The sequence below is a fragment of the Orcinus orca genome, chromosome 3 (assembly GCF_937001465.1).
Source record: "Orcinus orca chromosome 3, mOrcOrc1.1, whole genome shotgun sequence".
NCBI classification, from domain to species: Eukaryota; Metazoa; Chordata; class Mammalia; order Artiodactyla; family Delphinidae; genus Orcinus; species Orcinus orca.
Window position 1 is genome coordinate 102,632,622 of NC_064561.1, and position 144,179 is coordinate 102,776,800.

Sequence of the window (144,179 nt, forward strand, 5' to 3'; positions counted from 1 at the left end):
GAAAGAATTTATGAAAATTCCTCACTCACTGCTATCACTTTATCTGTTATTGGCCTATTTTCTGCTTCTGACTGCATTGAGTTTTTGGGTGTATTTGACATTAATCTTGCTAGAAGCAGACTGCTGGAACAAATGAAATCGGTCTTGTATAGTTTTATAAATCTAAATTTTAGTAACCTTCATTATCTCCTTTCCTTTGTTAAGAAATGGATAGTGGTTAAATTGTGGATGTGATGGGACTATCAAGAGTGGCAGGATGGCTATTTCTCTATTCAGTAAGGTGGCATTTTGTTATGATTATGACATTGTGATTGTGTATATCCTATAGAATCATAGCATGTTGATAGCATCAAAATCAGACCTCAAGTAGAAAAGAAATATGTTTTAGAAATAATATCCTAATTACTAATTTACAGTAGGTTAATTTCTTCTAGTTTAAAGCATTTCTTGATATATAAATCCAATTATGCTTTCTTCACTATATCTACTGTTGTGATATTTGATCATAAGTATGCTTTTATAAAGTTCATAGTGTTTTGAGTGAATTATAATAACAATCACTTAGTGAAAAGCTTAACTTGGTACTATATAGTAAATATTATACTAGTCATTCATTTTTCACTTCCTACTGAGTTTGCTTTCTTATGGGATTATTGTATTAAATGTTTACATATTTTCTTTTTAAAAATTATGATCAGTCATGTTTATGGATGTATCTCTTAATGATTTATGCTTAGTATTACTAAAAGAAAAATGTAGGTGCATTTCTCCTAAATATAAATATATTTTTTCTGTGAAACTGCAATTCAAAGCAGTATTAAAAAAATCTAGGGGCTTCCCTGGTGGCGCAGTGGTTGAGAGTCCGCCTGCCGATGCAGGGGACACGGGTTCGTGCCCCGATCCGGGAAGATCCCACATGCCGTGGAGCAGCTGGGCCCATGAGCCATGGCTGCTGAGCCTGTGCATCCAGAGCCTGTGGTCTGCAACGGGAGAGGCCACAACAGTGAGAGGCCTGTGTACCGCGAAAAAAAAAAAAAAATCTAGTCAGCATTAAATTTTTTCTTAAGATATAATTTGTGTTTTTTTAAAGTATTTATTTATTTATTTTTGTTTGGTTGTGCCAGGTCTTGGTTGCTGCAGGGAAGCTCCTTAGTTGTGGCTTGCCAGCTCCTTAGTTGCATCACGTGGGCTGCTTAGTTGCAGCAGGCGGACTCCGTAGCTGTGGCATGCGAACTCTTAGTTGACGCATGCATGTGGGATCTAGTTCCCTGACCAGGGATCAAACCCGGGTCCCCTGCACTGGGAGCAGAATCTTATCCACTGTGCCACCGGGGAAGTCCCTATAATTTGTGATTTTTAATTATACATTTTCTAGAGCATTTAAAGTGAAGAATACTAGGAAGATCACTTAGATTGCTTCATTGCTTTTCCGCATTTATTTAGTTAATATAAGATCTAGTGGTGTTAATAAATGTTTAATGTTGGGATTTTTTGTTTTTCAATGCCTCGGTTCTTGCTTTGTTCTCATTAGTAGCACCTACCATCCGTGCCTTTTTTTTTTTTTACATCTTTATTGGAGTATAATTGCTTTACAATGGTGTGTTAGTTTCTGCTTCATAACAAAGTGAATAGTTATACATATACATATGTTCCCATATCTCTTCCCTCTTGCATCTCCCTCCCTCCCACCCTCTCTATCCCACCCATCTAGGTTATCACAAAGCACTGAGCTGATCTCCTTGTGCTATGTGACTGCTTCCCACTAGCTATCTATTTTACGTTTGTTAGTGTATATATGTCCATTCCTCTCTCTTGCTTTGTCACAGCTTACCCTTCCCCCTCCCCATATCCTCAAGTCCATTCTCTAGTACGTCTGTGTCTTTATTCCTGTCTTACCCCTAGGTTCTTCATGACATTTTCTTTTTTATAGATTCCATATATTTGTGTTAGCATATGGTATTTGTCTTTCTCTTTCTGACTTACTGCACTCTGTATGACAGACTCTAGGTCCATCCACCTCACTACAAATAACTCAATTTCGTTTCTTTTTATGGCTGAGTAATATTCCATTGTATATATGTGCCACATCTTCTTTATCCATTCATCTGATGATGGACACTTAGGTTGTTTCCATCTCCAGGCTATTGTAAATAGAGCTGAAATGAACATTTTGGTACATAACTCTTTTTGAATTATGGTTTTCTCAGGGTATATGTCCAGTAGTGGGATTGGTTGGTCATATGGTAGTTCTATTTGTAGTTTTTTAACGAACCTCCATACTGTTCTCCATAGTGGCTGTACCAATTCACATTCCCACCAGCAGTTCAAGAGTGTTCCCTTTTCTGGACACCCTCTCCAGCATTTATTGTTTCTAGACTTTTTGATGATGGCCATTCTGACCGGTGTGAGATGATATCTCATTGTAGTTTTGATTTGCATTTCTCTAATGATTAATGATGTTGAGCATTCTTTCATGTGTTTGTTGGCAATCTGTATATCTTCTTTGGAGAAATGTCTATTCAGGTCTTCTGCCCATTTTTGGATTGGGTTGTTTGTTTTTTTTGTTATAGAGCTGCATGAGCTGCTTGTAAATATTGGAGATTAATCCCTTGTCACTTGCTTTATTTGCAAATATTTTCTCCCATTCTGAGGGTTCTCTTTTGGTCTTCTTTATGGTTTCCTTTGCTGTGCAAAAGCTTTGAAGTTTCATTAGGTCCAATTTGTTTATTTTTGTTTTTATTTCCATTTCTCTAGGAGGTGGGTCAAAAACGATCTTGCTGTGATTTATGTCATAGAGTGTTCTGCCTATGTTTTCCTCTAAGAGTTTGATAGTTTCTGGCTTTACATTTAGGTCCTTAATCTATCTTGAGATTATTTGTGTGTATGGTGTTAGGGAGTGTTCTAATCTCATACTTTTACATGTACCTGTCCAGTTTTCCCAGCACCACTTATTGAAGAGGCTGTCCTTTCTCCACTGTACATACCTGCCCCCTTTATCAAAGATAAGGTGACCATATGTGCGTGGGTTTATCTCTGGGCTTTCTGACCTGTTCCATTGATCTATATTTCTGTTTTTATGCCAGTACCATACTGTCTTGATTATTGTATCTTTGTAGTATAGTCTGAAGTCAGGGAGCCTGACTCCTCCAGCTCCGTTTTTCGTTCTCAAGATTGCTTTGCCTATTCGGGGTCTTTTGTGTTTCCATACAAATTGTGAAATTTTTTGTTCTAGTTCTGTGAAAAATGCCAGTGGTAGTCTGATAGGGATTGCATTGAATCTGTAGATTGCCTTGGGTAGTATAGTCATTTTCACAATGTTGATTCTTCCAATCCAAGAACATGGTATATCTCTCCATCTATTTGTATCATCTTTAATTTCTTTCATCAGTGTCTTATAATTTTATGCATACAGGTCTTTTGTCTCCTTAGGTAGGTTTATTCCTAGATATTTTGTTCTTTTTGTTGCAATGGTAAATAGGAGAGTTTTCTTGATTTCACTTTCAGATTTTTCATCATTAGTGTATAGGAATGCCAGAGATTTCTGTGCATTAATTTTGTATCCTGCTACTTAACAAATTCATTGATTAGCTCTAGTAGTTTTCTGGTAGCATCTTTAGGATTCTCTATGTATAGTATCATGTCATCTGCAAACAGTGACAGGTTTACTTCTTCTTTTCTGATTTGGATTCCTTTTATTTCCTTTTTTTCTCTGATTGCTGTGGCTAAAACTTCCAAAACTATGTTGAATAAGAGTGGTGAGAGTGGGCAACCTTGTCTTGTTCCTGATCTTAGAGGAAATGCTTTCAGTTTTTCACCATTGAGGATGATGTTGGCTGTGGGTCTGTCATATATGGCCTTTATTATGTTGAGGAAAGTTCCCTCTATGCCTACCTTATGCAGGGTTTTTATCATAAATGGGTGTTGAATTTTGTTGAAAGCTTTCTCTGCAGCTACTGAGGTGATCATATGGTTTTTCTCCTTCAGTTTCTTAATATGGTGTATCATGTTGATTGATTTGCATATATTGAAGAATCCTTGCATTCCTGGGATAAACCCCACTTGATCATGGTGTATGATCCTTTTAATGTGTTGTTGGATTCTGTTTGCTAGTATTTTGTTGAGGATTTTTGCATCTATGTTCATCAGTGATATTGGCCTGTAGTTTTCTTTCTTTGTGACATCTTTGTCTGGTTTTGGTATCAGGGTGATGATGGCCTCATTGAATGAGTTTGGGAGTGTTCCTCCCTCTGCTATATTTTGGAAGAGTTTGAGAAGGATGGGTGTTAGCTCCTCTCTAAATGTCTTAGTCCCCTCTTGGTCCTCGCGCACCAGGAAACAAGGAGGGAAGAAAAAGTCTCTTGCCTCTTCGGCAGGTCCAGACTTTTCCCCGGACTCCCTCCCGGCCAGCCGTAGTGCACTAACCCCCTGCAGGCTGTGTTCACGCTGCCAACCCCAGTCCTCTCCTAATGTTGGGATTTAAAAAATTTTTTTTTCTGGTGTTGCTTCCTTCTGTTTTGTCTTGCTTTGTTTTTTTCTTTTAAAAAATTTTTTATTGGAGTATAGTTGATTTATAATGTTGTGTTAGGTTCTGCTGTACAGTTATACATACATATATATATATATATATATATCTACTCTTTTCCCATATAGGTCATTACAGAGTATTGAGAAGGGTTCCTGGACTATACAGTAGGTCCTTATTAGTTATCCATTTTATATATAATATTGTGTATATGAATGCTGAAATTTTACATTATCTCGAAAATATCTGCGTTTGACCATCTTTCCATTCAGCCTTCCTCAAGATCCCTCCAATTTTAATATTCTATGAGCCTCATAGTGTTATACTGCTAAAGATTTCACAGCAGTCTGAAACTGGAAGGGAACTAATAAGGAATTAAAAGCAAACAGAAAAGAATATGATAAAATACTCAAATAGGCATATAAGTACATTTTCACCCTATAGGCATACCTACTTGTAAGGCAAAAATATAATCCTTAGAATGCTTTTCAGCATGGAATCAGAGCAAGGGGAGTTGGTGGGATAGTCTTGGAAGCTTCTGTCATTAAGCCACTTTACCTAGGTTCATCCAGTTCCTGATAGGGAAGACCTGCTGCACATCCCAGAAAATGAAACCCATAGGCAGGGACATCTGCTTCTGTGTACATTGGTGGAATTCTACTTTAAAATCTGGATACTATTCTTTCTCCCATTCTCCACAGTTTAAAAATATAGCAAATGAAATTTGCTAAAAGAATAGCAATTTATTAATTACTTCCTGAAACTTAAGATGGTATTTTGACTATGCTCATTAGATTTACGCTAGGTTGAACAAAGAATTTTTAAATGACAATTTTCCACAGAATTATCACAGACAAAATCCATGAAGTTGTTTTGTTTTCTTTGTTGTAAACCTGAACTTAAGGGAACAGGAAAGTAGTGTTGATAACTATTTCATGAAGACCAAGAAGTACTCAGCACGAAGCAATAGCGCTTTTGCTAATCTTTCAACAAAATTCTACTCTTCCTCACTGCAACAGTGGAGATTTCTCCTTAGACACTATGGATTTAAGTGCATAAAGATTATGCTACTTTGATTTTGATAGTTTGAATTTGTTCATTCAAAGCTGCAAAATAGTCTTAAACCATGAATGTATTTACATCTCAACAAAGCAAACTTTGCTGATTGGTTAAATTAATTCATGTTTCATAGATAAAATGGTGATCATATCTACACATTTAAACACCACTGTAAGTTTATTTTTGTCGAAACTTTTTTCGGTAGAAGGCCTAGGAGGATTACATACCAAGCCTAATTTGAATATCTGCCAAATCTGGGGAATTCAGAGCAGCCTTAGTCTTCTAAATCTCATCAATACGAGATAAATAGGAGTTTTGATCTCTCAGAATTGCTATGCAATAATCCTAACCACAAAGACAGGCTGTAACAATTATAAGAGAGAAAATGCAAAGTCCAGGGAAGATACCTAACTGAGAGAACTAATTTCAAATCCTTAATAAGGTTGGCTATTTATTAGCTATATGACATTGGAAGAGTTGCTAATCCTCTCTGGAATGTAGTTTCTTTAATATGTAAAATGAAGATGTTAATAGATACTGCTCTTGTAAGGATTAATAATGGGATATATAGCAGACATTAAAAAAATGTTAGCTCCTACTTCTGCTCTTTCCTTAGGTTCTAGGCCAGTCTAGACCTTTTTTGACTGTGAGGGAATAAAAAACAGAGTGTATGTCTGTTCAAAATAAGATAAATGTTTTATATCTTAATCCTCAACTCAGTAAAATAGGTGTATATAAGTGAAACAAAATTTTCACAAAATAGTACTTGTGAAAATGTACTATGTCATGCACTGTGTATTTTTTTTCTTCTGAATTCTACTTTATTTCATTAAAAGGTAATAGTGTTTGGAAAACATTCCTCTAGGCCACTTTAAGTGAGCCTACTGTCTACAGTTATAAATAAAAACATCTTGTTTCAGGATGAGAGGTAAACTTTCCATCACCATACTCTCTTCTCTGGGTTTAAGGCTACACTTGGATATGACCATCATATGCTACCAAATCATTGCTATTTGAGAGGTATTAGCACTGAATCTAGAAGTAGCTTCTTGGCTAGGCAACCAGCCAGGTGTTAAATGCAGATAGGAAGACTAGAAAACTATCTCTAGAACTTGATAGCATGATTAATTAATATTTAGTGAAGTACTCTAACTTTCGATGAAAGGACCCTTATAAATGAATAATAGTACTAACGTGCTGAAAATATATATACCAGTATAGTATCCAGTAATATCTGAGACCTCTATTAAATTTGCTAAAGGTAGTTCAGACATATTCTTTGAGAAGTTTTACAGCCAACAATTAGATTTGAGGAAGTAGGTTCCTTAACAATCTGCAGTCTTATGAAGCATAACAGCTTTGTGTATGTAGTCCTGATTACATAGCAAAAAGAAAATATTTGTGGTTTTTATTATGTTCCTTATTGGAATAAATAGTTCATTTAGGGAAAGATAAACGTTCAAAGACTGTAATATATAGTTTTAAAAATGTCTCTGTTTAAAATATATTACTTTGGGATGTATTAGTGTATCTTTAGAAGGGGACAGAGAATGAGTCCTTTGAAAATCTAATCATACCATGATCATGTCACTCCTTAGCTCCAAACCTTCCTATTTTAATCACAATAAAAGCTAAAGTCCTTATAATAGCCTACAGGGTCTGGCCCCAATCACTTCTCCCTCACCCCACCTGCACCCCTTTACCTGCCTTCAACTCCCACTGCTCTCCAACCATCTCATTCCACCGCAGTCACACTACTTCCCCAATATACCAGGCTCCCTCCCTTAACTTTCTTCAGTTCTTTGCTCAAATATCACCTTCTCAGCGAGGCCTTCCCTGACCACCCTCTTTAAGATATTGCATCAAATTCTCCCCCTTCCCCTAACACACACGCACACTTTCCAGCCTGTCCTTGCTTTACTTTTCTCCATAGCATTTGTAGAGATGTACTACATATTTATTACTTATTTTCTGTCTCCCATTAGAATGAAAGTACCATAAGGGTAGGAGTGTTTGTCAGTTTTTGTGCACTATTGTACCCCCAGAACTTAGAACAGTGTTCGGCACTCAGGAAATAAATATGCTTTGATGAATGAATGAAAGGATGAATGAATGAATTGTAACTACAATTAGCATAATGGTTTCAGTTCTTCAAAGTGTTTTTCTTATTTATTCCACAGGTAGAAATTATTTACATGACTATCACTATTGTTAATCTTAAGATAGGCAATGTACAGCAGAAAGAATATTATATATACGGCTTTAAAGTTTCTGAGTTCCTATTCCTTCAGTTTGGGGGAAGTGAAAGCTAAAACAAGGGGTTCTGTCGTGATGCTAATGACTGCGGTGTTGAAGGGCGGGTGGGGATTTCGTTTCTAGGGAGGGTTACAGGTGAAAGTCTTACCACGTGGCTCATGGAATCCAAAGTATTGTACCTGCGGCTGCTTGATTCTTGGAGTCCAGACCTAGCCTGGTTTGGTAAGCAGCAAGGGAAGAAAACCGCCAGATACTTTCTTGAACGATCTCCTGATGCAACTGTGTTTACAGCCTTCCCGGCAGCACCCAGGGGGAACTTTAGGGCCAGGAGACTCTCACAGCCTTTATTTGGCTCTCAGTCCCTGGGCTCTGGGAAGCAGCGAGGTGGGCTGAGGGCCCTCTTCCCTTCCCGTGGCGGCCGCGGGGCAGCACGCCCACGCGACAGGTGAGGCGCGGCGGAGCGCCAACTGCACAACCGCGGGGCCAGACGCCCGCGTTCTGCGCCGCAGGCGGCCGCGAGTTGGCGGAGGAGTGTCCCGGCGGCGGCGAGAGCCCTTGCCGACGACGCCCGGTAGGCGGGAACTCTTCCCGCACGGGGGCGCTGCCACCTGCCCGGAGGAGGAGCCAGAGCGGGACCTAGCTTTTTGCGGCTCCCGACGCACGGGAGTCGGGAGAACCCACCCTGATCATGAAGGGCTGCAAAGGCATCAGGAACCCGGCTTTCGTCGCCTCCAGTCCAGACAGCCCGCGCCGTTTGTGTCCATTGCCCTGTTCCGTCGAGGTCTCTGTCTTGTCCACCAATCCGCTGAGAGAGGGTTCGCAGCCGCAGGAGCCTCAGGAGCCCCAGAAGTCCCCGGAGCCACCTCTTTCTTCAGTAACTCCTCCTGGCTCCCAGGAGCGGTCCGGGCCAGAGTCACTGTCAGAGTATGAGGAGGGGCCCTGCGGGTGGGGCAACTTCCAACCCCAGTGTCTCCAGTGCTGCAACACGCCCCAGGGCTTTCTGTTTCACTACTGCCTTTTGGCCCTCACGCAAGGTAAGGTCCAGAGCCGGCTCGAGAGGGCGGTGGGCCTGCGCGGGGCGAGGGTGGCGCGGAGGGCCGGCGGGGAGGAGACGGCAGATGCACCGCGAGCCCGAGGGGTCGACGCGCCGAGCTAGGTGGCCCCAGGCTTGGGACTTGGAAGCGCTCGCGCCGATGTCAACCAATGAGGTTCAGGCATCTACATTTTAGCTTCTCTTTTATGGAAACATTTAAAACGGGCCATGCAAGCTTTTTCTCTTTAGTGTTCTACCTCAGTCTAGAAGATTCGATTCCTACAAAGAAGATGAGTGGAGCCTTTCTTCGGGAACCTTTTGCTGGGGGGTGGGGCGGGGGAGATCCACTGTACGTTACAAAAACATACATTTTGCTAAATCCCCTTATTAAAAGGATTTTTTTTACGTTGTTTCTGGAAGAGAAGAATTAATAACTTTGCAGTTGAGGTAGGGTGGTTCTCGAAGGAGAAACTTGCTGAAAATATATGGTATCGGTTAGATCTAGGCATTCGTGTTTTGTGAGTATAGTTTGAGTGTATTGGATGCACACGTGGAGCCCAGTGAGTAAATCCGCAAAGGCTTCAGGCGTTGTTAACTGGTAAGGTTGTTTGTTCAAGGATCTCTTTTATATTCTCTTGGGAGTTACTGATAAAGTCCAGGTTTATACCCTCAGGAGTCTGCAATCTAAGCCTGATTTGGAGGAGTGAGTAGAAGGGCAGAGGGACTATGACTCTCCTGAAAGAAAGCATACAGGGAATGAAAGAAATGGGAAGTTACACTAAGGCGACAAATTAAGGAGGGGGGCATTAAAGTGCAGCATCTTCAAGGACATGCTGATGGTTAGCTAGAATTTGATAGTATGTAGATATTTTTTGGTCACTTGAGTCATAGTTTAAAAATATTTTGTAAAGAGGCAATCAAGGACTGACTGAAAGAAATCTAATCCAAAAAAAAATGGGGGGAGGAGGTGGGTTGAAATTGCTCTTTTTTAAGATTAACAGAAGACTATATCTAAATATATTCTTCCTGTTCTTATTCCTGCTCCACTGTCTTAAAGCAACTCAGTGACCCTTGCACAGGTTAGGTGCTGAGTAAATATTTGTTGATTGTGAGTCTGAAGCTCTTCTACTAGGGACAGTTTTGTGCTAAAGAGTTACTTCCTTTTCCACCTTTCTTGTCCCCACCAAAGTTGGCCACCTCTCAACATCTTGATCTCAGTTGTCCAAAATCAGTGATTGTGAAGCATCTTAGTGTCAAGGGAATGCAAAGTTCAAAGAAATTGGGCACAAGTAAAAAATTCCTTGTCTTGTGTATTACCTTAAACGTATTTTGAAATTTCAATATTATTCCAGAATATATCATTTTACATTTAATATAAAATATTGTTTAAAATTATTATTGAATATAATTGAAATTCTTAGAGAAATGTGTCAAGTTTAGCCTGGAGCTACTCTACCTAGAAATCTCCAATTTCAGAAGCATAATCTGTGATGAAAGTGACCCAGTAAGTTCTTATTTGGGTTTAAGTCTGAATGAGTGAAAAGATTATTATTCTGTTTTTCAAACAAGATCCTTGGGAAGACCATTTCCATGATATAGTAATAGGTGATTAATTGGTAAAAAGACCCAAAACTTGTCAAGTGAGTTTACTTAACCCAGCACTTCTCAAAGATAAACAGGATTTCTCTTAGCACTTAATTTCCTAATGTACCTCATTGCTTCATGCATTTACAATAGACATAGTATGCAATGTTTCATGAAATTTCTTTTTTTTAAAAGCAAAATTCTTGGAACTTGTGTAGCATAGAATTCACATTGGGATCATAGGCTTAAAGTGCTATATTTCCACAAGAGTTTGCAAATTTGCTTTCTTAGAAAATTTTTTACCATAAAAACAGTGAGTTCTAATGACTGACTTTTAATCAGTATGGCAAGGGTGTCGGAAAGTTGATTTTAGATGGGAAATTTTCAAATTCTCAGACAACCTTATCTCCTTATAAATGTGTCATTCCTAGGTACCTTAGAAATTTTTTCTTAAAACATTAAGAATTATAAATTGGCTTATAGATTTATTAAACTGGCATAAAAGTAAAAATCATGTTAGGACTTTTAAAGCTTATATAAATTTTCTTGAAATACATTCCTAGTTACAGTCTTGATAAAGCAAAATTTGAAGAGATTATAGAGGTCATGACTTGGATATACTCTTTCTGTTAATTAATTAATGAAAACAATTCATGGCAGCCTCTTAAGTAAAAGGAATAATCAGTTAAAAACTTTGTAATTTGATCAGATGCTTTTTATTTTCACTTTATAGTAATATTTAAACTTCTGTATATTTAATCTATATCCAAACAGGACATTTTCGTTGTCAGTCAAATTGGATTTTCAGCTTTTCCTTGTTTATCTTGTACTCCTTCATCATGGTTATAATGAGCAGATGAAGTATAATGTTTTTTTATTTTGCTTTTTTCTGTTACTTTGCCTTTTATTTAGAATGCCAGTGGTGAAAATAAGACTTTCAGTTTGTTATTTTTGCTCCAGGAACTTTTAAATGATAACTTTAAAGAGTGCTAAAAGAAAATAGAGGTTTGAGAACTCAATTTCACCTTTCTTAAGACTAAGTCAAGGATCTCATGTTATAAATATGTTTAAAGATTGAGTAATTTGAGCAGTTTTAGTATTTGAACTCTCAATCACCTCTACCTTTTGTACTCTTCCAAGCGAGGTCCATGGGACTATGCTACACCTGGAACTCTCTAGCAAACCAGCCTCATGAGACTTTACCGGTCTTTATGTCATTTAAAGAAAAATGAAGTTAGTTATAATTCAGTATGTGATAAGCATCAATTTTATTTAACATCTGAAAATTCACAAGTGTATAATTTAAAAGCGAGCTGATTTGTAAAGGAAATATGTTTGGCTTGCTTAGCTTTGAAACTTTGAGATTTTTAAAATTGGTACATTTAAAAATATCAAAAGAAACAAACAATCAAATTTTAGTATGTCATTAATAATCATAATCTATATGGTAAAGTTGTAATAATGCACTTAAATTTCCTCTTCTCTCTTTTAGGTATGGTGGTAAATGGCCTAGTAAATATTAGCATTTCCACTATTGAGAAGCGCTATGAATTGAAGAGTTCCCTGACAGGCTTGATATCATCAAGCTATGATATCGCATTCTGTTTGTTGTCTTTATTTGTATCATTCATTGGTGAAAGAGGACACAAACCAAGATGGCTTGCATTTGCATCCTTTATGATAGGATTGGGAGCACTTGTATATTCATTGCCAAAATTTTTTAGTGGAAAATACCAATTTGGGTCCCTTTTTGAAGGTAAGTTTCTGTTGTGTTTTGCTTATTTTAAGAAGTAGTATGAAACTATGTTATACTGCAACTCTATATTGCAGCTCACTTGTATGGGTAAATAGGGTAAGGGCTAGTCTCTTCCACTGCTTACTGCTTTGTTATGATGTGAATTGTGTTAGGAGATTCCTGAGACAGATTGCGCATTATTCATCCCTTCAGTGGTTCTCCAAGTTTTTAATCCTCTAATACTCATTCCCCATATTATACACAATCTTCCTCAGAAAAGACATGACTTGTTTTGGTTTGCAGGTGGTGTGACTTCACTGGGGTTCTAAGATCTAGTTTTTCCCTTTATGGTTTTATTTGCTGTGCCTATAGCTCTGCACCCTGGACATGTTGACTCCTGATTTGAGAAAGAGAGGTAAAACTTGTAGGAGTGGGGCTTTTCCTGAGAACTGAAACTAGCTTTACTTTTGACTCTAGTTTAGAGACACAGAACTTCATGAGTTACCTGAAGTGTTGCTCTGGTCAGTACATTATTTAAAGGCTCAGAAAGGAAGTTTGATTATTTATATTTCTTCCCTTTTTTTTCTCCAAATAATCCTTTTTAATGGAAAAACAATTATGGTAGAGCCCAAGAAATGTGCTAATGAAAGTAGACCTTAACGTTTTTTGTCCTTCCTGAGACTTTTAATAGCAAGTATTGAAATAAAATCAGAGGGCTACAAAATCTGAAGTTTTGATAGGTTAGGTAAGTGAAGAAAAGGCTTATAGTAAGAAGAAGGGAGAACTGGGGCCTCCTGCACAATAGGCATTATTTTTAAAAAGTTAAGATTGTTATATTTGTATTAATTTTGAAAATTCATATTAAAGTGTTAACATTTCCCAAAATCTATTTCCCAATTATAGAATGACAACAAATGGGAAAATATTTTCAATAACAAAGTATATATCTTGCAGCGTTTTAGGGGTGCACTTATTTAGAAAGCAGACTTCATTTTGGAAATAAAAATAGAATATGCAAGCATATGGACCAAGAGAGGATGTTTTAAAAATGTGATAGAGTTTGGAATGAATTTGATAAGGTGAATGTGTTATCAGTAGAAAGAACAGTTACTAGATTCTGGTATACTAACTAAGATTCCACAGGATTTTATCAGGCCAACTTCACATACTTTCTCTGGGGGTAGATTTGGGAAAAACACATGTAGACTTCAGTATAATACCTTTGAAATCCTAATTTCAAAGAGGAAAGGAAAAAGCTAATTTTAGTCTGTCACACAAGAAATGCGAAACTGATTCTATGATAGCAAAAATATTATTGTGTCTATAGTATTTAGGTGTTGATCTTTCTTTGTACTGAATCTAATCCCTCATTTTATTTTATTTTTTTTGCGGTACGCGGGCCTCTCACTATTGTGGCCTCTCCTGTTGCGGAGCCTGCAGGCTCTGTGGCCATGGCTCACGGGCGCAGCCGCTCCGCGGCATGTAGGATCTTCCCGGACCGGGGCACGAACCCGTGTCCCCTGCATCGGCAGGCGGACTCTCAACCACTGCGCCACCAGGGAAGCCCTAATCCCTCATTTTTCCAGTTGATCAGATGCCCTGTTTGTTCTTAAAGTATACAGACTTTGTTAAAAAACTCTTTGACTCTCTAAACTAAAACATAAACACCTAGTCCAGTGCAAAAGCCTGATTTGTCCTCAGCCGTCTTCTTAGCTTCTTCTCTTGCCATACATGTGTTGAGTTGCAGCCAGTCTGAATAATTTATATTTACTAAAGAGAAATGGCCACAAATTAAGGTGTGTTTGTGGCCAGAGATGAAGCCAAGAAGGTTGCTGAAGCCAGGTTATAAAGTTTTAGTACATTATTGTATATTGTGCAAGTTTTCACCAAATTCATATTGATATTTTTCATTATTTTAGTTGAGGTAGATTAGGTAGAGGAATTGGCTGATCTGTAAAAGTTTTACTCTAAGACTCATAATTTAAATAATAGTTTATCTGTGGCAAATAAAAGCAAAAACTCAGGTTGCCCTTACATTATTCTGCCATTCCTATGAGGAATATTTATTGATATGGACTATACATGATGCTGAAATAATAGCAGTGAAACTGTTTCATGCCCTCAGGATTTTATATACTAGTGGGAGGAAATACAAAATAAACAAACAAGATAACTGAAGATTGAGGTGAGTGTATAACAGAACAAGTAGTGTGAAGTAATAGTGTACAAAAGGGAAAATTTGTGGGCAAGGAAAGTCTATTGTGATTGAAAACTGGTTAATGAGGACCCAACCAAGGAAGATGATATCCAGGCAGGAGAAAAAATGATCACGGACTTTGGAGCAGGAAACAGCTTGGCTGGTTTTAGAAATTGTCAGTTTTGGCCAGCATGATCAAAGCGAGGGAGAATGTGGCATGAGATGAATTTGAGAGTCAGGTAGACCCCAGTGTGAGGCATTTGGATTTTCCTTCAAGTGCAATGGGAATTCATGAGAGAGTTTTACACAGGGAGGTACATGATCTTATTTATGTTTTTAATTGATCATTTGGCTTCTGTTGTTCTGAGGGACAAGAGTAGATGGGAGGAAATCACCCAGGAGGTTTTTATTTTAGTTCAGGTGAGCAATAAGGGTGGTTGGGATGGGGTTGGTAGCAGTAGAGATCTAGAGGAGTGATTGATTTTCAGTGTATTTTATTTTTTAATGTTTATTTATTTATTTTCTTATTAGTCATCCATTTTATACAATACACATCAGTGTATACATATCAATCCCAATCTCCCAATTCAGCACACCACCACACCACCACCCCCCTCAGTGGGCATACGTTTGTTCTCTATATCTGTGTCTCAATTTCTGCCCTGCAAACCGGTTCATCTGTACCATTTTCTAGCTTCCACATATATGCGTTAATATACGATATTTGATTTTCTCCTTCTGACTACTTCACTCTGTACAACAGTCTCTAGATCCATCTACGTCTCTACAAATGACCCAATTTCGTTCCTTTTTATGGCTGAGTAATATTCCATTGTATATATGTACCACATCTTCTTTATCCATTCATCTGTCGATGGGCATTTAGGTTGCTTCCATGACCTGGCTATTGAAAATAGTGCTGCAATGAACATTGGAGTGCCTGTGTCTTCTTGAATTATGGTTTTCTCTAGGTATATGCCCAGTAGTGGGATTGCTGGGTTGTATGGTAGTTCTATCTGTAGTTCTTTAAGGAACCTCCATACTGTTCTCCATAGGGGCTGTCTCAATTTACATTCCCACCAACAGTGCAAGAGGGTTCCCTTTTCTCCACACCCTCTCCAGCATTTGTTGTTTGTAGATTTTCTGATCATGCCCATTCTAACTGGTGTGAGGTGACACCTCATTGTAGTTTTGATTTTCATTTTGCTAATAATTAGTGTTGTTGAGCAGCTTTTCATGTGCTTCTTGGTCATCTGTATGTCTTCTTTGGAGAAATGTCTATTTAGGTCTTCTGTCCATTCTTGGATTGGGTTGTTTGCTTTTTTAATATTGAACTGCATGAGCTGTTTATATATTTTGGAGATTAATCCTTTGTCCGATGATTCGTTTGCAAATATTTTCTCCCATTCTGAGGGTTGTCTTTTCGTCTTGTTTATGGTTTCCTTTACTGTGCAAAAGCTTTGAAGTTTCATTAGGTCCCATTTGTTTATTTTTGTTTTTATTTCCATTACTCTAGGAGGTGGATCAAAAAATACCTTGCTGTGATTTATGTCAAAGAGTGTTCTTCCTATGTTTTCCTGTAAGAGTTTTATAGTGTCTGGTCTTACATTTAGGTCTCTAATCCATTTTAAGCTTATTTTTGTGTATGGTGTTAGGGAGTGTTCTAATCTCATACTTTTACATGTAGCTGTCCAGTTTTCCCAGCACCACTTATTGAAGAGGCTGTCTTTTCTCCATTATATATCCTTGCCTCCTTTGTCATAGATTAGTTGACCATAGGTGCGTGGCTTTATCTCTGGACTTTCTATCCTGTTCCATTGATCTATATTTCTGTTTTTGTGCCAGTACCATATTGTCTTCATTACTGTAGCTTTGTAGTATAGTCTGAAGTCAGGGAGTCTGATTCCTCCAGCTCCATTTTTTTCCCTCAAGACTGCTTTGGCTATTTGGCATCTTTTGTGTCTCCATACAAATTTTAAGATTGTTTGTTCTAGTTCTGTAAAAAATGCCATTGGTAATTTGATAGGGATTGCACTGAATCTGTAGATTGCTTTGGGTAGTATAGTCTTTTTCACAATATTGATTCTTCCAATCCAAGAACATGGTATATCTCTCCATCTGTTGGTATCATCTTTAATTTCTTTCATCAGTGTCTTATAGTTTTCTGCATACAGGTCTTTTGTCTCCCAAGGTAGGTTTATTCCTAGGTATTTATTCTTTTTGTTGCAGTGGTAAATGGGAGTGTTTTCTTAATCTATGTTGAATAATAGTGGTGAGAGTGGACATCCTTGTCTTGTTCCTGATCTTAGAGGAAATGCTTTCTCTTTTTCACCATTGAGAATGATGTTGGCTGTGGGTTTGTCGTATATGGCCATTATTATGTTGAAGTGGGTTCCCTCTATGCCCACTTTCTGGAGAGTTTTTATCATAAATGGGTGTTGAATTTTTTCAGAAGTTTTATCTGCATCTATTGAGATGATCATATGGTTTTTATTCTTCAATTTGTTAATATGGTGTATCACATTGATTGATTTGCGTATATTGAAGAATCCTTTTGTCCCTGGGATAAATCCCACTTGATCATGGTGTATAATCCTTTTAATGTGTTGTTGTATTCTGTTTGCTAGTATTTTGTTGAGGATTTTTGCGTCTATATTCATCAGTGATATTGGTCTGTAATTTTCTTTTTTTGTAGTATCTTTTTCTGGTTTTGGTATCAGGGTGATGGTGGCCTCATAGCATGAGTTTGTGAGTTTTCCTTCCTCTGCAAGTTTTTGGAAGAGTTTGAGAAAGATGGGTGTTAGCTCTTCTCTAAATGTTCGATAGAATTTGCCTGTGAAGCCATCTGGTCCTGGACTTTGGTTTGTTGGAAGATTTTTAATCACAGTTTCAATTTCATTACTTTTGATGGGTGTGTTCATATTTTCTATTTCTTCCTGGTTCAGTCTTGGAAGGTTATACCTTTCTAAGAATTTGTCCACTTCTTCCAGGTTGTCCATTTTCTTGGCATAGAGTTGCTTGTAGTCGTCTCTTAGGATGCTCTGTATTTCTGCGGTGTCTGTTGTAACTTCTCCTTTTTCATTTCTAATTGTATTGATTTGAGTTCTCTCCCTCTTTTTCTTGATGAGTCTGGCTAATGGTTTATCAATTTGTTTATCTTCTCAATGAACCAGCTTTTAGTTTTATTGATCTTTGCTATTGTTTTCTTTGTTTCTATTTCATTTATTTCTGCTCTGATCTTTATGATTTCTTTCCTTCTGTCCACTTTGGGTTTCAATGTATTTTAAAGGAAAAAGAGATGGGTCTTTCTAGTGGATTGATTGTGAAGAAGGGGTGACTCCTTCATATTTGGTTTGACCAACTGGAGCCATTTACTCTAATGTGGAAGACTGGGTTAGAACAGAATTGGGAGTGGAAATCAAGAATTCAGGTTTGGACTTAAGTATGAACTGCATACTATATATCCAATGTTGCGATGTGTATTTTTGGACATGTATGTTTATGTAAATGTGCAAGTTTTTCTTTAGTCTTCATTCCTTGAAATGAAAATACTGGTTTGAAGGGCTTCCTCATTCTAATTTTTGATAGATAATGTCACACTGACTTTTAGGAAGGGATATACCAGTTACTCTCCCACAGTCAATATATGAAAATGCCTGGTTGCTATTTTGAAATTTTTGCATTATTTTATATACTTGTCTGCTCACGTGAATTAACCCACTTTTGCAAATATGGGATTCTGTAACCAAAAATCTGAGTTATTTATCCAACTCTAAGGAGAATATAGAGGAAAACTGGAGATTTAAGTGAGAAAAGGAAAACAAATTAGTTGAAAGCTTTGTGTAAATAAATTAGAAGCAAGGAAATGTATAATCTTCTTAGGTAACATTACATAAATAACCTAAAGAGTATAACATTAAGAAATAATATTATTAATTGAAATCATACATGTAATTTAATTTGAAACTGACATTGAGAGAATTAACATATTCCCTTGTGTGCTTTTTTTGTTGCTGTTGTTTTTTTGAACTTGAGGTAAACCAAACTCAGGCTCAGTTTGGATGAAATAATCTCTGTAAGAGGATATTAAAGTAATGTAATATAGTTTGTAAGTAGAAGAAAACAAAATATGAAATATGATAAGCTTGTATAATTTCCACAGGTGTGAGAATTACACAAAAGGAGGTTAAGAGTTAGCAAAAAGGTAGAAAAATGTGTTTGGAATCAGCTTGAATTTTCTATTGTTCTATAAAAAATAAATTTAAGTAGGTTTGGGAAAGTATTTTCTTAAGGGAAGTTTTAATGGACACATAAGGTTTAGAGGTGATTATCTGTCTTTGAATGGAGATAACATTTATCAAAGAGAAGTTTTGCTTGTTATCGGACAAACACGAAAAAGGAAGAATTAAATTTAACGGAGAAAAATGCTTCTAAGGGCTAATTTTGGTATGTGTTAACCTGAAGATAGAATAATGTCATAAAACATTTTCAAATAAATCATATTTGCCACTCACTTTTGATATATTTTAATAGACCATTAACATAACACATCATATTTTAATATAATTTTTAAATATTTTTAAAAATGTAATAAATAAATAAATCTTTACCACATAACATTTTGTTTTCATTCAAGCACTTTTTAATTTCCTTTGGATGAGTTAATTTAAAGTTGGTAAACAAAATAATATTTTTTTCTCTTTGAAACTTTGTGACAGGGGCCATTAGTAAATAGCAATACTTAGGAATTGTAGAGAAGTAATTACTAAATCCAGTAAAGCTCTTTTTTTTTATTGACCAATATTGGATAAATTTTCCTAAGTTATATTATTTTCTTGTTTCTCTTTTCCATCCCTTTCTCTCAAAAGAATGTAACTCTCAACACTTCCCTTTTGCTTCATCACTAAATTTCTAATATTTTAGAAATGGTATTTCAGGGAGAATTCTGCATTAAAAGACTATGGTTACACAGGCTGACTACCTAAAAATGTTGAACTAGGAAAATGATTAGAGTGGGACTCAAAGTCAGACTTAATTTTTAGTTACTGTTTTGTCTTTGTCTTGTATTCTTAAGGTTTTTTCGTTTGTTTGTTTTTTTAATATGGAATGCTTGCCTAGATTGGAGAAGACATAGGGCCAAGAATCTTAGAGTTTTTCAACCACCAGTTCAATACAGGATGCTTTAATTTTGCTTGGCATCTGGGAAATATGTGTCCAGTTTAGTGTTTACTTATTTTGTAAAGTCAATTGTGGGCATAGAGAAAAAGGTTTCTTTTCATTTCAGGATTATTGCTTTATATTTTCCTTTAAAATAGGAGTTTCACAACCATCATGAAATACTACATACCTTAATGTAGCCAGTTTTGTTGAAATTCAAATGACCTAACTTTTGAAATAGAGGAAACTCACTGAGAAAAATAAGTACGAAAGCATGTGTCAATGAGATGTTAGCACAAACTCTGTTCTGCCCACAGTTATAATTTGCAGATAGGTATAAATTTTAAAATGAGTGGCCTTGAACAAGAGAAAGTAACATCCCAACATTTCTCAAAATATGATCTGCCGAGCAGAGTTTCTGAAGGTATTAAGATATACAATGGAATATTACTCAGCCATAGAAAGGAATGAACTTGGGTCATTTGTAGAGACGTGGGTGGACCTAGAGAGTGTCATACAGAGTGAAGTAAGTCAGAAAGAGAAAAGCAAATATCGTATGATAATGCATATGTGTGGAATCTAGAAAAAATGGTATAGATCATCTTATTTGCAAAGCAGAAATAGAGACATAGACATACAGAACAAATGTATGGATACCAAGGGGGAAAGGAGTGGGGAGGGAGGAATTGGGAGACTGGGATTGACACATATACATTATTGATGCTATGTATAAAGTAGACAAATGATGGGAACATACTGTATAGTACAGGAAACTCTACCTAATGCACTGTGGTGACCTAAATGGAAGGGAAGTACAAAAGGGAGGGGATATCTGTATGTGTACGGCTGATTCATTTTGTTGTGCAGTGGAGGCTAACACAACATTGTAAAGCAACTATACTCCAATATAAATTACTAATAAAAAAAAAAGAGTATGTTAAACACGGGTTCCGTAGTTCAATGAGTTTGGGAAAAGGTGAAAGTTAAAGAGGCGTCTCCATTGCATCACTGTAAAAGTGAATGCATTGTGTGCCTCTTTAGTTAGGGAATATGAAATGTATAGTTCTGAACTTATTGACCAGGAACTCCATTGATATGCTTGTCCCTTTTACCCTGCTTCAACTACTCACTTTACATCTTCTCCTCCAGATTAGTGTTTCAGTGAACAGGCTTTGGAAAAATCTGCTCTATGCTGTCTTATGTCTAAGTATGTGATTTTGAAGCCCTTGTTGAATTTAGAAACTTCCTTATGGCCAGCACCTAGAACAGCGTGTGATAGATAGTAGGTACGTGAGAAATGTTTGTTGAGTTGTCAAATATATAAATGAATGATTGGATCCCTTCAACGGAGGCATATTAGGAGTCTGATGAATTGTCCTTCTGTAGAAGGCAGTAAGAGTAGGTAATGGCAGATAAAGGTGATCTGGGATTCTCTGTTCACATTTTTCATAAACTTGGCTTTATGGAATAAACATATTCCATAAAGAATTTTCTTTTGGCCACTGACTTGGGAAGAATTGTAAGTTATCAGAGGCAAAAATTATTTGCCATAGATGATCTTTACGGGTAAGATTTTGGATCTGAAAAATTTGCAGTATGAAAAAGTAAGCTAAAATGAGAAGCATATTCAGAAATAGAAGCAAAATGCAGTGATATTCTATTTTTGGTTTTCATCTTAATTTCTTGATAAAATATTGATTTCACTATGTATCTACTGTACTTCTAAAGTGGTGATAAAATGTCAGAGTTATTTTTTCATAGACTGTTAGTAGTGATTACCCTTATTTGTCTTCATGTATGAAATAAAAAGAAATGCTCTGGTAGGACATTCAAGCAGACCATAGGCAAAGTTGTGTCTAACCAGGTATAATGTATGGGAGGTAATGATTAAGTAATGCTTTTTGCTTACATCAGAAAGGTTGGTAAAAATGTGGTTTGTGGTAAGAAAAAAATGAGGAAATTCTTTTTTCTTAGTCACTGTTCTTAAAAATGCACAAATAACCAACGTGTGTTTTAATGTATTTTTTCTCTTTTATTTTAATGCTGTTAGCACATTACATTGAGTGAAAGTATGCAGCAATATAGCAGGGATATTAAGATCAGACAAAACAGTTAAAATTTTTGCTCAAGCACTGTATGATAGAGCTTTGTGACCCTGGACAAGTTTCTTCAACTGTAAATCATGATGGGGATAGTAACTGCTACTTCATAGGAAATTATACACAAATAGTGATAAGGCGGTGCCTGGTGTGAGTAAGTGCTCATTAAATAGTAGCAATGAATAAAAATGATGTTCATGATAATTAAGTAACAGCTATATTAATGTAAAAAAACTGCCTTTCTTGGTTTGTTTACTTATTGTCAATGATAGTTACAAGATAATATGAACAACTAAAAATCTTTCAATATGATACATACTTTTTTTTAGGTGCCACTTGATATTGACATATCCCAAAAGTCTGGCTAAACACTTTCAAAGTAATGTATTAGAAAAGGTTTTAATTAGCTATGTTTCCAAGATTGTATTCTTTTTATGAGATAAGAAAATAAATTTATTTGCTGTAGCTCAGATTAATATGGAGCTAATATGTCATTTAATATGACATATTAAATATTGCCTTTTAGATAGCCAAGTTGACTCTTTCTAAATATTTTTAATTTTTTTTCCTAATTTTAAACATGATATGTCCCTTTGCAAGCCAATCAGAAGATAGAAAAATACAAACAAAAATGGAATAGAAGGGAAAAAAATGGAATATATGGAATAAAAAAGTAAGGAAATAAAATTTGTTTATAACAGAGCCTAGATAACACTGTCAGTATTGTTCAGCCTTTTTAATATATACACACATTCACACATGTATTCACAAATAGTTATGCATAATTACACTTTTACATTACATAGTCATTAACACACACTCATGCACACACATTCTCACACCCTCTTACTAACCTTTATACATATTCATACATCTTTACATCACATTTTCACATATACGTTCAAATGCACATTTTTAAAGAAACAAGATTTTGAACTTATGGATATCTACTTTTTTTTAACTTAGAATATATATTGGATATTGTAAATATTAAAAAAGACAAAACTGCAGAATATTTGTTTTTATTTTATTTCATTTTATAGATAATATGTTTAATCAACCCTCCTTTGTTGTGATTTTTATTAATACATTTTATTTTTCTGATTAGAAAAGTTCTACTGGTCATTGCAGACAATTTGGGTAATACTAAGAAGTACAAAGAGAAAAAAACCCAATTCATTATTATTCTTTTCTCAAGGAGAACAACTTTGAGATTGTCTTAATATTTTTATTGTGCCTATTTCTTGTAGAGTTAGTATAATATTTTTCATAGTTTGCAGCATGTGAGCATTCTTATTCTTGCATAGCATTCCATTTTATATTTTAATGATTCTCATAAATATTTACATTTTAAAAGTTTTCCATTATAAGTCATCTCATGATAACATTTTTCTGTTTCAAGATTTTACTATATTTTGGGAGTTATACAGTATTTAACATTTTGGAGTTGGCTTTTTCATTCAGAATAATTCTGTGAAGACTCATCAGGGTTGAATTTATCAGTTGCTCATTCCTTTTTATTGCTAACTAGTAAGTATTCCATGGTATGGGTTTACCATAGTTTGTTCAACCATTCATCTGCTAAAGGACATTTGGGTTGATCCCAGTTTTTTGGTTATTACAAATAAAGTTATGAACATTTGTGTACAGATTTTTGTGCGAACATACTTTTTAGTTCTCTGGGATGGATGCCTAGGAGTAAAACCAATGGGTCATATGATAGTTCTCTACTTAGTTTATTGAGAAACTACTGTTTTCCAGAGTGTACCAATTTATATTCCCATCAGCAATGTATGAATGATCCAGTTTATCTGCACCCTTGCCAGCATTTGGTGCTGTCATTATTTTTTGTTTTAGCCATTTTGATAGGTTGTAGTAAAATCTTATTATGCTTTTAATCTGCATTTTCCTAATGGCTAATGATGTTGAGAACCTTTGCTTGTGCTCATTTGCCATCTGTTTGTCCTTCATGTAATATCTTTTCATGTTTTTTGCCCATGTTCTAACTGTATTGTTTACCTTTTACTGTTGAGTTTTGAAAGTTACTTATGTATTCTAAGTACTAGATCTTTGTCAGATAGATGGTTTGAAGATATTTTCATCTCGTCTGTAGCTGGTCCTTTTCAACCTCGTAACAGGGTTTTTCACAGAGCAAAAGATTTTAATTTGGGTGAGGTTCAGTTTATCACTTTTTTCCTTTTGTTGTCGAGTCTAAGAATTCTTTACCTAGTCCTAGATCCCAAAGAGTTTCTATTTCTTTCCTTCAAAAAGTTTATCGTTTTCCATTTTCCGTTTAAATCTGTGATACATTTTGAGTTGATTTGACTCTCTTTATATTTCCAAATAACATTCTCTGTTTACTCCTTTTAAAAACAGAAATGTATAACTAATGTATTTGTCACAATAATCATTACCGGTTGGAAAGGGGAAAATACACAGGAGTCACTGATTCAGAGAAATCCTGAAATCCCACTGGGAAGCTGTCATGCTTGTTCCTTGAGTAAACTCTCCTTCTGCTTCTTGGGAGGGGCTTCATAGTTCATTGTTCTCTGTTGGTCTTTTTTTTAAATTATCCTTGGCTATATTTAAAGAGGGCAAATGGAGAATATATTACTTAGATGCTTAGAAACTGTATCAGCCTGTTTCTTGCCTATAGAAATTTGGGAACTAAGGGACATTTTAACACTCATTCTGTCATAATCTCTCCTAGAAGAGGCTAATGGTTCATCTGATAGTGCAGATGTTTCAAAAACTAATTGATTCAGATATATGTGCCAATAACGACACACTTAGTTTTGCATTATATCTTGTCTTAACCTCCTGTCTCTCTGAACTTAATTAAGCTTATCAGACTAATGGGAGAGTCATACCCTTAGGTACTTTTCCTTGAGCCATATTTTCCAATTAAAATTATTTGCTTGGGGCCACCTTAATCCATTCAATGGCATTAACAGGGAGTGGGGCCATAGCCTTGGTTTTATCTACTCCACAGGCTGTTTTAATTAACCTTTGCTGCTCAAAGGCATTCTGAGTTCTGAGTTCTGGAACAAGATAAAGTTCTTGCAGCAGGTATGGACAGTGTTTATGACAGTGTTTATGGCAGACAGGGAAGATGTAGGAGGCCTCGGGCAAGTCTCCCAATAGGGAAATCCCAGTGAGGACCCCTGGGTTTCTGTAGTAAGACCAAGCTTTTCTGCCTAACTTTTCTCCTTTTGAAAAGCAGCTTTTGGTTTGCTCCTTAATGCTGGTAAATAGGATTATGAACATCGTTCAACCTGGACTCCCCATCATGAAGTGTATGTTATCTACTGTAACAAATCATAAAATTAGACATGTGAAAATTAGACATCTCATTGTTGGTAGATGCAAGCAGATTTGGAAGGCACAAATAACTATATAGGCAGGTATCTCATACTACTATCCTGCTTGTTTTTATTGACTTTCACTTCCTTCTTTTTCAATAGAGAAAGGTTATTATAGGCAGAAGTTAGCATGGTCTTACTACAAAAACCGAGATGTCCTTATTAAAAGGATCTCACAGAGTTCCTTGTGGCTGGCTAACAGAGGAGGAAAGGTGTAGCCTGGCTCACAGTGGGTTTTTGCTGGCACCCACCAAAGATGAACATTTTGAAGAAAAACCCCAGTCAGGCATGTCCCTAAAAGGCAATGGTCAGTGGAAATTCTCTTGACAGAAGGGAAGGCGTGAGGTACAGATTTATATTGATTCATGCACAACACTAATAGATAAGCTGGCCAGTCAGAAGCTTGGAAGAAAACAAAAATGACAGTTGTTTACAAGGTACGAGGAGTTCCAGCCAAGAGATTTGTAGTATGCTTCTGGGCATGGGCCTAGAATGTAAAGCTATTTTTCCCACATGTTAATACTCACTTGAGGGCATCCTTTGTAGAAGAGGCTCTCAATCAGGAAGAAAAGATGGTCTGTACAGTGAGTGTCAATCGGTGTTTTTCCCCAGCCACTGTGGTGCTTGTGGAATTGTCCCATGTAAAAAAATGGCCATATAGCATAAAAGGAAGCTAAACATGGGTTCCAAAAATGCCCTTTCCCTCATAATGGCTGGTCTAACTACCTGTACTGCAGATTGGTTGCTCAGTTTACCAATTGCAGGGGTTAGTCCTGAGAGCAGTGATTTGGTAACATTCCCTAGGGCAACCACTATACCCCAGGGCAACGAAAAAATATATATCCTGGTTGCAATTTGTCCTCCCAAGACAAGTAAATATTCTAAATATGAATTTATTTTCACTGCCTGCAATACTTCTACCAACACTCAATGTTGTTTGACTTACAAAATGCCTTATTCATTATTATAACCTATACAGCATCACTTCTGATGAAGAAATTCATTTGCAGCAGAATTATGGTAACAAACTTCTGCTCATGAAATTCACTTGTGTGTCTTATTACTATGTACCTCAACACCCAGAAGCCGCTGACTCGGTAGAATAGTGTCTGTTGTGTTATAACTTGCAGAATAAGATTTCCTTCTCTACAGAATGTGGTATATGCATTAAATAAGGCAGAAACCATTCTGTGTTGCTGGGTCCTCCATAGCCAGCATACACAGGGTAGTGAACTAGGGCGTGGCAATGGATTGGAGCCTCTTGCTACTGTACCGAAAAATCCACCTACAGAATTTTTGTTTCCTGCCTTGGTCTTCATACTAAATAATCAACAGGAAGAGAAGATGGTCACTGAACTGACAGAAGTGATGGATCCTCGTTACGAAGGGGAAATTGGGTTGTTTCTAACAGAGGCAAAGAGGAGCGTATTTTGGACTGAGGGAATTCACTCCTGTGCCTCTTAATATCCCCAACCCAATAGTACTTGTTGAAAGGAAAACTGTGGCAATCCAATAGAGACAGAACAGCTGAAGACTTGTAAGAACTTTGTAAAATCCCTCACCAGCTAAGGGATAGGCAGGAGGTAAAGGAAACATGATCTGGATGATAGAAAAAGAAGTGATTACAGACAGGAGCATTATCAAGCTTGTCAGTTGTCTTACTGCTTTATTAGAATAAGCCTCACGGACTATATTGCCGTGCACTTTTGCCTTCTGGCTTCTAGCTGGGTTCAGCCAGTGGGAGTTTGCATGTGGGGAAGAAGGAGGTTCTTGTGCTTATTTTCCCTGGTGTGCTCCCCACAAGACCTAGTGTGGGAGTTGCTGTGTGTCTCAACCTAAGGCCACGTTGCTGCAGGGTTTCGGTAACTGCCTAGTAGCACCCACTGTTTGTTCCCTTAACTCTGCCTTTGTAAAAAATCCACCCATAAAACAATCCACATCCATACAAAACTTTTAAATTTGCTTCAGTTATCTCTTTTGTCTGTGTCCTACTGCAACCTTAACTAATACGTAAAAATATCCATACACATATTCTAACTTGAGTATTTTAACAAATATTTTGATTTAAGTAAGTTCCTCCTTACAAATGACTGCTGTTTTTGTTTGTTTTTATTTTTACTATTTTTATTTTTTTTGCGGTACGCGGGCCTCTCACTGTTGCTGTCTCTTCCGTTGCGGAGCACAGGCTCCGGACGCGCAGGCTCAGCGGCCATGGCTCGCGGGCCCAGCCGCTCCGCGGCATGTGGGATCTTCCCGGACTGGGGCACGAATCTGTGTCCTCTGCATCGGCAGGCGGAGTCTCAACCACTGCGCCACCAGGGAAGCCCATGACTGCTGTTTTGAAGTGAAATTGTGCTAATACTTCATAACAAATTGGGAAACTTTTTATTTTCTTCTCTATATTGGAACAATTTAAATAACACACAAGGATTGATTTTTTTGATGGAGCTTTGATATAAGTTCTCCAGAAAAACCATTTTGGATATGTTGATTTTGAGGTACACTTTTGATTCCCATTTCAATTTATTCCAGAATCGTATCTTCATTCAAATTTTATATCATTTATAGTCAATATTTTTATTTTAAGAGATTTTCAAATTTCTTGGTATATGATTATACATAGAATTTTCTAATGTTAAAATTTTTTTATGCATTTGTGGTCATTCCTATTATATTCATGATGTTGGATTCTGGTTTTAATATCTTTTAATGGGTTAATAGCCTGGTAGGTCAGGAGTTTGTATTTTAGAGACCATAAGGAGGTTGACTGTTAGATCTTATATCAAAAGTTTTTGTCTATCTTGATAGTCAGAAGCTCTTACAGAAATGTTTTGAATTTACATCCCAAATTATTTAAGTAACTGATTAATTTTACTTTGTCACCGTTAACCATGAGATGAATCTCTTAAAATACATAGGCTCTTAAATCTTAGAGATTTTGAAGTTAATCCAATCCTGACTTTACTCATCGTTAATGAGGAAAATAATAGTATCTCTTTCATAGGAGTTTTTCTGGGGATTAGAGAAGATAATGTATGCCAGTGAAGGACCTTGTATAAGATAAGCACCCCATAAGTATTACTACTATTATTATTGCTATTAACATAAATGAGGATAAGGTAAAAATAAGGTATGGTAATCAAGAACCTAGTGAGTCATACAGGCTTATTGTCACTGAATGAAAAAAGATACTAGTAAATGAAGAAAGGGTTTCCTTTGGACAACTCAGGTGAGAGCTTTTAATAGGAAGTGGAGTTTTAGCTAGACTTGAACAATGGGTATGATATCAGTAGGAAAAGCATATGATATGGTCATTATAGACAAGGAATATATTATTGAATGCTTTTTGTGTTTTAAACTTGATGACTAGAAAATGGATGTTATGAACACATATGGGAAAATCAGGTAGAGAAATTGGTTTTATGGTGAAGATTGTGAATTTTGTTTTAGATTTTGAGGTAGAAATTTGGCATTAGAAATATAATGCTAGAACATAAGACATTGGACGTTCAAAATTGAGATTTGGAGCCATCCTCACAGTTTCTACATCTGTGACAGTATATGTTCACTCCAAAGGAGATGGGTAGTAATAGAAAAGGTGGGAAGCAAAATCCTGAATCTTGGCACTATGAATCATTAAGCAATCATTGATAACACTAACCCGTTAAGATTTATGTCTGTCTATACAGGGGTTACATTTAAATTTTTTAATAATCTAGGAATGTTTTGTTTTACTTGACACCTTTGTCATACTTCAAACCAGTATTTTTCAAAGTGTGTTTTATGGAACACTAGTTCTGTGAGCTGTTAGACATCAATGGAGAAAAAAAGCAACTTGAATATACAATAAATAATGTATAAAACTTTATCATATTACATATAAATGCATGCTTATTAATCTAAGAGGAGAAGTGCTATAGTAGAGTGTTTCCCAAACTAATTTGACCAAAGCATCCTTTTGTTTATGGAAATTCTCAGAAGCCTAGGGTTCTATAAATTATACTTGGGGAAATCTTCCTTTGTACCTCTTTAGATGATGGTTCAGCTCATTAAATTATAGTTCAAAGATCATGGAGTATATATTGGAGGATCAGAAGAATAGGAATCAGATTATTAGGCTGTGTTGCAAAATCTGACTATGCATAGCATGTGATTTGGGGCTTCGGTTTCTTCACTGGTAAAATGATTGCAGAAAGTTGTAAAGATTAGGCTAGGAAGTGTATGTGAAAGCTTATAGTTTTTTTCCTCTGGAACAATACAATGTGAGTAAAATAGGATAGATTTAATTGTAGTTAAAGATTAATATGTTATTTGGCACAAGGTGTTATTCATTTTTGTGACTTCACTTTCTCTTTTTTACATTCGTAATTTGATCATTGCCTTTTAGGGAATTTCTTATCCATTCTTATATCATTTAAGTTCTCAGCAGCCTTTTTCACCTGTGTATTCTGAAATCATTTAGAAGTGCTTGTCACACTGGATATATAATATACTGCTCATATTTTCTACCAAGAATATTCTCAAGAGTCCATATGTCTATGAAATTTGGAGTCTCCTCAAAGTCCAGTTTAAGCTCTATCTTGGTGATGACTGTTGATGTCATGTTTCCCTGGCACCCAGTTATGCAGATTGAAGTATATAGATTTACATGCATATTAACATTTTAGGGACATTTTCTTAAACTACATATCTGAGTATTTTGTTCCATGATGTTAGTTTTTTTATTTTCCTCAGATACTTCAATTATGTGTATGTATGATCTTTGGCCACCTTATATCCTTAGCATTTCCTCTGCTTTTTTTCTTTATCATTCATTTTACTCACTTTTCTAATTTCTGTATTACGTGCCTGTTACTGTGTTTTCTCAATTCGTTCACCCTTGTACCCCTTTCAATTTTATCTTTCTTTCTCAATTCGTTCACCCTTGTACCCCTTTCAATTTTATCTTTCTTTCTTTTAGTTTTTCCCTTTTACTTTTTTCTCTGAGTTCTACCAGTGCAAGCTTCATATCCTCTTCCTCTCACCACTTCTTTTCTAAGTTATTTCATTTCTGCTTTGCCATTATGATGTGTTCACATTTTTCACCTGCTCCATGAAAATATTTCTGTGGTCCGTGTCCTAATCTTAATTTTAATGAAAGTATGTTGGTCTTTTTTCTTACAACATCTTTGCATGGATGCCGTGATAGGTTTTTTTTTGAAAAATCACTTTATTGGTTGAGTTAGGTTCCCATCGGAGGTGAGTGATCAGGTCAGCATCCCAGGTGGGTTAGCTGCACAGGCAAAGGCTCTCTCAACTTTTTAGTACCCATAAATATAGAGTCCTAAATTGTCTGTGAGATTCCTTGTGCTGCCTCTTCCCACCCACTCTATCTATTTTTATGAACCAAAGCAGCCCAAGAATTCCCTGCTGCCACCTGGCCTATCTCCTGTTCCTGTATCAGTTGTCTCAGGCAAGGGAAGTCTGGACTTCTGAGTGTTGCTCCCCACCTTCAAGAAGAGTATTTTTTCCCCCTCTTTCTCAAAGCTGCCACCAGCTGCCTGCCTTTAGGTCCGGACAAGAAGGGTCTTGCCCTGAGCCCTGTGCTTAGAGGGACCCATATCACAGACACTGAAACTCAAAGATAATTTGTTCTTCTCTTAAAGTTTTGTGAGAAAGATTTTTGCAAGATTGGTACATAGGATAAGTGAACAGAGGTTATAGGAGAGGGAGGTAGGGATGAGCTACCATCTCCAGTCCAGAAGCTGCTACGTAGACTTGGGGACGGTCAAGTTTAAAGAAAAGCAGCAGCTCCTTCTCCCTTTTCAGGGCTGGGGGTTGAATATGGGAAGTGGAGCCAGGGGGAGAAAATTACAGTCACTTCCTGGGAAGAGAGAAAGAGAGTTTGCTTTTCATTAAAGTTAGCCACCTCAGAGTACCTGATGCAGGTAATTAGGCAGACCGGGTTCCCCAGAAAACAGTGCTTCTCAGGAGGCACGGGCACCTCCTGGAAATACTGTCAGAAAAGTGTGGCTAGGGGAGTGGAATACCATCTCAAGACTGCAACATCCTTCCCTGCCCCTGGCAGCAAGATGGGCCAGAGGAAAAGGTGGTCTCTTTAAACTTATAGGTGTTGAAGGTAAATGCTTGGTGGGGAGCAGGCTGTGGACCTCTAGGTGAGGGTGAGGGCTGCACTGAGCTTGATATTTAACTTCTAAATATTCTGGTATATGGATTTTCTTTTGCTGTTTTGCCTTTTTGCCTTTAGTTCCTGCACATGTTACTGGGCAGGACTAGACACTGGTTTGTTCATTAAGTAAAATTCTAAGCCTTAATTTTATTGGCAACACTCCTCTGTGTTCATAAACAACATAGAAGCTCCCTCTTGTGGTGTATTGTCAAATCACATGCCTTTAATTTAGCGTTAAGTATTTTGTCAGAAATTTTTTGATTTCACGTTAGAAGTTGAAATTCGAGGTTCAGATAGTTTCCTTAAGCAATAATACCTCAGAATTCACATAGGGGGTAAATCTATCTATCTTGTAAAGCTGTATTGTAGCAGACACAATTTAATAAATTATTTAATATTACTTAAGATGAATAGTCTTCTTTAGGTCCCCATGTTGCATCTGTGAATGACTATTTCGTGGTAAGCTGAAATGTACCCTCTAGTAAGTGTTTTTTTGGTTTGTTTTTTGATTTTAAAGGAAAGGTTAATTCCATGAGATTTTAAATATGTTAAATATTTGTCTTTTGCCTTTATATTTGGATAAGAGTGTGTCTGAGTGTAAAATTTCTGAGTCATATTATCTTTCACTGATTTTTTTTGTCATTCCTTTACTGCCTTTATGGGATTAATGTTGCTTTAAAAAAGTCTGATGCCAGCTAAGGGTTTTGTTTTTTTTTTTCCTCTGCCTAAGTGACTATCTTTTTTCCTGACTGTTCAAAGAAGTCTTTCTTCATCTTTAAAATTCAGTGACTTTTAGTGTTGAAAGTTCTGCATCAAAATTTCCAGGGTTTTTCTATGCCTTTTAAAATTATAGATCAGTCTTCATTTATTAAGTTTTACCTTTGAATATATATATATATATTTTCTATTCTGATTGATTATGCATGTTTATTTTCTTTGTCTGAATATCATTTCTATAATTTTCTCTCTAATCTTTTAAGTTTTAGGTTTTGTTCATTTAATTTTGTTTGTATTTCTCAAGGCTTTTCTGTCTGTCCTTGTAATTCTCACAGTCTCTAGTCTCTCTTGTCCATTGCAATGTGACTTTTATTTCTGTTTGGGGATGTTTTTCCAGAGTTCTTTCAGCCCATTTTTTTTCCTTTTTTTAAAATCCCTTATCTCACCACATTCATGAGTTTATTAAATCCCTGTTTTCACCTTTTGATTTTAGGAAGCAATTGTTCCTATCACTTTAAAGGATGGCAATATGGTAATTGTTCTGCTATGCATTTGCTTTTCTTCTTTGGTTATTATTTACCTTTGAATGAAGTGAATTATTCCTTGGCCAGCTTTTTGTAAGATGTTTGTATTAACTTTCTTTTGCTGCATAGCATATTACGCAAACTTACCAACTTGAAAAAGCACAAATATGTTATCTTACACACTCCATAGTTCAAGAGTCTGGCACAGCTCTGGGTTCTCTGCTTAGAGTCTCAAACTCAGGGTGTCAGCTGGCTGCATTCTCATTTGAGCCTCTAGAGAATTCTTTTCCAAGCTTATTAAACTGTTGTGAAATATCAGTTTCTTGTAATTGTTGAACCGAGATCGCCATTTCCTTGACGATTGTCAGTGGGGGTTGCTGTCAGCTCCTAGAAGCTCCCCACATTCCATCTTCAAAGGCAGCAAAGGTTCACAGAGCCCCTTTGCTTTAAATTTCTCTCATTGCTTCTGCTAGCCACAGAAAGCTTTCTGCTTTTAAAGTGCTCATGTGATTAGATTGTTGAGCACAGCCAGATAATCTCCTTTCTGACTAATTCAAAATCAACCGATTAGTAACTTAAGTTAGTTAATTAGTAAGGTGAACTTACTCTGCAGAATCCCTTTTGCCACTGTAACAGAATTAGGTGTGATGTTGTCATATTCACAGTCCCAGGAATTAGGATGGGGAATCTTGGGGACCATTTTAGAGTCCTGCATAACATAGTATGCATGCAGGAGAGGGACTGGAACTCTGTCTGGACAAGTGGGGATTTTCTCTGGTTGAGACAGATGTTCCTTCTGAATAAATTATTTAGCTTTTATTTCTTCCCCACATAGAAAGATTGCTGTTCAGATTTAGAATTTTTCTCTGTCACCATGCCTCTATGACATACTGTTCCTTGTTCTGTCCCACCTTGCTTGCTTCTCAATGATGCTAGGTAGACAAGTATTCTTCATATAGGATGTTCACATTTATTTCTAAGTGTATTTAGTTGATCTTTCTTACTATACATTGGTATTTCTACCATCATGTCATCTAACTTATGCATGTGAAGCTAACTTATTTTTTTGTATATTCTTTTTTTATCTCTTTCAAAATTAATTTTATGTTTTACTACTTTACTAAATTCCTTTATTGTTTTTAGTAGTTTTTCCATTGGTTCTGGAACCAATTAAGTGTTCCAAAAAGACAATTATAATTTTTGCAAATAGAAATTGTTTTACCTCTTGATTTCCAATTCATAGGCCTCTAGTTCCTTTCCCTTTCCTTCCAATACAACATGAAAAGTTGCAGAGTTAGGGCACATCCTTGTCTTACTCCTGATTTTAGCAGTCTGTATGTGTGCATATACATACATGTGTATGTATACACACTTATATGTTTGATCATGTTAAAGAAATGTCTATTCCTATTTTATGTTGACATTTGTCAGTTTGTCAGTTTTCTACTTGAAATCTATGAAACTGATCATTTGATTTTTCTAATTAGATCTAATATGTTAAATTTTAATAGACTTCCTAATGTGCTTCTTTAAAAAGACATGCTGTATTTTTCATATATGTTGTTGGATTTTGTTGCTAATATTTTGTTTATGATTTTTTTGCGTTGATATTCAGGTATGAGATTGGTCTATGGTTTTCTTCGGTGTTGTTAATCTTTTTCACATGTTATTATCAATTTGTAATCAGTAAAAATATTTTGGTAATTTTTATCTTGTTTCTATGTTCTGGAATAGATTAAGTAGTGTTAAGTTTATCCTTTATTATTATTGTCATGATTATTATTTAATATATAAAGTTTTGGTAAAATTCATCTCTGAAAGTATCTGGGCTTGGTAATTAACCATTTTAGATTTTCAAATTAATATGCTAGTAATTTGTTCTAAGTAGTCTCTTGTGATTTTTAAAAAATTTCTTCTCTTCATAGTTTATTTCCTTTTTTCATGTATTATTTGTATATATGTAATTTCTCCTCATTATGTTAGCTAGTGGTTTATTTTACTGATTATTTCAAAGGATTTATTTTTGTGTGAATTTTATTATTACATTTTATTAATCAGATTTCTATTCCTTTGTTAATTCTTTCTTTTTTTTAAATTAAATTAATTTTGTTATTTATTTTTGGCTTCATTGGGTCTTCGTTGCTGCACACGGGCTTTCTCTAGTTGTGGCGAGCGGGGACTACTCTTCCCTTGCGATGCGCAGGCTTCTCATTGCGGTGGCTTCTCTTGTTGTGGAGCACGGGCTCTAGGCGTGTGGGCTTCAGTAGTTGTGGCTCATGGGCTCTAGAGCGCAGGCTCAGTAGTTGTGGCACATGGGCTTAGTTGCTCTGTGGCATGTGGGATCTTCCTGGACCAGGGCTCAAACCCGGGTCTCCTGCATTGGCAGGCGGATTCTAAACCACTGCACCACCAGGGAAGTCCCCCCTTTGTTAATTCTTTATTGCTTTTTATTAGAGATGCCTCTTAATTGCTTGCTTTTTTCAGTATTTCTTTTTCCTAGATATTCTTTTGCATGTTATCTTCTCCATCGCTATTCTATGATAAACTCATCTAGTGCCAGTGGTGTTAGTGCTGGGGGCAACTCATTAATGTGCAATTTATTTTTATATGTTTTTTATTTTGACTTCTTTTTTCGGGGGTCTTTTTTTGTTTCAATGAGATGGTTTTCTTATAAGAACCACTTTAGTTATAGCATATAAATTTCGATGTGGTTTGTTTCTATTATCATTTCTGAGAAATTTTGTAATTATAATTTTTTGATCAAAGAATAGTTTAATAGAGTTTTTAAATTTTTTTGAATTCCATATAGACGGGCCTTTTCATTTTCTGTTGTCTTAAAAGTATCTAGCTTTTTTTTTTTGCATTTTGGTCATAGAGTATTATTGTTATTTACTCTTTGGATTGTATACTGATATTTTTGTTGCATAATATTTGGTCAGGCTTTTTTAGAATTGTCCATGGTACCTAAAAATGGAAGACACAATTTTATAAGAGAGTAGAATTTGACATGTTTTCCTAAATTCAGTGGTACTAATTATACTGTTTAGGCCTGCTCTATTGTTGCGTATTTTTAACAATTTGCTGTTTTGGACTGGGAAAGATGAAAATTAGTCTGCTGTTTTAACTTTTTATGTCTATTTTTGCATTTCTGGTAGTATCTGCTTAATAAAAATTGCTGCTGTGTATTTATATTATTTATTTATTTATTTTTAATTTTTATGAAAGTTTAAGCCTTTATCTGTACTTGGCTGTTTTATTCTATACTTTAAAAAATATTAATAAACTTGCCTTTTTAGAACAGTTTTAGATTTACAGAAAAATTGTGAACATAGTATAGTTTCCATATATACCACAACCATTTTCCCCTATTATTAACATCTTACTTTGTATGCTACATTTCTTATGATTAATGAATTAATATTGGTACGTCATTTATTAAATTTTCTACTTGTTAACTGAAGTCCAAACTTTATGTAGATCTACTTAGTTTTACCTAGTTTCCTTTTTCTATTTTAGGATCTGATCCAGTATACCTTATTACATTTAGTTGTCATGTCCCTTTGGCTCTTTGTGGCTGTGATAATTTCTCAGAGTTTTCTCTTTTTTTTTGATGACCATAGAAGTTTTGAGGAGTGCTGGTCAGATATTTTGTAAAATGTCCCTCAGCTGGGATTTGTCTGATGTTTTTCCTGTGATTAGACTGGCTTTATAGGATTTTCAGGGGGAGGACCACACAGGCAAAATGCCATTTTCATCACATCATATGAAGGGTACATGCTATCAACATCACTTATCACTCTTGATGAAAACCTTGATCACCTGACTCAGGTAGTATTTTTCAGGTTAATCCATTGTGAAGTAACTCTTTTCCTCCTTTCTATACTATATGATTTGGAAGAAAGTCACTATGTGCACCCAACATTTCAGAAATGGAGTGTTATGTGCCATCTCTTTGAGGATGCAGTATCTACATAAATTACTCGGAGTTATTCTGCATTAGACATTTGTCTCTTCTCCCACATTTATTTATTTATTCAATTATTTTTTTTCAGTGTGGCTGCATGGATTTATATTTTACATTAGATTATAATCCAATGCAACTTTATTTCGTTGCTCAAATTCTTCCAGCTTTGTCTACCTGGAGTTTTTTCGGTTGGCTCCTGTGTACCTTTGACATACCTCCATCATTGCAGATATTTTTGTTTGTTTTCCTTATTTTCTTGCACTCTGAGGTGCTGCAGGCTCATCCTATATATTTCCTGCTCCAGTCCTAAAATCAGTTATTTCTCCAGTGGGCCCTGGTTTCTTTAATTACGGAATGGGAAATAACTTTATCATCTAGAATACAGTGATTATATATAGTTACTTTTGCCTTTAGTCTTGCAGACTCCACTCATTCCAAAGTTACTTAGGTCAGCACCCTTACCCCCACTCTCCTTAGTGAGGTTGTTTCATATATTTGTATTACAGTTAGATCCTTTTGTCACATTCTGCCTTTCCTCCTGGAAACTTTTGGCCTCAAATGATTTTTAAAAGTTTGTGTAGAGTTCACTCTTTGTACTATAAAGTTCAATGTATTTTGGCAAATACTAGTCAAATATATGACTAGTGTCGTATATCCACAATCAAACCATCATATAGAAGAGTTTCACTACCCTAAAAAAAATCCTGTGGTGGTTCATCTGTTCAACCCTCCGTCCCCTCTTCCCTTGGCAACTATTTCTATGGTTTTACTTTTCCAGATTGTCATATATTTGGAATTATGAAGTATGTGTCCTTTGTGGACTGGATTCTTTCACTTAGCAATAAACATTTAAGATACATCCATGCCTTTCTGTGGCTTGACATCTCATTATCAATTTTTATCAATTCTAGAAAAAGTAAAAGAAGGAAATTATTCAGAAGTAATGCAGAGAGAGTAATATATTGGATACAGTAGTTTTAATAAGTAGATCTTAGGCCTTGTTTATTTGGGAAAAATGATAAAATTAGATCTGTTAACTGTTACAGCCTTTCATGTAGTACTGTAAAATGGGATATAGCCGGGCTAAAATATTGATACCCACAAACCTTAGACAGCTGAAGTACTTAAAACAGATCTGTGGAGAGGGACTGCAAAGATCAGTGACATGAAACTGATTATCCAGAAATAAACCCATACATAGGAAATGTAACAAAATATGTACTCTTTGGTTAATCCAACACAATGCTATAATCCCTGTCTTTTCCCACTAAAATATATTACATATGAATTAAAAAATAAAGTAGTAAAAATGCTAGGATAAAACCCAACATAAATAACTTTATATGTAATCATGGAGAAAGGGAAGACTTTTATAAGTCAGATATCAAACTCAGAAGCTCTGAAGTAAATTTGAGAAGTTAGTTCACAGAAAAACATGCAGGTGGCCAATAAACATACAGAAAAATGCTTAAGTTCACTGAAGATTTTTTCAAAAGTGTTGCTGCATTGCTAATGGGAATGCATATATTTATAACTCTTTGTTATGGCAACTTGGCAAATCAAATATAAATATTTATACACGTTGACCCGGCAGTTCCACTTTTTGGAACCTGTCGTACAATAGGCTTGCACAAATATGCCAAGATAAATTTTAAAAATATTCATCACAACAATGTTTTGACCTGAATGTATGTATAATATAATATTAATAATATATGTTATATTATTATTAAATAGAAGTTGGGAGGGAGATGCAAGAGGGAGGGGATATGGGGATATATGTATGCATATAGCTGATTCACTTTGTTATACAGCAGAAACTAACACAACACTGTAAAACAATTATACTCCAATAAAGATGTTAAAAAGAAAGCATACAAGCAAACTTAAAAAAAAAATAGAAGTTGTGGACTTGGTAAATAAATCACATTTATGCTGTGGAATATTATAACAGTGCCAACAAAGAAATTTAAATACAGCTTTAAGTTCCAACATCAAGGATTTCTAGGACATAAGAAGTGAAAACTGGAAGTTGTTGAAAATAAGGATAGTATGTTTCGTATGATCATACATATGTAAAAATGTAAATGGATATAAAACATGTGAATGTGTGAGAAAATGTCTGAAAAATGATCAAAGGAACTGTTAACAGGGGTTATTGCCTTCATCTAAGTGACATGGGAGAGCATAAATAGAGGCAGGCAGAGGTAAGGGAGAGCTTGGATTTTTTCTTGGTATTCTTCTGTTTTATTTAAAATTTATTTAAACAAGCAGGTTGAAAACCATTGATTACTTCCTCTGGGAGAAACAAAAAAACACCAAAACCCCACAGAATACTCTTATAATCAAAAAGTCTACCAGATTACTACAGAAAGATATTTTCCTAAAGGCAATTTACCTATTATAAAAAGGAAATAGGAGAAAATAGTAAACCAATAATGCATGTATGTATGTTCAGTTTTGCAAAATGAACAATTTGCAAATAACAAAGCAAATAATAAGAGATTGTTAGTCTAATCTACTACCTCCAGGAAAGTGAATATTGAAACCAAGAATTATAATTCAAATGTTTGACATGACCAGGGAAATATCACAGATAATGCAGACCTAGCCCAGTTATAAATATAAATAAATTATCTGCCAAAATATCCATCAACCTCTTATAACATGAATATATACAGTATTATAGAGTATATTTTAAATACAAAATTTAAAATATATATTTTTATGCATAGAATTTGCATCTGAAAATTTGATGACAGTGAACCAGTTAAAGAATATTCAGGATTGGTGCTTTAGGGGCCTATGTCTCATCAATCAGGAAATAATAAATCTTGATCTGATATCAAGGAAATGAAAATAGAATTAGCTGAGGCCATTGTTAAAATGAAAATTCCTGGATACTACACCAGATTCGAAGGGAAAGGGTTGGAAATATATTTTTAACAAATCTCTTAGTTCATTAATATTATATGATGAGTTTAGGAAATATGGATTTACTTTAATACCCAGGCTTTGAATGTGATTTTTTTTTTTCTTGCGGTACACGGGCCTCTCACTATTGTGCCCTCTCCTGTTGTGGAGCACAGGCTCCGGACGCGCAGGCTCAGCAGCCATGGCTCACAGGCCTAGCCGCTCCGCGGCATGTGGGATCTTCGCTGACCGGGGCACAAACCTGTGTCCCCTGCATTGGCAGGTGGACTCTCAACCACTGCGCCACCAGGGAAGCCACTGAATGTGATTTTTTAAAAAGATTTTAATCAAATCCTAAAGATAACTATTTCTCAGGTATCTAAATTGGAAAGGAAGAGGTAAAATTATCATTATATGCAGATGACATGATATGATATATAGAAAACCCTAAAGACTCCACACAAAAACCACTAGAACTGGTAAAAGAATTCAGCAAGGTAGCAGGATACAAGTTTAACATACAGAAATCTGTTGCATTTCTTTACACTAACAATAAAATATCAGAAAGGGAAAGTAAAAAGACAATCCCTTTTAAAATTGCATTAAAAATATATAATACTTAGGAATAAACCTAACAAAGGAGGTGAAAGACTTATATGCTGAGAACTATGAAACATTGATAAAGAAAACTGAAGATAATTTAAAGAAATGGAAAGATATCCCATGCTCTTGGACTGGAAGAATTAATATTGTTAAAGTGGCCATATTACACAAAGCAGTCTATAGATTTAATGCAATCCCTATCAAATTACCCATGACATTTTTCACAGAACTAGAACAAATAATACTAAAATTTATACAGAACCATGAAAGACCCAGAATTGTCAAAGCAATTCTGAGGAAAAAGAACAAAGCTGGAGGCATAACCCTCGCAGACTTCAGACAATACTACAAAGCTACAGTAATGAAAACAGTGTTGTATTGGCACAAAAACAGACATGGATCAGTGGAACAGAAAGGAGACCCCAGGAAAAAACCCACACACCTAAAGTCAATTAATCTTTGACAAAGGAGGCAAGAATATACAATGGGAAAAAGACAGTCTCTTTGGCAAGTGGTGTTGGGAAAGCTGGACAGCCACATATAAATAAATGAAGTTAGAACACTCCCTCACACCATACACAAAAATAAACTCAGAATGGCTTAAAGACTTAAATACGAAACATGACACCATAAAACTCCTAGAAGAGAACATAGACAAAACATTCCCTAACATAAATTGTTGCAATGTTTTCTTAGGTCAGTCTCCCAAGGCAACAGAAATAAAAGCAGAAATAAACAAATGGGACCTAATCAAACGTATAAGCTTTTGCACAGCAAAGGGAACCGTAAACAAGACGAAAAGACAACCTACAGACTGGGAGAAAATATTTGCAAATGATGTGACCAACAAGGGCTTAATTTCCAAAATATATGAACAGCTCATACAACTCAATAACAAAAAAAACAACCCAATCAGAAAATGGGCAGAAGACCTAAATACACATTTCTCCAAAGAAGACATACACATGGCCAATAGGTTTATGAAAAGATGCTCAATATCACTAATTATTAGAGAAATGCAAATCAAAACTACAATGAGGTATCACCTCACACTGGTTAAAATGGCCATCATTAAAAAATCTACAAATATCAAGTGCTGGAGAGGGTGTGGTGAAAAGGGAACCCTCTTACACTGTTGGTGGGAATGTAAATTGGTGCAGCCACTGTGGAAACAGTATGAAGTTTCCTTAAAAAACTAAAAACAGAGTTGCCACATGATCTAGCAGTCCCATTCATGGGCATATATTCAGAGAAAACTCTAATTTGAAAAGATACATGTACCCCAGTGTTAATAGCAGCACCATTTACAATAGCCAAGACGTGGAAGCAACATAAATGTACATTGATGGATGAATGGATAAAGAAGACTCAATACATAAAATGGAATACTACTCAGCCATAAAAAATAATGAAATACTGCCATTTGCAGTAACATGGATGGACCTAGAGATTACCATAGTAAGTGCAGTAAGCCAGAGAGAGAAAGATGAGTACCGTATGATATCATTTATATGTGGAATCTAAAATACAATACAAATGAACTTATTTATAAAACAGAAACAGACTCACAGACATAGAAAACAAACCTAGGGTTACCCCCCTTAGGGAAAGCGGGTGGGGGAGAGATAAATTAAGAGTTTGGGATTAGCAGATACAATCTATATAAAAATAGATAAACAAAAAGGTCCTACTGTATAGCACAGGGAGCTAAATACATTCAATATCCTGTAATAAACCATAATGGAAAAGAATATGAAAAAGAATATATATATATATATATATGTGTATAACTGAGTCACTTTGCTAAACACCAGAAACTAACACAACATTGTAAATCTACTTCAATAAAAGGAAAAAAAGAAAAAAATAGATAACAATTTTTCCTTTTAAAATATTCAAAAAAACATCCTATGGACCCAAACATTGCTTCAAAATATAAATGTAATAAAATAGTTTGACCTGTAAAAAAGAAGGACATAACTTCTAAATATTACTGCTTTGTAGTGAATATTTTAAAAAATTAATTAATTTTTGTCTGCGTTGGGTCTTTGTTGCTGTGCGCGGGCTTTCTCTAGTTGCAGCGAGCGTTGGCTATTCTTGGTTGCGGTGCACAGGCTTCTCATTGCAGTGGCTTCTCTTGTTGCAGATCATGGGCTCTAGGCTCACGGGCTTCAGTAGTTATGGCACGTGGGCTCAGTAATTGTGGCTCACGGGCTCTAGAGTGCAGGCTCAGTAGTTGTGGTGCACGGGCTTTGTTGCTCAGCGGCATGTGGGAGCTTCCCAGATCAGGGCTCGAACCTGTGTCCCCTGCATTGGCAGGCAGATTCTTAACCACTGTGCCACCATGGGAGTCTCATGTAGTGAATATTGAGAATTACTGTTTTGGCCAAAATATCCTATAGTCTAAGTACACTTTTCAAATGTGTTTAAGATGCTGATTGATAAAATCAATATAGTGGTAACGAAAAAAAATCTTTTTAAAGAAAAAATCAATACGGTGGTCATACTGTATTTATGACTTGTAAAAATATCAAGTGTAGTGTTTTTTTTCCCTTCAATTTGAAAACTGTCCTTCCCTGGCACCACTTAATTCACTTGTGTTTACACAATTTGTTAATTTTGGTTCTTAAGTAATGTTTCTCAGTTTTGTTCTGTATTTTCTAAATTTTGATGTAATGTTTCATAAATTTTTTTTAATAATGTATGTATTTTTAAATATTTTAAGTATAATCAAAGTGAAGTGATTGGAAGAAATAAGGAAGGTTATGTTAGGCAAGTATAATTTGTAAGATGTTTAAATTATTAGCTAAAATTTTGATAAATTCACAATTTTTTTTCCCCTAAAGATACATGCTTAACAGCAAAGAATAAAACCACCTGTACTGCTTCAAGTTCTTCACTTTTCTACTACTTGTATGTCTTTATTTTGGGGCAACTATTGCTGGGAACAGGAGGAACTCCTCTTTATACCCTAGGAACAGCCTTTATTGATGATTCTGTGCCCACCCACAAATCTTCTCTCTATATAGGTAAGTTTGCTCTGTAATGTTAATGTCTCGGTGTCATTTTATCTTATTGCTTGTTTAATTTATAAGTAAAACATAACATACACTTATTAAGAAGTTATGATTTCATAGGTATTTACATTTGGTAAATGCAATATTACTTTTTTTGTTTATATGCTGATGTATCATGTCCTTTAGTTGAATACGGTTATGATTTTTATTGACATCCTGCTTTGTTTCCTGTGGGGGGCATGCCAGCCTTCCTGGAAGTGCCATCCAAGCAGTAGGCTGTCTAGATTGCTGGAATGTACCCCAGGCTAATTTACACAGGTGTGGGGATAGAGCTCTGCTGTTCTACTGACTTACTTCATCCTACGTGGACTTGACTAGAGTCAACAAAAGAAACCACACAATGGTACTCAGAAACTCCTGTGGAGTTCTCTATTTCAGATTAATGCCTTTTATGTATGACTCAATTTTTTCCTTTGTGAACTAATACTTAGCAGTACAAGTTTCTCTTAAATTCCATCCCTGAAGTTCCTGGAAGGTAGAGTTAACTAGACCATGCATGGCCCTACATCCAAATTAATGTGTAATTTATTTGCACATGAATTTTCACTTTATCAGTCTATTATTCTAATGTAGGGGACTTAGTCCATTTGGACTACTATAACAGAATACCATAGACTATTTGGCTTCCAAGCAAGAGAAATTTATTTGTCACAATCCTGGAGGCTGAGAAATACAAGATCAGGGTGCCCATAGATTTAGTATCTGGTAAGGGCCCATTTCTTGGTTCATAGACAGCTGACTTTTAGCCATGGCAGAAGGGACAAGGGAGCTCTCTGGGGCCTTCTTTTAAGGGCACACTAGTCCCTTTTTGAGGGCTCCACTCTTATGACCTAATCACTTCCCAAAGGCCCCACCTCCGAATACAATTGCATTGGGAATTAGGTTTCAACATATGAATTTTGGGGTGACACAAACTCTTAGTCTATAACAAAGACCTATTGCCATAGTCACTGGAAGCCAAGTGTGTTCAATGCAGCCCTGATAGAGGGTACTAATCTCTTAGGCTCATCTTTAATATGGAAAGCACTACACTTCTACTGTTTTCTCTACTTGCTTTGCTTTGGTCTCTCCACAAGATCTGATGCTCTCATTACACATTCTGGCTGATCTGTACAACTTCTCCATTTACTAATTTAACAGTGCTTTTATTTCAATTAGCTACTAGTGATGCTTTTCACTCTTCCAGTTCACAGATTTTCTTTCTGAGGTCCTCTTCTAATCAGTACTTCTCATAAAACAACTTCAATCTTTATATTTTAGTAACACACAAAATACGAAGTTATTCAAAAATTATTTAAGCATGCGAAGGTGGGGTGAAGGCCCACGAGACCATCCCAGATTTGAAGTTCTCTAGGACTTGACAGTTCTCAGGGCTATGATTTATCACAGCAGAAAGATACAAAGCAAAATCAGCAGAGGGAAAAGGTACATGAGGTGAAGTAGAGACAACCAGCTGCAAGCTTTCAAGAGTCCACTCCCTCCTCATGGAGCCCCCTACAGATTGAAATTAATTCCTCCAGCCAGGAGTTGTGACAACATGTATGAAATGTTTTCTACCAGCTAAGTTCATTAGAGATTCAACGCCCAAGGATTTTATTGGTAGTTGATCATGTAGGAACCCTCTGCCTTGCACATAGAAAATTTCTAGACTCTCAGAAGGAATACAAGTGTTCAACAAAACCGCATTGTTTATATGAACAGTTTGAGCACAATGAGCCACCTTTATTAGTTAGGGAACTGTGGCATCCCTCTGGACATTTAAGATCCCAGGTGCCAGACAAAAGCCAAACTTGCAAGCAGGTCTTTCTAAAGATAGCAGCCACAAGGCCTGCTACCTTATCTTTTTCTTCTACTGTAGGAATTCATTGAATGGTAATTTTTGAGAGTAAAGGAAAAAAACAAAAAGTAACAAAACTGGGAAACTCATTTTAATTTTTTTCAATTTCAGTTAACTGATACTTTTCATTGGGTAATTAGGTTTTGTTGATTGAAATCCTTTCGTATGCTTTTTATATTTGTATACATTTCCCCATTTCCAAAATCTTCCTCCCTTCTTTATTTCTTTTAAAATAGTATATATTACTGGTAGCATGCCTTCCTCTATGTGAAACAATTTTATGTAACAAGGCAAAAATGGGCAAAATGAAAACAGTCAAAATTTGCTACCTATTAGAATGAAGGAAAAAAGTGGTTACATAGCATCTCTAGCCTCACAACCTTTTCCTCTTTAAATGCTTTTTTGGGGTTTACAATTTTTGTCCTTTAATTGAACTTTTAAATTCATTTAATGTTATTTTGTGTTCAAATCTTTCATCTTAATATGTGCTTCCTATCTGCTCTACACTCTTATTTCTTGCCCTTTTTTTCTTTCTTTTTGATAATTTAATATTTATTATTTCATTTCTCCCCCCCATTAACTTCCTAGGTATATGCTCTTTTACTGTTCATCTGCTAATTACCTTATATGCAAACTTGATTTTATGAAATTCTAATGTTAATTGATACTTTTACCACATTCCTAATCATCACATGGGTCTTAAAACCCTTTAAATTTATTCCTTTCCCAACATTTATTCAATTATTTCTGTGTACTGTAATCCCTTCTATATTTAAATTCCTGAAATAAGTATTATTGTTTTATTTAAAAATATTGATCCACTTTTATAAACATGTTTACCTTTTTTTATTGCTCTTCTTTACTTTGCTACTCTGAGTTTCAGTCTGGGATCATTTTCCTTTAACATGAAGAACAGTCTTGAGTTAATTTATTGAAACAGTCTGCTTGTGATGAATTCTCTTAGTTTTTCATCTAGTTTTCACTGGGAATAGATAATGAGTTGGCCATTAATTTTCTTTCAGTACTTTAAAAGTGCTATTCTACTGTATTCACTTCCACTGTTTCTTATGTATGTTTACCATTTTTAAGATTCTTTTCTGGTATTTGATTTTCATTTGTTTTATTTACTATGAGTGTATAGGTGAAAGATTACATTTATTTCATCTGTTTTGAACTTATATGACTTCATGAATATATTGCTTGATACTTTTCATTGGTTTTGGAATATTTCCTATGATTATTAATATAACTTCTGCCCTATTGTCTCCTCTCCTGGGACTCCAGTTACTCCAATTACATGTATGGTAGGCCTTTGTGGGTTTTTTTTTTTTTAATGTATTCTTTCTCCTTTACTGTCTTTTCTGTATTTTCTATCCTGTATTTTTTCTGTGCTTGTTGATAAATATTTACTGATTTAATAATATATTTTCCAGTTTAGTAATACTCAGTTCAGTTCTAAGTAATCTGCTGTGGATCCATTTCATTTTTATTGTGACAAATGCATTTTATAGTTCTAGAATTTTTTTTCAGAATCACTCTGTGTGTCTTTTAATAACTTTCCCACCTCTGTCGTACATGGGAACACTACAGTCTGGGATGCCCTTTATCTAATTTCAGGGACTGAGTAAGTGCTAAACTGCACTTACTCTGTGAGCCAGTCTACTTCTAACTCATCCTTGCTTTTAGAGTATAGCCTCGTAGGTGCCAACTTAAAATGTAGGACAGGGAAAGTTTATAAGCTCTACTCCCTAAACTGCAACTTTTTTTTCCCTACTTCCTAGAGACTAGCAAAAGACAGTTTACCCTCCCAGTGCCTCTTATAGAATTAGCCAACATACCCAGGAAAAAAAATCAGTCCCAATTTTTGTTAAATCTCTCTCTTCTTAAGAATCTTAACACAGTGGTCCTTCACTATTTTTATCTGCTTTATATTTAAAAATAATTTTTACAGTTTTTAAAAGTTTTTCTTAGTGGGCAATTTGGTTGGAAATGCTAGTCTACCACAGTCCATCCACCATTACCAGAATTTTTAATTTTGGGGTCATAGCAAATTCACCTTTCATCAATTGAAAACTTTAAATTCTTTGCTTTCTTGATATATTTCTTTTATGAACATATTTGTGAACATATGCAAAGCATTCTTTATTGTTAACCAAGGAGTAATTGCTGAGGACTGAGAAAGCAGGTGATATAGATAGTGCTATTCAGTGTGAATTACATAGATCCATGCCAACATGAAGAAAGTCAAAAAATGAAAATAAACTTTTAGAAACTTTTATAGCAATTTTTAAAAATAGATCTATCTATTTATTTATTTAGGCTGTGTTGGGTCTTCGTTGCTGCTCGTGGGCTTTCTCTAGTTGCGGCAAGTGGGGGCCACGCCTCATTGTGGTGCACAGGCTTCTCATTGTGGTGGCCTCCCTTGTTGCAGAGCATGGGCTCTAGGCACACAGGCTTCAGTAGTTGTGGCCCGCAGGCTCTAGAGCGCAAGCTCAGCAGTTGTGGCGCACGGGCCCGGTTGCTCCACAGCATGTGGGATCTTCCCGGCCCAGGGCCTGAACACGTGTCCCCTGCACTGGCAGGCAGATTCTTAACCACTGTGCCACCAGGGAAGCCCTATAGCAATTTTATACTTCCACAAGACTTATAAGGTATTCTTACAAATGTATCAGTCTAAACCCTTTTGGAAATAATTTATAAAAGGATCTGTCACCAAAGATAATTTGGGAATCATTGATTTCCAGATTTCCAGCATTTTTAATCATGTACTTTTAGCTATAAAATTTTTTGAGCATGAGTCATATATATATATATATATATATATATATATATATATACTTATTTATAAATTATATACTTAAAATTTTCTACCAATACATTTTTTACATTCAAAAATACAGTTATGGGCTTCCCTGGTGGCGCAGTGGTTGAGAGTCCGCCTGCCAATGCAGGGGACACGGGTTCGTGCCCTGGTCCAGGAGGATCCCACATGCCGCGGAGCGGCTGGGCCTGTGAGCCATGGCTGCTGAGCCTGCGCGTCCGGAGCCTGTGCTCCGCAACGGGAGAGGCCGCAACGGGAGAGGCCACAACAGTGAGAGGCCCGTGTACCACAAAAAAAAAAAAAAAAAAAAAAAAAAAAATATATATATATATATATATAGTTATAGTTATAATATAGAGTAGTTGATAGATAAATAAAAGTTCTTATATGTTTTCAGATCATCTTGAATGACCTCTACTTTGGAGCCTTGATCTAGTACATAAGTCATTTTTACCATTGATGTATGCTTCACTTTGTGTATGGTATATTCCTTTTCTTTTGTGTATGAGAACGAGAATCTCAGTAATTAATAAAAAAATTCAGAAGGTGGTAGTATATGAAGATACTGATGTATGCATAATTTTTTAACAAAAAGTAAAAAGTTATATATGGCAAAGTTTTAAATATCAGAGAAATAAGGTCAGTTTAATTCTGTTGCAAGTTAAAATGGGAGATTCACTAAGAGAAGGAGTTTAATGGTTTACTTTTAAGAAACAGACTAATGAACCAGATCCAGGTTTAAATCAGCTGCCATAGAATGCTTTTGGAATGTGTATAGAATATAAAAGCCTTCTCATTTCACTTTGTTTTCTTCCGTAAGAATTGTAGCCAGTAATTACTATCACTGTTCACAAAGGGTAATAGTAGATGAACTACCCCTGCTGTGAGTTAACATGATATAACTTCCATAAATTTATAATTATTGGATTTGTTGCCATCACTATTGTAGTCTAAAAAATTTGACATTGAATTATGTATTTTAAGCTCCTTGACAAATATGTGTAATTTTCATATAATTCTAATCATTTTGTTTTTCTATAGTAAAATGTTTCTCTTTCTTCACTTGTCAGACATTCAAAGCAAAGTTCCACAGATGACCATGTTCATTGTCTTTGTTCTTTTTCTAGGAATTGGCTATTCCATGTCAATTTTAGGCCCTGCTCTTGGCTATGTGTTGGGAGGACAGTTGCTAACCGTGTACATTGATGCTGATTTGGGACAAAGGCAAGGCAATATCTATTTTTCTTTTATTTAGATTTATATTATTTGAATCACGTTAGTACCATAGACGGAATATTTTTATAATATTTCTTCAGAATATCATGAGGGATTTTTCAGGAAACAAAACTGAATACACACAATTTTTATGTACTATTTTGGCTGCATTGCTTCACGAATTAATGCCACACCATCTCTTGGTATAGAGTATTTATTTACAAATAAGGATGCTTAATAGTTAGATGGTGAAAATTTTCAAAATACATAACCAGTACCCTGTACATTGTTCAAAAATAATAGTTTAATTAAAATTAGTTGTGCTTTCAGTAGATTTAGCTGTAGGTAGATAGCCTGAAGAGTCTCGAGAGTTTATAGTGGCCTTTGCTGAGGCCATATTTTCTCATTTTACTGTAACTTCACAGTCCTTTGCATGACTGTGAGCAATGAATAAGAAAATGTGGTCACAGTATGTGATTTGTTAGTCCCAGGTTAATCTTTTAGAGACTAGGTTAATCTGTTTTTGTTCCCCCCCCCCCGCCTCCCCCCGGTACGTGGGCCTCTCACTGTTGTGGCCTCTCCCATTGCAGAGCACAGGCTCCGGGCGCCCAGGCCCAGCGGCCATGGCTCAGGGGCCCAGCCGCTCTGCGGCATGTGGGATCTTCCTGGACCGGGGCACTAACCCATGTCCCCTGCATCGGCAGGCGGACTCTCAACCGCTGCGCCACCGGGGAAGCCCTAGGTTAATCTTTTAGAGACTATAGGTTAATAAAAAATTTCAGAAGGTGGTACAATACAAAGATACTGATGTTTGTAGCCCTAGGTTAATCTTTTCCAGACTGTATAAAAAGGTGTACAGAGTAAGCCCTTGAGCAGAAAGCTGGGTTTTAATTTCAGTGGAGTGAAATGAGTTGTAGAAATGATGTGTTTTGAGGAAGAGCCTGTTGATATAAAAATATGACAACCATTATAACAAACTGTTAATATATTATCACTTTAAGAAGAATTTTACATTCAAATGAATGCCACAATTGGGGCATAGTGTATGGGCGTTTAACAAAAATCAGTGATTCGCTGTGAGATGTATTTAGTATTCTATATATATACTATATATTATAATATTCAGAGAAGAAAAATGTAGCCAAAGTTAGATAAAGAATGTTCAGAAATTCCATGCATGCTTTCGAATAGTCAACATACATATATTTACTATTAAATATTTAAAACTTCTGTGTTGTATTTGCCATGTGGAATACTTTGTAAATCATTATTCTTAGAGCTCTTATTTATGCCTGCTATCCATTGTGATTCTTCAAAATGGCTCCACTAGAAATTTTGGATAATATAATAATATTTCTCTATATATGCATTTGAATGATAAATTATATAATTATCGTGACTGAGTTTTAATTAACAAGGTAGAGTTGACTTTTACCTCCTGTTTTTCTGTCATATAGCATTGATATCACTGAGGATGATCCACGATGGCTGGGGGCATGGTGGATTGGATTTCTCATGTCTTGGCTCTTTGCCTGGTCTTTGATAATACCTTTTTCTTGCTTTCCAAAACACTTACCAGGTAAAAATATTTTCTTTAAAATCAGGGAGTTTTATTCCAATTCTAGGCCAAGTGTTGCTTTCTACATTATTACTAAGAACCCTAGAAAATTCACTATTTTTTTTAATAGAATCTCAGTTGTCTGCCTATGCAAACTTTTGAATATCTGTCTTTATTTTAGGAAATATTGGGTAACAATCTTAATATTCATGGTTTTTCTTTATTCTCATTTAATACCCAATAAAACTGTACATATTCACCTCTTTATTAAATTTATATCTTATGTGTTATCTGGAATCTTGCTTTATGTTTATGTGAGATATAATATCTTTTAAACTATTAGTTTGTATTCAGTTAGTAACTTCAAGAGCCAATCGACTTTAAATTATTGATGTTAATTATTTGTTAATGATAGTACAAGTACTTTTTTTTCAATTGTCACCAAAGTCATGCTTTTGTATACTTTTTTTTTTTTTTTTTGCGGTATGTGGGCCTCTCACTGTTGTGGCCTCTCCCGTTGCGGAGCACAGGCTCCAGACGTGCAGGCTCAGTGGCCATGGCTCACGGGCCCAGCCGCTCCGCGGCATGTGGGATCTTCCCGGACTGGGGCACGAACCCGTGTCCTCTGCATCGGCAGGCAGACACTTAACCACTGCGCCACCAGGGAAGCCCTTGTATACTTATTTTCACCAAATTTCAATACTAAAAATCTGTCCTAAAAGAAAAGATTAATAGAAAAGAATATCTATTCCTTTGTCTGTGAGATTTTGTTTCTTTATAATCATGTGGTTCATATACATATCTATAGAAGTATTTTTCTCCAGGCTGAAGGCATTTAGTTGTTTCTGTTATATGTAACAGAATAGATGTAACAGGATAGATGATTAACTTCTGGAAATGGGCAGAAGAAAAGTAGGCAGAGTAGAAGTAGATGGACTCATTGATTTCTTTCTACCTTGGGCCATCCAACTTATGAGTCTATGTATTGACTGTTTTCTCAGATTTATTCACGGTACTATTATTAAAAATTAGACATGATAATAGGTAGTAAATATTATTTCATCTAAAAAACATGTTAGAATTAGAGTAGAAGAGAAAAGCTTTAAACATTCTTTGTTTAATGCATAAAGGATGAGAAAGAATCATTAGAAAGCAAGAAGATAGAGTGGGTAAATTTACTATATTTTTAGGTACAGCAGAAATTCAAGATGGAAAAACTTCCCAGATTCATCAGAGTAATTCTTTACAACATACAGATGGGAATTTTGGACAAAGTTTTAAAGATTTTCCAGCTGCTCTAAAGGTAAAATAACACTGTACACACACACACACACACACACACACACACACACACAAACTATACACGCATACATATGTAGATATATGTATATATTACAAATATATGTAAACAGTATATCCATACACACAAATATTATCATAATGCACTCTTGCTGGCTTATTTACTATAGTTCTAGCTCTTATAAAAACCTCTTCAGATTTAATTGTATTGTGCTTTGAGTAAATGAAAACTATTCCAGAGTAGATCGGTTGGAAGAACATGAGTTATCTTATTGGCAATATCAATATTCAGTGGTTCCGCGTTAGCATGTAGTCCATTATCCCATGCCATTTCCCTTGTGTAATGGATGGATCAATTATCATTGAACTGTAAATGTTTTTGAGAATGCCAAACCAATATTTTTCCCTTGTGAAAGAAGTGGCAGTTAGTGGTTACTTGTTTTGAATTTGAGGTTAAAGAAACAAAGGTGTTATGGTCTGTTTTATTGAACTCGGCAGAGAAGTATTCTTTCTATTTAGCATCATAAAAGTTTTGTACATAAGGGAATTTATAATTTTACCTTTTCAAGATTTGAACTTATTTACTTTTCATTATTTTTTTCCCTCCTCAAATGAAAGCCTTAACATGTTTTTACTCCAGTCATCCTACTTTTTAACTCTCCTTCCTCCTCTTCCATACAGGCACATTCTTGTGTTTTGCTGAGATTGTTTATAATTTTTAATTCTAATTACTGATATTTTCTTTTATAGTAGTTCTCTTCTATTTCATATATTTCTATTTATTCTATAAATTCTTATATGTATCAAGAGTCATTACTCACCAATGCATTTTTTATCCTTATGTTCTCATGCTTTGAGATTTTGATTCTGATTCAGATCTCTATAGATACAGCATTTTATTGCTGGTTTTTCTCAGATAGGATGCCATCTAAGTATCCTTGAATGTCAGAATGATATTTCTGACTGGATGGATACTTTCAGATCATACTCCTTTAATTCTAGTAGTCTGTAGATGTTGTTTGGCTCTTTTCTAGTTAAATATGTTGCAGTTGAGAAGTTTCAAGTTAATGTGATTCTTAGTTATTTCTATCTGCAAATTTGTAAATTTTTTCATTTCTCTTTGATTTCAGGAAATTCACTAGTTTATTTCTAAATATGTATCATTTTTCATTAATCCTTGCTTGGAGTCCATTATCTTTTTCAATCTGAAAACTTAAATATTTTCTACTCATTATTTTTAAAAATTATTGCATTTCTTCATTCAGGTACTTTTTTTCCTTTTGTCACTATTGTTATTCTTATGTTCGATCATCTGGCTCTGACTTCTAAATCTCTTATCTTGCCTTTTTGTGACTCCTTTGTGTGTGTGTGTTGCTCAGTTTTATTAAATTTTTTTGCATTGAATATTCTAGAACTATACTTTGTGGTTTTTCACTTTATGGTCAAATATTGTGAAATAACTGAATCTCTACACTCCCCTCTGGTAGATTAATAAGGTTCTGAGAACTCCAGCAATATAGACCCTTATTGAAAATTGCTTAACTCTATACCTAAGGTTCTTAACTACTGAGAGCAATACTTGTGGAGCAATACCAAAAGTTTGATACTTAAAGACCACTCTCATCTTTGCTCACAGTCAATTCTTCATTTACTGGACATAGGGATTCAGAACACAATTTAAAAAAATCGAATATGGGGTAGATTTATTGTATGGAGATATATAGTAAGACTGGGGAAGAGAACTTTCCAAGCCCGCTTCTACCTCCTTTCCTGGTCCCTTGCATATGATCAAGGCACATTCACCCTACTGATTAATCATCTGTCAATTTTCTAGGTGCTCCATGTATAAATTTTCTCAACATTGTATGTATAAAACTATTAGTGATCAGTATTTATACTTTTGTGCTAAAGAAAATGCTGAAATTTTACAAATAATTATATTGTGTGTATTTAAAATGTGCTATTTCATCATGGTACCTACCATTCTAATGCTGCATTTTGCAGTATAATCATAGTTATTCATTTGGTGAACTGTATTTTTTCTTTAGAATTTGATGAGGAATACTGTCTTTATGTGTTTAGTTCTATCAACTTGCTCAGAAGCCTTAGTTACTACAGGATTTGCTACATTTTTACCTAAATTTATAGAAAATCAGTTTGGATTGTCTTCCAGCTCTGCAGCTACCCTTGCAGGTAAAACATTTTCTTTGTTCTAGCTTAATCTAATAATCTTACTTTACCACATTAGATATTTATTAAAATAGCATAAAATTTTGGATAGCCCACTCCTTGAAGTTTAAACTTTACACTGATTTTGATAAACGTTTCCAATTTTCTGACATTAGACAATCTATTTTATGAATTTGAGAGATACAAATGCTATATACAGAGGTAAAGCGAATATATATTAATCTTAATATTCAAAACATTAATTTTATTAATCTCTTAATATAACTGTTAACTCATTTACTCATGTTGTTTCTAAATCACATGAGTGCTTTCATATGTTAAAACCATAGTACTACTTGTTTTTGATGTTTTCCAATTGTTGGTATAAATTACTGAGTATACGTGTATGTTTTCTCACTGTGTCTTCTTTCTCATTAGGGACTGTTTTAATTCCGGGAGCTGCTCTTGGTCAGATTTTAGGTGGTATCCTTGTTTCGAAATTCAAAATGACGTGTAAAAACATAATGAAGTTTGCTTTGCTCATGTCTATAACTGCACTTACACTGACTTTTGTATTTGTTTATGCCAACTGTGAAAATGAGCCATTTGCAGGTGTATCTGAATCATATAATGGGTAAATATATTTCAGTGCTTTTTAATATTAATATCAGAGTAATAAACTATGTGTGTATTTCCAAGTATATGCTTTCTTAAATAAAATGATAAGAAATTGGCTTTTTAAAAAAAATTGGAAGGCTGCTTTTCCTATGTAAGAATATGTAGTTTTTACTTTTAGTTTCAATAATTGATATCATATTAACAGTTGGATATTTTTTCAGAAAGAATTTAAGAAACAACTATTCTGTACTGAGTACTGTTCTCGGGGATACAAAGATTAATATTACAGAATCTTTGTCCGTAATGGATTCAACATCCTAGGGAGAATTTCATATTATTCCTATTGATTTAAATTTTAAAACTCCCTATGGTGAAATTCTCCTATTAGATGGATTGAAAATAGGCTAGTAGAGAAATTAAAATGAAGCTAAAACTAGGTGATACTAATCACTGTTGTGTTTACTTTAGAAGTTCATGTTTATTATAGAGAAATAAATAACTTCTTGTTGTTATGACCTGTAAACATATTTCTACCTATAACTGGTTTGACCATTTTATCTTTCCTTGCCTTATTTGTTTTGCTTTGAAATCCTAAGCCACAACAGAGGATCAGGCTGTAGGACATTGCCCAGCAGTGTGTTTTATGGTCCACAGTGCTGCTTTAATTGTTTGAATATATGTGTTTGAGACTGTTGAAGGGGATGGTGCTCCAGGTCAAGGACTCTCTAATTTTGTATTAATATGGCATTCAGATAACCTAAATAAAGGAAAAAGTTTGTTTTGAAAAGTTTGCCAGTAACAATTATCGTGATTTGTAGCTACTGTTCATGTCTGTCATTCTTTTATATTAATGAAAAATGTTCGAAAGCAATGTTTAGTCCAGCTCCATTACATTTGTTCAACAATTCATCAACTGCTTCCTCTGGCAGACTTTTATGGCAAAATTCCTACTCTAAAGGAGTTTCCAGGGTAGCAGGATAGATTGGGAAACAAAACAGTGAATGAACAATGAATTAGGTGGTGAGAGATATAAAAGCCTATGGAATTAAAAAGAGCTTTTCAGTTTCTTTAATTAGATTTAGGAATGGCTTCATGGCATAATAGAGAAATAGGGCTAAAATATCCTCTAAGTATACAAAAAGCTTGAGAGAGAAAGATTTGGGAGAGAGGGAATGGCAAAGGAATATGTTAAGCCAAAGCATAAATGCTAGAAAGTGAAGGTACCAGTTTGAATGGTGCTTAGGTCATGTGTCTGGAAATAGTAGAAAGATACCTGGAAAGGTCGAAAGATAGATAGAGGTAAGTTGTGCAGAAACTGACACCTATAAACTTTACCCAAATGTACCCCAAGGAACCACTTTTTTTGTATGTTCCTTTTAGAAGTACAGAAACTTCTGGATAGTTAAATACTACTCTATCACCTTGATGCAGAGATGATGTGGATGTGAATCCATCTGATATTTTCTACCGTAAGCAAGAGTCACTACCAGATGAGTGGCCTTAGCCTAATCAGAGGGGAAAGCAAGTAAGGTGGTGTCAGTTTGAGGTGCATGTGGGGGCTGGTCATCGAGAGGTATCAAGGTCTGGGACATAGAGACAGAGCTTAATTACATACACATTCTCAGTGGTGAAAAAAACTGAAAGTGAGTATACACACATACACACGCACATTCACACACACGGGATGTGTGTGCGTGTGTGTGTAGATTCTATTAATAAAGAGATAAGGCTTAAAGTCACAGTGGAGGTGTGAAATTGTCAGATCATTCTTTTTTTTTTTTTTTTTTTTTTAGTGGTACGTGGGCCTCTCACTGTTGAGGCCTCTCCTGTTGCAGAGCACAGGCTCCGGACGCGCAGGCCCAGCGGCCATGGCTTATGGGCCCAGCCGCTTCGCGGCATGTGGGATCTTCCCAGACCGGGGCAAGAACCCGTGTGCCCTGCGTCGGCAGGCGGACTCTCAACCACTGCGCCACCAGGGAAGCCCTGTCAGATCATTTTTCTCTGTGGTCCCAGATTCTTAATTTAGCTATGTGCCCTGCATATTAAAATGTCTACATCATGGACAGCTTAGTCATAATAACCTTATGCAAGAAACACGTGTATAAGAAAAAGTACAATGAAAGAACAGACTAAGAAGCTCAAGAGGGCTTCCCTGGTGGCGCAGTGGTTGAGAATCTGCCTGCTAATGCAGGGGGACATGGGTTCGAGCCCTGGTCTGGGAAGATCCCACATGCCACGGAGCAACTACGCCCATGAGCCACAACTACTGAGCCTGCGCATCTGGAGCCTGTGTGCTCCACAACAAGAGAGGCCACGACAGTGAGAGGCCCGCGCACCGCGATGAAGAGTGGCCCCCGCTTGTCACAACTAGAGAAAGCCCTTGCACAGAAACGAAGACCCAACACAGCCAAAAATACATAAATTAATTAAAGTACCCTTAATTAAAAAAAAAAAAAAGAAGCTCAAGAAATACCTCCTTAGTGAAGTGGGAGAAAGAGAGGTTGTGAAGATGCAGGGTTTGTAGTAAGTACACACAGTATTTTTTCCCTGTCTGGCCTATAGCTAGAATTTCATTGCTTATCTGAAACAGCGCCTTAAAGAGGCATGTCTATCAAGGAGTTGCAGTAGATTTAGGGAAATCTTTGCTTATTGTAGAAACATAATTATAGAATAATAATTTGGATTCAAATAAGACATTAATGTTTAAATTCAGCTGTTCGTGATAAACATGTTTCTCATATATACATATATATATGCATAAACACACATTTATGTGTATTTTTAAAATTATATATTTTTTGTGTATAATCAAAATGATATATTTTAAATATTTTTAATATTCAATTTTTAAAAATTTAAGATTTTTATATATTAAAAAATATGTATATATTAAGAAAATTTAATAAACTTCACAGGCACTGGCTATTTTCCTGGTAATAGTTTCCCCTTTACTTTATGAAATAAACTTTTAGAAAATGTGTAGGCTAAGGTGATTAAACCCAAGATAATAAAGAATATATTCTATATTTCTTTGTTTCTACTGTAGTTTGCCTCAGACTGTCTTAAATTTTCATGTTCTTAGTAATCATTTATCAATAATATGGGGATTATATATTGGAAAAATTTAATTTAAAAATTACTGTGTAGAGGCTATTTCCAGAGTTGCAGGGATAGTTTTTCTGTCACCTTATTTCTACATCTATATTGTAAACTAGATGTGGGCAGAGACTATCCTGATTGCTTTCATGAATGGAATCATGCTTGATAAAGACATCTAGCAGCAGCCTGTGGAATAGATTTGAAGACAGAGAGACTCTAAGCAGAGAGATGAATTACTTAAAATTTACTCTTTGATCACCCTTTCCTTCAAACTCCCTACTGATTTGTTCCCCATTTGTTTTATATTCTTCTCTTTAATCTGTTTCCTTCATGAGCTTCTTGTTCTCCACTTACTCCTTAGGTATCATCATTTTGCAACATAGCAGTTATCTTCTGATACTTAGATAAATCACTCATTTACTGTTTTTGATCCCCAGTGCAAGAAACTTGGCTTCATGGCTGCAGGGAATTTTATTCCTCCCTCCCTCCCTCTTCCCTTCCTCCCTTCCTTTCTTTCCCTCTCCCCGCCTCCGTCTCTCCCTCCCTCCCTCCCTCCCTGCCCTCCTTCCTCCCTCCCTTCCTTCCTCTATCTTTATCTCTACTTCTTTATTTATTTTAGATATATTTCCACCACTTTGAGTCTAGCAAATGATTGGAGCTCACGACGTATTCATGAAATAAATGAACTCCCAAGACCTCTCTGTACTCTTCGACTCTTTATATGGTTGATCTTATCATTCTCAGAGTTTCAGCTACATCTATATGCAAATGGATATTAAGATACCTGGCTCCAGGCCAGATTTCTTCACCAAATTTGAGACTCTTAATCTCAATATGTATAAAACCATACCCATCACCTCTTCCCCAGAACTAGTTCTTCTCCACCAAAATGCCAAGTTAGACACTAGGAGTCACTCTTGACTTTTCCATCCTGTTCCTATCTTCAGTCAACCAAACACCAAATCTTACTGATTCTACATCCAAAATATTTCTCAAATCTGTTTTTTTAAATCAAAATTCTATTTTAGTTCTCCTACACATTATCATAATTTATTGCCTAGGGTATTGTAACTGGTCCCCTTCCTCCAGATTCAAACTCTGTATAACTCCTAGGGTTATTTCTTTAAAATGTACTTTTCACATTGCCACTTTTCAGTCTAAAATACTTGATTACTTTTTCAAGATAAGTTAAAGCCCATTGTTTTTTAACAAGGCCCATGAGGCTTTCAACAATCTGGTCCATGACTCTTTTCCAACTACATTTCCTATCACTCTCTGCCTCAGACATCATTCATATTTCTCCATATAGAATGTTATTTCTCACCTTTTGACTTTTATCAGCTTCTCTGAAGTACCCTTCGCCTTCCCCATTTACTCAGCTAACTCTTACTCATTCTTTAAGACTCATCTCAGACAGATGCTCCTTCAGACCCACTTATCTAAACTTTGGCTTGTTTTAAGTGTCATTCCTCAGTGCAGATATATAAAATACACTCTGTTGATATCTATAACCACAGTCTATAACCATATTAGTGTATAAATTTGTGTCCACTCTACTCCTAGACTGTGAAATCTTTGAGAATGGTGACTGTCTTATCAGCTTTGTAGTCCCAATACCTAGCATAGGGCCTAGCACTTGCTCAATATATATTGGTTTAATGAACAAATAAATAAGGGATTGGAGAAGTATCTTTGCCTAGGGTAACCCTTTATATTTTAAAAGATGTTCCTCCTATTAAGAGGCAGCATAGAACAACACCGAGCCTGGGAACCAGGAGTATTATATTTGGAAAAGAAAGAAAAGTAAATTAATTTCTCTGGGACTTAGTTTTCCCATTGATAAAGTGAGTATGCTGAAGATTACAATTGTATTCATCCTTCCAGGTTTAAAATTTCACTCACATCCCAGGGAAATTAGGCAGTGTCTGGATACATTTTGGTTGTCACAACTAAGGGGATGCTACTGGCATCCAGTGGGTAGAGGCCAGGGATGCTGCTAAATGTACTACAACCCACAGAACCAGCCCTCCCTCACCCCGCACCAAAAAAAGAAAGAAAGAAAAAAAAAGAATTATCTGGTACCACATGAGAAACTGCTTTATTTGCTTACTCTGCCTATGTTTTTTAAATCATTGACAGACATTATATTATATAGCTATTGTTTCTACTGCCTGTCTCTTCCACAAGAAGTTAATTAAGCTGTATGTGAAAAGGCAGACATTCTGTTTGTTTTATTTGTTCAGTAATTAAATGAAGTGTTGAGTAAGTGAATAAATGATTGAATGGCAAGATATAACAATGCTTCTGAACTGTTCATTAAAAGTTATAACATAGATAATTTACCCATCTTTTATTTCTTGTTGACAGGACAGGAGAACTGGGAAACTTGATCGCTCCTTGTAATGCCAATTGTAACTGCCTGCGATCATATTATTATCCTATCTGTGGAGGAAATGGAATCCAATATTTTTCTCCCTGCTATGCAGGTTGTACAAATTCTGTTTCCAAAAGACATCCAAAGGTAACTTGTGTCTTTACCTTACTTTACCTTACTTCCTTTACCTCAATGAGGCAGTATGTTTGTGTATTTCTGATGCCCTTCCTTATCCCTCTAGTGGTGTTATGCTGTGCCTAGTCTTTCCTTCCTGGCCCACCTCCTCCATTCAGAAGCCAGGCATAAAGTTTCAGTCAAGTAAAATGAGTAAGTTCAAGAGATCTGCTATACAACATTGTACCTGTGTGAACAATAATGCATCATACACTTCAAATTTGTTGTGTTCTTACCTTAATTAAAAAAAAAAAAAAGGCCCCTGACCACTCCATATGAAAAAGATTCTTCTTCCTTTATACCTCACATTCAATTACTGTTGAAAAATCAATTTAGCAGTTCTTCACATTACATCTTTATAACATCACTTCTGTCATAGAAGTGAAATATTATTTACCTTTTTACATTGTTTTATTTTTTCTCAACTATACTTTATGTCGCTGGAAGTCAGGGAACTTCTCTTATTCTTACTGAGTACAGTGTATATAATAAAAACACGTAAATATTTGTTGCTTTTAATTGATACACCATGGACACATTAAAAATATATACAGATCACTAATCTGTTCTCAAATGCAAGTTTACTTTTAGCTGTGGATTAGAATGCATATCAGGACTTCCCTAGTGGTGCAGTGGTTAAGAATCCGCCTGCCAATGCAGGGGACACGGGTTCTATCCGTGGTCCGGGAAGATCCCACATGCCGCGGAGCAACTAAGCCTGTGTGTCACAACTACTGAAGCCCATGTGCTCTAGAGCCCGCATGCCACAACTACTGAGCCCACGCACTGCAAATACTGAAGCCTGCGCACTCTAGGGCCCATGCTCCACATATGAGAAGCCACCGCAATGAGAAGCATGTGCACTGCAATGAAGAGTAGCCCCCGCTCGCTGCAACTAGAGAAAGCCTGCGTGCAGCAATGAAGACCCAACACAGCCAAAAAATAAATAAAATTAAAAAAAAAGAATGCATATCAGTTTACCTAAATATGATTTCTTTTTAATACAATTAAATGGTTTAAGAAAATCCAATAGAATTTTGTTGTACTACATCTACACTCTAAAGATTTTATCTTCGTTAAATTTAATAGCCTGGGAAGAAATAATATTCACATTACTAGTAGTACATAATAGGTAATGTTATGCATTAATAGATAATGTGATAACTTTAAAAAGACCTGAGGGAAATATATAATATGATATAAGAGACTACAATGAATAAGGTATGTAAGAATTATATGACAAAACAGCACAATCTTGGATATTTGAAATACGTATTAGTGAAATGGCATTCCTTTTCCTATATAAAGATAACTTTAAGATTGCAAGAAAAGATTTTTACATAAATAAATAGAAATCATTAATTGAAATAATCTGTAACAGTACTTCAGATTTATTTTAGAACTAACACAGATGTCTGTATGTGTGTGTGTGGTTATACACATTTATATGTTCATATATACGCACATAAATATATGTCTGTATATATGTATACATATCTTTAATGATTTTGTGTGTAATAAATACGTCAAACATTTATCTCAACAGAGATGTAGGATTTCATCTTTCTGCTAGGGGTAAACCAGAATGTGAGAAACAGTATACATTTTTTTTCATATTACCTAGCTTATAGACTTAAAAATCGTTGTCTAAGAACATTGAAAAATATGCCAGAAAAAATGTGGTGAATCATAGCAGACTTAATAGACTTGGTTGACGTGCAGTTTTAATCCTTGGAGTAAAACTAACTAAATAACTACCATAAAGTTCCTGTGAAAATTTAATGAAAGATTACCATGCCTTCAAACCAGTGGACATCTGGGGTTGCTTTAGTTTCAAAACAGGTTGAGAAAATTAGGTGTTTGTGTCAGTTATAAGGAATCAGATTCCACAAGTGAGCATAATACATATCATAGGTGAAGGTAAACTATTCCTTTGAGAGGCAGATAAGTAGGTAGCATTTTCCTGTATATAAAATATCATCAATCAATAAGTGCTATTGACTAACTCTAATGAGAAGATTATGACAAGGAATTAAATTAATGGAAGGGTTTTACTCACATAGCAAAATGTATAGACACAAATACCATCCTGCACAAGGAAACCAAAATAAATGAATAAATAAGTAAATAAATAAAAAATCTAATACCCAGAGCACACTTGAAATGGTATTGGTTATTTTGACATGGTTAATTCGATATTTATATTTGTCACCAAATATTATCATCACCATTTTAAACAATAAATTGTCTTCTAGGGATTGTCAAGTTATTTTGACTTCCAAATTTTCTTTTTGACCTGGCTTTTTTATGTCCAACTAGTCCATGTAACAACTCATTTTTTCACAGGATCTTTTTATGAAATATATCAGATAGGCAAAATGCATTGATAATAATGTAATAAATATCTATGCACATTTTTTCACAGAAATAGAATATATTTCCTACCAGTGATCTGAACTACAAAAACAGATGTTCTAGCAGCTAGCTATATTATAGGCAAATATATACTTTTTTATGTAAGAGAGTTGTAAAGCTTCATTAAGATACAAAATACTGTTTTCAGTTTTCCTTCTTAAAAATTTTAAAGGCTACTTTATTTCATTATTTGACATATCGGATTGCTGAGTATGTAATATTTCATTTTAGGAATGTCACCTGCATATTTGATTTTCCTGAATCAGTACCAGTGGTCTCTGGCCTTTGGGACAGTAAAGGCTTTGACTTCTCTAGCTCTGCTCTGACTTTATTGAGGCCTTAAACATATAAAAAGATTTGTAGTAAGGGTGGGCTTGAGATGTAAAAAGCCTTTAAAAATGATTATGCCTAACTTTTCAAATACCTGAACTCTTTTCCTGCAAAAGTAATACTTGTGATTTTTAAACATGTTACTTTCCAACATTTCATATTATTAATTTATATGTATACATATATGTGCATATATATGTGTATATATATATTAAATAGTTAATATGTTAATAAAAATAGCCTTCAGGATAACATAATAACTTCTAGTTTTTGATTATCATAAATATGCCATCTTAAGAAGGATCCAGTTTGCTTTTGGTAAAACAATTCAAAAAGTTCAGAAAATTATAGTAAAAAGGTTTAGTTGAAAGTAGTTTTTTTTTCCTCAAACTCTTGTAATGTATTAGTTAATTTACTGTGGCAATTGTTAAAATTAGAGTGTTAGTTCTTTCAAACTAGCATAAATAGTGAGATTGTCACTATGCATGCTTTTCTTTGTGTCCTAATAATGGAAAAGAAGAAAATTAGGAAAACTATTTGAACAATTGTGATCTATTGAAAGCAGCCTAGAATGTGTGAGATCATCTAATTGTTATATTCTTGTCAATTTGTTTTATAAGACATGAATCAATAACAGGTTACAAGTTAAAATAATGGACACAAAAGTCAAATACAGATTATTCTGCTTTGTGACTATGGCCCCTTGTTTTCACTTGCTTGATTTCTTAAGGGTTATTACTGTTTCTTATCACTATTTGATGTGTATGAATTAAGACTGTGTGAGTGTTTGCCATGTCTAAAACTCACATAATTTGCAATGATAAAATATGTTTTGAAGATAAGCACTTTTAGTATGTTTATGTCTAATATTTCCAGGTATATTATAACTGTTCATGTATTGAAAGAAAAACAGAAGTAACACCTACTCCATCAAGTTTTAGTTTTGAAGCTCAAGCTGGGAAGTGTTCGAGTCAATGTAAAAACTTGCGTGTATTCCTTGGCATTTTCTTTGCTGCAATTGTTTTTACCTTCATGGCTGGTACTCCTATAACTGTGTCTATCCTAAGGTATGTGTTATATTGTGAAATTTGCCATCCCTAAGCCAACATGTTGAATGAAAAAAAATGGACTTAGGGATTTATTTGGGGTTTATATTGACTGTTGGTTCCAATACTAATTCAGCCCTTACAAGATCATTAGTTCTGTGGCATTGGGAATGCTACCTCATTGAACCCAAGATGTTTGAGGCTTTAACAAGATCATGGTTGTGAAAGTGTCTTAACATTGCCTACTTGGCATGTACTCGATGCTAGTTTCTCTGCTTCTTTCATGAGGCTTCGGTTGTAAGCTGGAGTTATAATCATTTGCATTTGAGTATGATGGAAATGGCAGTGCATTCCACATGTGTCAGAATCAGAATGATGTGCATTCTGTCTTATACAGTAGGTGCTGTGATATTAAACCTTCCTGTAAACAGTAAAATATGCTGGCTCTCCCCTGGCTCTTCAGTGTTTTGTGCTTTCATTGGCTCTTCTTCCTTCCACACCACTTTGTAAAAATATTTCCTATTTGCCCTTCCGTAAGCTCATCAGCCTTTCGATATCTTTCCTAACAAACTAGGTTTTTCCGTCTTCAATTTTTGTTCCTTGATACTCACTGCTTTTTCACATACTTTTTGACAAACAGAAGCTTCAGAGATTTTGTCTAAAAACATTAAGTAGTCTGTTAACATAACACCTATTATATCTATGTCACTTTTTACCTACATATATATTTTTTTAAAGACTACTTGATCTCTTCTATCTCCCATCTAACTCTCTTGTGTGCCAACATCATGTCTCATTCATCTCTGAGAGTTATTACTTAAAGAAATATTGTTGAATCAAATTGAGCATCAGAAATTGTTTTACACTACCTCAAATTTGTAACCGTAACTCACAGGTATGATTTCTATCTCAAAGTTAATAAGAGAATAAGAATTATTTGCTTGCAACTTAAGCCATATGACTTGTAACTTATGGGATAGTCAAATAGAAGTCTTGTTAATGAATGTCCTTTCTTCTTTACATTTGCTAAAATTCATACATATTCAATACATTTGTTAAAACTCATTTGACTCCTTTTTGGTATTATTTGCAGTATTTTAGTTGAGATAACATTTTTCTTCTCTTATAATTCCAGAAAGGTTGAACTGTATATAAGCTGTTATAAATAATTTGTTTATTTCATGTGTGTAGTATTTGCTTTAATCTAGAAATGCTAAGGTGTTACAAAAATGAATTTGCTCAAAGAGTAAATACACTATACAACCATTTTTTGTCTTATATGCATTTAATATATCCAGGTGTGTTGATCAAAAGCAGCGGTCTCTAGCATTGGGAATACAGTGTGTGTTGCTTCGATTATTAGGTATGCCATTTTTCTTAATGCATTGGTAACTGTTGGTTATTTTTATTCATTACTGTTATTGATTTATTCACTTACAGTATGTGCCAAGAAAACAATTAGTTTAACTGCAGTGGAACTGCAATTAGTTTCTGCAATTGTCATTGAAGAGAGCTGTTTTTCACTATTCAAGATGTAGTATTATTTATATATCACATAGGAAAATAATGACTTTACTTTTCACCTACCTGATTGGTTAACTGTTGTTTCCAATTCTGTAGCAAATATAACCCTAAAGAGTATATTATATTTATTTAAAATATAACATATTATCATCAGCACATTTCTAATAGAGCAAGTAAAAGACATAATTTTTTTTCTATTCATATAAAACCCATCACCAACATAAATTATGATAAAATCTTATTTATAACTATTGTAATTCCTTTTCCTCTCTGTATTTAACTCCATTTAGGACATAATTATGTTACATTAGCATTGAAAAATGATGAATTTATATGTTTCAATAAAAACTGTGCTGTGAATATTGTATCTAGTTAAGAATTGATGGAAGAAATAATTTACGCCAGAAAATTTTTAAGGTTCCAGATGTAGGAAGAATAATAAGGCAGAAACATGTCTTATGCGTAATTATATGTGTGTATAATTTTATGAATAATATTATGAATAATATTAATGAATAATATTATGAATAATATTAAGATTATTTATAAAAATAAAAATCAAAAGCAGGAAATATTAAGAGATCCCCTAGACCAAGTTTTCAATTTTTTAGATGAGTAAATTAAGGACCTGAGAGATTCAGGGATTTGCCCATAGTTGCACAATTAATGGTGAACTAGGCATGTTAGTGTGAACGTTTGTGTGCATGTACATATGTACATTCCCATGCACATCTATGTCACCGAATGTATGTATATATATATATATAAATATATATACACACCCACATTAGTTTACATGCACATGCACACACACCCGCACACACACGCATAATATATATGCTGTAGTTTAGGAGACTTATTCTGTGCATCAATAATTTATTTTTATTTTTTTAAAGTATAATAGCTAATTTCAAAGACATTTATTAAATTAGAAAAGCAGTGAATTAGAATATTTACTTAACTAAATATTAACCCAATACATGACAGAGACGTTTATTAAAATAATTTCTTGAATTAATTAGAAATATATAATATGTATAATTATTTTAGAATGTTTTATCTGCGTTTCTTTATATTCCTATTACTTGTACATGAACGGATTGATTTGCATATGGGCAGATTAATACCTATATTTATATAAAATATATACATAATCATATATAAAATTGTAATTATAAACTATAATATTCACTTATGTGTATATATATATATAATCACTTATATATAATCTTCACATGTAATTCTTCTAGGCACAATACCTGGGCCTATTATATTTGGCATCACAATAGACAGCACATGTATTCTCTGGGATGTCAACGAATGTGGAATTAAAGGAGCTTGCTGGATTTATAATAACATCAAGATGGCCTATATGCTAGTGGCCATAAGTAAGTGGTGACTTTTTGATATCTTTAGAGTAAATGGATTATGTCAAGAGAAAAAAAATCTTATTGTTACTTACTTAGGTTTTGAAATATTCAGTCCATGCTTTTGGATTATCCTATGGTCCTGAAGCCAAGATCATTTATCATAGCATATTATAAAAGGTCTTAACTGGAGTCTGCAAGGCTCAGTCTAAAATAGAAGAGAGTAACATTTAGCTTTCATCATATCACATATCATATAATTTTCTTTTAACAACTTCTTTCAAACTTTTTTTGGAAAGTATAACAAAAAGCTAAAAGAGAATTCTAAGAAACTGAAACGATTGTCATTTAGGCACCTGGGCTTTGGAAAGCACACAGAGCTGAGGTAGGGAAGTATTTTCTGGCTCTAAGGCACGTTGTAAGAAACCTTTTTATGGTTTACAAGGTTAGCCATGACGTTTAACCCTTTTTGCCTTTGGTAGTCTGTCTTCCATAGTCTTGGTTAAGCAATCAATGAAAATTAAGAATAAGGAAATAGATCAATGCATCTAGTTTGAAAGAGTATGATAAAATTTAAAATTTAAAAAAACAACCTAAGAAATTAGAGTATTTAAAAATAGAGAAATTCTAGGTATAAATACACACACATACAGAGTTGACCCTTGAACAACATGGGTTTGAACTGCTCAGGTCAATTTATAAGCAGATTTTTTTCAATAAATATGTACTACAGTTCTGCACAGTCTTCAGGTTGGTTGAATCCGCCATGTGGAACCGCAAATAGAGGGCAGTCTGTAAAGTTATATGAGGATTTTTGACTGTATGGGTTGCCGGTGCCCCTAACCCCTGAGTTATTCAAGAGTCAACTGTGTGTGTGTGTGTATGTGTGTATTTAAAATAATGTGTGATTGTGGTGTGATTATTTTCACACATGTATCAAGATAGCTTGTTTCTCCTACATGTGTTTAAATCCATAGTATGCTGTCTGAATTTATAATGACAGAATAATAAATTATCCACTGAAGAAATAAATATATAAATCTAGCAAAATAATGAGAAGATAAATATTGACTAGAATAGGCAAAATTAATCTTCCCATCACTTTTTTTTTTTTTTTTTTTTTTTTGCGGTACACGGGCCTCTCACTGTTGTGGCCTCTCCGTTGCGGAGCACAGGCTCCGGATGCGCAGGCTCAGCGGCCATGGCTCACGGGCCCAGCCGCTCCACGGCATGTGGGATCTTCCCGGACTGGGGCACGAACCCGTGTCCCCTGCATCGGCAGGCGGACTCTCAACCACTACGCCACCAGGGAAGCCCTTCCCATCACTTTTACCAGTTAAAAAACATTTTTTATTCAGTGTATTTTTATGCTTAAAAATTTATTTAATTGGTTATGTTTGTACTTTTTGACCAAAAAATATAGATAATGAATTGTTCCTTTACCTACTCTGTAGTGAATATGAGAATTTTTTTCCCCAAAACATATATACCTTTAAATATTCCAAGAACATTGTAACTGTAGTACCTATGTAATTGTTCTTCTTATAAATCTAGAAATGCTTAGCGCAGTGAGTATGCCTGTTTTTCAAATACACAGTTTGAGTAAAATATTAATGATTAACACAAATTAGCTACTGCAAAAACCATATTGTGAGGTCATTTAATTTATTTGGCTGGCACTTTGATGCTTGTACTGTGACCAGAACTAGTTTTTCTTCAAATAACTGAGCTTAAAATCAGAGTTCTTTGAAGACAAATTGAAGCCTGTGAAGAGTATTGAATGTTATATATTCCCATAGAGGCTTTCTTTTAAGAACTCCAAAGCCTTTTTTATTTTTAGAATTACTTTTCATCATGGACATGAAAATGTTGCAACTTATTATTCAGGTTCAAGGATGTCGTAAGCTATTTTTCCTTGGTTAAGAATGTATTATTGTAACCAAAAATAGAAGAATTATTGTACATTTTCATTGTTGAGAAAGAAAATAAGGACTAGTTCATTGAATTATGGACAGATGTTCTATTGAAGAATATCAACCTTCTCACTAAAGTTTTAAAAATTTAAAACATAAAACTAATTGCTTATATACTTCTCTTTCAGTAGTGAGTTTCTACTCATGAAGAATTTTTCAATGAGAATTAATTTTTGTAATAATTAAAGGCCCAAATGCATGATTAATATTTGTTTCTATATTTAGGTGTTACTTGTAAAATTATCACCATTTTCTTCAATGGGCTTGCAGTCTTTTTGTATAAACCGCCACCATTAGGCACGGATGTGCCATATCAAAATCAGAATTCAGTTGTGACTACGGTTTCATTAGAATGTGATCTCAGCAAAGCAGGGAATGATGGGTAAAACAGCAAAAAAGAAGATTGAAAATTGGCCTCCATCTGTAAGAATACACATTGTCACTGCAGCATTAACTATACAATATGGATAATCATATTTTAAAAATTGATATTTTATAATTAAATGTGTTTTCTGTATATGTATGGACTCTTAATTTGGTTTTGTTTTAATATAAGAAACAGACCTGTGCCTTCAAGGCCCATCAGAAGCCTCAAAACACACACACACACACACACACACACACACACACACACACACACACATACACACAGAGATACATCTAGGTACGAAATCCCCAACTAATAAACTATACTAGAAACATAAAACCAATGATTAGTTAAAAGTTTACATTTTAAAAACAAAGTGATGTTTCTATCCCTCTTACAACTTGTCTTATCTTAATTATCATTGCCAATAGTTTGGGCTTTTTTAGAAAATTTATGGTGTAAAAATTTAAATTCATCAAGTTTATGTTCGAAGTTTCAAGAACTGTTATTGAAAGACCATAAATTTAAAACCATCTAAATAATATTATTTGATTTTAAATATACATATACTAATCTGTCCTGGATTTATTACAGAAAGTTACTGAACTATTAGAATATTGGTTAATTACCTTCTTTGTGTCCCAGTACATAGTGAATTCAGAAATATTAGCATTGTATGCACATATCTTCACTTTAACTCAAGAATTCCAGAAAGTGATTTGTTGATATTGCTGATTTTTAACACTTACCTCTTATTACTCTATGATAGTTTTATTCAATTACATGTCTTCCAGAGGAATGTGCCAGCTTCAGTAAAGAAAAGTGCCAATTAGACAGGAAAAGATCGCTTTTTTTTAAATGGCTTACATGCATTTTATTGATATTCTTTGAAAAGATTTCTTAATGAACTACTGATCAATGTTTGTATACTCAGTACTTTAACTTTTCTCATTTTCAAAACTGATCACCTTTAACTTTTCTCATTTTAAAAACTGATCACCTAGTACATTCCTTATAGCACTTCAGTAGTGCTTTGCTCATAGTAGGCATGTATTATTGTTGTTTGATTAAAACATTGAACTCTACTCTTTAACTGATCCACTTATTTAAAGATTAAGTATTTCACATATATGATAACATTATAATTCCATTTTTTCAGATCAGACTTAGGCCAACTTTGTCTACTCAGAATGTGGAGGAGATAGATCAGTGAACATCAGTAAAAATAACTGCTACCTGGTCAAGAATTTTACTGATTAAAAGAAGTGCTGAAGTTCATACCCATTTGAAATTTCATAAAATATGGCTACTAATTTAATAAGATTCATTATCAGCTTTTTCCTAGGTTAGCTTTTTACAAGTAGTGTTTTATATACACCGTGATCAGAATAACAAACAGAGTAAAGGCCTGATAGGAGACCAGGATCAGAAGCATTAGTACTTCACAGAGTTTAGGAGATTATGTTTGGTGGTAATTAGTGGCCAGTGATGATTCAAGAAATGAGTAGCATTTATAAATTGAAATGCAAGAAGGAATGCATTAGAGTTAGGCAAGCAAGCACACTTGAATATTAGAGAATTACAGGAGCAGTGGGTCAGGAATCAGAGGGACAGACCTACTTAAACCAGGAACATATAAACACCAGAGGTTGAAGCCAGATGGGTGGTCAAAAACCCAGGTATTTGAGAAGCAGGAAATTCATAACAACCAAAGAGACAGTTCAAGGTAGGCAGGGGAGCAAACACGTGATACCTCAATTCAGAAGCAGTCTCCCTCCCACCCAGATGGACACATTTTAAATTCCTCTTCGAGCCAAGGCTAAAAGGAGATTTTAGGCTTTCTATATCCTATACGTGAAAGCAGGGAATTGAAACATTTTCTAGCTGTAAAATAATGGCAAATCCTCAGGAACTCATTATTAGAGATGTGAAACAACAGAAAGAGAGGAAACAATAATTATAAAACATAGTAGTCTAAAGCCACTTAATTTAGAGAAAAGAAAAAAAATCACCCCACTCATAGATATAGTTCGATGAATAAGTCACTAAATAATTGGCATTCATAATGATTTTCAGTTACCAAGGGTTTCACTGTATTCAGCATACTCAATTTTAAAGATGATAAACATTTTTACAAAGCTTTAAATGAAAATGATTAAAGTGAAAATAATTTTGGCACTTGAAAGAAGTCAGACTTTTATTTATAACATACATATTTACAAAGAATACCTCTTATGATAGGGCAGTATAGACACTACTGTAATTTATAAACATTGTTTATACTTTTGGATTTACCTAGATTATATGAGTTGGTATTATGCTACTTTTAGAACATAATTTTTCATAATATGTATTTTTCACAGTTTATAATGATTTTTAAGTAAGTTTGAATCTGTAAGTTGACTATGGTGATTTTTGTACATAATTGGATATATGTCTTAAAATTTAACATTTGGATTTTCTTAATTGTAGGAAATACAAATGTAAAGCTCTTATACATGGAAATAACAGTATATAATTGTTTAGCTATGTAAAGTGACAGAAAATACAAGTAAAATTTTGGCTCTTATTTTTTTCAAGATTTTCTTTATTATAAATAATTAGTAAAATGTATATATATATTTTTAAAATATCAAAATGTTTGTATTAGTTTGTTTTAAGTGTTTAACCTTATTAAATGTCACAGATTTTGAAATATGATTTGTCTCTGTTTATACACATACATTTGATGGTTGGGAGAGGGAAAATCAGTGTACTTTTGAAGTCGGTGAATGTAATTTAATTAATCCAGTGATTTCTGCTATCTCAATCGATGTATTTAATTCAATATAAGCCCTTCATTATGAAATGTAGTCTAAAATTCTTTCATATAACATTTTCCATGTAAGACAGATGAATATATAGGATTTATATGAGTAGGATATGTGTTACAGATGGTTTATTGTGAAGTATCTTACACCAAAAGTAATGTGTCTTGGAAAGGTTATATTTAATTCATCTTGGGTTATCAAAATTCTCAGTACAATATCTTTAAAGAAATCAAATTGGACATTAATTTGAGATGTAATATTCTTTTCCCCTCACTATAGCACATTCAGGTTCCTTTAGCCTTTTTTGTATGTACCCCAAACAATAAACATTAACATATGTTACATGTGAGTGATGAAAAATAACTAAGAAATCAAAAACAGATCTGGTAAATTGGATCAAAACATTTAGAATTTTAACTAAAATGAATATAGCTTATAAAGATGATCAAGAATTGACATTCTAGTTTTTTCTTTTTAGATTTAACTTGTCTATTTTTAAAATTTTATTTTGTAGTATTTTAGACTCTTAAAAAGTTGTAAAAATAATACAATTCCCCTATAAGCTTTACTCAGCTTCCCCTAATATTGACATTTTACATATCCATAGAACAATGACCTAAACCAGGAAATCAGTTAATACCACATCTGCAAAAGGGCGTGGCAGAACTATTTACTATGATGGTAGTTTTATTTTTGAATTGTTGAACTATGCACATTAAAATGGTACATTTTGCTATATGTAAATTATGCCCCCAAAGAGTTGATTTGCAAAGAAGAAATGATATTAGAAACAATGTTAAAAAAACAACTATTGCTGGGTGTTTCGAAGTCAAATGAGAAAGCCTAAGAGAATCACGCTAGTGATGAGGGTATTTCTAAGAAAGGAGGCTGGTATCTCCTCCTTACTTGGATGTTTGCTGAGTTCAGTCCCTCCCGTCAGAATGGAGTATGTACCCCAACATGTTAAGGCAGGACAGGAACACAGAACTGGGTTCCTGGCTTAAGCTGAGGGATCACAATGCAAAGAGAGGAAGCCTCAGAGGGTTAGATGCACTCATAACATCTGAAAATGAGAATTTCCCATGTGCCATGAGATCATGAGATGCCATGAAATGTGACATTCTCGAGCACCCCTGATGGGACTCTGCCCAAAAGAGCTGCCTGCTATGAGGGCCTACTATAGGAAGAAAGTAAGGTGGGTAGGTCTGTAAGAAATCAACTCAAGGGAGCGTCAGCCTGCCTGGGAATTGATAATTTCAGATGTCAGTATTGACCCACAATTGCACCCCATTGTTGAACCAGCTTTTATAGACTTGCCATAATGGAGGGCATGGAGGTCAGCCAGGGCTAGTCAAGAGAAAATTATGTAGGTCCTGGTGGTGTCAGGTTATCGCCTCTCTTCCTCTATTCCTTCCACCCCTTCCTCAGTGCACAAGAATACAGAAGATGAAAAGTCAAGATCTCCCTTGACTTACAACAGGGTTATGTCCTGATAAACCCACTGTAAGTTGAAAGTATTGTAAGTCAAAAATATGTTTAATACACCTATCTATCAAACATCATGACTTAGCCTATCTTAAAGGCACTCAGAACACATCTTAGCCTACAGTTGGGCAACATCCTGTACACGAAGCCTATTTTATAATAAAGTGTTGATTTTATTGAATTCTGAATTCCACAAAGTGAAAACAGAATGGTTGTATGAGTACAAAATGGTTGTATCGTTTACCTCAGTGACCACGTGACTGGGAGCTGTGGCGGCTGCTGCCCACGTGGCAGCAGAGTATCTACAACATATCGCTGGCCTGGAAAAAGATCAAAATTCAAAAGTCGAAGTACAATTTCTACTGAATTAGTATCACTTTCCCACCATCCTGATCTCAGAGAGACGGCAGTGAGTGGTCCTGAAAAGAGATCTTAGTTCCCTGCCCAGGAATTGAACCTGGGTAGCCTGGATGAAAACCAGGAATCCTAGTCACTAGACCACCAGGGGCTGGAGGCTAGAAGCAAAGTGGCCCTGGCTCTTTCCCCTATTTGAAAGCAAGAATGTTTCAAGGAGGCAAAAACTGTAAAAACAGGTACAAAGTTTATTATTAAAGATACAGCACAATGTATGGGAGAGCACACAGAGAAACAGTTTAGGACTGAAGCTAGGCAGAGATACACACCCGGAGAGAAAGCGTGTGGGCGTCCTCTCTACTGAGGAGGAGCTCAGTAAGTCAGAAACTGGGCAGAGATACACACGCGGAGAGGAGCGTGGGCGTCCTAAATGAGGAGCGCAGGAAAGAGGTGATTTAAATCACTTACATAGGACAGTCCTTCCGGGTCTTTGTTTACTTTGGCCAATTGTTTGTTTCTTTTTTTCCACATGTGACCTGTTCTAGGATCCTCCCCAACATGCATGCGCAAATTTTTGCTAAGATGGATCCCACCGCAGAGGCCTGTGGGTGCATATCCACACTTATTATGGGGTGGCGGCCCCTCCCTTTTTGACCCCCAGGGAGCCTTCCTGCGCATGTGCAGACAGGGAAGTTTCCTTGACCTCAGGAGTGGTCATCTTATCTCTTTACTTGAGCAGAGCTCAGCTTCTGCCACTAGCTTTGTCTTGGAGTGTCTGGGTGAGAACAAAGCTTCAGTTTTACTCCACCTGACAGACACCAGCTGTCCAGCCCAGGGGCCCATCTATCTCCTACCTCAGTCCTAAAGTTGAAAAAATGGTAAGTGGAACCATCGTAAGTTGGGGCCCGTCTGTAGTGAGGAATTTAACCTACTGCTCTTATTAGGACTCTTCCACAAGTCAGTTCTAATTCGGGGGCCAGAGAGAAATGGAACCTTTCTGATACCTAAAAATGGCCACATAGCTATGGAATCTATCCAAGAATGTTTTCAAGGGGTAGAGCTAGCAGATCCTGCAGAATGTACTTGAAAGTAACAATGGGATTAAAATGTTTTTCATGAGTTTCACCTTTTTGAATTACTGTACTATTTTTGTATCCTTTTACTTATTCAAAGGAAATAAACATTATGGGTTTAGTATATTTCTTCCTCTCTAACCTGTGAAAATATTTATTTCTTAACTTTTTGAAATTCATTAACTAGTGTTTGGATTGAGTTGTTGGCTAAGATGACTATAATTGAAGTCACCTGTGGAATATTAAAACAATGTTCAAGCCCCATCCAGGACCAATTAAATTCGTTAAAAATTTCCTAGGTGATTGTTAAAGTGAAATCAGGGCTGGAAACTTCTGAATATGAACTAACACATTGAGGAAGATGGGGGAAGGGCATGAATCGCATTTTGTGGTCAGTGATTTAATTATGTTTTCTTATTTCTAATTTTGGTCTCTAAGAAAATACAAGTTTGGTTTGAAAGTAAAGGAGAGAGAAGAAATAATTGGGTAATTTTGCTGCTGGGGCTTTCTTCTCAAAACACAGAAGCAGGGACTTCCCTGGTGGCGCAGTGGTTGAGAGTCTGCCTGCTGATGTAGGGGACGTGGGTTCGTGCCCCGGTCCGGGAGGATCCCACATGACGCCAAGCGGCTGGGCCCGTGAGCCATGGCCGCTGAGCCTGCGTGTCCGGAGCCTGTGCTCCACAACGGGAGAGGCCACAACAGTGAGAGGCCCACGTACCGCAAAAAACAAAAAAACACAGAAGCATGTGTTCTCTGGGATGCAGTAAAGTGAGTTGAGGAAGAAAGGGTACCAGTAAGTTGGAAAGCAATGGAGAGAAATTACCTGTTCTAAATTTTTCCCAGGGCTATTCCTTTCAGAAATAAAAAATTAGAGACAGCACTTGATGAATTCCTTTTCTTGTATTAGCGAGGTACTTCAGTAATAATGTGGACCGAACATTTACTACAGCCTGTTTCATGGAGGGATCCAAGAATAGTGGGGTTGAGTGCATGGCATCATGTGGTGATGGGACATGAGAAATTCTGATAAATAAAGTAAAACAGAGCAGATTTGACATAACTAAGTGGAGAGGCGCAAGACACCGACAGACATAAAACAAAGACATCCTGGCACATGCTCCTCAGCAATATTCCTGAGATCCTTTAAAGAATATGGAAAAAACTGATCCATCTGGTTTCCCAATGACAGGACACTGGCTGGTCTTTGCTACTTGTCAGCAAAGCAGAAGCTTGCCCACGGAAAGGAAAAATACATCACTGATTCAAATGTATCTGAATTTTTTTCCTTCTCCTCTCTCTTTCCCTTGCTTTATATACATCCTGCTTTTGCCTTGGTTAGACTAAATCAGGTTATTGTTGGCTTTCTTTCTATAAGTAAGTGGTGTAATGATAATTACCATAGGTCTTTGACAAGGAATTTGAGGTTCTGAAAATTATAAGCAGCAAACCTGTTGGGTAACACTACTCATGAAAACACTTTTAAAAAATATAGCAAAGGTCAGGTAAATTCTAGTGAAAATGAGGCTGCTCTTGCTTATTGAAAATATCAGTTTTGTTTATCTCTTGGGTATGAGGAAATGAGCTGGACATGTTACACATTTTATACTCACTACAGTCCTATAAATTGTTTCACATGTGAGACAACTAAAGCCCAGGGAAATTAAGTTTTCAGGGCCACAAAGCTAATAAGTGTCAGAGCTAGAACTTGAATCCAGGTATCTTTGGCTCCAAAGCTCAGGCTTTTTCTTTTTCATTGGAACATGCTGAGGTTAACTTAGATTTAAACAAACAAAAAACCTCAAACACATATTTTAGTTAGGTGATTACCCAATATAATAATAGAATAATAATTCTAAAATTATATTTTATGAAGTTATAGTCGGTAAGCAAATTTAAGGCACTTAGACATGAAAATAAGCTGGTCTCCAGAAAAAGTGTTAAAATCCTTTCATAGCCTTTCCAGGCTTGCAATTTATATTTTTACCAGCAGGTGGTAGTGTTGGCTTGGCTACCACAGTAAAGGTGGTTTGCTTTTTGAACCTTTTCTTAATTTTCTTTTTTTAACATCTTTATTGGAATATAATTGCTTTACAATGGTGTGTTAGTTTCTGCTTTATAATAAAGTGAATCAGCTATACATATACATATATCCCCATATCTTTTCCCTCTTGCATCTCCCTCCTCTCACCCTCCCTATCCCACCCCTCTAGGTGGTCACAAAGCACCTACCTCATCTCCCTGTGCTGTGCAGCTGTTTCCCACTAGCTAGCTATTTTACATTTGGTAGTGTATATATGTCCATGCCACGCTCTCACTTTGTCGCAGCTTACCCTTCCCCCTCCCCGTATTCTCAAGTCCATTCTCTAGTAGGTCTGTGTCTTTATTCCCATCCTGCCCCTAGGTTCTTCATAACCTTTTTTTTTTTTTTTTAGATTCCATATACATGTGTTAGCATATGGTATTTGTTTTTCTCTTTCTGACTTACTCTGTATGACAGACTCTAGGTCCATCCACCTCACTACAAATAACTCAATTTTGTTTCTTTTTATGGCTGAGTAATATTCCATTGTACATGTGTGCCACATCTTCTTTATCCATTCATCTGTCGATGGACACTTAGGTTGCTTCCATGTCCTGGCTATTGTAAATAGAGCTGCAATGAACATTGCAGTACATGACTCTTTTTGAATTATGGTTTTCTCAGGGTATATGCCCAGTAGTGGGATTGCTGGGTCATATGGTAGTTTTATTTGTAGTTTTTTAAGGAACCTCCATACTGTTCTCCATAGTGGCTGTATCAGTTCACATTCCCACCAGCAGTGCAAGAGGTGAACGTTTTCTTGATGGAGGATTCTTTCTGGCTCTTTGGTAAAAATTACATTTTCATTTATTCATATCCTATCCTTTTAGTAATTTTGCCAGAATTCTTTTCTCATGCAGATCATTGGAAATATTTCCAGTTAGAAGTGACACTATTCAGTAACTAACGAGAATTATTTGGCAAATGCAGCAGAACGGTTTTCACTATGCTGACTTTACCCGGTTAGAAATACGACGGCACATATTTCTGATTTCATGGGTTTTGTCTCCAGATATTGACCAAGAGTGAATTTTTCATATTATTCTATATTTTATTTTAAAATACCAAAAAGCTATTTAAATTATCTTTCATAAAAAGAATTTGATCCTTAAAAAGCATAGAAAAAAACCCCAAAATAATAAATTTCAAAATTTTGTTAAGATTGTCTTTCCATGGGTAAGCATGAATTCTGTACATCCTGAAATTATTAACATTCTTTTACTGTTAGGCTGGCATTTCATCCCATCAGTATCTGTAAGACCTTCTCAAAATCGAATTAAAAAGAACAAGTCTGAGATGAGAACATAAATAATATGCTCTCATACTTTATACTTGCTATTAAAAGGAGATACCAGTTGTGTTTATAATGCTCAAACGCTGTTTGGCTAGCCAAGAAATGCATTATGTTATATGTAGTTTTCTTACAAAACTGCCTCTTAAGGTTTTCTTTTTACGCCAATAGGGGCTTTAGTATGCAGTTTTGTGACTAAAGTTACTCTCCTCAAAAGTAAAGCAATTAGGGCTTCCCTGGTGGCGCAGTGGTTGGGGAGTCCGCCTGCCGATGCAAGGGACACGGGTTCGTGTGTCGGTCCGCGAAGATCCTACATGCCGCGGAGCGGCTGGGCCCGTGAGCCATGGCCGCTGAGCCTGCGCGTCCGGAGCCTGTGCTCCGCAATGGGAGAGGCCACAACAGTGAGAGGCCCAAGTACAAAAAAAAAAAAAAAAAGTAAAGCAATTAAAGGTTTAAACGAAATCAGAACATTCAGCTTCCAGAAACATTTATTGACAGTTTACTTAATGCCAGGAACCCTAAAAATTGGGGGTTGGGGTGGAATGAGAAAGAGAAAGAGATTGAGAGAGAGGCCATCTGTCTGTATTCCCTAGGGGCTTGTGGACTTTAGTAAATAGAACTGTATTTAATCAATTATATTAAAATACAGTTCAATGTTATTACCAGGCATTTTTTGTAGAGGAAATTGATGTCAAGCATAACACAGATAACAATGGAAATAGATCCCCTCCCCTCTCACCCCCCATTCGCAAGCCAGTGCTTACAGTTAATAAATATATGGGAGTGTAATATGGTGTTACAAATTGTTACCAGAACACACAATGGGAGCGACACAACAAGTCATGCAGGGCAGTGACAGCTGTGTTAGTGATTCAGAAGGTGATGGATTGATGTAACATTACAAAGCAATGCCTGATCACAAATGATTTGCACTGCTCTGTGCCCCAACTGGTTCAGTTAGAGCTGTCTCCATAAAGGAACATACATTTCAAAGCCCTGATTATGCATCCTAACCTCATTTTCCACAGGTGATAGTGCTTTTTGCTTTTCAGAGAAGACAGAGACTATTAAATAGGACTGTTCTCAGGGTCTCGTTACACCCTGTTTACAAATTAACGTTTATCTTTCATTCCATTTCAGTGGAAAAGAGGTCGTTTTTAACAGTTATCTACCAACCTAGTCCCTTCATTCTATTCTGAAGGCCCCCTGATCTTCTTAGGACATTGCTCAATTTTCCTCTGTTCTGTGGAATGTATTAATCTCTCTCTGTTCCATTTCTTTCACATCTAAAGAGCTCAGAGTTTCCCCTTCTGTAGGACATTATCTTTCTCCCTCCTGCTTTCCAAATGCCCAAGTCCGGCCCTGATCAGCCATTAAATATTTAGGGTTTTAGTGGACACCTCTCGGGCTAAATCACAGGCATCATAAACTCAATTTGTCAGCAGCTGAACTCACCATCTGCCCTGCCCCTCCCTCTTTTCTTACCTCTCTCCTTTTCTCTATTTTGATTGATGACTGGATCCAGCTGAATCCCAGACACCTGCCTTTGCATTGTAAACCTGTCAGCATCCTTTTCTAAATCCATAAACAATCCCTATCTCTACAACTGATTATAAACTAGCAACAAATAGTGCATATGACTATAATTTCAAGGGAAAAAAAATAACATACAAACACAGTTTTAAATTTCTTCAATAAATATGTATTGGGTCATACTATGTGAAAGTAAAATAAACAAAATGCCATGTCTACATCTAGAGTAAATTTTTATTTCTTCATTATCTATATGTATTGTCAAGAGACAATTGAATTTTAAACAATCAAGAACGATAATACACTAAATTTAATTTCTTGGCTTAATTTTTATTTTCAAACATTATTTTATGAATGTATGATAATTTAATAATCTGAAATATGAATTACTTGATGATATAAACTGTCAGTGGAAATGCTTATTCTCTTAAATTCTTATTTCCCAGCTCCACAGTACTCAGCTGATTGGCCAGAGGTGGGAAAAAACTATAAAATAAAATCAATGATTTTGAATATTTTTTTAATAATTTTATCAGGCATTAGGGTATCAAAGCAAAAATTGCTCTAGCAAAGTTAAACAGGAAAGGAAGACTTTATTCAAGATTGTTGCATAGGGGAGAGACAGACAAACACCAAATTCAGTCTGAACTCAGCTCTGCAGAAAGAAAAGGTGGTGTGGTTTGTAAGAGGTGGGGTGAGGGGAAGATATAGGCCACCTGTGTTTGCCAATGGGCTTTATTTAACCCAAGGAAAAATAAACTTTCTCTTCATGAGTGAGATAGTTTTACAACTCAGAGCAAGGAGCCCACTGAAGTTAATCTCCCATCCTTACACAGAAATGGGTGAGGGAGGGATGAATAGGGCTGTTATCTTCCTTGATAATGCATTTCAAAGGAAAGGCTCCTAAATCCTCAAAAAAGACATCCCTAGGTTGTAAAATAGGCAAGAACCTTTTTAAAAAGTTTACATCTCAAAGGGGCAGAGAAAATTTACGCTCACCAGTTTTCTAAAAGTAAATATTCTAAGAAAAGGGAAGTCAGGGCCTAGAGTCAGGAAGAAGCTTTTTTAAGATCAGTCAAGCTGAGGGAAATGCTGAGGATGTATTTGTCAAAAGGATACAGATTCTTTGACTTCATTTCAATCTTCCTTAAATCCTCTCTGAGCACATTTTATATAACATATTTTTATAGTTGCTTGGTATTTCATTTTGGACTTAGGGACTCTGTAATATAGTAGCCCTTCATACATTTTAGTCTAACTTAACCTTTTAGTTTTTAATTAAACAATACATCTGTCGATGGATTTGTGTTTTTACTCAAAGAGTGTAACAGAGCAGTTAGTTGCTAGGAACTGAAAAAAATAGGACCAATGTCTGCTGAGGACACTGTGGCTTATTTTGACTCTTTAAAATTCTGATATAAGAAGAATACACATAAAAGACTGCTGTGAACAGAGCAGGCATAGATAACACAGGCTCAGACACACTAAGCTAATTACTTACAGTAAGTGGTTTGAATGTGGGCCAGTAAGAGACTGGGGAGTAAGCATATTAAAGCCCCTTATAATAGAAGACATGAAATGAGACAAAAGCAATGAGGGATGAAAATGTAACACATGGAAGGAAAGTCACATAGGAGCTTAAGAAAATTACATTGCTATCGTGTTTCATTCCAGTTGAAGTGAATGACCTTGGTTGGCAATAGTTCATGAATCCAGTATTATAAGAGAACACAGACACATCAGTGATATACAGGTTAGTCTTTTTTTTTTTTTTTTTGGTCTTTCTCTGTTTCTTTCCTTTTTTTTCTTTAATGCTTAGATAATTAATTACATTGCAGGTTTACAATCTGTACACATGAAACCTTAAAGCATTAGGCTATGCTTATCCAGGTGAAGACAGACTTTTCCAATGTTATATCCTCTTCACCAATCAAAACACTGATGGATTTACACATTAATAACTGTTTAATTGATGAAATAATGCATTGTCAGGGCTTTTTCTCAATTTTCAGTGAATTGTTAGGCCCAAGAAGTCTGGCCCTCTGTCGGGTGGATGTCTCCATTTTGGTGGAAAGTAATTTTTTCATTAATTCATTCTCATGCTTATATAAATGTGAATAATACGCTTTATTATTCCTATGACAAGATAGCAATGGGACTTCCCTGATGGTCCAGTGGTTAGGACTCTGTGCTTCCACTGCTGGGGGCACAGGTTCCATCCCTGGTCAGGGAACTAAGATCCTGTATGCCTATGCTACATGCACAGTGTGGCCAAAAAAAAAAAAAAAGGATATATATATATATATATATATATATATATATATATATAAAGAATTCATTAAAAAAAGGAAAAGAAAAAAAGATAACAGTGGATCCTGTCATTAGTGAGGGGAAATAAAACTTAAATTTGGTGCCATCTCTGATCTGTCCTAGATAAAAAAATTAAGATTGTCTTAGAATTATTCCCATTTTAATGAATATGGACTTAACTCTCAGAGAGTGGGAGGGAGCAAATATCTTCCTTTCTATCATTTAAGTTATGAGGAAAAGAGGCATAGACTGAGGTGAGTTTACTGTACTCCTGTATTACACAGTAATTTTGCAGAGATTAGGTACTGATCCAGAGGTTCCCAAACTTTCTTAGTTCACAACAAACTTAGCAGCTCAGTAATTTTTTTCATGGCACATCTAGACCCAAAGAAACAGCTAACAACTGTGTTTATTAACTAGATAGGAAGATAGGTCCAAAATTTAATAACTATTTATTTCCTAAAAGTTTAATATTTATTTGAAAAACACAACACACATAAATTTAAAGAACAATTATATTTTTATTTCATTCTTCAGTAATCACAATTACTAATGTGTGCACCTGTTGGACACTGCATACCTTCTCAAAGCTTGGAATTGGATTGGACACTGTCATCCTTGTTTCCTTTCCTACACTGATATTCACAGGTACTTGCTTTTATTATCATAGTGATTGCTGAAAACCCATCTTTGCAAATAACATCATCTAAAGGAATATAGTACAATCAAATATTAAGACTTTGAATTTCTCAAGCTGGCAGCTTGTACAGAGTACAACAGATACTGAGTAGTGCTGTTTTCTTAAAAACTTTAAATATCCCACTGGGCCTTTATGAGTTTGCTGTGGCATACTGGGATGTAAAGAGCAAATAAAAATTGAAAATCAGATGCTTAATTCTCCCTGTGGGAATAAGGAAAGAGACTTCTTTTCCCTCCCTTTTCTAAGAGCATTTAATCTTTAGAAAACTTTTACTTGTAGCTTCCTTCTGTCTTCTCCTGTAGGGAGGAGATTTTTAATTATATTTCTCTAAGATCTTGGGCTTAGTTTCAGAATATGATCCTAGATGCAAAGTTTGTAGCCTTCCATGTTTTTACCTGGTTCAAATATTACAAACAAGTTATGATTATCATAGATTTATACTTATAGACATTTTCACTTTTTTATATGTTGAAGAGATCATTTGTATCCCATAACATTACCACAACCTTCTACAAGTTAGAAGGCAGATATCACACTCCTTTTTAAAAACTGATTTTAGAGACAAAGAAGAATCTAACAAGGATTATGTGAGTTGCCAGGAAAAGGACAAGGTTAGTATCTAGAATGGGTATGACAGCTACTCTTTTACATTATTTTAAAAAACTCATTGTATATGGTTTGCCTGAGAGTCTAATTCAGCACCCAAATTTCAGTATCTCATCACACTTTCCACAACTTCATGAAAGAAGGGTTTTTTTTTTAAAAAATGACTAACACATGTACCGCAATGTTCATTGCAGCTCTATTTACAATAGCCAGGACATGGAAACAACCTAAGTGTCCATCAACAGATGAATGGATAAAGAAGATGTGGCACATATATACAATTGAATATTAGTCAGCCATAAAAAGAAATGAAATTGAGTTATTTGTAGTGAGGTGGATGGACCTACAGTCTGTCATACAGAGTGAAGTAAGTCAGAAAGAGAAAAACAAATACCGTATACTAACACATATATATGGAATCTTAAAAAAAAATGGTTCTGAAGAACCTAGGGGCAGGACAGGAATAAAGACACAGATGTAGAGAATGGACTTGAGGATACGGAGAGGGAAGGGAGGTAAGTTGGAATGAAGTGAGAGAGTGGCATGGACATATATACACTACCAAATGTAAAATAGATAGCTAGTGGGAAGCAGCCACATGGCACAGGGAGATCAGCTCGGTGCTTTGTGTCCACCTAGAGGGGTGGGATAGGGAGGGTGGGAGGGAGACGCAAGAGGGAGGAGATACAGGAATATATGTATATGTATAACTGATTCACTTTGTTATACAGCAGAAACTAACACACCATTGTAAAGCAATTATACTCCAATAAAGATGTTAAATAAATAAATAAATAAAGCTCTATCCCAGCCAGGAAAAAAAAAAAAAGACTAACAAAGAAGAAATATGCTTAAATTATGAGAAAAAAAAATCTTCCTGTATGTTAAAATTTGTAAGACATTAGAAATCACATTCAAGTAAGGTCCTGGAACTTTTCTTTCAGGAGACTATACTTTATTGATATTTTCTGTTCTGGTTTAAATTATAACATTTTTATATGGCTATGGACACAAATCAAATAATCTTTCCATCCCTTCACCATTCTTTTCTCGATTTTCCCACCCCTCACATTCTAACTCCCCTAATTAATTAGTGTAATAGGGCATAGGCTTTCTAACTTTTTCCTACATGTAGGCGCACACACACACACACACACACACACACACACACACACACATTCACAAGGGTTTTCTTATTTATTTGTCTATTTAATTTTATAAAACTGTAAAACGAATCTTGCACTATTTTCCCCCCTTTCATTTACTATATCATGGGCAACATCAGTGCCTCTCTAGATAGATCTAACCTAGTTTTTAAACAACCTCATAGATTTCTAATGTATGACTATCATGATTAATTTACTCTTTCTTTCCATATTATGAAAAATACTATGACAGGCCAATATCTTTAAATGGGTTTGAATGCAGTAGAAGTTGCATCAGACATAGGAGATAAATTTGATGAGTCTGTCAGTTACCAAGAGATCAACAATTGTGGTATGCAATGCAGCTTTTCTGGTAGATGTGGTACTTTATGTAGGACATAAAGTGATTTTAGAACATAAAAATGAAAGAAATCAAAAGAAAATTAAAAGCTTTCTTTGCCAATATTTTTGAAACCATGTCATCCAACTTCATAGACCTGAGATTGAAATCTTAGAAAAATTCCTAAGGAATAACAAATTTTGAGCAGAACCTTAAGGGGACAAGATTATATTGGAACAAAGACTAAATAGTGGCATTAAAAATCATCCAGTAGTAATCACGGAAGAACATACTAATTTTTAAAAAGCATGAAAGATACTCTGCCTTGCAGGACAGTGTTTGCCAAAAACTGACCACAGAGCATTTTAAAAAACATAACACAGGTGGAGCCCCATAATGATTTTGCTTACATACATCATGAAGTGATTATCACAAAAAGTTTAGTGAACATCCATCATCTCATATAGAAACAGAAATAAATAGGAAAAAGTTTTCATGTTAAGAACTCTTAGAATTTACTCTCTTAACAACATTCAAATGTAACAGTTGTGTTAATTATATTTATCGTGTTGTACATTACATCCCCAGTACTTATGTATCTTACAACTGGAAGTTTGTACCTTTTGACCACCTTCCTCCAATTCCCTCTCCCCTAACCCCATGCCTTTGGTAACTACAAATCTGATCTCTTTTTCTGAGTTTGTTTGCCTGTTTGTTTTTGAAGTATAATTGCCCTACAACACTGTGTTCGTTCCTGTTACACACAGTGGTTTGGTATTTCTGTACATTTCAAAATGATCACCATAAGTCTAGTTATCATCCGTCACCATATAAAGATATTACATAGCTACTGACTGTATTCCCCAACTGTACATTTCCTACCCATGACTCATTTATTTTGTCACTGGAAGTTTGTACCTCTTAATCTCCCTCATCTATTTCTCTCCTCCTCCCAGCTTCCTCCCCTCTGGCAGCCTCCTGTTTGTTCTCTGTATCTATGACTCTGTTTCTGTTTTGTTATGTTTGTTCATTTGTTTTGTTTTTTAGATTCCACATATAACTGAAATCATACAGTTTCTGTCTTTCTCTGACGTTTCACAAAAACTCTTGTTTTCATTTAGCTTTCAGCACTATTTGACCTTTCAAACTCTGTGTATATATTATGTATACAAAGATTAAAGTTAAAAACCTCCTGATTCGTACAGGAAAACAGATTGTTTTTGAAAAAAAGTTGACCTACAAAGAGTTTTGTGGGTTTTTCAGTGGAATGTCTAAAATTTTCCTTCAGTACAATTGCCTAAACTTTGATAGAACTTTCATACTCTGTCCTCTCATTCTGCTTCTCCTATGTGTTTATGAAAAAGATGCACAGAGACTGATGGATCTCAAAGTAAAACACACAGTTTGAAGATTTTCTGAAATTTGTTATTTGTCTAAAAATTTGGAATAGATACATTATGTCTGCATAGGATGCCAGAATAATCAGCTAAAAAGGGAAGAATTTAGTCAGTCAAGGGAATGCAAAAAGGCTTTTGACTCTTTGCCAAGTTTTTTCCATCTTGTATAGATACAAATTCAGTGCTTTCTAGCATTTATGCTACTGAGTTTTAAATGCATTTGCTATGGAATGGTTAAATAGACCTCCAAACTTTTGCACGCACGCACACACACACACACACACGTACACACACACACTTTTTTTCTTTCCCTCATAGAATTCAAATCCTGAGTTTTAAAAAATTTCTTGACCACGGTAATAGAAATACATGGAAATAGAATACTTCATTTTTATGCTCAGAAGCACAACCTGAAATTTATTTGATTGAATACTCACAGCTTATGGCAGGAAAATAATCAGGAGTTGGTGAGAAAGGCAAGTTTTGTGATTTTTTTCACATGCGATAAATTTTAGCTCAATGTGTGCATTAAAGTTATGTGCTCCACAACTTTGTTAATTAAAAAAGTGTATAAGTAACATTAAAATTGAAAATCAAAGTAATCATTTTTCTTCGTTACTGATAAGCAGCCTTAAGCTCTAAGGCTGAGAAAATGAGAATCTACTAAAATCATCACTGAATTCACGTAATGTCTAGATATCAGAAGATTTATCATTAAACTAATAAAAAGAAAACTGTTCATTATTTTTCTAAGATACTATCATGTGAGATAATAAGCCTAAAGAATCTCTCCAGAAGGACCTCATAGTCTTTTTTCTCTTTCCTCCTGCTGGTACATTTCTGACATGCTTTGATTGCATCATATTTTCTCTAGTCACAGAAATGCGAGGCATCTGGACTTGAAGTTTGATCCTGATCAGGAGAGCAACCCTTGCAATCCCAACAGTGGCCAACTTTGCAGTGGCAATGTTATTACAGGTTATTTTTGAAGAAGGAACAATTGGAACAGCATTTTTATTAAACAAAGGCAAGGGTAAGTCATTTGGACCAAATGACTGTTACTATGGGGTATGTGATAATGAATACAATAACTAAGTTTACAAACTAGCTTTCAACAAAATAATTATTTTCAATCACTTGGAATTAACTAAAACAAAACCTAGTTTTGACATAACTTTTTCACATTTGTTCTAAGGCTTTCCAGAGGGTATTTTTTCTGAAAGTTGAAGAAATATTTCTTCAGCAATCTTTGAAAACTCAAGTCTCAGGAAACAATGTCTACTTTTGTAAAAATCAGTCTGCACATATCCTCTTATAGCCAATCCTATGCATCAGTGATGGATGAAACTTAATATTGCAAAACCGAATATTCCATAAACTTTTGTTACATCTCCAAATTAATATTAGAAACAAATTATCTTGGATAAAAAATTCTAATATAGCAAAACTGGCATAATACTATTATGTTTTATGCCAATAGTTTTATGCCAATAAAACCCAATTCATTAATATCTGGTTCCTCCTCAACCTTTAAGCTTGTTCTTTTTTAAGGGGCAGCTCTTTTTGTCTCCTACATGCCAATTTTTCTCCTGTTCCTAGCCTTTTTTTTTTTCTGGCTGCACCACGCAGCTTATGGGATTTTAGTTCCCCGAGCAGGGATTGAACCTGGGCCCTCGGCAGTGAAAATGTGGAGTTCTAACCACTGGACTGCCAGGGAGTTCCCCCGCAGCCTGTCTTCTTGTTTATGTTGTATAATACTGACCCAAATCAGTTCTCAAGTCCCAGACACACATCTTCGATTGTTTCATTAGCATCACAAACCCAGTGCTACCAAAACTGGGTTTAGAGTCTACACACTGCTCTTTTTCTGACTATACTTATTCTATTGCTTGCCTCAAGTCACACAAATTCAAACCATCCTAAATACTTTGGACTCTTTTCCATCCTTACTGTACCAGGATACTGTCAGTGCCCAGCCACCTCCCTCAGCCTACCCCGAGGAGCTTACACACAGTCCGTTGTCTTACTTGCTGGCATCCTGAGGGAATTCTCTGGTCATGGAAGCAGGTTTGACACAGGTATGGAGCAGGATGGAAGTGCCAGGAAGTTGATTGCTTATAACTTAAACTAAAATGTGTAAAATATACAGACTTTTGAAAATCCTGAAGTTAGTCACCTAAAGAAGTTTTTCTCCGATTTTGCAGAGACTATGTAATCACAATTTTATATACTCAGCTACTGATTTATGGAAATATTAGAGAGAAATTTGCAAAACATTTGTCAGGAAATGAAAAGAAATGTCAAAGTGTGCTCATAGTGCTAGCATAAAACATTCATTTCTTTGATCATACTGTTCATTCTTTTAAACAAGGTGTGAAAATCCCTGCCTTAAATCATAAAAATTACATTTCTTGTCACAGAGATCTAGTGAATGGGTCCCCTCTCCACCTACTTCCTATACCAGGGCATTGTCTGCCAGTGATTTTGTTCCACGGCATATTTATTATGAGCTTGCTATTTTCTATACAGCTTATCCATGACCTGTTAGTAATCTTTCCCTAAGCAATAAAGCAAGGTCATGACTAGAATGATGATGGAACACCCTGCGCTGAGAGAAGGGAAGCATGGTGGAACTTGATGCAGGTGCCTTACATAGTCTTCTAGCCCAGGTGACTTTGAGTCTTCCTGTACTGAAAGAACACTGCTGTTGCTGGCCAGTCAGTGCTGAAACAGTTCTGGGCTCCTGGTGGAAAGTCTCCCCATGGCCAAGGCAGGAAGTATGTAAGGGACCCCTCATAAATCATTGTCAGGGACAGAATGCTAGTATGTGCCAAGGTTATTGGTCATGTTTTAAGTTCTGCAACTGACCCAGTCATGAATGTGCCTCAGAAATTTAGGGCAGAGAACGCGTCATATATTTCTTTGCGTGCATTCAAATCACTTGTCTCATACTTGCTACTTAATGAATCAGTAAAGTTTAGAAAAATTCAAAACCTGTACGTTCCTGAAACCAATCCAAGTGTCTTCACGTATATTAACTCCTTTAGTCCACAGAACCTTTTGAGATGTTTGGGTTTTTTTGCGGTACGCGGGCCTCTCACTGTTGTGACCTCTCCCGTTGCGGAGCACAGGCTCCGGATGCGCAGGCTCAGCGGCCATGGCTCACGGGCCCAGCCGCTCTGCGGCATGTGGGATCTTCCCGGACCGGGGCACGAACTCGTGTCCCCTGCATCGGCAGGCGGACTCTCAACCACTGCGCCACCAGGGAAGCCCCTGAGATGGGTTTAATAATGAAGAAACAGAGATTTGAGAAGGTTAAATGACTATTATTCAAACTAACCACTATAAAATGAATGAATGAATACACTTTAGAGCTGTGTCGGCACAGTAACATGAAGACCTCACTTTCTCTTCCCTGCACACAACACACATGAAAGGTATCTTTTATGGGGCAGCCTTAAATCCAGTAAATAATTGTTCTGAACAACTCTGTAACTAAGCATAGTTCAGGAAATGAGTTTCAATACTTAGAAACAGTAGCATCCATCGTAAAATTTACTGCATACTAACAGAGACCCTGGGTAAGTAGAAGACCATAGGAAATCATTTAGGTTATTTCACAACATTTGACATTTTTTTCCTGATAAACTGAAAGAAACAGCAATATGAGGTACATCGATTGTAATCACTATTTACCTTTTATAACTTTCACTTCTCTTCACAAAATTAATCCAAAATGAAGTTGTATTACATCAAAGATAACTAACCCAGCCATTGCCACACACAGGGAATTTAGAATGGAAATAGGAATGCTGCTTTCTCTGCTAGAAGCCTTTTCATCTTCCCCTAATCTCCAAGTGACCTTTTCCCTACCCTCTCAATCCATTCTCTTGGCTTTTATTGCTTCATATGACAAATGTGAAGGGCTGGAAAGTGTTGAACATTCTTAGAGGTACTCTGCAGGACTGTTGTCTTCTCAGAGAGAAGAAAATTCCATTACTTTGACTTCTTTTTCCTTCTCATTATACTACTTAGGTTTACTTCTCATTATACTACTTCCCAATATTGAGGGTCATAACCCTCTGGAAGATCTGGCTCTTTCTCTCCCTACCTCATCACACTAAAATAGTCTCTTTATGAGACTAACATTTTTCAAAGGAAAGAGGAAAGGCTTGACTTCAACAAGATTTTGTCTTCCTACCCTGCAAAACTCTCTTAGCAAGAAAATACTAAAGATCTGGCTACAGCCTTGAAATTGGAGAAGCATCTGTTTTTCCTTATCCCTGAAAACAAAATTGCTTGAAAATTCCAAGTTTAAAACTTGAAAAGAAAGGTCTGATGATTTGTCTTTCTTTTCTCATGATTAGACACATTATACTCTGTGGAATTATGTAGTTAAGAGGAATAAATATGAGGAAATGGAGATCTTGATTAAGGGTACGCTTTTATTTTTAATTAGCTATGCCCTTAAATAAAAGGAATTCTTTTTTTTAATTTTTTATTTTTGGCTGCATTGGGTCTTCGTTGCTGCATGCAGACTTTCTCTAGTTGCGGCGAGCAGGGGCTACTCTTCGTTGCAGTGCACGGGCTTCTCATTGTGGTGCCTTCTCTTGTTGTGAAGCACGGGGTCTAGGCGCGCAGTCTTCAGTAGTTGCAGCACACAGGTTCAGTAGTTGTGGCTCGCAAGCTGTAGAGCACAGGCTCAGTAGTTGTGGTGCATGGGCTTAGTTGCTCTGCTGCATGTGGGATCTTCCTGGACCAGGGATCAAACCTGTGTCCTCTGCATTGGCAGGTGGATTCTTAACCACTTGTGCCACCAGGGAAGTCCCTAAAAGGAATTCTTAAATGCAGTCATCATTCTTGATTTAATGGTGAGATTTAAAGGATTTGTTAAGAGTAGCCATAGATCAGAACCTAGATGCTTGCATGCCACTCACCCTTCAATTAGGCTGAAATTATGAGAAGAGATATGGATTTATATAACTAAATGTGGTATTATCATAACAATATAGTATAAATTTTTGTTTGTAATAATAATTACCATAATAATACGGTATTTATTTTTTGTTTTGAATATTTAGTCCTGTTCTTTCATATACTGTTAGTTACCTGTAAGTTTAGGGATCCAGGGATCTGTTACTTTTATTTTTCATAATATTCTGATGGCTTAGAAAAATCAAGTCAGAATCTCTGCTTTCAGGAATGAGCTGTCTCTTCTGTGGCAAAAAAAAAAAAATCAATAATTAAATAAATAGCAGGGGTCTTTGCAAAAAGTTTATTATAGTCATAAAATTACAGGACATGGGGTTTCTGGGAAGTTCTTGACATCATTGACTAAGCCTTTAAAGTTACATCTTAATAGAGAAACTTTAGAAATAATGAAAAAATAAAACAAAATTCTAGCTCTAAAGCATTGCCATACTTCCAGTTTCTTGTTGCTTATCTCTGTCATTGATATTTTACAAGTCATCTGGGAAAATGGATCTTAATTTCTATCTTCAGTTATAATATTTTAGAAACTGGCCCATCGATGAATAATTAAAGAAAGATTGCCTTTAGAATGATATGAACCAACTTTGTATTTTCTTCCATAACATCACGATGGTACAAAGATGACATGGGAGAGCCATCAGGAGTGAGGACCAGACTCGCTTAATCTAAAGCAAAGGCCAAGTGCCTTCTTAGTGCAGCAGGCAGTACGTCAGTGTCAGAAAAGCAAGGCCAAGCCTGCTGAGAAATGGAAAAGCTGCTTTCACCAAATCAAACTTTGGCTTTCAGTTTAATGTATCATCTAGCTTTGATTAGAGTCATGTACTTTAAAAATCCTTTTGATCTTCCCTAGTATTCCTAAGTTTGCATTTTATCATTTGAAATTTAGAATGGAGAAGCTAGTATTAAGAGAAAGTAAATTCCTCAGCGTGCAAATAAATCGAGCTATTTGAATATCTTTTCTTCTGTGGCTCACATTGTTTGTTCAATTTTTCTACTCCTATTAGAGGGAAAAAAGCCCTGTATCTATATAAGCCTTGTATCAGTCTTTGATCTAAAGATGAAAAGTTGCGTAGGGATTATTTTTCTATGTTGATACGTAGGCAGGATGCAGAATTGTGAGGATTAGGCATTGGACTAACATCCTTTTTTCACAAAATAAATTTTCAAGGAATAAGAAATACCCTGTGTGAAATTGTATAATAGGGTGGAATATTTATTTTTATAATGATCTGCTCAACTTAAAGTGTCTCTTTTCTTCCTATAATTTGTCTGGCTTTCCTTGCAATGCCTTGACTGTAGGGTAGAACACAAGTCTCACATCCTCCCTCTCCTCCCTTACTATTATTAATTTACAATACAGTAAACTCATTCAAATTCAGCAATTTAACAGTTTCTCTACATAATTTGGTAACATTCTCTTAGAGATGATTCGACATTAAAAAAAAATATTTTTGTCATCCCCAGCTGTTTGCCAAGATGCCTTCTGGTACATGCGACGTGGGGCTTATGTGACCTTATGGTGATGTCAGGAGACAAGGTCTGTGGAAACAAGTGATTCTTCTCTTGATTTTCTCTGGTCTCTGCTGTGGAGTGACTAGTCCTATATATTCCTTGAGTTAGTGATCGCTGTGGTGGATCCATGAATGTTTGGACTGTTAAAAGATAAACTGAGCATAATACAATTTTTCAGAGTTTATTTGAGCAAAAATTGATTCCAACTGGGCAGATCCAAACCAGAAGTGGTTAGGAGTGCTCTACTGACAGGAGCTTGGGGAAAGATTCTTATGGAGTAAAGGTGGACACAAAGAAAGGAAATTATTGATTATCTGTAGCTTAAAGCCCATTGTCTCTTTGTGATTGGTTGTCCTTAAGTTTCAATTTTGTAACCTTGAGGCATTTATAGGCTTAAATTTTGGTTTGCTTACATAGGCGGCCAGGGCATTAGAGCCACCTCAGTCTAATGGCCTCCTTGTTTAATTAATTTAACACGGCATTGTGCTGAAACTTCCTATTGGAGTGCACGGTCCCATGAAGTCCCTACACATAGCATTCTTTTGATCCCAGTCCCACATGCTTCTGATGGTACCCTGTGTCTATCTCTTTACCAGGGTGTAACAAAACTGACGTCCCTCCACAGCACCCCAGCTGGAGGCGATCCAGAAGGGGGCTACCTTAGGCTATCTCTCTAACTGCTTCTCTCTGCCAATACTGACATAGGATTCCAGACATGCCAGGTTGAACTTGGCCACATGCAAAGCTTCCCTCGAGCAGATATATCCAGACTACAGCCTTAGGTCTAATCCACCTGCCACCTGATACTGTAAAGAAACTTATATTGGTCCACGACACTTATTCATTTATGTGCTGTCCATGGCTACCTGCATGTTACAAGGGCAGAGTTGAGTAATTGCAGCAGAGATGATATAGGCCACAAAACTTAAACTATTTAATATCTGGACCTTTACAGAAAAGATTTGTTGACTCATGCCCTACAGCCTTGCAGCCTTTCTCTGAGTATCCTGGGTAAACATGTCACCATCCTCTCCCCCTCTCCTACTCTCAGGATCTACCATTCCCAGCAGGAATTTTCCAGAAAGGAAAAATGAGGGCATAGGTTGACCTTTCTTACCACCTTCATGTCTCCTGTTTTTATCTCAAGGGACTCAGGGGACTTGGGGGCACTTCCCATTCTCATCTTGTCTTCTAGGTATTCTCTTAAATCAGTCTCTTCTTTCTGTAATCGTATTTAATTCTGTTTCCTTTCTTGAAATCCTACTGGCAGGTTGGCCTTGGGAGGGAGAAATAGGCTTACAAACAGGAGAGTGTAAATCAGGAGGTATTCAACAAATATTGTACTTGTTTCACGCGGCTCACTTTTCCTATTTGTATAAATAAATGACAGTACATAGGCATTTGAAGAGTCGAGCGTTACATTGTTTTTCCTAGTAATGCTAATATTGACATGAATTATTTCTCTTTTTCTCAAATTAAGTAAAACATTATGATTATGAATGATCTAGATAAGCGAAAAATAAATCAGAAAGACATGTTAAGAATAATACTGTGGGGCTTCCCTGGTGGCACAGTGGTTGAGAGTCTGCCTGCCGATGCAGGGGACACGGGTTCGTGCCCCGGTCCAGGAAGATCCCACATGCCGCGGACCGGCTGGGCCCGTGAGCCGTGGCCGCTAAGCCTGCGCGTCTGGAGCCTGTGCTCCGCAATGGGAGAGGCCACAACAGTGAGAGGCCCGCGTACTACAAAAAAACAAAACAAGACAAAACAAACAAAACTATTACCTAGTAGGGAAAGAGAAGTTGAAGATGTTGAGGAACTGTGGTATAATTGGTAGAGGTTCTTGATATTAGAGTAGATGGTATCCATTGGTCATGTGATGGGCAAGATGTGGGCAGGAGCATGGATTCCTCAACCATATTCATAGGTAGGGTATCCATGCTGTCTCTTACTTCCAAGAAAACTGTTTCCCCTATTCTCATCTCACTCCAAACCTCTACTCACTCTCCCCATTCCTAATCTCAGCTAATTTAATCTCTTATTTCCCTGAAAAAAATCTGAGCAATCCAAAGAAAACTGTCTTATCTTCCACCTGCAAATCTGCACACCTATTTGTGTCACTATGTATTTACTCTGCTTTCTCTCTTGTTACTTTGGTTGACTAGTCCGAGCTCCTAACTAAGTCTGCCCGTGATGTGACCAGTGGCTACTATGCACTCTAACATCAAGAACCTTCTGTAATTATCCCATAACTCCTCAGCATTTTTGATTTCTTCTTCTCTAGTGGGTAAATATTAGCTATATATTATACAGTAATTATACGTATGCATATATATATATATATGTAATATATTATTTCCCATTAAAAGTAATCCTCCTAAATCTACATGGCCCTCTAGCTACTTTTGCTTCATCCATTTATAGCAAAAGTCCCCCCTAAGACATTATATATTCTCATTCTCTCCCTTTACTCACTTCCTATTCCCTCCTCAGTCCCCTCCAGAGTTTCACTTCCATTTTTCCACTGAAATTGCTCTTATGTAAGTGCTCTGTGATCTCCGTCTTTGAAGCCCAGTGCACCATCCACAGCATTCTCTTACTAGACCTCTTAATAACATTTAACACTGTTGATCTATGTCACCTTTTTGAAATATTTTCTTTCCTTGACTTCTGGGCTGCAACATTCTTCAGAACCCTGCACACTTTTCTTCTTACCCACTAGTAGCTCCTTTTCAGACTCCTTTTCTGATTTCTTCCTCTCCTGAATCATTAAATATTGGAGCACCTGGTACTCATTCTTGCACTTTTTTATTTTTTAAATTTACACTCAGGTCCTGGATGACCTGATCTCATCTCATACATTCAAATACCATCTCTATACCTGTAATTCCCCACTTTATATTTCAGGCACTCATTGTGTTGCTGAACTCAAGCTTCAATAACTATAAATGCCTTCTTGACTTCTGTACTTGAATGTTTAATAGATCTCTGTATCAAACTTCATTATCCTAAACTCCTTTTTCCCACAAACTTGATAGTCACTCAGTCTCAGTAAATGACACCTTCCACATCACAAACAAACCATGTCCAAACCACGAGCAATACTGTCCTCTTAATCTTCAAAAATATACCTTGAAGTTGATTAACTCTCAAGTCTTCCACTACTGCCACCCTGGCCCACACAACAGAGCTTCTCACCTGGAGCAGTATTTCAGCTCAATTTGGTTAATTCACTACAAAAACTTCAAGTAAATCTGCTAGCTGAGGAGTAAAGAGTGAGGTGAAAGCAGGAAAATAAACTTGGAAGGGACAGTCATTTGTGATGACTTTTTTTTTTTTTTTTTTTTTTTTTAGTGGTACGCGGGTCTCTCACTGTTGTGGCCTCTCCCGTTGCGGAGCACAAGGTCCGGATGTGCAGACTCAGCGGCCATGGCTCACGGGCCCAGGCGCTCCGCGGCATGTGGGATCTTCCTGGACCGGGGCACGAACCCATGTCCCCTGCATCGGCAGGTGGACCCTCAACCACTGCGCCACCAGGGAAGCCCTGTGATGACATTTATTAACTTCTGATGTTATACATATGAGAACCCACCAAACAAGATTGTTTTTATGACTTGGTGACTATAGATTGAAAACTTTTGGATATTACCACAAACCCTAGTAGGATTTCAGACCACAATTCCATGCAATAATATTTTTCTGTGTTCTAAGTGATTTAAGTTGTAGAGTTGAAGGGAAGAAATACTACTTCATCTATATTACATTGGGGAAGATAAGACCTCTAGACCTAAATATAACAAGTAAGATGCAACAGTGGGCTATCACTTTAAAGTTTGTATGAATTGTGGGCCATCAATCTATGCATTTAATGAATAAATTTCTACTTTTTTAGGATAACTTTCCCACTATAAAGAATAGCTTCACACAATTACACCCAGTGTGTAACACCTGCATTTTATGAAAAGCTCTGATATACCAGGCTACCCCCTCACTCTGATGACAGTAATGGTTCTGATCCAATCTACTTACATTCTCATAATTTTACACATGTCAGTTTATTCTGGATGATCCGTCTCTCTGCTGGAAATGAGTCAAGATAAGGAGAAACCCAAAGCCCTCTTTGTTAGATCTCTGATGAGGTTTTGGGTTGTTGAGGTGAATCATCCTGATGTCTGGCCCCAGGCAGAGGTGGGGAAATCAATGAAGGAGAACTTCTGAGAATGTCCTGAAGACTCTCAATCCCTTCCAGGTGTATGGTCTACTCTGAGAGCAATGAGCTAACAACTCTGACTTTCTTTCTTGACTTTATTTCCTCCTATAATCTTAAATGATGTGACTCATTTAAAACTATTTCACTTCTCATATATTTCTCCTTGACTTCCTTAGACTAGAAAGTGCGAGGCAATCAGCATGAAAGAAATAAAACTGAAAAACAAAGTATCTGTTGAGAACTGAATTGCAGGTAACAAAACGGTATCTCCAACATTGTGAAAAATGAGTACATATTTTGCTCTAAAAACTAAAGAGGAGGAAATCTCATTATTGTAATAGCTCATCCCTGTGGCTCTTACCATATGTACTATAAAAAGTAACTACTTTAACCTCATATCTTAATATTATTTCCAATTAAGAAGCTGCTTATAATCATCCTCTGTGTAGTAAAGTACTGTACTCTTCATTTGTCCAGTAAGTACTTACTTATACATTATTTTATTTCACTTTAATATTTTGTTTTATATCATTCAACACACAAGAAAATTTCACTGTTAAAGTAATTCAATCATAATTTATAATGAAAGTGCAGAAGTCTTTAGAAAAATATAAATAACCCTATTTGGTGAATTCAGATTTTATTATTTAGAGTTTAACATAGTGGTAAAGACCATGAAAGGTTTTCAATCATTAAATCATCCCTAAAATGGAACAGTAATGTTCATTTTCCTTTAGTGATCTTTTTCTTTAGTTGTTTTATTTTGGGTCCTCATGATCTGTATTTTTAATCCTTTAGCTCCCATAGAGCCTCTCATGTTGTCTTTTGCAGGTTTTCATGGTCTCAGGTTATTCCTGCCCAGAACTGTGCAAGGCAAGGTCAAAGCTCTTTTGTCTTCATAGACTCAAATTAGGAAATGTATGTAACAAAGGTTCTCTCTTTGCATCTCATCACTTCTTTTCTCAGAGCGCCACCCTCACGCCCTCAGGCTTCTTCCTTGGATGAGAGGCCTGGCCTCAAGCATGCCTGGGGTTGTGTCCTTTTAGTACAGGTCCTGAGAGGAAGAAGCTTTTTTCCATCAACAGCAACAGAAAATTCACCAGGGAGTGATTCCATTTAACCTGGTTTATGCTCCTTGCCCAACTCCTGGCTGTGTGTGAACTGCAGGGTAAGGTGCCTTGCTCATATCTGTCCTCCACGGACCATCTGCACGATAAGAACTCCTGCTGCTGCACAAGTGTCATTACGTGTTTATGAGTAGCTTCCTTTGCCCCTAAGGTCACCCTGTGTAAGCGGAACAAACTTCTTCTTGAAGTTCAGCTTTGGTTTCTTTATGTGCTATAGTTTAGAGGGGGAGGAAGTAAAGGATGCCTGTGGGTGTGTTTGAGGGGTAGGGGGAGGAAGAGAGAAGAGCAAGGAGGAAGAAAGAGAGAAAAGACAGCATGGCAACACCAATGAACCGATAAAGCAATAAGGATCGCTGTGGCAGCAAAGAAAGAAATGATGGAGAGAGAAAAAATAGGAATTGTTGACAGATTCAAGATATAGGCCCCGGGCTTCCCTTGTGGCACAGTGGTTAAGAAACATGAGTTCGAGCCTTGGTCCAGGAAGATCTCACATGCCATGGAGCAACTAAGCCCGTGCGCCACAACTACTGAGCCTGCGTGCTACAACTACTGAAGCCCATGTGCCTAGAGCCTGTGCTCCACAACAAGAGAAGCTCCCTCAATGAGAAGCCCGCCCACTGCAATGAAGAGTAGCCCCCGCTCGCCGCAACTAGAGAAAGACTGCATGCAGCAACGAAGACCCAATGCAGCCAAAAATAAAATAAATAAGTGAATAAATAAATTAAAAAAGATATAGGCCTGCCTCAGAGCTCTGTACCTTGGCAAAAACTTAGATGTCCCTGGAAGTTTTGATTCTATTTTGAAAAATATGACTTTAGATTAAAAGCATTGCTTATTTGGAAGAATAGGAATGAGATTTTACTAAAATAATTTTTGAATATTGCTGCTTGACTGGGTGTAATTGAAAATGGTTATTATCCTATAAGTGTTTCATAATGTGTAGTGAAATGAGCCATGAACTCCACCCCTTCAGCTCAGTCTTATACCTCTCTTAGCTATGAAAAGCAAAGCCCCAAGTGCACTTTGTGCTGTTGGTTTTAAAACCACAAAGAAAGAGGAAGAAATGGTCTGCAGATCTGATACATACGACATGACAACATATAAATCAATTATCCTGCTCAAATTTAACCCAACTGTAAAATCAACAAAACCATTCAAAGGGGTTGAGGCCAGGCATCACTTAATTGACTTCATTCCACCTATTAGTGGGTTCTTTGAGAAGCTAGTAGACACATACTTATCTGGTGGTTAATATGAACTCAGTTTCGATAACTGTAAATGTGTTGCCTCATAGAAGGGAGTCTGGGAGTTGTGTGGTATTTGGCTTTATTGACATATTGACAATGACATATGATGTACAAATGTACTGTGAAACATATTGCAGTAAGATTTTTGGCAGAGTGTTCCTTTCTAAATATCAGGCTGAAGCTTACAATGAAGTTTGCATTACAACATTCTGCTGTGACACATGAGCACTGCTTAGTTTAGGACTGCTATAAAACAGTCACATCTAGGATATGAAGGAGGAAGCGTATAATACAGTCATTTCAATAGATTATCATTTGATCATTCAATTATTAAAATTTTTAAATTTCAGGACAGTTTTAGATTTACAGTATTTTGCACAAAAAATTTACAAGTAAACCAGAGGGCTCCCATAGAGCCTCCATTCACTCTTTCCTATTAGTATTTGAAACTATTAAGGTACATTTGTCAAAATTAATGAACTAATATTGTGACATTATTATTTACTAAAATCTATATTTTACTCAGAATTCCTCAGTTTTCTCCTAATGTTGTTTTCTTTACCAGGATCATCCAGTAGTCATGTTTCCTGAGGATCCTCTTTTTTTTTTTTTAACATTTTTATTGGAGTATAATTGCTTTACAATGTGTGTTAGTTTCTGCTTTATAGCAAAGTGAACCAGTTATACATATACATATATCCCCATATCTCCTCCCCCTTTCATCTCCCTCCCACCCTACCTATCCCACCCTTTTAGCTGGTCACAAAGCACCAAGCTGATCTCCCTGTGCTATACGACTACTTCCCACTAGCTATCTATTTTACATTTGGTAGTGTATATATGTCCATATATACACTACCACTCTCTCACTTTGTCCCAGCTTACCCTTCCCCCTCCCCGTGTCCTCAAGTCCATTCTCTAGTAGGTCTGCCTCTTTATTCCTGTCTTGCCCCTAGGTTCTTCATGACCTTTTTTTTTTTTTTAGATTCCATATATATGTGTTAACATACAGTATTTGTTTTTCTGTCTGACTTACTTCACTGTTTATGACAGACTCTAGGTCCTTCCACCTCACTACAAATAACTCAATTTCATTTCTTTTTATGGCTGAGTAATATTCCATTGTATATATGTGCCACATCTTCTTTATCCATTCATCTGTCGATGGACACTTAGGTTGCTTCCATGTCCTGGCTATTGTAAATAGAGTTGCAATGAATATTGCAGTACATGACTCTTTTTGAATTATGGTTTTCTCAGGGTATATGCCCAGTAGTGGGATTGCTGGGTTTTATGGTAGTTCTATTTTTAGTTTTTTAAAGAAACTTCATACTGTTCTCCATAGTGGCTGTATCAATTTACATTCCCACCAACACTGCAAGAGGGTTCCCTTTTCTCCACACCCTCTCCAGCATTTATTGTTTGTAGATTTTTTGATGATGGCCATTCTGACTGGTGTGAGATGATATCTCATTGTAGTTTTGATTTGCATTTCTCTAATGATTAATGATGTTGAGCATTCTTTCATGTGTTTGTTGGCAGGATCCTCTTGATTGTGATATTTTCTCAGAATTTTTCAGAATTTCCTTCCTTTGATGACTTTGACAGGTTTGAGAATTAGTGGCCAAATATTTTGTAGAATGTCTCTCAGTTGGGGTATGTTTATTTTTTTTAAATCAAGATAAGACTGGGGTTATGGGTTTGGGGGAGAAATACCACTGAAGTAATGTGACATTTACTTCACATCTTATCAAGATAACATTACAGTTGATGTTACCTTAATGTTATTTGTCACATTTCTCTTTGTTTTATTTTTAATGCACTCTGCTAATCTCTAACTTTTAAATGGTGTATTTAAGTCATTTACACTTAAGATAATTATTGATATGTTAGGGTTTAAGTTTGCCATTTATTTATTTGTTTTCCTTTTCCCATTCTTCTATTACTCTTTTCATTCCTTCTTGTGAGTTAACTGAACATTTTTTAGGATTCCATCTTGATTAATTTATAGTGTTTTTGAGTGTATAGTTTGTATAGTTTTCTTAGGGGTTATGCTGAGTGTTACAGTATGCATGTCTGACTTATCAGAGTTTACCAGTATCAAGGCTCTACCATTTCAAGTGAAGGGTGGAAAACGTACTTCCACTGAGGATGCTTACTCTTTCAATTTTTAAGCATCACTGTCCTGAGTATCAGTTGGTGTTAAAATTTGTATCTTAGTCATCACATATGATTTAGAAAACTCATGAGAAGAAAGATAGTCTATTGCATTTACCCATTTTTCTGCACTTTGCACTATTCTTTCTTTCCTGATGCTCCAAGATTCTTTCTTTTATCATTTGCTTTGTCTTTGAAGAACTGTTATAGCCATTCTTTTGTGTGTGGGGGGGATTCTTGTGACTTTTAATTCTTATTATACTAATGTTTTACATAAGTGTGGGGAGTAAAGATGGGAATGGAGTAAGGGAAAGGAAGAAGTGAAAAGTATCTTTCAAGTTCCTTGAACTATTGAAGCATGTGCTAGGGTAAGAAAGTTCAATAAAAGCATCACGACCTTATCACCACAGAGCTTTTAATAGAGATGTGCAACAGAGACATGGCAACTCTTTAGTTCAGGTAGAAGTGACTCTGACAGAATTAATCCTGCGTCAACTTGGCATACTTGGAACACTGGGCACTGCAGCTGCTACACAGCTGGGCAGAGGAAAAGTCAGCTGTCCAGAATCTACTTCCTAGCATGCAAGTAGGAGCATGTGTATCTCTTCCTCTCCAGCAGAAAAGAGACACTCCACCAACTTTGTAGCAATGAGAAAACTGTTGGGCTAGACTCTTAGAAAAGAGAAAGATTTCTTATTTTGTATTGAAGTATAGTTGATTTACAACGTTGTGTTAGCTTCTGGTGTACAGAAAAGTGATTCAGTTATACATATACACATATATATTCTTTTTTATATTCTTTTCCATTATGGTTTATTACAGGATATTAAAAAGAAAGATTTCTTTTTTATATTTTCTGGTGATGTTGACTGAAAGTGACATGCCCCCTGTGGGTACTGCGCATGCCCCCTGCACACAACACCACTTAATGGGTGGGCAGACCACCTAAGCCACCCTTCCGGCTGACCCCCTAGACACACCCCAACCCTCACCCCATATAAGGAATAAGCTCCCCCACTCCCCAGGGGAGCCAGGCAGCAAGGGAAACTGTTTCTTATTCTGCTCCCCCCTGCTGCAGCAGGGGCCCCAATAAAGCTTTGCCTGAATTTCTTGCCCAGCCTCGGTCAATTTCTATTGATTAAGGAGGCCAAGAACCCTGGTCAGTAACAGCGTCAGTCGTGGATGATTGGTTTATCCTCGGTTGTGAGATTATACAGCTGAGTAAGGGTTGGGTCTAGTGCATGAATATAGATTTTAATTTTAATTCACAGCAAATGATGATCAGCACAGATTAAGCACCTTAGTTCGCACTTCCCCTGTACCTGAATCATCTATTGATAGGAAGCTGAGCTTTAGAGGAGAGAGCTGAATCCTTAGGTAACTTCTCTGATTGCCCGAGAACTGCAGTTTGCTCCAATCTAAGGTGTGGTTTTCTTACTAGAGAAAGTAAGTATTCAATGCTAACTTTGAAACTTTTAAGACATAGTGGTGACAGGTGTTTTGGTTCAGGAACAGGCTGTTTAACAAGTCAAATGCCTATCATTCCATCTCAAGCATTAACTTGTTTTAAGCAAGAGAATTCTATTTTTTTTTTTTTGACTTGAAATGGTGCTTTCTTCTATATTTGATTTCTCGGTTTTCTTAGTACATACTAAGATGTACTAAGTACATACGTCTTCAAAACTTTCCCCTTTTCTGGGAGGTTTTCTCAGAGGCAACTTTTAACGTTCAGCATCTCCAGGTGGTGCAGCTTCTCCGGGGGGAAGGGAGGCGGAGGCCCCGCAGCTGTTCCTTGTTGCGGTGGATGGTCTTGTTCCCGTTGGCGCACGGCATGGAGAGCTCAGATCCAGCCTGATGGACGCCGGCGGCAGGCCGGGCCAGGCCGAAAGACGAGGCCACGTTGCAGCGGGACAGCGACTGCGACCACGCCGTTGGCCCCGGAGAGGCGCAAGGACAGGTGGGAGATGGGCGAGGCGGGTGGCGGCGCTGGGGCGGGAGCGCGGGGCGCGGGGCGCGGGGCTCAGGGTCGCTCCTGGGCGCCTGGGAGGCCTCGCCGTTCTTCAGTGGTCGGTCTTCTAGTGATAAATTCTTTTAATTTTCCTTTGTCTGAGAATATCTTTATTTCTCCTTTCTGGTTGAAGGATAGTTTCACTAGACCTCCGTTTTTGTAATTTCCTTTCTTCCAGGATCACACTAGTAGCAACTGCTGTGAAACAAGCCACACCACAAATTAGCAGCTTAAAATACCAAACATTTATTTAACGATGATTCTGTAGGCTTGCAGTTTAGGCTGGACTCTGCCGAGGACTTCTTTTCTTTGAACTGGGTTTCCTCGTTTATCTTAAACAGTTATAAGTAACTAGACAGTTGTGCTTCTAAAGGTTGGTTGGCTGAGAGCCTGGGCGCTTTAGCTGTTCTCCGCGTGTCTCATCTTACGTGTGTGTCATTCATTAAAGACGTTAACGTGGCAGTGGTGGGCACCCATGAGAAAATTTCAAAAGCTTCTGGAGGATCAGCCTTGGAACTGGCACAGCACGTCTTCAGTTGCATTCTCTTGGCCAAAAGCAAGTCCCAAATCCACCTCTGTACCCAAGGGTGTGGGACACGATTCCACCTTTAATGGGAGGGTCTGCAAAGTCCAAATGCAAAGGGAGTGGGTGCACACGGAAAGAGTGGAAAACTGGGGGCATTTTTGACATCGGTCTGCCACAAATATCTTAGAACGCCGTCTCGCCCGCAATTGTAGGTCCTTGATGTTGTCAGAAATGTTTTACTCATAGGAAGGTTGACCTGATACAACTTAATCCTCTGTAGTTAGAGGTGGAAGTCCTACAACGATATTTTTAAAGCATGAATTTTGGAGGAGGTGGTGTCAAAAGTTCAGAAAAAACAACAGTAAAACCAGCGAATCAACGAAGTAGTAATTAATCAAAGCTTATTTTGCACACACCGAAAGGCAGTTTGTGAATCAGGAGTAAACTAAAAAATGGAATGAGGCTGAAGGGTATATTGTTATAAAGCAGCACAGTGAGAAGGCTGTGACTTTGATTATTCACAGTGATTGGTTATGATAATAGAATCTTAAATGACAGGGAATTGGTTAGTGGTTACCTCATATCAATCTTGGGAAACTGTTTAAAGTTTTGCTTATGATTTCCAGAGGGACAAACAAGTAATGACTCAGTTCAAGGTAGTCTTGCAAAATAAGCTAAATTAAGCTGTTTATATGACTAAACTCGTTTTGTCTGCTCAGGGAATTTTCGAGGCTGGTCTCATTTGTTTTCGATTTTAGCAGTGGAAAGATTATTTGCACTTGTGGAAAAGGTAGCCATCTACATCATAAGACTGTAAATGATATAAACTGCTTGAAGTAAAGTTCAGAGCACTGTTGATTTCCTTTGTGTAAGATGACAGTGAGAATTAAGATAATTTAGCAACAGCTGCCTAATCAAGATAGAAATAGAAGTAACAAGGATGTGGCAACCATTGTTGTGAAAGAGAAATAAGTATACATGGGGAATCACGATGAAGCCATAGATCTGTGTCCAGCATCATGACTAAGTAAATAAACTTACCCATCAAAAAACATGATAAACACAAGGGGGAGGTAGAGTTCTTTGTAATGCTAATGCACATGTTTTTTGCTATTGAAATGGAATTGTTTTCTAAGGGTAAAGATCAATGACAATGCATATCACACAGTCTTAAATTTAGTCAGCCTGAATTCAACACTATATTTCTGATGACATTTTTGTTATATGTGACAAAACAGTTGTTTTTTTGAATTTTTGAATTTTATTTTATTTTTTTTATACAGCAGGTTCTTATTAGATATCCATTTTATACATATTAGTGTATATATGTCAATCCCAATCTCCCAGTTCATCCCACCACTACCACTGCCCCTCGCCGCTTCCCCTCTTGGTGTCCATATGTTTGTTCTGTGTCTCAATTTCTGCCCTGCAAACCGGTTCATCTGTACCATTTTTCTAGGATCCACATATATGCGTTAATATATAATATTTGTTTTTCTCTTTCTGACTTACTTCACTCTGTATGACAGTCTCTAGATCCATCCATGTCTCTACAAATGACCCAATTTCGTTCCTTTTTATGGCTGAGTAATATTCCATTGTATATATATACCACATCTTCTTTATCCATTCACCTGTCAATGGGCATTTAGGTTGCTTCCAGGTCCTGGCTATTGTAAATAGTGCTGCAATGAACATTGGGGTGCATGTGTCTTTTTGAATTATGGTTTTCTCTGGGTATATGCCCAGTAGTGGGATTGCTGGGTCATATGGTAATTCTATTTTTAGTTTTTTAAGGAACCTCCATACTGTTCTCCATAGTGGCTGTATCAATTTACATTCCCACCAACAGTGCAAGAGGGTTCCCTTTTCTCCACACCCTCTGCAGCATTTGTTGTTTGTAGATTTTCTGATGATGCCCATTCTAACTGGTGTGAGGTGACACCTCATTGTAGTTTTGATTTGCATTTCTCTAATAATTAGTGATGTTGAGCAGCTTTTCATGTGCTTCTTGGCCATCTGTATGTCTTCTTTGGAGAAATGTCTATTTAGGTCTTCTGCCCATTCTTGGATTGGGTTGTTTGCTTTTTTAATATTGAGCTGCATGAGCTGTTTATATATTTTGGAGATTAATCCTTTGTCCCTTGATTAGTTTGCAAATATTTTCTCCCATTCTGAGGCTTGCTTTTTGTCTTGTTTGTAGTTTCCTTTGCTTTGCAAAAGCTTTTAAGTTTCATTGTTTTTTTTTTTTTTAAATTTCCATTATTCTAGGTGGTGGATCAAAAAAGATCTTGCTGTGATTTATGTCAAAGAGTGTTCTTCCTATGTTTTCCTCTAACAGCTTTATAGCGTCCAGTCTTACATTTAGGTCTCTAATCCATTTTGAGTTTATTTTTGTGTATGGTGTTAGGGAGTGTTCTAATTTCACTCCTTTACATGTAGCTGTCCAGTTTTCCCAGCACCACTTATTGAAGAGACTGTCATTTCTCCATTGTATATCCTTGCCTCCTTTGTCATAGAGCAGTTGACCGTAGGTGTGTGGGTTTATCTCTGGGCTTCCTATCCTGTTCCATTGATCTACGTTTCTGTTTTGTGCCAGTACCATATTGTCTTAATTACTGTACCTTTGTACTATAGTCTGAAGTCAGGGAGTCTGATTCCTCCACTCTGCTTTTTTCTCTCAAGACTGCTTTGGCTATTCAGGGTCTTTTGTGTTTCCATACAAATTGTGAAATTTTTTGTTCTAGTTCTGTGAAAAATGCCAGTGGTAGTTTGATAGGGATTGCATTGAATCTGTCGATTGCTTTGGGTAATAGAGTCATTTTCACAATGTTGATTCTTCCAATCCAAGAACATGGTATATCTCTCCATCTGTTGATATCATCTTTAATTTCTTTCATCAGTGTCTTATAGTTTTCTGCATACAGGTCTTTTGTCTCCTTAGGTAGGTTTATTCCTAGATATTTTATTCTTTTTGTTGCAACGGTAAATGGAAGTGTTTTCTTAATTTCTCTTGCAGATTTTTCATCATTAGTGTATAGGAATGCAAGAGATTTCTGTGCATTAATGTTGTATCCTGCAACTTTACCAGATTCATTGATTAGCTCTAGTAGTTTTCTGGTGGCATCTTTAGGATTCTCTATCTATAGTGTCATGTCATCTGCAAACAGTGACAGTTTTACTTCTTCTTTTCAAATTTGTATTCCTTTTATTTCTTTTTCTTCTCTGATTGCCACAGCTAGGACTTCCAATACTATGTTGAATAATAGTCATGAGAGTGGGCATCCTTGTCTTGTTCCTAATCTTGGAGGAAATGCTTTCAGTTTTTCACCATTGTGAATGATGTTGGCTGTGGGTTTGTCGTATATGGCCTTTATTATGTTGAGGTAGTTTCCCTCTGTGCTCACTTTCTGGAGAGTTTTGGTCGTAAATGGGTGTTGAATTTTGTCAAAAGGTTTTTCTGCATCTATTGAGATGATCATTTGCTTTTTATTCTTCAGTTTATTAACATGGTGTGTCATGTTGATTGATTTGCATATATTGAAGAATCCTTGCATTCCTGGAATAAACCCCACTTGATCATGGTGTATGATCGTTTTAATGTGTTGTTGGATTTAGTTTGTTAATATTTTGTTGAGGATTTGTGCATCTATATTTATCAGTGATATTGGCCTGTAATTTTCTTTGTAGTATCTTTGTCTGGTTTTGGTATCAGGGTGATGGTGGCCTCATAGCATGAGTTTGTGAGTTTTCCTTCCTCTGCAAGTTTTTGGAAGAGTTTGAGAAAGGTGGGTGTTAGCTCTTCTCTAAATGTTTGATAGAATTCACCTGTGAAGCCATCTGGTCCTGGACTTTTGTTTGTTGGAAGATTTTTAATCACAGTTTCAATTTCATTACTTGTGATTGGTCTGTTCATATTTTCTGTTTCTTCCTGGTTCAGTCATGGAAGGTTATACCTTTCTAAGAATTTGTCCATTTCTTCCAGGTTGTCCATTTTATTGGCATAGAGTTGCTTGTAGTAGTCTCTTAGGATGCTTTGTATTTCTGTGGTGTCTGTTGTAACCTCTCCTTTTTAATTTCTACTTTTATTGACTTGAGTCTTCTCCCTCTTTTTCCTGATGAGTCTGGCTAATGGTTTATTAATTTTGTTTATCTTCTCAAAGAACCAGCTTTTAGTTTTATTGATCTTTGCTATTGTTTTCTTTGTTTCTATTTCATTTATTTTGCTCTGATCTTTATTTCTTTCCTTCTGCTAACTTTGGGTTGTGTTTGTTTATCTTTCTCTAGTTCCTTTAGGTGTAAGTTTAGATTGTTTATTTGAGATTTTTGTTGTTTCTTGAGGTAGGATTGTATTGCTATAAACTTCCTACTAGAACTGCTTTTGCTGCATCTCATAGGTTTTGGATCATCATGTTTTCACTGTCATTTGTGTCTAGGTATTTTTTGATTTCCTGTTTGATTTCTTCAGTGATCTCTTGGTTATTTAACGTATTGTTTAGCCTCCATGTGTTTCTGTTTTTACATTTTTTTCCCTGTCATTGATTTCTAATCTCATAGCATTGTGGTCAGAAAAGATGCTTCATATGATTTCAACTTTCTTAAATTTACTGAGGCTTGATTTGTGACCCAAGATGTGATCTATCCTGGAGAATATTCCATGCGCACTTGAGAAGAAAGTATAATCTGCTGTTTTTGGATGGAATTTCCTATAAATATCAATTAAATCTATCTGGTCTATTGTGTCATTTAAAGCTTGTGTTTCCCTATTAATTTTCTGTTTGGATGATCTGTCCATTGGTGTAAGTGAGGTTTTAAAGTCCCCCATTATTATTGTGTTACTGTCGATTTCCTCTTTTATAGCTATTAGTAGTTGCCTTATGTATTGAGGTGTTCCTATGTTGGGTGCATAAATATTTATAATTGGTATATCTTCTTCTTGGATTGATCCCTTGATCATTATGTAGTGTCCTTCCTTGTCTCTTGTAGCATTCTTTATTTTCACATCTATTTTATCTGGTATGAGTATAGCTACTCCAGCTTTCTTTTGATTTCCATTTGCATGGAATATCTTTTTCTATCCCCTCACTTTCAGTCTATATGTGTCCCTAGGTCTGAAGTGGGTCTCTTGTAGACAGCATATAGATGGGTCTTGTTTTTGTATCCATTCACCGAGCCTGTGTCTTTTAGTTGGAGCATTTAATCCATTCACGTTTAAGGTAATTTTTGATATGTATGTTCCTATTACCATTTTCTTAATTGTTTTGGGTTTGTTTTTATAGGTCCTTTTCTTCTCTTGTGTTTCCCACTTAGAGCAGTTCCTTTAGCATTTGTTGTAGAGCTGGCTTGGTGGTGCTGAATTCTCTTAGCTTTTGCTTGTCTGTAAAGCTTTTGATTTCTCCATCGAATCTGAATGAGATCCTTGGGTAGAGTAATCTTGGTTGTAGGTTCTTCCCTTTCATCCCTTTAAATATGTCATGCCACTCCCTTCTGGCTTGTAGAGTTTCTGCTGAGAAATCAGCTGTTAACCTTATGGGAGTTCCCTTCTATGTTATTTGTCATTTTTCCCTTGCTGCTTTCAATAATTTTTCTTTGTCTTTAATTTTTGCCCATTTGATTACTATGTGTCTTGGCATGTTTCTCCTTGGATTTATCCTGTATGGGACTCTCTGTGCTTCCTGGACTTGGGTGACTGTTTCCTTTCCCATGTTAGGGAAATTTTTGACTATAATCTATTCAACTATTTTCTCGGGTCCTTTCTCTCTCTCTCTCCTCCTTCTTGGACCCCTAAAATGCGAATGTTGTTGCGTTTAATGTTGTCCCAGATGTCTCTTAGGCTGTCTTCATTTCTTTTCATTCTTTTTTCTTTATTCTGTTCCGCAGAAGTGAATTGCACCATTCTGTCCTCCAGGTCACTTATCCATTCTTCTGCCTCAGTTATTCTGCTATTGATTCCTTGTAGTGTATTTTTCGTTTCAGTTTTTGTATTGTTCATCTCTGTTTGTTTGTTCTTTAATTCTTCTAGGTCTTTGTTAAACATTTCTTGCATGTTCTTGATCTTTCTCTCCATTCTTTTTCTGCGGTCCTGGATCATCTTCACTATCTTTATTCTGAATTCTTTTTCTGGAAGATTGCCTATCTGTACTTCATTTAGTTTTTTTCCTGGTGTTTTATCTTGTTCCTACATCTGGTACATACCTCTGTGCGTTTTCATCTTGTCTGTCTTTCTGTGATTGTGGTTTTTGTTCCACAGGCTGCAGTATTGTAGTTCTTCTTGCTTCTGCTGTCTGCCCTCTGGTGGATGTGGCTATCTAAGAGGCTTGTTTCCTGATGGGAGGGGACTGGTGGTGGGTAGAGCTGGATGTTGCTCTGGTGGGCAGAGCTCAGTAAGACTTTAATCCACTTGTCTTCTGTTGGTTGGGGCTGGGTTTCCTCCCTATTGGTTGTTTAGCCTGAGGCAACCCAACACTGGATCCTGTCCGGGCTCTTTGTTGGGGCTAATGGCAGACTCTGGGAGGCGTCACACCAAGGAGTACTTCCCAGAACTTCTGCTGCCAGTGTCCTTGTCCTCATGGTGAGACACAGCTACCCCCCACCTCTGCAGGAGGCCCTCCAACACTAGCAGGTAGGTCTGGTTTAGTCTCCTACAGGGTCACTGCTCCTTTCCCTGTGTCCCAATATGCACACTACTTTGTGTGTGCCCTTCAAGAGCGGAGTCTCTGTTTCCCCCAGTCCTGTCGAAGTCCTGCAATTATATCCCGCTAGCCTTCAAAGTCTGATTCTCTGGGAATTCCCCCTCCCGTTGCCAGACCCCCAGGTTGGGAAGCCTGACGTGGGGCTCAGAACCTTCACTCCAGTGGGTGGACTTCTGTGGTATAAGTGTTCTCCAGTTTGTGAGTCACCCACCCAGCAGTTATGGGATTTGATTTTATTGTGATTGTGCCCCTCTTACCGTCTCACTGTGGCTTCTCCTTTGTCTTTGGATGTGGGGTTTCTTTTTTGGTCAGTTCCAATGTCTTCCTGTCGATGATTGTTCAGCAGTTAGTTGTGATTCCAGTGCTCTCGCAAGAGGGAGTGAGAGCACATCCTTCTACTCCACCATCTTCACGTTTAGTCAAGACATTTCTTTATAGTGGCCCTTTATAAAAGTAAATTTAAAGTCATTTTTCTTATTAGATTTTCACAAATATACAACTTATTAAAATATTTGTGAATTATGTGTTTTGAAATTATCACTAGTAAAGAAATCTAGAATATTTGTGAAAAGTAAAAACAAATATATATTCTAGTGCATACAATGAGAACAAAATTTTTAAAGTGTCAACATGGAAGGGAAAAGCATCAAATGGGAAAACTGGAATCAATTTTAATGTAATTATTATAGTAATGAGAGTATAAGTGGTCCAGACTTTTTTCCTTGATGGTAGAGAATCTCAGATTTGACTGTTTAAAACCAGTGTATTTCAACAGCATGGCATTTGCAAGCCAGAGATCTTGACAAAAACATTAAATACCAATGAAAGATATAGTGAACTGAATTCAATTGGACTAAAATTAAAGAAATAATAAAGTACAATAACAATAATCATTATGTAATAACAAATAGAAGTACTAATGTGGAATAATATAAAATAAAAATATAGAAGATGAAAATTTCTATAAGGAAACAAAGAATTTATACAGGTATATAATTGTATTTGGAGACTAAAAAAATTGAATCTGTGACTGGTCATGTAGATAAAATTTAAATGAGAAACTGCCATATAATCACCAAAATAATCTTTATGTAATTAATTTGATATAAATAATTCAGTAAATAAGCAGAACCACTAGTTGTATGTTGTATTTTATGTGGTGTAATCAATACAAATTTCATGTATTCATGGAATATTTTCCCTAAATGCCAAATGTTACATACTAGGCCTCAAAGAAAAGTTCAATAAATGATTAGGAAATATTGAAGTAAAATATGAACCAGAAAAATTAAGAAACTCTCGTAAACACATGGGGAAAGATGATGGAGCTGATTAAAGGAATCCTATTCCTTACTTTAATATTTTCCAAGATCATTCCAGATGGCCAGCATTAATCAAAATATATTTTTGATAATAGTGTGAAGGCACCACTTTCCATCACTAATAATTAAAGAAACTAAACTGCAATGAAGATTTTTTGATGGAAATTTATATAAAATCTCTAATTTTTTAATGAAACACAATAAAAAGCAAAAACAAATTTGTGTCTTTAGAGCTCAGTTAAGTACACTTTTGCAGGTGGGAAGTGAAATTGTGATTTTTACAAAGAAAATCTTAGACAAAGCAGCGATGAGGAGGGATACTGCCATAGAATGAAAAGAAACATGTAGTTTTAATCAATTTCAGTGACTCTATGTCTCCTAAACTACAAATGACTATGATTGTGAGGTCGATTATCAATAACAAGGGGAAATGTATTATTAAAAAGATCAGAAAAATCTAATTGGAAAAGGAATAGTTTCTAATATTAGGTGGGGATGAGAATTTTTCTGTTTTTTTCATAATCGTGGAATACAATTTTGACTTATTTTAGTCTATGCATTTAGACATAGCATAAGACAATTTAGAGCTTATATTTTTTTTCTGACTTCCCTGAATTATTTGGTTGAATGGTTCATATTTAAATATAATATGTCTTGAGTAAAATTTGAAAAAGTGGTTGCCTAGTCTATGTGGAATTTGCAAAACTGGGATGGCCTTTTGAGCTTGGGTGGGGGAGAGGGGAGAGGTGAGAAGCAGACTGTTGTTTCAGTCAGGAGTTGAGAATCATAGCAAGATAGGTTTCTGTAGTTTCCTGCTGGGGTAGGTAAATTCACTCTTAACCTTCAATCATACCTGCCTTTGCATGTCATTTTAGTGGTTATCTGTGGTCAAAGTCAAATTTCTCCAACTTGCTTAGGTTGTCATCCTGCCCAGTCTTGGCTTTATTCTTTGTTTTTCTTTCAGTTTTATTGAGATGTAATTGACATACATCACTGTATAAGTTTAAGGTGTACAGCATAATTATTAGACTTAAATATATCATGAAATGATTACCACAGTACATGTAGTGAACATCCATCATCTCATATATATAAAAATTAAAGATGTAGAAGAAAAAATTTTTTTCCTTGTGATGAGAACTCAAGATTTATTCTTAACAACTCTCATATGTAACATACAGGAGTGTTAATTATATTTATCATGTTGTACTTTACATCCCTAGTATACTTATCCTATAACCAGAAGTTTGTACCTTTTTATTGCCTTCATCCAATTCCTCCTCCCCCACTCACTGTCTTTGGTAACCATAAAGCTGATGTCTTTTTCTAGGCATTCGTTTGCTTGTTTTTGAAGTATAATTGACCTGCAACATACGTTAGTTCCTGTTACACAATATAGTGATTTGATATTTCTATGCATTTCAAAAAGAGCAATAAGTCTATTTAGCGATGTCTCCATGCAAAGATATTACATAATTATTGACTCTGTTCTCCACACTATACATTTTGTACCTGTGACACTTTTTTATTTCAACTAGAAGTTTGTACCTCTTAATCTCCCTCACCTATTTCTCTCCTCCCCCTACTTCCCTCCCCTCTGGCAGCCATCTGTTTGTCCTCTGTATTTATGACTTCGTTTCTGTTTTGTTATGTTTGTTCATTATTTTTGTTTTTTAGATTCCACATGTAAATGAAATCATACAGTATTTGTCTTTGTCTGACTGATTTCACTAAGCATAATATCCTCTAGATCCATCCATGTTGTCACAAATACAATATTTCATTCTTTTTTATGGCTGAGAATTATTTCATTGTATATATACACAACATCTTTATTCATCTATTAACGGGCACTTATGTTGCTTCCATATTTTGGCTATTGTAAATAATGCTGCAATGGACATCAGGGTGCACATATCTTTTCTAATTAGTGTTTTCATTTTCTTTGGATAAATACCCAGGAGTGAAATTACTGGATTGTATGGTAGTTTTACCTTCAGTTATTTGAGGAACTTCTGTATTGTTTTCCATACTGGCTGCACCAATTGACATTCCCACCAGTGGTACATGAGGGTTCCCTTTTCTCCACATCCTTCTCCAACACTTGTTATTTCTTGTCTTTCTGATAATAGCCATTCTGACTGGTGTAAGGAGATACCTTGTGGTTTTGATTTCCATTTCCCTGATGATTAGTGATGTTGAACATCTTTTCATGTGCCTGCTGGCCATCTGTCTTCTTTGGAAAAATGTCTCTTCAGTTCCTCTGTCTGTTTTTTAATTGGGTTGTTTGATGTTGAGTTTTATGAGTCCTTTGTATATTTTGGATATTAACTGTTATTGGATATATCATTGGCAAATGTCTTCTCTCATTCAGTGGGTGGCCTTCTTGTTTTGTTGATAGTTTCCTTCACACTACAAAAGCTTTTTAGTTTGATGTAGTTCCGTTTTTTTATTTTTGCTTTGTTTCCCTTGCCTGAGGAGACATATCCAAAAAAAAAAATTATTAAGATGTCAAAGAGCATACTGCCTATGTTTTCTTCTAGAAGTTTTATAATTTCAAGTCTTATATTTAAGTCTTTAATTCATTTTGAATGTATTTTTGTATATGGTGTGAGAAAGTAGTCCATTTTGATTGTTTTGCATGTAGCTGTCCAGCTTTCCTGTCACCGTTTATTGAAGAGATTGCCTTTTCTCCATTGAATATTCTTGCCTTCTTTGTCATAGATTAATTGCCCAACTAAAGGTGGATTCACCTCTGGGTTCTCTATTCTGTTCTATTGATTCATGTGTCTGTTTCTGTGCCAGTACCATACTTTTTGATGACTGTAGCTCTGTAGCACAGTTTGAAATCAGGGAGCGTGATACCTCCAGCTTTGTTCTTCTTAAGATTGGTTTGGCTATTTGGGGTCTTTTGTGTTTCCATACAAATTTTAAAATTATTTGTTTTAGTTCTGTGAACAATGCCATTGGTATTTAAGTAGGGATTGCGTTGAAGCTGTAGGTTACTTTGGGTAGTATGGTCATTTTAACGATATTAATTCTTCCAATCTATGAGCACAGTGTATCTTTCTGTTTGTGTCATCAGTTTCTTTCATCAGTGTCTTACAGTTTTAACTCTATTCTTCATCCTATACTTAGTGCTTTTCTCACCCACCCAATTCAGGCTTCTGCTGAGGGAAAGGCAACATGAGAAGACAAGCAAGACACCCGGATTAAAACTAGACTTTCATGTACTTTGAGAATTTTCTTGGGTAGCTGAGAGTTTACAAACTGTTTTTTCAGATCTGTGTATCTTGTGACTTGAAGAGTGTTAGTCATCAGTAACAAGGCCCCAGATGGAGCCAGAACACCAGCAGCTTCCTGCTCGTTGTTGTTCAGGGCAACTGTAGATGTATATACTCATGTTATTCTGAGCCTTATTCAAGTTAGTGTCCATATCTTTCCTGTTTTGGTAAATGGAAGTTAAAAAGGAATATGTGATAATAGTAAAACCAATTGAAGAAAACGTGTGAAAGTAATCAGAAAAATGAATGTTATCCAATTGTTCTATATTCATTAACCAATTATGATATTCATATCAGTTGTACTGTCAGACCAAATGTGTAATTTTTTCAGAGCTTACATAGTGAACTCAACTGATGATCACAAAATTAGATTGCATGTTTTTCAAATTAATACACCACCAATAATAAAAACTGGGGTCTGAATAAGTTGGCAATTATGCAGATACATAAGGAAGATTAGCACACAAAGGGCTAGTCTTGCTTTGCAATACTCATTTTTCTCTTGATAAAGGCTTGGGGGAGTCACTGCACCTATACTGCTCTACATATTGATGAAGCAGTTAGGAGGGGCTAGGCTATAGCTTTGTGACAAGGTAAAATTCCAGGCTAGAGAAATTACTTTATCAGATGTCAGCTTAATTAAAGGCTGCTGCTATACATTAGAAGCCTTGTTCTTTTTTTTCATAAATTTATTTATTTATTTTTGGCTGCGTTGGGTCTTCATTGCTGTGCGTGGGCTTCCTCTGGTTGCTGCGAGCAGGGGCTACTCTTCATTGCGATGTGCGGGCTGCTCATTGTGGTGGCTTCTCTTGTTGTGGAGCATGGGCTCTAGGTGCCCGGGCTTCATTAGTTGTGGCACGTGGGCTCAGTAGTTGTGGCTCACAGGCTCTAGAGCACAGGCTCAGTAGTTATGGCACACGGGCTTAGTTGTTCCGTGGCATGTGGGATCTTCCCGGACCAGGGCTCAAACCCATGTCCACTGCATTGGCAGGCGGATTCTTAGCCACTGCGCTACCAGGGAAGCCCAAGCCTTGCTCTTAATAATGCCACTCATGCCAAGCCCCCAGAAGAGGAGGAGAGGGCAGAAGAGGTGATCAGCTTGTCTCTCTTCAGTTACCTGGTGAACACTGGCCATAATCCTTCCTCTGCAGCTCCGGCTGTCTCCATAATGGCTGTTGGCTGTGAAAAGCATAGGTATGTGTCTGTCACTTTAGCTGATGGCCACCTTGATAATGCCAGTTTCAGTGCCAGAACCTAGATTTTTTTTTTTTTTTTTTTTTTTTTGCGGCACGCGGGCCTCTCACTGCTGTGGCCTCTCCCATTGCGGAGCACAGGCTCCGGATGCGCAGGCTCAGCGGCCATGGCTCACGGACCCAGCCGCTCCGCGGCACGCGGGATCTTCCCGGACCGGGGCACGAGCCCGTGTCCCCTGCATCGGCGAGCAGACTCTCAACCACTGCGCCACCAGGGAAGCCCCCAGAACCTAGATTTTGATACTCACAAAGTTGGGACCCAAAGTGGTGGGTCCTACAGTCCCTGGAACTATGCTGAGTATTTATCAGAACTGGGGAGAATGTTGATTTTCTGATTCAAGCTTATATTTTCTTACTGAAAGACTAGAGCCAAACCTAGAATGTCATGAATATAGCTCAGTTATATATGCCTCCAGCCCCCCTTACCACGTGGCTCAGATTCCAGTGTGGGGGTGGGCTAAGACTTGGTACATCCATCTCTCTCATGAGGAGCAGCTCAGGTCACAAAACTTACCTGACTGCCCACCTCGTTCCTCAGATATCTGTCATGCCTGGCCAACTCTGACTCCTAGCAAAAGACACAAGGTAGGCTTAAGCTGAGGCCTCTGCAACACAGTAACAGAAATATGCACAAGTACATTTTAAGTTTCACCTAAGTTGGTATTTTATAAATTTTGCAATGTAAAAATTATAAATTATAATTGACTCAGTGGTCTCACTTTCTGGAGTTCATTCCTTTGAGCAACTACTAGATGCAAATAAAGATGTCTATTAAGACTGAAGCCAGTGCTCCAGTTTCTCAGACTGTCTCCTCTTTATAGGTTATATTCAGTTTCCTTAAGTCAAAAATGCCTTGTGATGATATTTGTCTAAATCCCTAATATGAATATCCTCAGAGGATTCATATTTGAGATAAGTAGAATTCCTATTTCTATTAAAATGATTTCTCTTCATTGTTTCCTTCTATTTCAAGAGCAAGTCAATTTTGTAATTTTATTTCCAAATGCCTCTAGTGATCTGCTGACCATTGTCAAGCAATTACCATAATGATCAAAGTGTAGGCCATTATCTGAGACGGAGTGATAGCTCTGCTGACTTCTAAAGTGAGCATCCATGCATTTAAGGACAGCAAATGTTCTCCACATTATAATCTTGACTACGTATCTTTTAACAGTAGGCAATAAATATAGGGGTAGAAATCACTTACTGAAGTGGAGATAGAAAGATATATTTCTACTGATGATAAAAATTATCATCTCTGGGCTTCCCTGGTGGCGCAGTGGTTGAGAGTCTGCCTGTCGATGCAGGGGACACGGGTTCGTGCCCCGGTCCGGGAAGATCTCACGTGCCGCGGAGCGGCTAGGCCCGTGAGCCATGGCCCCTGAGCCTGCGCGTCCGGAGCCTGTGGTCCGCAATGGGAGAGGCCACAACAGTGAGAGGCCCACGTACCGCAAAAAAAAAAAAGAAAAATCATCATCTTTTGAGTGAATAGAGGACTGTAGTAAGAACATAAAATATTTTTAAGATTAGTGGAAATTTAGGGATTTAAAGGAAATGGAGAATGGCACTTTAAACCTAATAAACAGTTTACATCTTCCCCACAGTTTGATGACTAGCCAAGGCAAGTTGAAAAATAAAAAGAACTCTTTCTTGCCTTGAAGTTATTAATCAGCAGAATTCTTCCATGTTGAATAAGGTTTTGGAAATAATAACATATCTGTAGAGCAGCTAAGCTGTGTTTCTGGAGCATTCCCTTGCAGAAGAGCTCTACCAGGTAAGGTGAAGGTCTTTGAATCTCTTCAGCCTTGTGATTACTCACTTTGGCCATGATGCCAGATCCTTGGGAACTGCCTCTTGTTCTCTACCAGGTTTTCTTGGAGTATCATAGAGATAGTTATGAGTCCTAGATTATAAAGCAGACCCCAAGTAAGGCAGTCTAAAATGAAGTATTCCAGATCCTGTAACTTTTCTTGAAATGCCGTGCCCTGACTTTTGTTCTTCTTTCCCTCCTCCCAGGCTCCCTAGACCGTTATTTACGCTGCTCTTCTCCAGCTAACTTAGCAGAAACTGCCTATTTGGTCGTGCAGATGCATTTTCTTTCTCTTGAAAATTTCTCTGCTCAGGAGTATACTAGAAAGACAACCTCTACTTTATAAAATTCACACTTTTCCAATTAGAGCCGATACGAAAGTTGACAAATTTTGGTGAATTAATGAATCCACAGGAAAGTATAATTAGACGTTAATATGCAGCCATACTAGGGCATACCATTTTTGTTTCAGATAAAGATTTTTTAAAACCCCCTCAAAATAGGGTTGGGAATTTAAGGCAGTAAAGCGGGCATGGGAATTATATTTGTTTTAGTGGAGCTCTCAAATCAGCTAATCAGGGAGACTTTGCTTAGAGTGGCTTCTACTTTAAACTTATCTGCAGCTCCATGAGTTGGATGTCAATCTGTTAGTGCTGTTGAAAAGCACTCATTCTGTAACTGTCTGAGTTAGAGAAAGTAGTAGATGCTCCTGGGCACATCTGACCTCACGATGCTTCATACCAAGTCCTTTTCAGATTTTAACTTCGTTTCTATTTATTTTATACTTAATTTAGGAGAAGACTTTCCTTCTCAGCAGTCACATCCCCATATTATGTAGAAGGTCTTCTGTCCTCTATCAGATCCAAGAGCTCCCAGTCAGAGCAACAGAGCATTTTTAGCCTTCAGTGGTTCACTCAGGCAGTTGAGATGAGATCATGCCCTTATAACTCAAGTTCAAAGTTCAAACCCAAGGTTAATGCAGAGGGAGAGGCATCAGTGATCATCAGTTGCCTCTTCTACCAACTGCAGCCACAAGATGGCAATGTGACAATTTAAATAAAATCAAAAGTTATTGAGCTTTGTTTTATTTAGGTCAGAGAATTTTAAAGACTGTAGAATCCACTTTAAGCAGCTACTTAAGTTGGACCAGGAATTATATCCCACAATGTATTAATGTTTGTGCTGTGGTTCAGGAGATGGGTGAACCCCAGTCACAGTGGTGTCAGCTGGGACAATATATAACCACACGTCCATAACCACACGTCTTGCCTTTTCCTTTTCTCCTCTAATGTACTCAAGTATAGTGGTTGGTGCAAGTCCATGGATTCGGCCTTTACAGAGTAATGAGAAGGTTTCAGATGACATTGACTGGCACTGGAGGACAAGAGCAGACACTTTGCTTTGATTTTATTTTTCTTCTTGTGAGATGAACAGAGTAAATTCCGTCAAAAAGTTAGCTTTTGTAGGACAATAAATCCTATTCTTTTATAGCCAAGTCATTTAACAATTCCTCCAAATCTCATTGTTTTTCTCAGTGAGAGAGTGTATGGTGAGCTTTTACTTTACGAAAAATTTATTATTTAGGTACTTGATTCATTATAGAGAACTGTTTCATGTATTTTGGGACTATGTGGTTTGAAGTATGCAGGTAACATGTTTGTTTATTTATTTATTTATTTTTTGCGGTACGCGGGCCTCTCACTGTTGTGGCCTTTCCCGTTGAGGAGCACAGGCTCCGGACGCGCAGGCCCAGCGGCCATGGCTCACGGGCCCAGCCGCTCAGCGGCATGTGGGATCCTCCTGGACCGGGGCACGAACCCGCATCCCCTGCATTGGCAGGCGGACTCTCAACCACTGTGCCACCAGGGAAGCCCCCATGTTTATTTTTAAAATAAGTCTAGGCCATGTTTCTTTCTTTAGGACTTAGAATTTTAAAATATATAGTAACTACCTAATAGAAAGTTTGTGGATGTTAAAGAAATAATACATGTAAAATAGTATAGTCTTTGGCACATAGATATACAACGAATGTTAGTTATTGTGATATGATTATTACTTCTTGTTGTAGTGTTCATAGTTGGTGTTACATGGGCGATTATTCATGGGAACCTGTTAGCTTAACTCTGTCACAAAGCCACAGATAAAATTTTTTACCCAATTATCTGTTTTGGAAATGCAAAGAGGATAATATTAGTAGGTAATTCATGTTGACTAAAACTTTGAAATGTATGCTTTATATGCATAATTTCTCCCTCCTCCTTCATTCTCCCTTTTACATGCTCAGATCACGTCCTCATAAATGGGAATGAAGCTCAGCTGTTTGCCCTACTCTCAGTAGTTACTGAATAAAATGTTTCCACTTGGACCACTGCCCAGCGGTGTTTATCTCTGACAGAACTGTAGAGTGGAAGCAATGGTGATCTCAGTTACTGTCACTCATAATGACCTGAGTGGGGCTGGATGCTTCTTGCCTCTGCAACTCTAGACTCTGACAGTTAGATGTCTTGGTCCGCAAAGTGAGCACACTTTTGCCAGGATCCACAGTCTACATCAGCCAACTGGGCACTTTGAATTCCTTGCGTCCAGAGACTAACAGGCAAGGAGTAGAGATACCGTCTTGGCAGGAGTCATTGATCCTGATCATCAGGAGGACTAAGACTTCTGATACACAGTTGGGGTGGGACGATACTTAAGGAACCAAGGTGGACTATTTAGGTACCCATTGATGCTCTTTCTTATGGATTGAATTGTGTCCTCCCCCCCTCCAAATTTGTAGGTGGAAGCCCTAACCCCCAATGTGACTACATTTGGAGATAGGGCACTTAAAGAAGTAATTAAGATAAAATGAAGAGCCCTACTTCAATAAGACTGGTATATTTATAAGAAGAGGAAGAGATAGCAGAGCTCTCTCTGCATGTGTAAAGAGGAAAGGCCATGCGAGGGCATGGTAGGTGAAGGTGGAAGGTGACCACCTGCAAAGCCAGGAAAAGAGGCCTCATCATAAATCAACCCTGTTGGACATGATCTTGGACTTCTAGCATCCAGAAGTGTGAGAAGATAAGTTTCTGTGGTTTAGACCACTTAGTCTGTGGTCTTCTATTATGGCAGCCCAAACAGACTAATACCTTCCTGTTGCCCACTTTTTACTGTAAATGGACAGTTATAGCAACTCCAGCCTGAAAACAGCATACTGGGGACCTAGTCCCCTCTGGGTTGAGAGTTTGGGTCCTGTCAACCAATAAGCTGCTGAGACCAGCAGGGATGGTAGCTGAGAGTTGGGGGAATCTAGCATGGGCAGTGGAGGAAGGTGAAAGTCAGTGTCAGTTGTGGATTGGATAGCTGTTTGTCTTTGCTACCTTTCTTCCTCATTCCTCTCAAGAAGTGAGGCTTACTAGGTTCCTGAAGATGCCTGTTCCCTGAGCATATATGCAGATATGACTGTCAGTGGTATGAAGAGGGTCTGTATGGGCAGGAATACATGCCACGAGATCTCTCTTCAGGGAAGGGCTTGTTACCCTGAAGAAGAGATCTCTCTTCAGGACTATTTGCTGCAGCAAATAGTCCTTGCCTGTTGAATGACTGCCTCACCTCGAGGCACATCCTTCCAGGCTGATTTCACATCCAGTGACAAATGGAGGCAGAGGTATGAAGGCTCATCTGTTCTGTTCCAAAGCAGGACAGCTCTGAAGGGCCACTTTAGCTCCAGATGACTCCTGAGGTCTGGGGAGGCTGCCTGACTTCACAGCAAGATGGCCTCTTCTTCTGCTCAGTTTTCACTCCTCCCCTGCCCTTCCACCACTGTTGATTTTAACGATGCTCCCTTATCAGCATCTCTTTCTGTGAACTCTGTCTCAGAGTCTGCTTTCAGGAAAACAGAACCTGTAGCTTTCACTAACAATTGGGGTAATCTTATTAAAATGGGGACTGTTTAAAGCTTCTGGTTTTCATTTGGGGTCCTAATCACCTTTCTTGGCAAAATACAGAGTCATACTCAACATTCTGTTGCCTAAACAATTGCCTTTTGACTCTGTTGGTGGGAGTTGGTTTACAATCATGAGAGTCCTAAAGGTAACCAGTAGAAGAGGAACAGGTGCATGAAAGGCTGTCGCTGTTTTATTGTAGCTCACTGTCAGGGCCTCATCACTTTGATGCCTCCTTTGATGCCTCCTTTGATGCATCTAGAAGACGGTAAATGTTGAAGGCAGATGGAAAAAGGATAGTATAATAGAGCTGAGAAACATTGAATTTTCCTTCCATGGGTGATTATAACTAGGTATAATCTCATAATCTTTGTGCTAAAATTGTGTCAAACTGACGGTCATTGTAATTGATATTAAAGGGGACCAAAACAAATGGGACAGGCTGCGTGTGATGGGCTTATTTTGAGATTAGACATCCATTCTGGGTAGACAGCCTATAATCCTGTAATTATGTTCTGCAAGCTATGGGAAATGGCAGCAACAACAAAAAGTGCCGTGTCCAGTTTGCACATCATGAATGGAACAACACAATAAATACATCCTACTCTATTGATTGATTGCTTTTCTGAACAGTTCCTGTAACACAATATTTCTTTGTCGTGTCAAATCTCTTTATGCCATTGAACTTCCCATTGGATTAGCCGTGTTCCTCCCCTGAAATAGGGAAAAAGGGAAAAGAAAATAGTCAGTAGAAGATATTTCAGTAGAAGAAAATTCCTTTAAAAGTTAAACTATTTTATATTCAAACAAACCATTAAATAATAAATTTAAATATCCAATGGAGTTTTTACTTTTAGTTTTTGTATAATAACTTAGATCTGGATTAATGGAATTTTGTGATCCAAGACACATTTTTTTTTTTTTTTTCAAGACACATTTTAAAGTTACTCTCTTTGACTCCTTCATCATACTTATTTCTATGGCCTACATTTTAAAGTCCCTACATCCATCATTAACCTCTCTCATTCACTAATGCATGTACTGTAAAACATTTCTTAAGTTTAAAAAAATGACTAAATCGAACTTCAGTAGATATTTGCTGTTTCACATAGTGGCTTTGTGTTTTTACCTCAGCATCTCTAGTTTTTATGCTGTTGGTAATGGCTTTTAATTGCCTTTTAGAGAAGTATGCCTCCCCCATTGTCAGAATCTTAGTGTATATCCAGATGCTCCGCACACAGTTAATGGACAGAGAAGAGAAAACAGTTGGAGTTCTTGACTCCAGTGGTGATGGCCAGCATGAGACGGGTCAGCAGCAACAGCACCCTTGACCTTAGGTGCATCCCTGCCTTCACCCTTTTACCCAGTTGGGGTCTTTGGTTATTCTCGCTGATGGTCTGAGGAACCTGATAATTTTCTAATAAATCTCTTTTTCAATCATGTTAGCCAACCGCTTTTGTTGAAGCAATAAAAACAAAATCTCTAGTTCAGAACTTTCAAAGTACCTAAAAAATGTCAAGTTTCAGTTTTGTATAGGGAATATAAAATAGGGAACTAATGCATCTAAAGTGTTGTAAAGACAAGGAGTTTTCAACTTTATTATTGAATACCTATCTTACTCATTTTCCTCCATGATCACTAATCTTTTAGAATATTGTCTCTTCATATGCTTTCATAATGTATTTGACCCAAGAACATGTTTCCACGTGTTGAAAGTTCTTTATTTTGGAGAGGATATGGCAGAATATTGTCAGAGTGAAGAGTCTTTAGGATATTTGAGTTATCAGGATTGGGGAAGAGGATTTGAATCAAGCAGCAATTATGTCCATATTGATCATATTGATTGATTCATTCATTCCTCCGTTAGACAGGTATTGTGTACTTTATGCCAGACAAATAATGGAGATAATGAAATAAACAGTCAATTGCAGTGCCCTGAGCAGTGAAAGCATGGGGTGCTGTGGAGCTCAGGAGGATCCTGAAAGGGCCATCGAATTCTCAAACTCTGTGATGCTTGTTTTGGGTCTGGAATAATGTGGAGGAAGTATTCTGGCAAAGAATGAGGGAAGGGAAAAAGAACCAATAGCCTGTGGGCAAGATACAAGTAGGAAAGCATGGTGCGTTTGGAAAAAGGAAGTGGTTCCCTGTGAGCAGGGTTTGAGGGTTGACACTAAGGATTTGATGAGTCGAAAAAGGATGGTAGGAGCTAGAGATGGAAAACTTTGTGTGCCACGTTCGAGCTTGGCCTTCATCTACAGACTGTGAGGAGCTTGGGAGCTACAGAGTTAAGGTAGGCATTTTTAGAGAATCAACCTGACTGCTGTACAGAGAATGAATTGTATGAGATCTAAAATCAAAAGAGAGAGAGCAGTTAAAGCTATTTAAAGAGTCTAGATGAGATACTGGAGGGGAGACCTAAGACAGAGACTCAGTACGGTTAGTCTAAATGCCCCTTCCATGTAACCACAAAAGCAGAAGGCCTTTCCATTGTTAATTTTAAATATAAGTCCCATAAGCAGATTTCTTTCCTCCCTCCTTCCTTTCATTCATTCAGGAGTTAAATGTTTATGTGCTCTTGTAATGCATTATTCAAGCTACATAGTTATGGTGGGGAATGTAGCAGGTATATTGTCTACCCTTATTTCTGCCAGCAAGGGTTCTAGCAGGAAATGGTGACATACTCCAAATTGCATAATTCAAGAATGGGTTATTAAAGGGAATATTTTTTAAAGTGGTAGAAGGTGGTAGCCTGGGGCCAGTAACAGCTGTTAGAACCCTTGACCCGAAGAAACAAGGGAAGGGAGTGGCTTTTCATAATCTGGAATACGACAGCCTTGTGGAGAGGACCCACCTTGGGAGAAGCTGTGATCTTCAGTTGGGGTGAAAGTCACCTGCCAATCCAAGGTGACTTTCAAAGAGGGAGCTGGAGAACAGATATCCTGCCTATCCTTTTATCATCCTGCTCTATCCTCCCCTCCAGTATCCTGCTGGGCTTTCAGCTGGCCCAACCAAAAAGAAGGGCAAAAGGCATGGGGGTCTATGATGTTTTCTATTTGGGTCCTTCTCATGGAGCAAAAAGGCAGTACAGAATTTTGGAGAATTAAGTGGGACGAGCAAACAAAAGTTATAGAGAATGCCAGGAAACTCCCATGCTTTCCTCTATCTGTGTGTGCATGTGTTTACCTTTTCAAGACTGTCTGTGATGTTTCTTTCAACTTGGTCTCACCTTGCTCCGGCAAGGAGAATCCAAAAATAAAAGATTGTATTGTGTGCTTCAGGGAGTGTGAATTGAGCAGGGATGGATTTCAAGACTGCAGCCCACGTGTAATAGTCCATTCTGGACAATGTGAAAGGCCAGAGTTCTCACAGGACCTCCTAGGAACTCCACCTGTGCTGCACAGAAAGCCCACATACCTGCCATACAGAGGGTTGTCGGAGGTCATCGAGTGTGAGTCAGGAAGAGAGAAATGCAAATGTAAAATTTTACCCACTTTCTCTGAACTTCTCATGGGCTCTAGAAAAGCCAGAAAATAGCAGGGCTGAAGAAGTCAAGTGGAAAGTGAAAGAACAGATGTTCCCTTCCCTCTGTAGGTCCATGGTTCAGGCTTGTATTGAAGGAGGGAAAGCTCTGGATTGAAATGGAGATGACAGTTTTGACTTAGAATGAAGTTTTTCAGTACCTGAAGGTGAATCTTACTTGCTGAACGTGGATTTTGATCCCTTAAAATGACTCCAAAGTCATGTGATGTGCATAAAATGGGAGCAGAGTGTGTTTAAAGACAGTGTTTGTAGAAAAATAAAGCTACTCCCTGGTCTCTGTAAACCAGTTATAATAGTATCATAGGATCTTCTGTGTGTTGAATTTGAAGCCCCAGTAGCGTAATTAGTCAATGCTACACTTTCTGAATAACTTTATTTCTGTAACGATATGGTGGAAAGGTTGAAATCATTTGGATTGAGCAAAATATATATCGTATTCATTGTTCAACCAGAGTAAACTGAGTCACTGAGTCTTGGTCTCCACAACTGCTACTTTTGCTTTCTGGTGCTTAGCTCTTTAACTTCTAGGGAAGTTTTCACTAAGACTGACTCAGCAATAATACAGGCAACACTTCATTCCAGTTTTAAACATCAGCATCTATTGAATTAGACATGCGAAAGAGGCAGACGTTGAGAATCTATGGAGTTGGGAGGAAAAAAAACAAAAGGAAAGCTTCATTCTGAAAAAGGAAGGACAACTGAAGAAGCCAGCAGCGGAAAGGAGTGTGGGTGCATCTGACAAAGAAAGGTTAACTCAGTGGTTAATGATGAATTTATTGATAGACTGTAAAGAGGGTTTGAAATGTGGGAGAGTTTAGAAAAGATAATAGAGTTAGACAAAAAGACGAGTTTTTCATCATGGGGAAGTTTTTAATCGAGAGAGAGAGAGAGAGAGAGAGAGAGAGATGGGTGGGTGGACTGAGGGGGAGAGAGAGACAAACAGGATCAATAGGAACCAAAGTGGAAAAACAAACAAGAAAGGGCAAATCTCATAAATTCTGTATATGTAACTTAAGAGGGTAAAAAATGAAGTTCCATTTTTTTTTTTTGTGAGTTTGAATTTTGTGCATGCGTCTACATCATCCTGGATAAATTGCTGCATGATCCTAATTAGTGAAAATACTTTCTGTGCTGTTTATGTCATTTTAAGTTTCAAGTTCTTGGTGATTAGGCAGGATGCTTATTTTTCTCTCATGATGTTACCAAACAAGGGTTCCTGTGCCCACAGCACAGAAAGCCAAACTCTGCCAGCAGGTGTTTGCAGCAAAGTAAGGATTTGTTTGCAGGGGTCAAGCAAGGGAATAAAGTTTTGAATAGAGAGATTAATCATAAACTTGGTAAGGAGATTCGGTTTTAGGGAGCTTGGTCTCAATGATTCAACTGAGGACTTCCTCCAAAATATGGAGGTGTTCATAGTAAAGAGTTGTAAGCTCCTAGAATAGATCTGATGAAAACCTTATTTTAAGCCAGAGGAATGTATTGCACCAGGCTATCACTGTAAGCAGGGCTTGAATCCCAGTCACCACAGTGATGAATGATTCCAGGCACCGTTAGTGTGCCTTTTCCCATTGCATCCTCCACGCAGGAAACCTCACACTACTCTTGATCTTTTCCGTTCCCCCTATTCTGATGGTTCAGTCTTTCTCAGCAGGTTTTCCAATTGGCAGGTTAGTAGTTTACAGTTATCCTGTTCCTGGCCTGCTGTCCACAGACCATGTTATGTTAATGGTATCATTGGCTGCATTTTCGGTGTGATGATGCCATAATTTTGATGGTTCCTTTTGATTTCCTATGGGGATTTTGACGTTTTTTTAAAAAATTTGTTTTTGGAGGGAGACATTATTTATTTCAATAGTTGGCTTGGGCAAAGCCATAAAACGTATGCTTTTTGGTAAGCAAAATACCAAAAGCACTCTGAGCTATTTGAAGAGAAAAATTCATAGGGTATTGGTATGTGTTCATTTAGAGTATGAAGAGAGCAGGGATGGGATTCCCAGACTATACTTTTCTCAGATTATGCTTGCAAAACGTTAATCTTTAATAACACAGGGTAAAGGACAGGTAATCAGCAATTTCTTCCAACAGTAATTTACATTTGATATATATTCCTGTCCTCTTTACAAGCTTCATGTGGTCCCATAATTTTATATCTCATGCTCACTGCCATCTAATATAAAATGCCAGTATATAAATCAACTGTGAAATTGGCCTAAATTGTGTAATAAATTGTGTCATACTTTAGTGTTTTAGAAAATATTCATTAACCTCTTTGTAACTTTACTAATTAGAATAAAATGGAAACTTTCCTCTCTTCACTTTCAAACATATATGTACACAAATGCATACATAGTACGTTTGGTTCATTATTTGAGGAATTTACTATTACTGAGTTTTTAATACAAAACAGTTAAAAAGATTATCCAGAGTTCTGCTTCTGCCTGGTATATAGAAAGTTGGAAAAAGTGTGTCGCTCCCAAGCTAAGTACACTAAAAAATTATAACATTTTTTGTACCCACCAGAGAGCTGAAGTCACAGGACAAATAAAGTTACTTGATTTCTAAAGAAAAACAAGTCCCTCTAAGGGTATAGGGCACAAGAAGAGTCTCAACTGTGCAGGGTATGGGAGGATGAGACACTGGCACCTCACAAGCATGTAAGAACCCTGTTAAAGTTTGTAACAAGCTCCCAGAGTCTGAGCATGGATTACAGTGAGAAGATAACCCCCATCTCCTACCACAAACAGAAGGCACCCATTCCCAGGCTCTTCTTCTTGAACCTCCAAGGGGTCCTCACAAGAAAGGTCGTGGGGAGGGTGGGAGACCAGGGAAGGCCCCACTACATGATGGAGTTCTGAGGGGAGGGGTAGCCACACTGGTGGATGGCTTTAGGGGCACCACTCCCTTAGGAAATGAAAGCCCTAGTCTCTGAGAGAAAGGCAGCAAACCCTTTGGCCCCCAGGGCACAAGTGAAGATCCATTTTAGACACAAAACCAAAATGTGTTATCCCTGAGAAAGAAAGAAAAGGTAATTGGATTTTATCAAAATTAAACACATTTGTTCTGAAAAAGACTAACAACAGACTATAAGAAAATATTTGCAATCCACTTACCTGTTAAAGGATTCATAACCAGAATATATAAAGAACTCTTAAAACTCAAAAATAAGAAAATAACACAATTTAAAAAATGGGTAAAAGGTTTGAGCACACACTTCAAAGAAGAAATATGTATGGCAAGTATGTACATTAAAAGATACTAAACATTATGTATCATTACAGAAGTTCAAATTAAAACAGCAGTGAGTGCATAAATAAGTGCATAAAACACCATTATGCACTTACTTGTATGGCAAAACTCCCAAATCTGCCAATAATGACTGCTGGCAATGATGCAGAAAAACAAGAATAAGTAATTTTGTTTTTAATTGCTCTAAAAGGTAAGTAAAAACCTAAAAAACAAAAAAGTATCAATGCACTTTGGTTTTATAGTATATGTAAAAGTAATGATAGCAATAGCACAAAAGATGGGATATGGAAATAAGTAGATATAAACATATATTTGTTAACATATATGCATATATATATGTTTTCACTTACATATGTTCCCTAGCTCTCTCCCCTGAGAATAACTGGATGCAGCTTCACCACAATAGCAACATAGTGCCCTTGATCTCTGGACATTTCCTCAATAAAAGGAACCAGGGTTCCATGAAGAAATGCCAGGGCTGGGATAGGGAATGTACCAGATGAGCCTGGAACTTCTTTTTGGAACATAAAGTAAGGAAGTGTTCCAAAACAATGGGGATATGTTGAAAGTACATAGGAGCCAGCTATGATGGGGTTTCCAAGGGTCAAATCTGGAAATATTTGAAACTTGAATAATATTAGTAATGGATCATGACTCATTGAATAAAATAGGTATCCTTATGTTCTTATTGATATAAGCAAACCAATAAATTCAATTTTGATGAGGAATGGTATTTTTATAGAGTCTCAGAATAACTTCCAACAAAACATGTTTTCATTACAAAGGGGAAAAGGGTGACTTTTTAGTGATGAGTCCTGGCAAACACTACTTTAATCAAGAGAGCAGAGTGAACATTATCAGTAATGGGACAAGTTTAAATCCTGAGACTCCTGATAGGATGCATAGTAAAGGAACAGCATCAGTAATATATAAATACTAATTTCCTTATTTTCAGTTTTCATATTGGATTATGTAGAAGACTGTCTTCATTTGTAAGGAACACACTGAAGTATTTGGGGAAGAGTAGCATCATGTCAACAACTCACACCCATAATCAGTTTTTTGAGGTTTTCTTACAAATTTTCTGTTGAATTTGAGATTTTTTTTTAGAAACGAAATGGTTTTGAGAGTCTTAATTGCAATTTGCATTGCATATCTTGTTATTCTTGCTGTAGTAAAGAGATTGGTGTGTCCTGTTAGGCCAATTAAATTCTTAATTTTGGTTAAAGACTTTTCAGAGATCATTTAAGGAGAAAAAAATAGATTTTACACACCAAACTGAGATTCAAGGTAGTAAGTTCCCAGAATTCATAACACACTACATTACATTCATATTACATTCTAGAGTAATTAAAATATTTTATGACAACAGTGGGACTATGGGAAATTGATTAAAAATTTGATTTGAATTTTTTTTTCATTTTAAGATTATTACTATAAATGACAAGTTTAGTTTTTGATTGAGGAATATCTTTATTTTTTAGGGTTTACTAAATACCAATGGTATACACATCTCCAACTGTTAGTAAAATTTAATCACAGAAGATTTGGGGTGAAATAAGGCAAACAAGATAGAAAGGTTATCTAATCCATTTAAAATCTTAATAGTACTTAATAGTACACTTTCCAAGTTATTAAAAAATCGTCACGTAGAGACAAATTATTTTGTTTTCCTCGATTACCTCTCCTATTTCCCTATGATCTTTTCAGAGGTTTCAGAAACTCGTGTGTTACAAGTAGCCTCAGGGATGACACATTGTACTCCTTCGCCATTAGGTAAGGGTACTCACTGAATCTGTGGGAGAAATACCATATTTTGTCAATTTCTCTTTGAAGGCACCATTTAAAACGTGGACATAACAGTCTACTAAGTGGTGTCAAGTGCTTAAGCTCTAGAAAATAAGCCATTTGCTCCCTGGTTGCCCAGGGTTCATTAGAAGCTGTTTCTTCCAGGACCATGTCTATATGCGTGTGCGTGCATGAGAGAAAGAGATGGAGGAGGGGAGAGAGTGAGTGGGATAGCAAGTCGTTTCTGTTTATGGTGTCCATTGGGAGTTGGTAAGAGTTCTTTTTAAACAATCTAAGATTCCTGGACTCAGAATTTAAGTGTGTAATATAAGATTGAATTATCAATATCTCAGACCAATTTGTGACCAAGGAACACTTTGAGGTGACATTCAGTTGCAAATATCCAGGCTTAGAGACCTGATTTGCACAGGTGATTCCTTAGGTACTCAACAATCATGCCCCATAGGTAGTAGCTGAGTCTTTGTGCTTGACATGAGCAACTTTACACTCAGAGCCACTTTTATTTTACAGTTTAGAAAGTGCCTCACATTGGTGGCATTCAGAGTCATAGAGTATAGTCCCCAGTGGGCAATGAAAAGCCCAGCAGTTTTTGGATTTTGTGAAAAAGCTTTTCTAGAAACTGAGTAACCCTAGGAAGACTTACTTGACTTTTTGAGTAGACGATATACATTGTAACACTTTATCCTAAGTAGTATGTTGAGGTCAGTTAATATTTCAGTATCATACTTAGCAAAACAGCTCATACCCTCCTACTCATCAAGAAAAAAATCATCTATTTTTCTTTAGGTTTCTCATGATGAAGTCCCATGATCTGAAGTCCATTGATCTCTGTTGATTCCATGATTCAGAACACGATTGGAAACCAGAGTAATGTAGTGTGTTTTTCCCTGAATTCTGGGTCTCCAAAAACTCCTTAAAATTTTGGAGTCCATAGAAATACCAAATGGTAGGACAGAGTTTGATCTCTTTGAATATCTGTGGTAGTAGCCTGAACAGTGGTTTATAAACTTCGGACACATTCACTTTTTCATAGACTTCTGTCAGGGAGAGTCAGGAGTTAATTTTGTAGGTAAGTTGACTATGATGCTGAAGTGCCTCATTCTCAGAGGCCAGGCAGGATCTTAAGCTTTAACATAACTATGGTTACTGTAAATGCAGAGTGTCAAGTGGTCTGGGATGCTCTGATTGGCATGATGTATTGAAGTATAACCCAAACCTCTTGCAGCGCCACCAAATTTTCACCATATCTGCGTATCACCTGATATCTACATATCATCTCATGTTTACTCCATATATATATATATATATTTTTAAATAGACTTTAAAAAATATTTATTTAAAAGGGAGACTTTGTATCACTATTGCACAATGTCCGTCTCTTGCCCCCAAATAGAAAACAACCGTAATATAAACTGGTAACAGATGATCTCATGTTTCACAGAGAAAAGAGCATTGTCTTTGCTATCAGGTAGGTCTGGATTAAATCTTTGCATCTTACATGTCTATTTCAAATACCTGATTGGTGATCTTGGGTAGTCTCTTATAACTTCAGTTTCCTAATTTGTAAAATGATATAATTTTACCTAATTTTAGTGTTCTAAAAAAAATAAGTATAATGAAATTATAGGACAAAAGCAAATAGCAATACTGGAACAAAGTAGGTAATCAGTAAACAGCAACTTGTTTCAGAACAAGTTGTTCTGAAGCAAGTTGTTTCAGAATAGATGTATTTTTAAGTGGTTTTCTGCAATTTTCTCATCTCCATCTATTGAAATCCTACTTCATCTTCAAGACCTAAATATTAAAATTACTTCTTCCTCCAAGATTTCCCTGCTGTAAATAAAAATTTGTTCTAACATTTTGAAATAATTTACAAACATAAACATAAAAAGGAAAAATGGAAAATATAAATTTTTTGTCTTTTATGTGATTTTTCTCTAGTTTTAAAAGAAGGGATAATTAGTATAAATATTGGACGAGGTTTTTTTGGTTTGTTTTTTTCAGAGAATAGCTGTTTTCATGAAACTGGTTTGGTTTTTAATTAACAGAAGAGAGATTATACAGTAAGTGTCACGATTTATTTTCAAGTTGTTATAACAATAACACGCACAAATTTCAGAAGAGAAATTTTTAAGAGACTACAGAGCCTAAGGAGGTTATAACTAGAGACCTTAATAATGATAATAAAAAACTCCCATAAAGGACAAAATTGTGTTTATGCATATTCTTTAGCTTTATTTGAAATGGAGTGCAGAGCACACTAAAATTTGCTAGAATAATGCTTCTCCCTTTAATGACCTGAGACGTAGTCTGTGTATGTACAGTCGGATACGTGCCTATCAGGACATCAGAAGGCTATTAAACCTGAAGGATTAGAGTTTAGTGCAAACTAGAATAACGGTAAATGGCTAATAAATGTCTTCATGCATACCAAGTTCTGGCTGGTATCATTAGTGTATTTCAAATAACTTTATATAATTGGTAAGCAGCTGTTTAAGTTAGTTTAAAAACTAACCTTGATGTTTCTGATTTTAAAACTTATTTTAAGGAAGAATGCTTCCAGTTTTTATACATCCAAACCTTGACAAATTTAAAAGACAATAGTAGCCGAACACCACTCTTCCAGGCAAGTTAAGTGAAAAATGAATAGTATGAAATTGATTCTCCTGAACAACTGAGTTAAAGAGCAATAAATACACAGATCTAAATAGATGCACATAACACCCATTCTCACCTGGTAAGATTTTATCTTTAAAGGTAAACAAAAAAGGGAAGAATTTTCTCCCTATGATTACTGCTGGCAGTGCTGTGAACTCAGAAGTTGTATCTTTCGTTTAACACTCTGCATTATTTTTCTATTGCTGCTATAACAAATTAGCACAAACTTGGTGAGTGGCTTAAAGCAGCACTCATTTATTTTCTTAGAGTTCTGTAAGTTAGAAATCCAACATGAGTCTCAGTGGGGCAAAATCAAGGCATTGGTAGGGCTGCTTTCCTTCTGGAGGCTCTGGTGGAAAATTCCTTGCCTTTTCTGGCTTCTAGAGACCACCTGCTTTCCTTGGCTTGTGGTCCTCTTCTTCCATGTTCAGCTGCTTAATTACATTGGCAAATGTGAATGTGTACAGTAAAGTAGTCACAGTTTCCAGGAACTGTAGCACATGGGCATTTGTTGGTGGGGAGGGGTGAGGCGGGGCAGGGTGTCTGCCTCCCACACACTTTGAACTTACAAGGACACCATGCTTTTGCTTCAGGGATCCCCTGTTGCTACTGATTGCCCCTGGTCTTGGCAAAGTAGTGAAAGAGAAATTTTCAGTCTAGTTAATAATGAAGCATTTAGAATGAATTACATATTAAAAAACCCCAAACTTACAAAATGTGGGTAATGAATCCACAGGCATCCAATCCTTGGGGCTATTTCACATGAGGACAAGAAGGTATGGTGCTGAGATTTGAGCCCAGGCAGCCTAGCTGTAGAACGTCTCAACCCTTAACCACCATTATATACAGTCTCTTCATGCAGTGGAGAAAAATCTATACCTCAGTAAGTTGACAGGAAGTTTAAATAATAAAATGTATGCAAAAGACCCAGCACAGTGCTTAAACTAAGATCACCCCTCAAGACTGCTAGTTTTCCTACCTCTCTGAATATCAAGGATCCAATAGAATGACAGCAAGATGCTGAAAAAGAAGGTATTTCTTGGGAAGCAGAGAAAACAAGAGGGAGAAAAAAGGGCAGAAAAAAAGGGAGGTTTCTTTTCTCATTTGGCAGGGGACCCTATAGGGTAATGGTTAAGAGCAGAGGCCTTCTGGAGCAAGGCTGCCTGGCTTCAGATGTGAGCACAGTGTGCATCCATATGTAAATACTGGTTTGAAACCTGTATCCAACAATCCTCAAAATGTTAGGGTATTTATCTTCCCTAAGTGCACACTTCCTTATGTAAATGACCATAGGTCTCTTTGAGGAAGGACAGGGGAAATTATTATAGTACACTTTTACCATAGTTTTGTTAGTCTCCTCCTCCCAAGGAACTGGCCACCTCTTTAGTCAATGGGTCTAAGTCTGAAAACTGACTCTGGTGTGGAAACTGGACAAGGTCTTTTATTGGAGTAACTACCTTCAGCCTCCTGACCATCATCTTTGATTTCTTGATGCATATAGATTTGTACCCTTGTTGATTCCCCATATATTTGTGGACATCAGATTCCATTACTTCTTTCCAGGTCCTTTCACTACTTCTGACCTTGCCACTCATTGTAAAATTGAATGCACCTGGCTTCTGAGGATTGAGAGGCACCATCTGGTCTCTATTATTTCAGGGTCCTTTCATCCCCATCATGTAGGTCTGTATCAAACTCTCCAGCTCTGAGCCCTAGCCTACAGGAGAAAGTCACAAAACTGCCTGAGTACATATGTGAACTCTCCCTACTCTGCAACTTTCTGAAATCTTAAATTATTAAAAAATAAAGGTTATTAAAATTGAAGAGGACTTCCCTGGTGGTGCAGTGGTTAAGAATCTGCCTCCCAATGCAGGGGACATGGGTTCGATCCCTGGTCCAGGAAGATCCCACATGCTGTGGAGTAACAAAGCCCGTGCACCACAACTACTGAGCCTGTGCTCTAGAGCCTGGGAGCCACAATTACTGAAGCCCCCGCACCTAGAGCCCGTGCTCCACAGCAAAAGAAGCCACTGCAATGAGAAGCCTGCGCACCGCAACGAAGAGTAGCCCCCACTCACTGCAACCAGAGAAAGCCCGCGTGCAGTGACGAAGACCCAACACAGCCCTGAATAAATTTATTTTTTAAAAATGAAGAAATGCTAATCACTATTACAAAATTGTGATAGTTTTATTTACATTGATCTAAATGCCTTCAATAGACCAATATTCTTTAATACACACATTATCTTAAAATTATCTTGCATATAATACAATCTAGTAGAGTTATATTAGTTGCAACATAATTATGAGTATTATTAATTAAAGCCGTTATAGGCATTGTGATCCAATACTGAGACACAGTTTAAAATTGTGTAACGAATGTCTTTCAACACTGTAAGTGGTTGTATCATTAAGGATCTGCCAAACTAAAAACATCTTGGTAAATTGGACTATACAAAATCCCCAAGTCACTTGACCTCTTTGATTATAACTGAGTAAAAGGCACTCCAGAACACTGCTTAGCTGCCAAGGAAAAAAGTCACTGACACTACCAGTGATGATCAAAATGAAAACTTTCCAACAATACTGCCACGTTAATATAGACCGAGAAGCAGCAGCTTAGCAACTAGGCCAAGAGAAAGCACAATAAGTGAGTCTGATAGTCTTGTCTATGTGTTTTGTTTTTTTTTAAAACATCTTTATTGGAGTATAATCGATTTAAAATGGTGTGTTAGTTTCTGCTTTACAACAAAGTGAACCAGTTATACATATGTCACCATATCTCTTCCCTCTTGCGTCTCCCTCCCTCCCACCCCTCCAGGCTGTCACAAAGCACCAAGCTGATCTCCCTGTGCTATGTGGCTGCTTCCCACTAGCTATCTATTTAACGTTTGGTAGTATATCTATGTCCATGCCACTCTCTCGCTTTGTCCCAGCTTACCCTTCCCCCTCCCCGTATCCTCAAGTCCATTCTCTAGTAGGTCTGTGTCTTTTTTCCCATCTTGCCCCTAAGTTCTTCATGACCATTGTTTTTTTTTTTTTTTAGACTCCATATATATGTGTTAGCATACGGTATTTGTTTTTCTCTTTCTGACTTACTTCACTCTGTATGACAGACTCCAGGTCCATCCCCCTCACTACAAATAACTCAATTTCATTTCTTTTTATGGCTGAGTAATATGCCATTGTATATATATGCCACATCTTCTTTATCCATTCATCTGTTGATGGACACATAGGTTGCTCCCATGTCCTGGCTATTGTAAATAGAGCTACAATGAACATTGCAGTACATGACTCTTTTTGAATTATGGTTTTCTCAGGGTATATGCCCAGTAGTGGGATTGCTGGGTTATGTGGTAGTTCTATTTTTAGTTTTTTAAGGAACCTCCATACTGTTCTCCATAGTGGCTGTATCAATTTACATTCCCACCAACAGTGCAAGAGGGTTCCCTTTTCTCCACACCGTCTCCAGCATTTATTGTTTGTAGATATTTTGATGATGGCCATTCTGACCAGTGTGAGATGATATCGTATTGTAGTTTTGATTTGCATTTCTCTAATGATTAATGATGTTGAGCATTCTTTCATGTGTTTGTTGGCAATCTGTATATCTTCTTTGGAGAAATGTCTACTTAGGTCTTGTGCCCAATTTTGGATTGAGTTCATTGTTATTTTGATATTGAGCAGCATGAGCTGCTTGTAAATTTTGGAGATTAATCCTTTGTCAGTTGATCCATTTGCAAATATTTTCTCCCATTCGGAGGGTTGTCTTTTCATCTTGATTATGGTTTCCTTTGCTGTGCAAAAGCTTTTAAATTTCGTTAGGTTCCATTTGTTTATTTTTGTTTTTATTTCCATTTCTCTAGGAGGTGGGTCAAAAAGGATCTTGCAGTAATTAATATCATAGAGTGTTCTGCCCATGTTTTCCTCTAAGAGTTTGATAGTGTCTGGCCTTACATGTAGGTCTTTAATCAATTTTGAGTTTATTTTTGTTTATGGTGTTAGGGAGTGTTCTCATTTCATTCTTTTACATGTAGTTGTACAGTTATCCCAGCACCACTTATGAAGAGGCTGTCTTTTCTCCACTGTATATTCTTGCCTCCTTTATCAAAGATAAGGTGACCATATGTGCGTGGGTTTATTTCTGGGCTTTCTATCCTGTTCCATTGATTTATATTTATGTTTTTGTGCCAGTACTATACTGTCTTGATTACTGTAGCTTTGTAGTATAGTCTGAAGTCAGGGAGCCTGATTCCTCCAACTCCATTTTTCGTTCTCAAGATTGCTTTGGCTATTTGGGGTCTTTTGTGTTTCCATACAAATTGTGAAATTTTTTGTTCTAGTTCTGTGAAAAATGCCAGTGGTAGTTTGATAGGGATTGCATTGAATCTGTGAATTGCTTTGGGTAGTAGAGTCATTTTCACAATGTTGATTCTTCCAATCCAAGAACATGGTATATCACTCCATCTATTTGTATCATCTTTAATTTCTTTCATCAGTGTCTTATAATTTTCTGCATACAGGTCTTTTGTCTCCTTTGGTAGGCTTATTCCTAGATATTTTACTCTTTTTGTTGCAGTGGTAAATGGGAGTGTTTTCTTAATTTCACTTTTAGATTCTTCATCATTAGTGTGTAGGAATTCCAGAGATTTCTGTGCATTAATTTTGTATCCTGCTACTTTACCAAATTCACTGATTGCCTCTAGTAGTTTTCTGATAGCATCTTTAGGATTCTCTATGTATAGTATCATGTCATCTGCAAACAGTGACAGCTTTACTTCTTCTTTTCTGATTTGGATTCCTTTTATTTCCTTTTCTTCGCTGATTGCTGTGGCTAAAACTTCCAGAACAGTGTTGAGTAAGAGTGGTGAGAGTGGGCAGCCTTGTCTTGTTACTGATCTTAGTGGAAATGGTTTCAGTTTTTCAGCATTGAGGACGATGTTGGCTGTGGGTTTGTCATATATGGCCTTTATTATGTTGAGAAAAGTTCCCTCTATGCCTACTTCCTGGAGGGTTTTTATATAAATGGGTGTTGAATTTTGTCAAAAGCTTTCTGTGCATCTACTGAGATGATCATATGGTTTTTCTCCTTCAATTTGTTAATATGGTTTATCACATTGATTGATTTGCATTTGTTGAAGAATCCTTGCATTCCTGGGATAAACCCCACTTGATCATGGTGTATGATCCTTTGAATGTGCTGTTGGATTCTGTTTGCTAGTGTTTTGTTGAGGATTTTTGCATCTATGTTCATCAGTGATATTGGCCTGTAGTTTTCTTTCTTTGGGACATCCTTGTCTGGTTTTGGTATCAGGGTGATGGAGGCTTCATAGAATGAATTTGGGAGTGTTCCTCCCTCTGCTATATTTTGGAAGAGTTTGAGTAGGATAGTTGTTGAGAAGGATAGGTGTTAAGTCTTCTCTAAATGTTTGACAGAATTCACCAGTGAAGCCATATGGTCCTGGGCTTTGTTTTGTTGGAAGATTTTTAATCACAGTTCAATTTCAGTGCTTGTGGTTCGTCTGTTCGTATTTTCTGTTTCTTCCTGGTTCAGCCTCGGAAGGTTGTGCCTTTCTAAGAATGTGTCCGTTTCTTCTAGGTTGTCCATTTTATTGGCCTAGAGTTGCTTGTAGTAATCTCTCATGAACCTTTGTACTTCTGCAGTGTCAGTTGTTACTTCCCCTTTTTCATTTCTAATTCTACTGATGTGAGTCTTCTCCCATTTTTTCTTGATGAGTCTTGCTAATGGTTTATCAATTTTGTTTATCTTCTCAAAGAACCAGCTTTTAGTTTTATTGATCTTTGCTATCGTTTCCTTTATTTCTTTTTCATTTATTTCTGATCTGATCTTTATGATTTCTTTCCTTCTGCTAACTTTGGGTTTTTTTTCTTCTTTCTCTAACTGCTTTAGGTGTAACGTTAGGTTGTTTATTCAAGATGTTTCTTGTTTCTTAAGGTAGGGTTGTATTGCTATAAACTTCCCTCTTAGAACTGCTTTTGCTGCATCCCATAGGTTTTGGGTCATCGTGTTTTCATTGTCATTTGTTTCTAGGTATTTTTTTATTTCCACTTTGATTTCTTGGTTATTAAGTAGTGTATTGTTTAGCCGCCATGTGTTTGTATTTTTTACATATTTTTTCCTGTAATTGATATCTAGTCTCATAGCATTGTGATCGGAAAAGATACTTGATACAATTTCAATTTTCTTAAATTTACTAAGGCTTGATTTGTGACCTATGATATGATCTATCCTGGAGAATGTTCCATGAGCACTTGAGAAGAGTGTTTATTCTGTTGTTTTTGGATGGAATGCCCTATAAATATCAATTAAGTCCATCTTGTTCAATGTATCATTTAAAGCTTGTGGTTCCTTATTTATTTTCATTTCGGATGATCTGTCCATTGGTGAAAGTGGGGTTTTAATGTCCCTTACTATGTTTGTGTTACTATTGTTTTCCCCTTTTAAGGCTAACCGGTGTATATCTTCTTCTTGGATTGATCCCTTAATCATTATGTAGTGTCCTTCTTTGTCTCTTGTAATAGTCTTTGTTTTAAAGCCTATTTTATGTGATATGAGAATTGCTACTCCAGCTTTCTTTTGATATCCATTTGCATGGAATATCTTTTTCCATCTCCTCACTTTCAGTTTGTATGTGTCCCAGTTCTGAAGTGTGTCTCTTGTAGACAGCATATATACTGGTCTTGTTTTTGTATCCATTCAGCCAGTCTGTGTCTTTTGGTTGGAGCATTTAATCCATTTACTTTTAAGGTAATTATTGGTATGTATGTTCCTATTCCCATTTTCTTAATTGTCTTGGGTTTCTTATTGTAGGTCTTTTCCTTCTCGTGTTTCATGCCTAGAGAAGTTCCTTTAGCATTTGTTGTAAAGCTGGTTTGGTGGTGCTGAATTCTCTTAGCTTTTGCTTGTCTGTAAAGGTTTTAATTTCTCTGTCAAATGTGAATGAGATCCTTGCTGGGTAGAGTAATCTTGGTTGTAGGTTTTTCTTATACACCACTTTAAATATGTCCTGCCACTAGCTTCTGGCTTGCAGAGTTTCTGCTGAAAGATCAGCTGTTTACCTTATGGGTATTCCCTTGTGTGTTATTTTTCCCTTGCTGCTTTTAATATGTTTTCTTTCTATTTAATTTTTGATAGTTTGATGAATATGTGTCTTGGTGTATTTCTCCTTGGGTTTATCCTGTATGGGACTCTCTGTGCTTCCTGGACTTGATTAACTATTTCCTTTCCCATATTAGGGAAGTTTTCAACTATAATCTCTTCAAATATTTTCTCAGTCCCTTTCTTTTTCTCTTCTTCTTCTGGGACCCCTATAATTTGAATGTTGGTGCATTTAATGTTGTCCCAGAGGTCTCTGAGACTGTCCTCTATTCCTTTCATTCTTTTTTCTTTATTCTGCTCTGCAGTAGTTATTTCCACTATTTTATCTTCTAGGTTACTTATCCGTTCTTTTGCCTACGTTATTCTGCTATTGATCCCTTCTAGAGAATTTTTAATTTCATTTATTGTGTTATTCATCAGTGTTTGTTTGCTCTTTAGTTTTTCTATGTCCTTGTTAAACATTTCTTGTATTTTCTCCATTCTATTTCCAAGATTTTGGATCTTCTTTAGTATCATTATTCTGAATTCTTTTTTAGGCAGACTGCCTTTTTCTGTTCATTTGTTAGGTCTGGTGGGTTTTTGCCTTGTTCCTTCATCTGCTGTTGTCTCTCTGTCTTCTTATTTTGCTTAACTTACTGTGTTTGTGGTCTCCTTTTTGCAGGCTGCAGGTTCATACTTCCCGTTGTTTTTGATGTCTGTCCCTAGTGGCTAAGGTTGGTTCGGTGGGTTGTGTAGGCTTCCTGGTGGAGGGGACTAGTGTCTGTGTTCTGGTGGATGAGGCTGGATCTTGTCTTTCTGGTGTGCAGGTCCACATCTGGTGGTGTGTTTTGGGGTGTCTCTGGCCTTATTATGATTTTAGGCAGCCTCTCTGCTAATGGATGGGGTTTTGTTCCTGTCTTGCTCATTGTTTGGCATAGGGTGTCCAGCACTGTAGCTTGCTGGTTGTTGAGTGAAGCTGGGTGTTGGTGTTGAGATGGAGATCTCTGGGAGATTTTCGCCGTTTGATATTATGTGGAGCTGGGAGGTCTCTTGTGGACCAGTGTCCTGAACTTGGCTCTCCCACCTCAGAGGCGCAGCCCTGACACCTGGCTGGAGCAACAAGAGCCTGTCATTCATGCAGCTCAGAATAAAAGGCAGAAAAAAAAAAAGGAAGGAAAGAAGAAGATAAAGTAAAATAAGTTATTAAAATAAAAAATGAGTATTCAAAAAAATTTTTAAGTAATAAAAAAGAAACAAGAAAGAAGAGAGCAAACAAACTAAAAAACAAATCCACCAATGATAACAAGTGCAAAAAATATACTAAAAAAAAAAAAAAGGACAGACAGAACCCTAGGATAAATGGTAAAAGCAAAGCTATACAGACAAAATCACACACAGAAGCATACACATACACACTCACAAAAAGAGATAAAGGGAAAAAAATTATATATATTGTTGCTCCCAAAGTCCTCCTCCTCAATTTGGGATGATTTGTTGTCTATTCAGGTATTCCACAGATGCAGGGTACATCAGGTTGATTGTGAAGGTTTAATCCGCTGCTCCTGAGGCTGCTGGGAGAAATTTCCCTTTTTCTTCTTTGTTCGCACAGCTCCTGGGGTTCAGCTTTGGATTTGGTATCACCTCTGCGTGTAGGTCGCCTGAGGACGTCTGTTCTTCACTCAGACAGGATGGGGTTAATGGAGCAGCCGATTAGGGGGCTCTGGCTCACTCAGGCCGGGGGGAGGGAGGGGTACAGGTGCGGGGTGAGCCTGCGGTGGCAGAGGCCGGCATGACGTTGCAACAGCCTGAGGCATGCCGTGTGTTCTGCCGGGGAAGTTGTCCCTGGATCACGGGACCCTGGTAGTAGCGGGCTGCATAGGCTCGGGGAGGGGAGGTGTGGATAGTGACCTGTGCTTGTACACAGGCTTCTTGGTGGCTGCAGCAGCAGCCTTAGTGTCCCATGCCCATCTCTGGGGTCCGCGCTGATAGCCATGGTTCGTGTCTGTCTCTGGAGCTCCTTTAAGCTGCGCTCTGAATCCCCTTTCCTGGCGCACCAGGAAACAAAGAGGCAAGAAAAAGTCTCTTGCCTCCTCGGCAGCTCCATAGTTTTTCCCAGACTCCCTCCTGGCTAGCTGTGGCGCACTAGGCCCCTTCAGGCTGTGTTCATGCCGCCAGTCCTCTCCCTGGGATCTAAGCTCCGAAGCCCGAGCCTCAGCTCCCAACGCCCGCCCACCCCGGCGGGTGAGCAGACAAGCCTCTTGGGATGGTGAGTGCCGGTCAGCACCGATCCTCTGTGTGGGAATCTCTCTGCTTTGTCCTCCACACCCCTGTTGCTGTGCTGTCCTCCATGGCTCCAAAGCTTCACCCCTCTGCCACCTGCAGTCTCCGCCCGCAAAGGGGCTTCCTAGTGTGTGGAAACCTTTCCTCCTTCACAGCTCCCTCCCACTGGTGCAGGTCCTGTCCATATTCTTTTGTCTCTGTTTTTTCTTTTGCCCTACCACGTACGTGGGGGAGTTTCTTGCCTTTTGGGAGGTCTGAGGTCTTCTTCCAGTGTTCAGTAGATGTTCTGTAGGAGTTGTTCCACATGTAGATGTATTTCTGATGTATTTGTGGGGAGGAAGGTGATCTTCGCGTTTTACTCTTCCGCCATCTTGAAGCTCCTCCATCATCTATGTGTTTGAAGTTGTCTAGAAAGTAGCAGAGAAAACAGACTGGCAATCGAGTGACTCATATAAAGACCGCAATTACATCCAACAATCCTTCTAAGTTTATTTCTGTATAAGATATAGAATACTTGTACAGAAAGCAAAAAAAGGGGGGGGGAGCTGTTAATGGGTAAGGTAGAAAACAAATTCAAATTACAATTTATGTAGAGAAGAAAAATGTTACTGCTATACTCTTAAAAGAAATGTATGGCTACCAGATGAACTTCTTAACTTCGGTGAAGAAATATGAGAGACTTAGGATAAGGTGTGTGTCCTTTTGTGACCCTAAAGTCGCTAAGCAGAGCCTGACAGTGTGACAGAAACAGACTGAAGGTGGTGAGGCAGAGATTTTCTAAATATGTGTGTGTGTAAATATAAGTGTGTGTGTGTATACACACACACATACACACATATATATAATCAAACTTTGCTGTTGCATTTTTACCTGCCCACCATGCTTTCTCTTCTCTGAATAATAGAACCCTGTTTTGCATGGCAAACTCCTTTTTTTTCTGCTTTGATTACAGCTGGCTTCTACTCAGAACTCAAGTACCCTACTACAGTGATTGACACTTTTAGATCTAGCAGTAAGAATACTTCATATTCTTTATCTAGAAGGATTGATTTAGGGATGGGCTCATGACCTAAACCAGGTGAATCAGAATCACTTTTGGAAAATTTTCTGGAGCTAATTTTCTCGCAACAGAAGGCCATATGGTGGTAGCTGTCTTTGTTACCAAAAGGGAAGAACACACTTAAAAATGAAGATAATGTGGAG

General features: G+C 36.7%; 1 protein-coding gene across 1 annotated transcript; it reads left to right on the forward strand.

Annotated features, from left to right (window-relative positions):
- The first annotated feature begins 8,511 nt into the window (after positions 1-8,511).
- SLCO4C1 (solute carrier organic anion transporter family member 4C1) lies at positions 8,512-70,937 on the forward strand. The gene is made up of 13 exons (XM_004281314.4): positions 8,512-8,871; positions 11,947-12,210; positions 42,741-42,923; positions 48,757-48,853; positions 50,302-50,423; positions 51,593-51,705; positions 53,750-53,894; positions 54,309-54,504; positions 59,955-60,108; positions 63,757-63,947; positions 65,225-65,289; positions 66,701-66,838; positions 69,016-70,937. Exons 1-13 carry the CDS (start codon positions 8,526-8,528, stop codon positions 69,174-69,176), a joined length of 2,175 nt encoding a protein of 724 aa, XP_004281362.1. The 5' UTR covers positions 8,512-8,525; the 3' UTR covers positions 69,177-70,937.
- Positions 70,938-144,179: the final 73,242 nt, after the last annotated feature.

What these genes read in the sequence shown, in the direction of transcription:
- SLCO4C1 (XM_004281314.4), top strand. Translation starts at nt 8,526, where the DNA reads ATGAAGGGCTGCAAAGGCATCAGGAACCCGGCTTTCGTCGCCTCCAGT. An exon ending in ATTTTCCAGCTGCTCTAAAG is followed by an intron (nt 51,706 to 53,749) that starts GTAAAATAACAC and finishes TTTTTTCTTTAG; the next exon opens with AATTTGATGAGGAATACTGT. An exon ending in TGTGTTGCTTCGATTATTAG is followed by an intron (nt 65,290 to 66,700) that starts GTATGCCATTTT and finishes TAATTCTTCTAG; the next exon opens with GCACAATACCTGGGCCTATT.